The sequence below is a fragment of the Microcebus murinus genome, chromosome 9 (assembly GCF_040939455.1).
Source record: "Microcebus murinus isolate Inina chromosome 9, M.murinus_Inina_mat1.0, whole genome shotgun sequence".
Classification (NCBI taxonomy): domain Eukaryota; kingdom Metazoa; phylum Chordata; class Mammalia; order Primates; family Cheirogaleidae; genus Microcebus; species Microcebus murinus.
Genome location: NC_134112.1, coordinates 22,135,622 through 22,279,800, shown reverse-complemented (window position 1 = coordinate 22,279,800; position 144,179 = coordinate 22,135,622). Strand labels below are relative to the sequence as shown.

At 44.5% G+C, this 144,179-nt stretch overlaps 2 protein-coding genes and 1 non-coding gene across 8 annotated transcripts; 1 reads left to right on the top strand and 2 right to left on the bottom strand.

Annotated features, from left to right (window-relative positions):
- Positions 1–25,716: 25,716 nt before the first annotated feature.
- On the bottom strand, positions 25,717–75,740 carry NOD1 (nucleotide binding oligomerization domain containing 1). Of its 3 annotated transcripts, XM_076006333.1 has the most exons (14): positions 75,615–75,735; positions 74,811–74,895; positions 52,365–52,461; positions 50,514–50,834; positions 48,879–49,053; positions 44,773–46,585; positions 41,951–42,034; positions 40,654–40,737; positions 39,810–39,893; positions 37,030–37,113; positions 36,046–36,129; positions 33,204–33,287; positions 29,254–29,337; positions 25,717–26,709 (listed from the first exon to the last, which is right to left on the bottom strand). In XM_076006333.1, the coding sequence occupies exons 4-14, from the start codon at positions 50,712–50,714 to the stop codon at positions 26,637–26,639; spliced, it is 2,850 nt and encodes a 949-aa protein (XP_075862448.1). In that variant the 5' UTR covers positions 50,715–50,834; positions 52,365–52,461; positions 74,811–74,895; positions 75,615–75,735; the 3' UTR covers positions 25,717–26,636. The 3 variants fall into 3 exon arrangements, with proteins under 3 accessions (XP_075862448.1, XP_012591323.2, XP_075862447.1); XM_012735869.3 differs by lacking the exon at positions 74,811–74,895 and having other exon boundaries at positions 75,615–75,740; XM_076006332.1 differs by lacking the exon at positions 75,615–75,735 and having other exon boundaries at positions 74,811–75,470.
- Positions 75,741–85,817: 10,077 nt separating this feature from the next.
- Positions 85,818–93,138, bottom strand: GGCT (gamma-glutamylcyclotransferase). Of its 4 annotated transcripts, XM_012735864.3 has the most exons (5): positions 92,908–93,138; positions 89,233–89,378; positions 88,147–88,282; positions 87,041–87,153; positions 86,381–86,512 (listed from the first exon to the last, which is right to left on the bottom strand). In XM_012735864.3, exons 1-4 carry the CDS (start codon positions 93,046–93,048, stop codon positions 87,076–87,078), a joined length of 501 nt encoding a protein of 166 aa, XP_012591318.2. In that variant the 5' UTR covers positions 93,049–93,138; the 3' UTR covers positions 86,381–86,512; positions 87,041–87,075. The 4 variants fall into 4 exon arrangements, with proteins under 4 accessions (XP_012591319.2, XP_020145485.1, XP_075862446.1 ...); XM_012735865.3 differs by lacking the exon at positions 87,041–87,153 and having other exon boundaries at positions 85,818–86,512; XM_020289896.2 differs by lacking the exon at positions 88,147–88,282 and having other exon boundaries at positions 85,818–86,512; positions 87,001–87,153.
- Positions 93,139–134,973: 41,835 nt separating this feature from the next.
- On the top strand, positions 134,974–135,081 carry LOC142873175 (U6 spliceosomal RNA). Its single transcript, XR_012921219.1, has one exon. It is a non-coding gene; the product is annotated as a U6 spliceosomal RNA (small nuclear RNA).
- Positions 135,082–144,179: the final 9,098 nt, after the last annotated feature.

Sequence of the window (144,179 nt, the reverse complement as noted above, 5' to 3'; positions counted from 1 at the left end):
TTGGAAATAACCTGGTATCAAGAGTTTCGAACCCTTTTTGTCTTGGTGGAGATGATCAGCGAAGCTGCCTTACAGTAAATAGAATGCTTTCTTGGTCATGGGAAGCCTAGAGGTTAAACTAATGGGGAGGACAGATGTCAAGGATCTTGGGAACTCTCTATTTCCAAAGGCAGGTTGAGTGCAAACCTCAAGGGTGGATGAAGGGAGCAGCCAGGCCCTAGGTTATAGGTCAATGTGAAGAGGAAATAGGGCTACATTTTTACTGTTTTACAGGCACTTAATTTGTAGTTGAGCCTAGAAACTTTTAATACCTCACATTTGAAATATTCTTAATATTATAGCCAAACTCTCTTTTTAGTCACATATACTTTTGTTTCCCTTATACCCAAAGCCCCAGTTAAACAAAATCATTTGCTATTTTTTCACCAGACCTTTGTAACAATACAAGGTAATGAATGTCTAGATTATTTTTCCCTCACATCTTTGCTTGTAACTATCCTACCATTTCTGTAAGGCCTTTGCAAAACACCCCTTCTTACAGAAAGCTGCTTTCGATTGTGCTAAGCTATTGTGAACCCTCCTCTTCTTAATAATTTATAAAAACTTAATCACACCTAGCATGCCTTTATTTACATACTTGTTTGATCCCATGTAGTAGATTTTAAGTCAGAAAGTGGAAATTAAGTATGTATATACCTGTCTCAGTCACTTGCACTTACAAGGCACTCAATAAATATATTTGGAATTTCCCAGGTAGTATTTATGCTTTTCCAACATGATCATACAGTGAAGAGGAGGCGTCTTCAACTTGATCCTAAAGAGGCTAAGTTGATTAATTTGTAAACCAAAGGATATATATCCCCAATGACTCTAGGACATAATTGCCTCACAGTGTCCTTGGTCACAAGCTAGGGAGTGTTTTCACCCAGAAAGCAGTGTATGTTTTAAAATTTTCAAAAAGTTTTCTGCAAATAGTTATACTTAGGGGGGCCACGAGTAGTTCAGTAAAAAAGTAAATGGGTCACCAACTCCCTTAATGATTGGTCCAGTGTTAGTATCCGCCACTGCCATTTATGTTGCTCTTAAAAGGAAAGCATGTTCTCATCAGCTATACCTGTACTAACTCCCTTTATTGGTCATTGACTGTACAGTCTTAGAACCAGATGGAGCATTTGAGGCTCGGAGGGGTCAGGCAGTTTGCGCAAGGTCACGCTGAAAATGAACAGTGAGTCGAGCATGAGAACCTAGGTGTGCTCTCTATCTCGAATTCTTTACTATCCCACACTGCTTTCTTCAGTTGTGAGCATGATGTTTCTCAAATGGCTTTGTGGCTCTAAAAACAACAGAGGCTATGAAGTTTTTATAGATGTCCATAAAATCTTGTGATACTTCTCAAAAGAAAAAGTGGAATCTGCTTTTCTTCCTCGTGAATAATAGAATGCAGTGGAAATGCTGCTTTGTGATTTCGGAGTCCAGGTTAGAAATAGCAATATAGCTTTTGCCTTGCTCTCTTTTGGAACGATTGTTCTCAGTATACAGTCACCATGCTGCAAGGAAGCCCAGGCTTTGTGAAGAGGCCACATGTGGTGTCAAAGCCAGCAGCCCTCTCTGAGGTCCCAGCCAATAGTCTGCCTCAACCACCAGTTGAGTGAGTAAGGAAGCCTTCGGGACACCAAGCCCAACCACCACCTGACTGCAATTGCGTGAGAGACCCCAAGTGGAAATCACCTAGCTGAGGCCAGCGGGAGTGTGGGACTGTGAGAGATAACAGGGTGGTTTGTTATGAACCCACAGATTCTCAGAACAGTTTCTGGTACCTGAGTAGGGTGCTGCCATCACAAAAACCTAAAACATGGCATTGGCTTTGAGACTGGGCAGGTAAAAATTGGAAGAGCCTTGAGGAAACTGTTGACAAGCCCAGTGGGTCTCAAGGGGGCTGTTAGAGCATAAAGGAAAATGAGGAAAGTGTTACTGGAATTTGAAGGAAAAGAGTTCCTTGCTACATGATGACAGAGTTTTTGATATCATGGAAAATAAATGTACCTAGTAATTCAAAGTCTAGCTACTGAGATTTCCAGGCAGATTGTTGACGGGCACATTCCTTCTTCCAGCTACCTATAATGAGAAAGAAGAAAGTTAAACTGAAGAAAGAACTACTAAATAAAGGAACTAAGACTTGATCTTTTTAAAATAAAACTTTCTCATTCTTAGCCTGTCCAGATAGCAGATAGATGACACTAAAATTAAGAAATGGCTTCTGTCCAGAGATCGAATCCTAGGAAATATGCTCCAGGAAACCATGCTCTGAAAATGAAGCCAAGGTTGTTCTGGAATACCTCAGATTTAATGTGGGGCCTCAAGGACCCTTTCAAAAAGACAATGGCCTTCTAAGAGTGTGCCTCACAGATCCTCCCTATTAAAAAAAAATAGGGCTTCTAAGAACCTTGACACCATTCTCCCAAAGCAGCGTCACAAGGAGCTCAAAGTAGAGAAGGCTTGTACCAAAAAGATTTGTGGGTTTGACTTTTGTCTAATGGAATGAATCCCTAATAAGATCCATAGTAAACCACAGATTTTAAAGAGGATTATATTGGCAGACAGGCCACAGCCTGGACTAACAGGGATAGAAACAATGCAAAATAAACAAAGTCCTTTGAACCCCAAATTTATACAGAATAGAAGAAAAAAAAAAACAATCAGCCACAAACACCAGCTACTTTTTTTTTTTTAATAGAATAAATAATTCAGATGGCAGAACCAAGAGCTGAGAGGACAGGCAGAAACTGGAGACTCGTTCCCAGAGAACAGAATTGAGCCCAGGAGGACTGTAGAGTTGCTGTGGGTGAGGGGCTGCTACATGTCTCCCCTTTTCCCTCTTCTTGAAAGAAGTGCATGGTTCTCTTAACTTCTGTCCCACATTGGGTGAATGGAGGGTAGATAACTTGTCTCTTCAGTTCACAGTAGCTCAGACAGTGAGGAAGGGTACTCGAGAAGCTATGCCTGAGGAGCTGCTTCTGCACCCAGAGCCAGCACGCATGCCGGGGTCCCGGTGCTCTAGCCTAAGCCTGATATTGTAAGATGGAGGACTTTAAGGAATCTTGGGAGGCGTGACTCGTGAATAATTTCTGGCCGGAAGGCAAGCCATGCTGCTTTTAAATCATGCCCACAAATTCTTTGATACTTCTCCCATCAAGAGGTAAAATCTCAATTTCACTTGAGGATGGGTTGGCCCTCGTAACTTGTTTCTGACTAGTAAGAATACATCAGAAGTGATGCTGTGTGACTGCCAAGTCTCAGTTAGAAAAGACAATACGGCTTCTACCTGGCTTTCTCTCAGGAAACTTCTCCAACGGAGCCAAGCTTCCATGCTGTGAGAAAGCCCAGGCCGTGTCCACTGCCAAACACGTGACTGAGAAAGGCCTCAAGACGGCTCCGGCCCCAGCCACCGTCTGGTACAACCAGATGAGAGACCCTGAGCAAGAACCACCTTGCTGAGTCCAGTCAACCCCCACAAGTGTGAGAGGTGATGATACGTGATTATTGTCAACCCACTGAGTTTGGGCTGGTTCGGCGTTACACAGCGCTTGACAAATAGAACAGAGACCTTTCCTACAAACACTGGAGAATGCTACCAGGATGGTCTGAGCCATCTCTGTTTGGCTGCTCTCTCCTAACGGCTGCCCACTGCGTGTGTGTTCTCCAAATGCCATCGACCATGAGTTCTTACCTACTAGAAGTTTCTTGTCTTTTGAAAATCCTTAAAGTTAAGCGGCATAGATTTACTGTCAAAAAGCAGACAAGCAAAGTTATGTAAGTGTTACTATGTTCAAGTAAAAGGGAAAATTGTGCAAGTTAAAACAGTACCTCGAGGCAGGTAACTCTGTTCTCTTTAAGCCCTTACTGAATGTCAGTGGTTCATTCTAGAGACTAGTTAGCCACATACATGTCACTTAGTTAATATTCAGTCTTGATTATTGTCATAGGAGCTGAAGTGGGCTGCGTATAATTGTTTTGAGCTTAAGGTAAGCAAAGAAAACGGCTATTTTAATTTGTAGTTCTAATAATTCATTCTTTGGATGTTTTGGAATAAAATTTTTCCCACTGCAAAATAATAAATATTTGTTGCAGGAACTTTTGAAATTCTAAGTAAAGCACAAAGGGAAAAACATCCTTCTTATTTTTACTTTTTCCATCTCTCTGGAGATTTTTTTTCTCTCAATTTATTGGTATGTCTTTCCCAGACTCTTTTCTATGAATATAGTAAATATATTCATAGGATAACATTATATATGGTGTTTTACTACCACTTTTCTCACATTCCATTTATCATTTTTTATATTTGCATAGTACTCCATTTCATAGTTGTGCCATAATATCTTTAAGGCCTGTGGTTGAATATTTCCCTCAATGTTTTACTATTATAAATAATGCTTTAATGAACATTCTTGCCTGAAGTTGATGGATCTAGGAATAGTGGTCAAATTATAAGCTAACAAGTATAATGTCAAATCATGCTACTCCTCTGCTAAAAATCCCCCATGGCTTTCTTCTTTCTCAGAGGCAAAGCTAAGGTCTTTACCATGACCTAAAAGACCCTCCAATGCCTGAGCATGCATGCCATTCCCACCTCTAGCCCGTCTTCTCCCGTTCTCTCTCCCTTACTTGTTCCCCTGAAGCTGTTCTAGAATTTTCCAGGTAAGCTAGCCCCTGCATCAGGGCCTGGACACTTGTTCTTCCCTCTGCCTGTGACAATTCTTGCAGGTATCCACAGGCTTCCTCTTTTACTTCCTTGGTGGCTTTGGCCCTTCCTTAACTATCTGATACAAAATAAGAACATCTTACCGGCCCATCAGTCTGCCCTCACCCCTGCATTCCCTGTTTCCCCTACCCTGCTGTACTCTTTTTTCTGTAGCACTGACCTGACAAATTTTATGTTTGTTTATTGTCACTCTTTTTCCAGAATATAAGCACTGTGAAGTCAGAAACTTTGCTAGTTTTGATCACTATTTTATCTATGGGATCTAAAACACTGCCGGGCACATAGTTGGCACTCAATAAGCTGATTAATAATAAGCCTAACATATTGGGATTGTGGCAAGGAGATAAGGATGGTATATGAGATATCATTTTTTTGAGATGGGAGATGTTGGACATTACAGTCTGTGAACCAAGAAGCAGAAATATAGTTATTATTTGGAGATATGGAGGTTATAACTATCAGAAGAACTGAAAACAGATCATTGAGGATTATGAGTACCAAGAAGTAGAATTGGGAGGAACTAGAGTGGTGTATGAGGAAGTCCCTGGCCACTTTTTAGATAAAAGTCTGTAACCAGGGAGGGAAATGGAATATTGGAACAGATAGCTACCTATGTTGAGATGGAAGTTGCTGGTACTGCAAACTCTTTTCTGCTATTTCTGTGACCTTGCTAAGCCAAAAGACATGTCGAAGTACAGAGCCCACATAAGACAGGATGTTTTCAAGAGACCCTACCAACATGAAGCTGGGTTTAAAAAAGGTGTAACATTCAGAAGGTAGGGAGGAGTGAGATCTAGACCGAGCTCCCTCTTCCCAAATGTTGTGATGAGCTGTGGCTGGCTACCTTGGTGCTGCTCTTAGAAATAGAAGAGACAATTTCCCTGGAAGGTCTGTGCAGATCTGCTTTCCTAAAGATGAGCTTCTCAAGTATACATAGCTGGGTGGGCCAGGGATTCTCAAAATCTGAATTTGACAAAAGAGCAGCAAGATCTCTCTGAAAGAGGGCTCATCCCAAGCTTTAGGAGACCTCCATTAAATACTTTTTCAAGGAAAATATGCAGCAAGCAATAAAGATTACAAATTATACAAACAACCTGAATATGAATGAGAGTCAGAAATTCCAGAAACCCAGCTTCTTTCACTTAACATAATCATTTGAGATTCATCCATTTTGTTGTATATATCTGTAGTTTGAGCCTTTTAACTACTGAGTTGTAATCCATTGTATGAATGTACCATGGTTTGTTCATCTATTTACTAGTTGAAGAGGATTGGGTTGGTTCCAGTTTTTAGTGATGATGATGAAAGCTGCTATTAACATTCACCTAGATGTTTTTATGTGATTGGAAGATTTCATTTCTCTTGAGTACATTCCTAGGAGTGAGATTGCTGGTTGTTATGTAAGAAACTGTCAAGCAGTTTTGAAAAGTGGCTGTACCACTTCGCATTTCCACCAACAATGTATGAAAATTCCAGGCGATTCACATCCTCACCAGTATTTGGTATTGTCTAGGGTTTTGATGTTTTTGCTGTTTTGTTTTGACGATATACAATATATTTCATTGTGTTTTTCATTTCCATTTTCCCAATGCCAAATGATATTGAGTATTTTTTCATAGTGTCCTTTGCCACCCATATATATTTTTTAGTGAAGTGTCTGTTCAACTCTTGCACATTTTTTGAAAACTGGGTGTATGGTTTCTTATTGAGTCTTGAGAATTCTTTATATATTCTTGGTACAAATCCTTTATCAAAAATATGGCTTGCAAATATTTTCTCCTACTTTATGGCTTGTCATTTTATTTTCTTTACAATGTCTTTCAAAGAGCAGATGTTTTCAATGTTGATGAAAGTCCATTTTATCATTTTTTTTTCTTTTTTTGGATCATGCTTTTGTGGCAAATCTAAGAAATCTTTGACTAACCCAAAGTTACAGAGATCTTCTGTCTTCTAGAGGAAAGGTGAGCAAACTTGTTCTGTAAAGCCAGATAGTAAATATTTTAGGTTTTGCAGGTCACAGGGTCTCTGTTTTAGTGTGAAAGCAGCCATCAGCATTGGCTGGGACCTCAAGTATAATACAATATGATATGGTATGATATAAATAGCTGTGTTGAACTCTGAGAATCTTGCTTGGTCTTGAACTTAAAAGGAAAGCATTTGGTCTTTTACCATTAAGTTAATGTTAGTTGTAGGATTTTTGTAGATGACCATTAGAAAATTTAGAAAATTCCTTTGACTACTATTTGCTAACAGAATTTATCATGAATGGATGGTGGTGAGCCACCGCGCCCAGCCCATTGATTGACTTTTGACTGTTCATCCAATCTTTTTTGTATTTCTGGAATCAATTTGCTAATATTTGGTTAAAGATATTTTACATATATGTACATGAAGGACATGGTCTGTAGTTTTCTTGCAATATCTTTGGTTTTGGTTTCTGGGTAATGAGGGCTCATTAAAAAGATTTGGGAAGTGTTCCTTCTGCTTTTATTTTTTGAAAGTGTTTGTATAGAATGCTATAAATTTTCCTCTATGTACTGTTTTAGCTGCATTCCACAAACTGTGATTGGAAAGAAGCAGTGCAGAGATGTTGGGTAGACTGTACTGAAAGTGTAAGTAATATTTATCACAACAGTATGATCCAACTACTTGTCCCTTGAGGTGGGCAGATTTCCAGAGTGAGGTAAATAGTTCTTGAAAATTAGGCTAGAGAATCTGAAGAGAACCAACTGACATTGCTAAAAGGACAGACTCAGTATTGTTCCCACTCCTAGTAAGCTGTACTGTAATGATTTTAGCAGAAGTATATTTGTTGACTTGAGGTCAGGTTCCAAGTTTTAAAAGGCTGAAGGTTGGGACTAACAAATGTGAAGAAACTTCAAATATGAGAAGGGACTCACAGAAGAAGATCAGCTATGTGAGATATTTAAAATAATAACTGTTAAATTTTTATCAGTGAGGTGGTTAAGTAGGTGAAAATAATTAGCACTGAATAAGATGTAGAGCAGGAGCTATGAAATGAGAACAAATGAGGGTTTGCCTTTTCTTACATGGCAAACAAAGAAAGGTGATGGGAGAATGAAAACATAACAGCAAGAATATGTGAAAGGATTCTGTGAAGGCTTTAGGTGATTGCTAGGGGGCACCAAAGTGCAATAACAGAGATTGGCAGTAAGGCGAGAAAATAAGAAAAGCAGAGATATTAGAAAATTAATCTTGTTCTGCCATGTTGTGAAGAGACTGTCTACTTTGGGCCACCATCTCTTCAATCTCAGGGCCCTGGGTTAGCAGTCTTCACCTGAGGATTGTCTCATCTTAGCAGGTATGTAAGACTAAAAAGCTTAGGATCTCCTGACAATGTCCCATTTCGTCAAGTTTTAAAGATTTTTTTTCTGTTATTAAATCATGTTTTAAAATTTCTCTGATGATTTCTCAGATTTTGTTATTTTAACCTACATTTGGAAAACTAAAAAGAGCTTTATAAAATAGTTTTAAGTTAGTTAAAATTTGGAAATACCAAACAAAACTAATCTTTTCTGTTCTCTCTTTTTTGTAAGATGAAGGAGCAAGTCACAGAGTTATGCTGTAGCCATTCTAGGATACCTGAAGAACATTTAGTTGTAAAAGACACATTGGCAGGTTTTTTTTTGTTTGTTTGTTTGTTTGTTTGTTTTTTGAGACAGAGTCTTGCTTTCTTGCCTAGGCTAGAGTGAGTGCCGTGGTGTCAGCCTAGCTCACAGCAACCTCAAACTCCTGGGCTCAAGCAATCCTCCTGCCCCAGCCTCCCGAGTAGCTGGGACTACAGGCATTCGCCACCATGCCCGGCTGATTTTTATATTATATATATTAGTTGGCCAATTAATTTCTTTCTATTTTTATGGTAGAGACAGGGTCTCGCTCAGGCTGGTTTTGAACTCCTGACCTTGAGCAATCCGCCTGCCTTGGCCTCCCAGAGTGCTAGGATTACAGGCGTGAGCCACCGTGCCCGGCCTTGGCAGTTTTATTATTTGCAAGTTGGAAAAGGCAAAATAAAAAAGTTCAGGGAAACAAAATACGAACATAAGTCTTGGATTTGGTTTTGATTGAGTCTGATTTATTGATATTTTTCTTTTATGGATCATGATCTTGGAATCGTCTAAGAACTCTGCCTAACCCTAGGTCATAAAGATTCTCTCCAGTGTTGTCTTTTAAAAGATTTATGGTTTTACTCTTCACATGTGGCTCTATGGGTCCATTTTGAATTAATTTTTGTACAAGGTATGTTTAAATCAAGGTTCATTTTTATGCCCAAGAATGTACAGTACTTTAACACCATTTGTTGAAAAAACCACCCTTTCTCCTTTGAGTTGGTTTTGCCCTTTTTTAAGATCTGTTGGCTGTACTAATGTGGGTTTATTTCAGGATAGTTTTCTGCTCCAGTGACCTGTGTATCTGTCCCTCTACCAACACTGCATTGCCTTGATTACTGTAACTATATAGGAGTAGAAAATTAGATAGTTTGATTCCACCTACTTTTCTTTCTTTCTTCTTTTTTCTTTTACATTTCCATATAAATTTTGGAAATAGTTTCTCTATATCTGTAAAAAAATCCTTCTGAGATTTTGATTAAAATTACATTGAGTCTATGAACCAATTTGGAGAGAATTGACATCTTCAGTATGTTGAGTCATCGTTCAGTCGATCCATAAACACAGTTTGTTTCTCAGCTTAAGGGTATTTCTGGGGTCCCCTTGGCCAAGAATGGTCCTTCCAGTCAGCTGGGTGGGGCAGTGCTTAAGATTTTATCTTATGTCACAGTAGTTATGAGACTATTCATGTTATCTATTTCATCTTGGGTGAGTTTTTTATAATTAGTAGCTTTTGAGGAATTGGCACATTTCATCTAAATTGTCAAATTTAGATGCACAGAGTTGTTTGTAGTATCTCCTTAACCATCCTATTAATGGCTGCTGGGTCTGTAGGGATATCGCCTTTTACATTCCTGGTATTAGTAACTGGTGTCTTTCTTTCCTTCCCCTTTCCCCTCGCCAGGTTCTCTTCCTCTCCCCATTTTTCTCCCCTCCCCTTCTTTTGTCAGCCTTGCTAGAGGTTTATCAGTTTTATTGATATTTTCAAAGAATAAGCTTTTTTTAAATTTTTCTCTGTTGTTTTCCTGTTTTTAATTTCACTGATTTTTACTCTTCATTATTTCCTTCCTCCTGTTTGCTTTAGGTTTATTTTGCTCTTCTAGTTTCTTGAGGTGGAAGCTTTGTTATGGATTTGAGATCTCTTTTCTAATATAAGCATTTTGTGCTATAACTTGTTCTCTGTAAGCACTGCTTTAGTTGCATCCCAAACCTTTTCATATGTTATATTTTCATTTCTGTTTATTTCAATATATTTTTAAATTTCCTTTGAGACTTCCTCTTTAGCCACTGGATTATTTAGAGGCGTGTTATTTAATTTCCAATTGTTTTAAGATTTTCCTGGTATCTTTCTGTTATTTATTGATTTCTAATTGGATTCCATTATCGGCAGATGATTTATTTTTTGTGATTTTTGTTACCGAAAGTTCGGCACTTATCCCCAAGGCTGCGTCAGAAGAATGAGGACAAATAGTTTGAGGAGAAAGAAAGAGGAGTTTATTAATTTGCCAGCGAGTGAGGAGGTTGGCAGACTCGTGTCTCAAAGTACCAGCATCCTATTTCTGAGCAGAAGGATAGAGTTTTTTACAGGTTCTGATTAATCCCATAATCCCATATTTGGCAATTCCCCCAGGCCATCTGCTATGGCACAAAGAACAAAGGATGTTCCCCTGCCTCTCAGACCACTGGCCTGAGACAAGGATATAGGGTTTTAGTTCTCAAAAAGGGTGAGGGGGTGGTTTAAAGCGACAGAAAACATTTTTATCCTTTTCCAGCCCATTCTCTCTATTACAATTTCAGTTTTTTTAAATTTGCAAAGGTTTGTTTTATGACCCAGGGTAGGGTGTGACCTATCTTGATATCTATTAGGTGTCAAGGCCATTTTTCCTTTCCTTAAGGGGCAAAGACACGTTAGAGATAGCTTACATCACTGCTGCCCACATTCCACTGGTCAGGTAAGGCCACACCTGACTGCACAGGAGGCTGGGAAATAGATTTTAGCCGTGTGCCCAGAAGGAAATGTGAATCAAGTGTGGCAATTATATAATACTCTCCTTTTTTTAATTTTTAAAACATTTTCTCCTTTTATTCCCATTTCCAGTCCTATAGTCAATTAAATATACATCCTAAAAAGACACAAACCAAAAAAAATAAAAATAAAAAAAAATAAATATACATCCTAGTGTATTTTTAACTGTCCTTCTGATCTACCTTTTATATATTTAATTATATTTTATGAATCTTAGAAAAATACATTTCTTTGAATATTTTCTTAATGTCTGTATATCATCCTGATGATTTTTTCTCTATATATTATATTTTTGAGCCCTTTTTATATTGCTGCATATAAATCTAATTCATCCCTCTGCTTCAAAATATTCCACTGTATTCATATTCATTCAACATTTTTACCTATCTATTCCCCTGTGTACAAAAAGTCAAAAGCATTATTAATTTAATAATGTCATATTTATTCTTCCAATTGTTTTTGCTGCATAAAAAAGCACCCCTTAGTGGCTTGGAATGACAACAGTCATTTATTTTAATCACAAATCTGCAATGTGGGCTGGAATTGGCAGTGACAGCTCCTCCTTGCTCCTTGCAGTATCAACTGGAGCTTGCAGTGGCTCACCAGATAGGGGCTGAGTCAACGGAAGGCTCACTCACATCTTGTGGTTGATGTTGGCTGTCAGTTGGGACCTCAGTTGGGGCTCTTTGCTGGAACACCTACACATAGCATGTCCACGTAGCTACTTGACTTCTTCAGTGTGGTGGTTTGGTTCCAAGAGAGCAAGTATATGACTTTTATGATCTTGTCTCACAAATCACATGGAGTCACTTCCACCGTACCCCTGTTGGGCAAGGAGGATATGAAGATCTTCCCAGGTTCACAGGGAGAAGAGAGAAGTCACCACCTGATTGAAGGAGTGTCTATGTTATGGTTAGAAAAACATGTGGATGGCCAGGCGTGGTGGCTCACACCTGTAGTCCTACCACTCTGGGAGGCTGAGGTGGGGGAATCGCTCAAGGTCAGGAGTTCGAAACCAGCCTGAGCAAGAGTGAGACCCCGTCTCTACTAAAAATAGAGAGAAATTAATTGGTCAACTAAAAACATATAGAAAAAATTAGCCGGCACCGTGGCGCATGCCTGCAGTCCCAGCTCTTTGGGAGGCTGAGGCAGGAGGATCGGTTGAGCCCAGGAGTTTGAGGTTGCTGTGAGCTAGGCTGACGCCACGGCACTCTAGCTTGGGCAACAGAGTGATACTCTGTCTCAAAAAAAAAAAAAGAAAAGAAAAGCATGTGGAGTGGGATGTTGTGGTGCCCATCTTAGGAAAAGACAATTTGGCACATCTGTCGGAGAATTAAAAGTCTGATTTGGGTATAACAATATGGTTTTAGTATTGAGGCTGATTAGCAAAGATATCTAATTGTAAAAGTTAAATTCCAAAACACTTTGGAGAGAATGAAACAAAGAATATAAGTGGGAATATAACGTAAGAAAGAAAAAAAGATTGTCCATCATCTCTGAAGTCCTGGAAGAGGTTCCAGTTCACAGGTCTTCCTGTGATGTTGAGATCTACCCCATATCTTATCCTTCTAATAAATTTGATCCTTTTTTGATTTTCATACCATTCAATTGAGTAATGCTAATTACTACCATTTTTGAACACTTATGTACCAGATACTCTACCAAGTGTAGAGATGAAATTACATTTAATGCTCACAACAACCCAATGAAAACAGTAATTTCCCCATCTTGTAGATGAAGAAATGAGTGTTTACATGGATTAGGTAATTTTCTGAGGTTACATAATTAATAAGTATGCAACTGAAATCCCACCCAGATCTTTCCAGCCCTCAGCCTGTGTTGCCAGTATGGCATTCTGCAACTGGCAGGCGTGATCCTTATTTCCTAAAAAAGTCAATACAATTCTATAGCATCAATCTGTTGTTCCTTTGCTGTTTTCCTCATCTTCCTAGGCACAGAACTGCTCCTTCGTTGCATTTAGACTTGGTCATGTGATTGCCTTCTAGCCTATGGAATGTGGGTAGAAGAGAGATGTCCAATATTTCTTGCCTGGGACCAATAAAATTCCCATTTGCTGTCTTCACGCTGTCACTCCTGCTATCTGATTGACAATGCCTTGGAAACCACATGTGGAAGATGACAAAGACTGACACCCTGAGTCCTTGTGTGATTGTATAGAACAAAGCCCCCTAACACCAATATGAAGCCTCCTTGGACTGTTTATATGAGCAAGTGATAAACTGCTATTGTGTTAAGCCATTATATATTTAGGGGTCTATTTATTACAATAGTCAACCTTCCTTAACTTTCATGTACTGTTCTGATTATCTTTTGGTAGATAACAAACTACTTCCAAAATTTAGTAGCGTAAAACCACAGTCTTAATTAACTCTGATTCCGTGGGTCAGAAATTTGGGCTCTTGCCTATGCTTGTTCATGCAGCTACAAGCAGCAGGTGTGTCAGCTGGGGGCTAATTGGTCTAGAATTGCCTTACTCACACCTCTAGAGGTAGGTGCTGGCTGCTGGCTGCTGGCTGGACCAGGTGCCTTCAGCAGGCTTGGCTGAGATGATTCTCATGGTGGTACAAGAGTTCCCAGCAGCCAGAGAGTGTAAGCTTCAATCTGCAAGTACTTCTCAAGCTCCTGCTTGCGCCACGTTTGCCAATGTACCATTACCCAGTGTAAGTCACGTGGGTAGAGGGAAACGTGATTTCTTGGAGACCGTTTACTGCAACAATCTACCATACATACTACAGCACTAATGTACAAATTAGGCAGATCATCCTCATATATACATCTTGGTCACATATCTGATAGTAGAGTCCAGCTATGAGTTTATTTTCAATAAGCCCTGAATCAAGTTCCATTATCAGTGCTTTTCAGGTATATATATGAGAATAAAATGTTTGCCAATATGTCATAAATTTAGGTTAGTAGAATTGGCATTTAAAGAAATGAACCTTGGCCAGGCACAGTGGTTCACGCCTATAATCCTAGCACTTTGGGAAGCTGAGGAGGGAGGATCTCTTGAGCCCAGGAGTTCAAGACCAGCCTCAGCGAGAGCAAGACCCTGTCTCTACAAAAATAGAAAAATTAGCCAGGTGTGGTGACACGCACCTGTAGTCCCAGATACTCAGGGAGGCTGAGGCAGGAGGATCACTTGAGCCCAGGAGTTTGAGGTTGCCGTGAGCTATGATGACACCATTGCACTCTATCCTGGATGACAGAGTAAGACTTTGTCTCAAAAAAGAAAGGAAGAGAGGGAGGGAGGGAGGAGAGAAGGAAGAAAGGAAGGAACCTTATTCATTTCCTTAAACCACTGAATCTATTGTTTGAGATCTTATGTGTAGGGGTGTTTCAGCTTATGGTCCAAACTAAGATGCCCACTTTGCCTGAAGTTTACTGGAACCGACTTCTCAAGGCCCTATCCGTAACCAAATCCATACTGTAACTAAAGCAACTCTTTAAAGGGTTAGACTTTTATTTACCCTTATTTATAGTAATTTGTAAATAAGTGAATGACTAAGGTGTTAAATTCAGTGCTTTCTCACTTTCCTTTAGCTTTTCCTTTATTGTGACACTGAATCACAGGCAAGAGCAGCATGCTTTCTTCCCCTGCTCAGGACAGAGCTCTCTAGAATGCTTAACCTCCGTGATAATGATGATGACTTGAGATGCAGTATAGTGGCTAGAGGCCTGAGTTCTGGAACCAGAATGCGCAGGTTCAAATCCTATGGCTTTAGCTTATTAGTTATATTACCTCACACAATTCAATTGCCCAATGCCCCACGTTCCTCATCTGTAATATGAGGGCAATTCCCACAAGCTTCCTCACAGAGATGTGAGGATTAAATGAGATAAAATATCTAAGGCCCTTAGATTAGAATCTAGCCCAGGTTCTATTTTTTAAAGAGTCATCTTCAGTTCCTTCTTTAATTACTCTTCAGACCTATGTATGAGAATAAAATATTTACATAAATTTATATAAATTTAGATTTGTAAGAGATTGCCTTTATTCTTAGGGTATGCATGCAAAAACATTAAGAGGTAAAGTTTCATGATGTGTATGACTTACTTTCACATGCTACAGCAAAAACACGTATGACAGTATAGTGCAAAAGACAAATACAGTAAAATGTTAATAGTTGTTCATACCATGTGTAGGAAGTGAATGTTCATTGTATTTCAAGTAGGTTTGACATTTTTCATAATACAAATTTGGAGAGACTATGGAAATACATTGCCCATTTTTCTCAAGTTCCAGTTTTTCTTTCCATTCTTTTTTTCTCCTTCACTTCCAGCTCTCCCCATCTGTCTCTCAAATCTCTCCCTTGTGGGGCCTCTTATCTCTTCTTATCTGTGAATTATCTCCTTTATTATGTACTTAATTAATGGCAGCTGCAAAGCACAAGTGGTTAAACAAACAAACTCTGGAGCCAGACAGCCTACCTTCAAATATCTGTCATCCTACTTACTCTGTGACATTGGGCAAGTTACTTTAAATTCTCGGTAGCTCAGTTTCTTCAACCTCATAGGGTTATTGTGAGGAGTGCACACAAAATGAATATGTATCTATGATTAGAAGAGGGTCTGGTATATTGTGTGCCTTCAATAGAAGTTTCCTATAGTTACACAAGCTCTTGGTGTTCCCAAGAAATGTATTCTACACTACTGTTGTTACCTCCCTTTCTTCCTGAAGAGATTATTACTTAACAGTAAAGTCTTCATGAACCATGGAGGTTGATAATGGCAGCAGCATACTTTACTGACCTCACAGCCCCACCCGACGTGCACCTGTCTCCTTTCTTACTGTGACAGGGGGCAGAAGCCCTTCCTCCTGGGTGACGCCTAGTCCCTCACCTGCGGTGGGTCTCATCCCAGCCCCCCTTTCTGGGGAGCCTCATGCTCTCTGTTCCTCTCTGCTGTGCTTGTCCTCCCTCCTCTACCATCCTTCCTGTTGTTGGCGTTTAGCTCACTCTCACTTTAAGCTAAATGAAGTCATTCTTCTCAGACTCCAAGACTCCATATCCCTTCTGAGCTCCTGTCTCATCTTGTCTCCTTCACACATTTCCTGGAAGATTTCCTCATCTTCGTGTTACTTCTTAATCCTTTCCAGTCTTACTTCCGTGCTATTAATTTACCAAAACAGCTCTTCTGAAGGTCACCTGTGACCTCCACATCACTAAACCCATGGGCTTTTTTTCAGGACTAATCAACTTTGGCAAGACAAAAACATCCAGCAGTGTTGACCATGTAATCCTCTTGTTGAAACTTTTCCATTTGCTGTCGACTTCTTCAACAGCACACACCATCCTGTTTTTCCTTCATCCTTTCTGGCATCTTCTTAATTTCCTTTGAAGGCTCATCCTCCTTTACCTTGTCTTTATTTTTTTATTTTTTTTTTGAGACAGAGTCTTGCTTTGTTGTCCAGGCTAGAGTGAGTGCCGTGGCATCAGCCTAGCTCACAGCAGCCTCCAACTCCTGGGCTCAAGCAATCCTCCTGTCTCAGCCTCCCAAGTAGCTGGGACTACAGGCATGTGCCACCATGCCCAGCTAATTTTTTTCTATATATATTAGTTGAGCAATTAATTTCTTTCTATTTTATAGTAGAGACGGGGTCTCGCTCTTGCTCAGGCTGGTTTCGAACTCCTGACCTCAAGCAATCCGCCCGCCTCGGCCTCCCAGAGTGCTAGGATTAGAGGTGTGAGCCACCACGCCCAGCCTACCTTGTCTTTAAATGGCAGAGTTCCTCAAGACTCAGTGCTTGGTCTTTTCTCACTGCTCCCTCCCTAGGTTGCCTCATCTATAGTGACCATGGCTTCAGTACCATCTACATCCTGTTGAATCTCAAATTCACATCTCCCTCCCAGACCTCTCCTAGGATGGGCCCCGGCCCTACATATTTCCACTTGTGTATCTTCAAGGCTCCTCACACTCAATACATCTAAAACTGAAGCTCTGCTTCCTCGTCACTCACCTGTCCTCCAAAAAAATCCAGGCCTTTTCCAGTCTTCTCAGAGAATGGCCGCACAATCCAAGAGCCAGTGAGCCCTCCCAGACCCCATGTACCACTCACTCTCCCCATCAATCCTTCACGCATTCCTGTTGATTTGCCTCCTAATTATCTCTCCAATTTATCTACTTCTGTCTACCTTGAACAACACCCTAATACAAGTATTAATAAAATGAGGTATGACTTTGTCCCCTTGTACTTAAATATCAAATTTATCTTTGTAAAGCAAATGGGTGCCAGTGTGTTGACATGTGCAGTCTCAGTCGGTTATAGAAAGCTCTTCACGCTCCCTAGGATGAGGGGTGCTGGGTGGTCCCGAGAAGATAGGGAAGGGGACTGGCTCTCAGTCCAGCACTGTCTCCACCGTCGCCATCTCTCTGCTCCAAGATGCCGCTCGTAAGGCAAGTCTTCCATCTTCTGTTAATATCAGGAGTTATATCAGATTTGGGTTACACTGCGGTGGTTCAGAATCCAGTGCCCTTGTCTACGCTGGGACAAGCTTCCGTTGTGAGTAGTCCTGGTGGGTGACAGTGCCCCAATTCCCACTGTGAAAGACAGAGGGGCTTTGTCTTCCTTCTGTATCCTCCCTCTGTATCTCCTGGCCACGGAGGCATTGCCTGCAACCTGACCTTGGTCAATTGGATGTGTACGCGCAGAATTTGGATGTTGATAGAGTGAAACCAAGAAGGTGCTGTTAGAAGTCGTTCATGAGTATATAGTGGAGTCCTGGCCACACTGATCCTGCTTCCCGTTTCTTAGCTTCCAGAACTATCTTGGTTGCTGCCCATTTTCCACACTGGTCTGGGGTCTAGTCCCCAGTGGATTCATCCTGTAAATTCCCTCTCTTAAGATCCCCAAAGAAGGATTCTGTTATTTGCAACCAGAAAAGTCATAACCAACACGGGCATTGATGTTGCAAGTGGATTCGGATGTCGTCACAGGACTCTCTCCACTGACCGAGGGCCCAGGCCCAGGCTGCTCAAAACAGCTCTTAGGACCTCTGCACTCGATGGCAGTGCCCATGGGTCCCCTGCGGCCATTCCCCAGTCCTGCCTGTGAGCCGCCATCACCTCTGCCTCAACTTCTTTCTGCAAGAGCATCCCACCAGTTGCCCCATGGCGTCCTCCATCCATCCTGCAAACCACAGCCAGAGCGGCCTTGTCCAAATGTGAACCTGATGGCACATTTTCAGCTCCTCTGCTGAAATCTTCCCGTGGCTTCCCTTTACTCTTTAAGACAAAAATACTTACACTTTTCTGCCCTTTACTCACAGTAAGAAACAGTTTATATTGAGATTCAGTATATTTTATATAAGAAAGTATCATAAGATAATATGTATCTTCTATTAACAAATACTTGTATGGCAGTTACTGTTTGCCATATACTGTTCCTAGTGTGCTACAAATAGTAACTCATCAAATCCTGGGAAGAACCCACGGGGCATGTTCTTATGAACGCTTTAAACCTGAGGCCACTAGGGCATAGAGAAGTTCAATAACTTGTCTGAGGTGGTAGAGTTGATAAGCAGCAGTCTGGATCCAAAAACCCATTCTCTTACCTGCTTCTCACTGCTACTGTCTGGTGGACTCTGATATTCTACTCTATTTTGTCTTTTAAAGGTAGAGATTGGGTATGCACCAAATTGCTTTCACAACCTCCCAGCAGGTCATAATGTACAGTTTAAGAAACACTGGCCTGTCTTGGAGCAGGCCCCTGCCTCATACGTTCCAGCCCCACAGATATTGCGCTCCTCTTGTGCTCCAGGCTCCCGGCAGCCCCAGCGCCTCTGCCCATGCTTTTCACCTACTCACCTTCCCCCCTTCCTCCCCTCAAAGCATGTCCTTGATTCCAGTGGAGATCTATGCGCCTAATGATGGGCCCTCAAAGCCCTTGTACCTCTCCTTGAGCACTCATCATGGTTGCAATTTGACATTTATCCATCTGATGATTTGAACAGATATATCCATCTTCCCCACCAGACTGTAAGTGCCGCAAGGGCAGGGGCCCTGTGTGTTTTCAGCTCAGTAGTGACAGAGGCAATCTGCCACGAGTCCTGAGCATCCCTGCGCATTCTTGCCGGGTATGTGGACAACGCCAGGCCCTGACCACTCTACCCAGGCTGTTTCTCGGCAGACAGCCTTCAGGGATAAAGAAATGTCTCCCTCCAGTACGGAGAGCAGACTTGTTACTGCTTGCTATAAAACATCAGGCTCCCCGAGCTCAGTGTTCCTCAGCTGCACTGCAAAGCCACTGATATGTAGCGTCCACCTGGGCGTCATCACACTGTCCCTGTGGGGCTAAGGGGCACAGAAGATGATGCAAACACACTGGCACTTATGTTGCCTGCTGTTCTGTGAATAATGAAGTCCTGTGCTTCTGATCCAGGAGGCTCGTGTCTCGGGCCAGCATCCACGGAACGGTAGCAGTCTAACTAACTTGCAGGGCAAAAAGTCCCAGACAGGACATTATTAGCCACTGCATTCCTAGCAGTGCCTGGAATAAAGTATATGTTCAGTATTTGTGAAATGACTGGCTAGGTGGTTGGATAGATGGGTAGATGGACTCTCAGTTCTGCTTAGGGCATTGCAGGGATCAAACCTTTTTTGGAAATGCCAACCAGGGTCTAGAATGGTTCTGGGATTTGGGGGAAGAGGATTGAGGGGACCTGAAGGTTAATGTGACTTACTGTTTCCCTGCATTTATGTGTCTAATTGGAGAGTGTTTGGATCCACCAGCTCCTCTTCTGATGTGTAAACTGTCCAACAGGGGCACTCCCGGGAGACAGCTGCATTTTATCCGGAATTACTTGAGTGGGTGGAATGTCCTAATACGTGGCTGAGCTCAGCAGTGACGCGCGTGGAAGGCTGATGTGGGAGGGAGGCGGACTGGGTGGGTAGAGGCCCGGGTTCTATTTCAAAAGGAGAATTCTGGGCATTCCGTGGGTCTCTCGGGTGGGGTACAACGAGGGTGGGGGCACATGGAGAGTGGCGGGGGGTGGGGACTGGGAAGTGAGAAAGGGAAGTGGGACAACAGCAAAGGCAACGTTGCCCTCCAGTTCTGCCCAAAAGCCTGGTGGCGATCGTCGGGGCGCCTACGGAAATTCATCTGTGCAGTGGCTGGGGCCCAAGGGCTGCACACAACAGCTGTGCTGGCAGGAGAGGTTGTTCCCCTTTCACAAATAGCATTTCTTTTTATAACATAAGCAAAGTGTTTGCACATGGATTGAAACTATCTTGAGAACAGATAAAGAGTGAAAAGAGAATGAGAATGTTAAATTTATAACTAAGATTTATTGAATCAAAAATTGAATAATATGTAAAAGGTAAGCAGATCTTAGGGCGACAGAGGGGTCTTAGAGTGACAGAGGGGTCTTAGAGTGACAGAGGGGTCTTAGGGCGACAGAGAGGTCCTTGGAGATGGCCAGGGCGAGAGGGACGATCTAGGGCTTGACTGGAGCTTTCTCACTGGGGGCTGTGTCAGCCCTACAGAGGCAAGAACGAGTTCTTGGGAGACAAAAAGGAACTTAGATAAGCAATGGTCCGTGGCCTTCCATTGGGCCACAGTTGAACATAAACAGAAATACGGTATGTCAGTCGTATTAAAACTTCATGATGGGAGGGGACCAGGGAAAAATGTCTAAGGAGTCTCCTGAGGGAGGGATCATGAGAAACACTGGACTAGGTGATGCGAATGGAAAGGTTTTGTTGACCCATGGTTCCTCCTGGGAAAACAGATCAGAAACCAGTAAGTGCACTGTCTCAGCAGAAGGAAAAAAATCTTCCACATCCATCCCCTAGTGAATGTCCCGTTGGAAGTCCCCCACAGCTGCTTCAGCAGGTGACGAGCTCACAGGCTCCACGAAATTCACTTCAGTGTGCCCAGGATGCCAGCTGATGGCCTCAGGCACACCAGGCCAGTCCCTGGACACGGCAGGAGGAGGGTGGCAATGTGTGGTGGAAGTCAGGACTCTAGGAATTAGCCTGCTCGCCCCCACCCCTCCTGCTCTGTCCTCATCTCCTTCTCCTCCTGTCTCCTCCAGGAGACAAAATGGTTTTGGGTCTCTGGACTTAAAAGACTGGACTTTGCTATCAATTGGAAAATGGCAATGTTATCAATATTCTGGAGGGCTCTCACAGTTAGGAACCAATCCTGCCAATGAGCACTGTTTTATGGAGCCTATGTTATAGATGGGAAACTTAGGAACAGAAAAGCTAAGTCACTTGTCCAAGATCACACAGTTAGTGGGTAACACGGGTATTTGGACCCAGATCCTCAGTCCCTAGAGAACTTGGCACAATAGTTTTCTTCTAATGTGTCCTTAGCCAATTCTCTGCACTTATTAATGTCTTTGAACTCTGGCTGAATGGGCTTAAGATAAAATTGCTTTTAACACAATGTACTTTGGTTTGAGTCTTACTTAAATGGAACAACGTGCCAGTCACCAGACCCCATGCACAGTTGAATCCTTGGGGCCACTTACATAATGGATTAATTCTTGGACACATGCTGCCCCCTTGTGATGAGAATCACTCAGCCGCAACCTTCTCCAGCTCACTGGACTGTACCATGGTTCAGTCCCACCGTTAGGGGATGGAGACAGTGCCAGAGCTGTTGGCTCTTCAGAGCCAAGATGTCACCTGCCATTCTCCAGGGTGCTCCTGGCTTATGACCCTTAGAAATGAGACTCATATTAAACCTAAGTTGTGAAACTATAAGAATTCTAGAAGAAAATGTTAGAAAACCTCTTATAGACATTGGTCTAGGTAAAGAATTTATGAAGAAGACCCCCAAAGGCAATCACAGCAACAACAAAAATAAATAAATGGGACCTGATAAAATTTAAAAGCTTCTTCACAGCCAAGGGAATTATCACAAGAGCAAACAGACAACCTACAGAATGGGAGAAAATATTTCCATGTTACATATTCAATAAAAGGCTGATAACTAGAATCTACTTAGAACTCAGGAAAATCAGCAAAAAAAAATCAAACAACCCTATCAAAAAGTGGGCAAAGGACATGAACAGAAACTTTTCAAAAGAAGATAGACTAATGGGCAACAAACATATGAAAAAATGCTCAACATCTCTAATCATCAGGGAAATGCAAATCAAAACCACAATGAGATACCACTAATCTCCAGTGAGAATGGCCTCTATGAAAAAATCCCCAAGCAATAAATGCTGGTATAGATGTGGAGAGATAAGAACACTCCTACACTGCTGGTGGGACTGCAAACTAGTGCAACCTCTGTGGAAAGCAATATGGAGATACCTCAAAGCGATACAAGCAGAACTACCATTTGATCCAGCAATCCCATTACTGGGCATCTACCCAAAAGAACAAAAGACATTCTATAAAAAAGACATCTGCACTAGAATGTTTATAGCAGCACAATTCACAATTGCAAAGATGTGGAAACAACCCAAGTGACTATCAATACATGAGTGGATTAATAAAATGTGGTATATGTATGCCATGGAGTTCTACTCAGCCACAAAAAACAATGGTGATAAGTACCTCTTGTATTATCCTGGATAGAGCTGGAGCCCATGCTACTAAGTGAAGTATCACAAGAATGGAAAAACAAGCACCACATGTACTCACCATCAAATTGGTATTAAGTGATCAACACTTAAGTGCACATATAGTAAAAGTAACATTCATCAGGTGTTGGACAGGTGGGTGGGGGAGGAGGGGATAGGTATATACACACCTAATGGGTGCGGTGCACACCGTCTGGGGGATGGACATGCTTGAAGCTCAGGTGGGGCAAGGGCAATATACATAACCTAAACATTTGTACCCTCTAATACACAGAAATAAAAAAAAAATTAAAAAAGAACTGAGAGGCATGCACAGAAAAAAAAGAAAGAAATGAGACTCATAAACATGACTCCAGATTCCTATAACTTTTAGCACCATGGGTATAGGAGAAATGATCAGGCTTCTCAAAGAAAGCCCCAAAACACTAAAGGGACCCCATCCGTGTACTTGTGGGCAGAGTTCCATTTTGCTTAACTTACCCTAGTGGATTGGAATCAAGTTTAACGGGTTTGGCAGAAAGGTCAGTTGCACATTGAACTGAAGGTCACAAACCCATCAGAACAGAGGGAAAATAAAACCAGCAGAGGCCCCTGTCCTAGTTCCTGCTCTATTACAGCGTGTGACCGTGGGCAGGTCCGCTTTGCTCTCTGACACATTAGCTCACTGATAGAGTGAGGAGTCCAAACCAAGTGAGCTCGAAATCTCAGACATGGCCAGGTGCAACGTTCTACATTTGCCTACATCCCTTCCCTGAAGCGTTCTACTTTTTCCTTTTTATCCAAATCCCGATTAATAAGATACATGTTCATGTTACTAGTTGTCAGTTCCCTCATTCATGAAATAATTCCTACATCACAGGGTTGTTGGGAGGAAGCAGTTTCCATGTGGCCCACAGTTAGTGGGTGTAGTCAGGCTGGGTGTTCAGACAAAGCAAGGACACACACGTACAGTTTTTAAGTCAAGGAGAACTGCGTTTGAGGATTCTGACTCCTGCATACTAGAGGATCTTATTCGGTACTGCTTTAATTGTGTGGATTTATTCTTCCCTGCAGCTGGGGTTGCTACCAGTGCCAGTCCTTAGATGTGACACATTTGTGTGTGGGCAGGGCCCGAACACAGGCTGGGGGCAGGAGTTTTATTCCTATTCTAAGGAGACACTTCCGGCTTCACATCACATTGGTCTCTCACTTGCACTTGCTTCCAAACTTATTCACCCCTAACATAGGTGGAAAAAGAAAGAAAATTTCATAGCAAGACCCTTCGCCTTGATAATCCCATTCCAAAGACATAACTGTAAAGAATTTTTGAACTCCACAGAAACATGGTCTGTAACAATCTCCACCAGCACCACCACGGCCAGCCTGGCAACTAACCTGCCTGGAACATCACTGGGCAAACCTCAAACTTACAGAATACAAATGAGAATGATAAAGACTATGTAACAACATGGGAAAATGTTTGATTAAAAAACTGCCAACATATGCTGTGATTATGACTGTGTAAAACAATGTCTCAAAGTAGGCGAAGCACAGATGACATGTAAAAATTAAAATAGCTATGTTACTACTGTATTCTAAACATCTTAAATTTCTCCTTTTAACATTGTGACACTACTTTTACAGTAACAATAAATGTACTATATGACAGAGAAAAAAAAATCTAGGGCAAAAATTCAGGTACTTTAATATTTGTTAATTGGTCCCCAAAAAAAGCATCCCACTCGTCATGGGGAAAAGCAGAAACCTGTTAGCATCCTTGCACTCATTTCATAATTTACTATAGTTTTCAAGTTTTTGGATTTCAGATCACGGAGGCCCATGCTGTTCCGGCACCTAACGTCTCTCGAAGGGTAAAGCTGGCCTGGGGTGCGGCTCACGCCATCTCCAGGCCGAGGGAGCAGCGCTGGGTCAGCCCCTGCGCCTGCAGCTCTGTCGCAAGCCACGTTTTTACCCGTCTGTGCAGTAACAGGAGTCTCGGCCTCCTCACACGCCAAAGTCCACTCTCATTAACGGTTTTCTCCGTGGACCTGGGTTAACAGCCGTGGTTTTGCCTTTCAGCGCCAGAGCAGGGTTTTTGTCTGCAAGTGAGCAACCGGTGACCGGAAACAGACTTGTGGCCACACCTGGGAAGTGGACCAAAACGTCAGCGAGCCAGACACTCCTTCCCAGTTCCGGAGCTGAAAGGAAACAGGCTCCGCGGCTCGCGGCCTGGCTCTGACCGTCACTGTGCGCTCAGTTGGCACTCACGAGGCGGTGCTCTTCGGTAACAGCGAGGAAGCGAATAGCTGTGTTTCTCACTGACAAAGCCAGGACAGTACAGGAAGGCTGATGTTGAAGATTTGGGGGATTTGAGAGTTTCCACTCTCATATTTGGCCTTGTTGGAAAGATCCTAAGCCGAAGAGTGAGAAGTGAACAACCCTGGCATTCCAAGGTGAGCAGCCACGAGAAACGCTGGGTTTGTAAAACTAGTGCATATTGAGCAGGGACCCTGTGCCAACTGCGTGCCATAACTTCTCATTTAATCCTCCAAAAACCTCATGAGTCACAGCTCTCAGATTCCCACTTTTCAAGGAGGAAATCAAGATCTGACCGTCTCAGACCGGCCCAAATCCACGCAGCTAGGAAATGGCAGTCTGGACTCCATCGGGCCAGTACCCTGTGGCCACACAGTGACTTTACATGGCTTTCTTTAGAAGTCTCAGATCAGCATGGATGTGACATAAACGCACAGGCATGAAACACGGGAGCTGTAATTTCTTTCCCCAAATCAGCCGAGACGTCCTGTAGACTCTGAGAACTCGGCGGTACTGTCAGAGGCCTGTGCACCTTCTGTTACACGCTGCCCCTGTCAGCTTGGGGCTGCCTGCCCCAGGCCGCCTGGGCCTCGGCCCAGCAGAGAGCAGCAAGGAGGGAGTGGACGCCCCGCCCAGCCTGCAGGGCCCACCGCGGCACAGTGGGGAGGGCCTGGAATTCGGCCCACTTGGCCCGTCCTGGCCCCTGAACCCACCTGCGTGCATTCAGAGGCCAGACGGGGAGGCCTGGATGCTGCCTCGGCCTTTCCTTGTCCCGTGGTGGACAGGGGCCTGCAAAGGGTCAAACTGATGGCGCTGTGGGCCGCTTCCTCGGGCCTCCTCCCAGCACCTCGCCCCAGCGCCCCCAGGGCAGTGCGTCAGGGCGGGGTTCAGGAACAGTGTGCTCCCCAGGCCGAGCCCCTTCAAAAAATCCCAGACTCAGCCTGTCAGAAATAGTGTTTTCGATATTTATTAACAAAGGTGTTGACAAGAGGACACGTTACCTGGTGACATCACATACCCCCTCCCCCGAGTCCTAGTGGCGGCCGGTGTCTGACCACTATGCTCTCTGGCTGAGCTCCTGGCCAACTCCCTGAGTCTCGGCTCCTGGTTGGTCACACTCCCACTGCTCAGGGGGCAGGAAGAGACTTCCCTTTCTGAAGAGGCAAGGGAGATACTATGGCACCAGTATTTGAAGATAAAAAAATTTTTTTTTTAAAAGAGGGAAAGGAGAGAACTGGATTCCACTGGATGCTGGAGGCGCAAGGGCACGCCATGCCTTGTTCCTCGGGGCGGCAGGCGTTGGCTGCTGCTCCCGGGGCAGGGCGCGTGGCGTGCAGCCCTCCAGCACAGGTCAGCCCCGTGCGGAAGCTCGGCTCTGCGAAGGCGTCGCCCTTTCTCTCAGACCAGCCAGGAGGCCCCTCTGACCCCGGTCAGCAGACAGGGAGACTCCAGGACTGGGATAAAAAGCCCCTGATGAGCCCTTTCCCTGACCCCACCCCCCCGCACTGTGCACCCCTCAGGATCCACAGCTGTGACGTGGGGATAAGAGCCGCGCGGGCAGGCGCTGGGGAGGAGGGGCCGGCTCAAGTGCCTTGCTCCAAGAAGCTCGGCACCAACTTCGCGCCAGGTGTTCAACGCTTCGATGAGAACAGGAGCGACAAACTCAGTCCTGCAGGTCTTGGGGCAGGTGTTTGCGTGAGCGCAGCCTGGCCTCCTCCGTCCTCAAAGTCTCCTGCCCCTCGCTCTGCGCAGGAGGTTGGCAGTCCCCCTCGGCGGCCCGGGGAAGACACCCGACAGGAGGCGCCCGGCCGCACACACTTGCCGCTCAGGGCCTCCCCGGGCGAAGACCCCAAACACAGGAAAGCAGCGTCTCAGAAACAGACCAGCCGCTTCTCGTCTTCAAAGACTTTGGCCTCCTCTTGCTGTATCAAGTTCCCATTTAGGCTGTTGGAAAGGAGGAAAACGAAGAGCACAAGTGAAATGTCAGGGACCGTTGGCCACCCCTTCCCAACCCACGTCCACCACGCACGTGCCCAGCCCACGACCCTGACGCTGAGGAACGCACCTGGTGCAAACAGTTCCTGCCTATGAATATTCATCCTCCCCAGCTGCCATCGCTCTACTCACTGGGTCTCAGTGAGGTCACCCACAGCCTCCACGAGCCCGAATTCAATGATGTTTTTCAGGTCTAGTCTTTCTTGACCCCCACAGGCATGTGGCTGTCCTGACGTCACCCTCCTTGAAGCATGGCCTTCCCTTGGCTCCGCCACGTGCTGTCCGCTTTTTCTCCTGTCTCTGGGCACCTGCCTCGGTTTCCTTCAACATGCGCACCGCCATGGGAGCGCTAACTCAGATTCCCTCCAGGTTTGGGACAGGCCCTTTCCCCCAGGTGATCTCACCAATGCCACGGCCTTGTTCACGTAAGTGGAGCCAGTCACCTATGTGGCATCTCCACTTGGATGTCCCCTGGCACCTCAAAAGTGCCCACAGCTCCCAGGGGTCCCTGGGTCAGTGAATGGCACCACTGTCATCCACTTGTGCAAGTTAGTGGCCTGCAGTCAACACCTCTCATTTCTGTCTTTTAAGGTAGAACTCACCAAGGGACCTTAGACTTTAAGTCCTTTTCAGGCAGGAATGAGGTAGAAATAAATGTCTGCACAGACAATGAGTCCAAGGAGACAGGTTCATTCTGGCTCCAAGCAGAGCTGCTCCCTAACCCTGGCTCCTCTGCAGGCTTGATCCCAGCCCTGCGGCCCAGTGTGGCAGGCCCTGAACAGGGCCAACAAGGCCAGTGCCTTCCCAGAGCCCAGACCCGTGACATCACGCACAGAGGAACATGCTCTGGCAGCTCCCAGAACAAGTGAGAAACTGAAGTGAAGACACCCTCGAGTGCAGCACCTGGGCCACCAGTCCTGCCCCTCTGCTTCTCCCCTCCACCCTGACGGGTGCTCACACAGGCTCCGGATGGCCCTCCTTGAAGCAAAAGACACCTGGACCTACTAAAATAGCTCCTTGTGTCCAAACAGTGGCCCCCAGAAGGACAAAAGTGCATTCCTCCAAGCCTGAGGCACTGAAGCAGCTGCAGATCTTTGCATTGTCCTAACTGGCTGTGAAAAAAAGTCGTGCCCCCCTCCAAACCCTGCCCACACCTCCCAGGCTGCAGAGCAGGCTGCCATCGTGGCACACAGGCCACCTGCCACCGTGCAAGTGTCATCTGTTTGGATCTCAGCTCTATTCCCTATGATAGTGTTCTTCAAAAAAACTTTTTGGTTGCAGCCCCAAGTAAGAATTACATTTTACACTGTGAACCAACATGTAGGCAAATACACACCCCTCCACATACAAGTCTGAAATAAGATTAATGAAATAACACTTCTCCCTGCCGTGCACACTGCATGCTGGTAGTTTGCCCTTTTCAATGTCATTTTTAAATAATGGTGCTTGCAACCCACCAAACTCTTATTTACTTATTTTTTGGCTGCGAAATTCCTCCCCCCAGTTATGAAGGGACCGAGTAGTTAATGAGTACGACCCCCTGAGCTGAGGGTTTGGGTTCACGGGGAGGATGCTCCATGGACCTCAGAGGAGCTGCAGCGGCTCCTGAACTCCTGTGGTCTGTGTCCTCAACAGAAAGCCGGCTCTGCCCCACCAGCGTCCACAGGGCCCAGGGAGGTGGAGAACACGTTTGCAGAGCACTCATGAGTCTCTGTTCTCAGCCCGGGTCGGCCAGCACTTCTAAGCCACCAGGGCCCCTCTGTTGAGTCACCTGCCACATCCCAGCCCCTAACACGGTGCCGGGCGTAACGCAGGTGCGCAGCGTGGGACTGTGGTTACTATCGGGAGACCCTCCAGGCCCCTCGCCCAGTGTCCACCCAGACATTTACGTTATTAAGGGGGCTGCTGAGCGGGGGGCAAGAAAGAAGTAGGATGGAGCTCAGCGTCACAGGAACTCAAGCGCTGTGGTTTTCTCCATTAGCATGAGAAGTTCTCAAAGCAGAAAAAAGAAGTAGAGAAAAGAGCATAAACAGCTCAAATGCAGACTGGAAGTGTCTCCCGAATCCCAGGAAGCCTGACTCAGGGGAGAATGCGCTCCGAACCCCTGGCCAGCACCCCCAGCTCTCAGTCGCCCGAGTCCAGGGCGATCTGCTGGGAACCCTGGGAGGAAACCCTGCACAGGCTGTTCGCCCCCCGAAACCCCCAAAGGTCGACAAGGACGAGGCCGGGGTAGGAACTCACAGACCATGGGGTTGGGTGGTCTGGGCTGAACTGTCGCTTCCCCTTTTATTGTGGCCTTGGGCAAATTTGACTTCACTGGTCTGGGCCTCAGTTTCTAACATCTGTAAAATGGAGATAGCACCACTGCTCTACAGGCTTGTTGGAGGAAGAAATGGAAACTTCCCTGCATTCTGCCTGCCGCAGACTCAGGGTGCCGAGCACAGAGTCCTGGTGCTGTTATTGCCGTCCTCGGCGGCGGAGGGCGGGTCTTACCAAATCTCCATGATGCCAGTGTTGCTCTGCAACGCATCCGCCAGCTGGGCGAGCCCCTTGGCTGTGATCTGATTCTGGATAAGCCTGAAATAAGAGCATACCCCTCTCAGATACAAACTACTGGACCAAATCTGCCCTTTGTCAGGGAGTTGGGAGGGTACAGTGGGAGAGGAGGAAGCAGGGTGGTCGGGGGAGAACTGAATCCTGAGAGTTTTCATCTGGCTTAACATGTCTGGATCACAGCCACCAGATAAAGGACAGCTTTAAACATTTTTAATTTTTTGTATATTTTTATAGTAAACATAACATATCTGTATATTCACATGAAGAGAGTGCAATTACATGAACAGGTGTGTATGTGTTTGACATTTCTCATTGCAGAGGTTCCCAATCAAAAATGTTTGGAGACCACCAGTCTGAACAACAAATGCAAAGAAACACATCAGCAGGGAACAGGCAGTCTGACGTCCCTTCCGGTAGCTAGGGAAAGGCAAGGCAGTCTGTAAAATTAAGTAGCTACCAACTAACTGATCCTTCTGTTCTTTGGGGGACTCAAAAGCCTCTAAGATGATTATCATGTCCTCTCCAACACCCAAGGGCGAGGGAGGAGAAACGGTTCTCTTGCTGCCATGAAACAGTTCTCATGGGTCTCGGTGGAGAAGCATTGATAATGGGGCCTCTAAGAGCATACCCCGTTATGCTGGGTAGCAATGATGCAAATGAAGCAAAGGTTGCAGAGACAGCTGGGAAGGTGGACATTCCTCTACTGCCCTCCTGGGCAGCTGTGATCTGACCCAACCAGGAAACAAACATGGTGAGAGGCAGTGCTGCATCTACACATCATCACAGGCTCGCTCCCCACTCCTGGCTGTGTGTAGAATAGGCTGCTGCTAAACCTGACCCTTAGCATTCTTGGGCACTGACCCAAGAAGGAAGCCCTACCCACGCTGTTGTGATCTATGAGGGTTATAGAAAGTCAGCGTGAAGGGGCCTGGAGAGGCAGTCCCCTTCGTGGTTAGGGGTTCCTCTCACAACCCCCATTCCCCACTTCTCAGCTACAGAACCTTGAAGAAATAAACTTATCTGTCTGTGCCTCAGTTGTCTCATCTGTAAAACGGGCATAACTATAAGAGTGCCCCCACACTGGGTGTATGAGGTTTCAACAGAAGGATGTGTACTGGGCACAGCACCCCATGGAAGGCAGCTCTCACCACCGTTACTGCCCAAGCACACAGGACCGCTGGTGGCTGGGCTGCAGCCAGGACCCAGTGCTCCCAGCCACAGCCTCCAAAGGTTAGGACCCCTGGGCTCAGTGGCAGAAGTGATGACCTTCCAAGGAGCATGACTACAAGTGTAACTGGACATCTTTGTGAAAGGAACAAAATAGAACCCAAAAGTGAACACCGAGTTTTGCATTCAGTTAGACCCTGCTGCTTTCTAGTCACCACCTTCACGGTGGCTGCCACTGCCACCGCCCACATCTTCTTAAGGGCAGAGCAGGCTGCCTCCAACCATGACTTGGCAAGAGGCCAGGAAAGAGAAGAGCACCTAATGTCCCTAAAATGCCTGGCAGTGTGTCCGGTACATCTGCCCACTGGGCTGCCTCCACTAGGGCCAGCACGGGCTGTGCACGCACCAAGCAGCCAAGTCTCCACCCCCATGCAACCTCTGTTCTCCTGGGAGGGGCTCACCTGGCACCTAGGGAAGGGCACAGAAGAAGTCTGCAGGCTAAAAAAGCAAAGAGAAACAGATGTAATATAAAAGTAGCACAGTCTGTGGGGTTTTTTTGGTTTTTTTTTAACAGACATTGACAAGGTGATCCTGAACTTGTAGGAAATGCAAAAGGCCCAGAATGGCCAAAACAGTCTTGAGAAAGAACAAGAAGGCTGGAGGATTCAGAGTTCCTGATTTCAAACCTTCCTACAAAGCTCTGGCAATTAAGACAGTGCGGTCCTGGCATAAGGACAGACTTACAGATCAATGGACTAGAATAGAGAATCCAGAAATAAACCCACACACTTATGGTCAATTGATTTTTGACAAGGGTGCTAATGCCATTCAATAGGGAAAGAGAGTCTTTCCAACCGTGGTGCTGGGCAGCTGGGTGTCCACGTGCCCAAGCATGAAGTCAGGCTCCTGCTGTACACTGGCTACAAAAATTAACTCGGAATGGACTGTAGACCTAGATGTGAGAGCAAAACTAGAAAACTGAGAAAACTTAGGTGTAAACCTTTGTGACCTTGGATTAGGCAACGATTTCTTAGATAAGACACCTAAAGCACAAACGACCAAAGAAAAACACAAGCGAATTGGACTTCATCAACATTTTAAAACTTTTGCACTTCAAAGGTCACTATCAAGAAAAAGAAAAACTCCACGGAAAGAGAGAAAATATTTGCAAGTCCTGTGTCTAGCAATCCTGGTCTAGCACCCAGGAGATATAAAGAACTCCTACAACACAGTAATAAAATGACAACCTAATTTTAGAATAGGCTGGGTGCAGGGGCCTCATGCCTATAATCCTAGCACTTTGGGAGGCCAAGGTGGGGGAGAATTGTTTGATGCCAGGACTTGAGACCAGCCTGAGCAAGTGCAAGACCCTCTCTCTACAAAAACTAGAAAAATTAGCTGGGTGTGGTGGTGTGCACCTGTAGTCCCAGGTACTCAGGAGGCAGAGGCAGAAGGATCGTTTGAACTCAGGAGTCTGAGGCTGTAGTGAGCTATGATGATGCCACTGCACTCCAGCTTGGGTGACAGAGCAAGACCCTGCCTCAAAAAAAGGAAATAAAAGGCAAAGGATATGGAGACATTTCTCTAAAAAAGATATATAGATGGTCAGTAGGCACATAAAAAGACGCTGAACATTGTTAGTCATCAGGAAAATGCAAATCAAAACCACAATGTGATATTACTTCACAGCCACTAGTATGGCTAGATTCAAAAAGATGGACAGTAACAAGTGTTGGTGAGGATACGGAGAAATTGGAACCCATGTACGTCATTGGTGAGAATGCAAATAGTGCTACCACTTTGGAAAACAGTTTGGTGGCTCCTCAAAAAGTTAAACAGAGTTCCCATATGATTAGCAATTCTATTCCTAAGTCTGTACCCAAGAGAAATGAAAACATATGTTCACATAAAAACATGTATGTGAATGTTCACTATAGCATCATTCATAGTAGTCAAAAAGTAGAGGCCAGGTGCAGCGGCTCACACCTGTAATCTTAGGACTCTGGGAGGCCAAGGCAGGAGGATCGCTTGAGCTCAGGAGGTCAAGACCAGCCTGAGCAAGAGCGAGACCCTGTCTCTACTAAAAATTTTTAAAAAGTAGCCAGGTGTGGTGGTTTATTCCTGTATTCCCAGCTACTTGGGAGACTGAGGCAGGAGGATCACTTGAGCCCAGGGGTTTGAGGTTGCTGTGAGCTAGGCTGATGCCATTGCATTCTAGCCTGGGCAACAGAGTGAGACCCTGTCTAAAACAACAACAACAACAAAAAAAAAAAAGTAGAAAGGATCCAAATGTCTATCAACTGATGAATAAACAAAGAGGTAAATATCCACACAATGGCTTATCATTTAGCCATAAAAAAGCGATGAAGTACTGATACATGCTACAATGTAGATGAACCTTGAAAGCTGCTAGTGAAAGAACATGGAGACAAAGGACCACATGTATGATTCCATTTACACGAAATGCCCAGAGCAGGCAAATCCACAGAGACGGAAAGCAGATCAGTGGTTGCCAGGTGCCGTGCGAGGGGAAGGATGGGGAGTGACTGCCCAATGCTTACAGGGATTTGAGGGGGACAGTGAAAGTGTTCTAGAATGTAAATGGTGGTTGCACGACCTTGTGAATATACTAAAATTGCACACTTTAACAGGGTGAATTTTATGATATGCAAATTGTATCTCAAAAAATCTTTTGGAAAAGCAGCACAGTCTGAAATTACCATAAATGTTTCAACGTCTGGTTGACTTTCAACATCTCTGCCATACTCTCTGCCACTTCATCGTTGAGTTCATTTTTGGTCAGCCTAGAAAAAAAAAAAAGGAAGTGTTTGCTCAGGAGAGCCTACTTGGCAGACAGTTCAGCGAGTTCACAGGAGCGGGTCCCAGCCAGGGCTGCCAGCCCGGCAGCTGGTCCCTTGCTGAGAGCCCAGCCAAGCCCAGCCTCCACCCCGACAGAAGATAAATGCGGATTCATTTCCAGTGCAAACCCTGCACCCAAGCTCCCATTTCTCAGCCCTGCTGCCTGCAGGGGAGCCCACTCTCCCGCCCCACCTTTGCTAAGCCCCCAATTTCATGGAAGATGGGGGCCCACAGAAAACAAGGGGTCCATGCCTGCTCCTTGGGGCTCCTCTAGTCCCCAGACCCCTTGTACACCACTGGCAGCATGTTGCCCGAATCAGCGTGAAGACCTGGAACAGCCGCCAACTGCACGTTAAAATGTGTTCAGCGCTTTGCTCTGAGGCTAGTTGTGAAGGACCCAAGTCAAGGGAGTGGAAGTTCGGGAAGTTTCTCAATTGTTCTTAAAACCAGAGTGGTCTGGATAAAGCCCCAAAACTCCTCGGCATACAAAGGGTTGGACCCTCTTGTGCCAGTGGATGAGAGAATCATTAGGAAGAAGAATGGAACAGAAAGAACATTTTTAAAAATCATTCCTTGAAGGTCAATTTTTTTCTTTATTTGTATTTTAGACAATTACACTTTAAGACAATTAGACTTCTGGAAATTTAGCCTGCAGCATGTAAAGATGTAATGTCCACACTAGGATTTATATGTTATAACATATACTGTGGTATGACCTGTCATAATGTAAAATGTGAACAAATTTAAATATCAATAGAAACAACTGATGAAACAAATCGTGATTGTCCATTCGAGTGGACGCCGTGTAGCCCTCAGAGAGAATGAGGCAGGAAAAGAAAGAGGAAGAAGGGCACCGCTTTGAGAAGCCCTGGGTGTTTGGATCACCCACGAGCAGGGTGACCTCGGGCACAGGGCTTAACTTCCTTGGGTCTGAGTCTTCTCACTGGTGCATGAGCACAGTAATAGCATAAACCCTGCAGGGTGCTTGTGACCTTGAGTGAGCCGATACATTTGTAAAGGCTGAGAATGCCACGTGGCATGCACTCCGCACTCAAGAAGTTCCGTCGTTGGCACTGTTAACTATCCAAGTAGAGAGCGGTTCTCCGCCGGGGTGATCACCATCTCCATGGGGCACTAGGCCACCTCTGGAGACATTTTTGATCGTCACAGGTGGGGGTGGAGGCCGGGGTGCCGCTGAACATCCCAGGATGCATGGGACAGCCCCTCGCAACAAAGAATTCTTTGGATCAAAATGTCAACAGTGTCAAGACTGAGAAACCCTGACGTAAAGGGACATGTAAAATATGTACGATGTGTGGTTGAGAAACATTTTAAGCTGCTTGCTAACTGCTATCCTGTTTTGTATATATTTGCATATACATAGAACAAAAAGCTAGAAGGAAAAGGTTATTTTAGAAAACATGAAAGAGGAACTTTTACTTCCTACTTTCTAGATGTGTGATTTACATTTTTTCAAAAAAGCATGTAGTTTTCAAAATGTTAAGACTTTTTTTGAGGGGAAAGAATTAAAAATGCCGGCCAGCAGGTCTAGTATCAGAATTCTCACAAAGATGACATTTTCATGGTTTTCGGGAACTATTTTAGCAAAATCAAATGACCACTGAGCTACGAGGAGACAATATGGAGGGGGGTAACACAACTCCCTCACCTATGAGGAAGTTATGATACAGGTGAGTAAATAAAATGCAAATAAAGAAAGATAAAAGATTAAATGACAAAAAAAGAATGAACACCAACAGAAAAGCACCGTCAGAAGGCGACACCCGCTTAATAAATGCCCTGGAGAGCAGAGAGGGAGTGAGGACTGTGGGCTTCTGGTGACAGGTGACAGGTGAGTTGGATGGAGCAAGAAGGCTAAATCCTGACGTGGAGACCTGGGGAAGGAGGCAGCTGCAGGGGAGGCAGTGGAAGAGGAGGAAGGGAGAAAATTTTGAGCCCAGCACAGGAGAGCTGGCCCGCCAAGCATCTGTGAGGGTGTTCCCAGGACACGCCAGACAGTCTGCGTGGCCAGCCTCTGGGTCTCCTGGGTCCTGCGGCAGCAAAGAAGTCTAAGGCCTCAGGCCGGGCTCGGTGGCTCACACCTGTGATCCTAGCACTCTGGTAGCCCGAGGCGGGCAGATAGCTCAAGGTCAGGAGTTCGAAACCAGCCTGAGCAAGAGCAAGACCCTGTCTCTACTATAAATAGAAAGAAATTAATTGGCGAACTAAAATACATATATACATATATATATACACATATATACATATATATATGTGTGTGTGTGTGTATATATATATATATATATATATATAATTAGCTGGGCATGGTGGCACATGCCTGTAGTCCCAGCTACTCGGGAGGCTGAGGCAGGAGGATTGCTTGAGCCCAGGAGTTTGAGGTTGCTGTGAGCTAGGCTGATGCCATGGCACTCTAGCCTGGACAACAGAGTGAGACTCTGTCTCAAAAAAAAGAAGTCTAACGCCTCAAACCTGTGCTCCCGGGGCCCACTTCCCCCTCCTGTCCCTGTTTGTGCTTCTGGAAATAGCTATTTTCTTCTCTAGCAGGAATTAAATTATCCACCCAACTTAGAAAGGCCTAGAGTCTTTCCAACTGAGAGGGACATTTTCAGTGGAGACTCCAGGCTGTGCAGCCCCTAGAGCAATTCCCGAGACCCAGCCCTTCCGGATGGCCCTGGCGGTTACCAGAATATCTTCAGACACGCGTTCTGCCGCAGGGCCCGCGCCAGGCTCTTGCCTCCTTCTGTGGTGATGCCGTTGAATGCGAGACTAGGAAGGAAGACACGGGGGTGAATTATTAGAGACACGTCTACATTCGATGTCGGCAGCCACTCCGCCTGGACGCGGCACCTGCTCGGGCTGACTCGAGGCAGGAGGCACGACGCTCGGGCACGTCGGCAGCTGCCCAGGCGCTGGTGCTCCAGAGCTGGAGCCCGAGGACGGGTGCAAGACCACTCCAAGACAGGCCAGGCAGGACACAGGACGGCGGTGGCGAGGCCTGCTCGCAGGACAGTGGACTGGGCTCGGTGCCTCTGGTTTTTATGTCCACGCCGGAGGCTGAGGAGGCCTGGTGGGCTCCAGAGGTCTGGCATTTTCAGGGGCCCCATCAGGGAGACCCCATCAGATGCCTGCAGGATCTTGGACTCTCTTTCAGTGGCAGGAAGGCCAGTGGCAGAGCCTCGGAGATACCAAGGCTGCGGGATCTGGCCAGAGCCCTAACGAAGGGCCTGGAAGGCGCATCTGTGTTTACAGAGAGGGACGGTCCCCTCTGTTCCCCCACTGCCCTGAGAATGAGGAAGCGGCAGGAACCCGCTGCCCAGCATCCCGATACAGCTAAGCCGTATCTGGACTTAGCAATTGCTTCCCCAGCCTCCAGGGGGCAGGTGGAGATGACTGGGGGCTGGAAGTGTCCTGTGTTTTGATCTGCGTGGTGGTCACACCGGTGTGCAGAAGTCACCGAGCAGAACACTTTACAATAACGTACTTCACCGTATGCTTGTGCATCAATAAAACACTTTTTAATGAGAAAGAAAAATCACGTACACAAATCCCTCCCCTATTAGGAAAGCCAATCACCCGGTCCCCTCAGCTCCTCCCTGTCACCCCCAGAAGAATGAAGAGTGACCAGGTTCCCCCTGGAGACAGCGGGCCCCGAAAAGTGGCAGTTACCTCAGGTTGGTCAGGCTGGGGTGGTTCCTCAGAGCCTCGGCGAAGGCCTTCGCCCCTTCGTCCCCGAGCTGATTGCCCCACATCCTGAGGGCAGAGGCAAGACAGTGAAAGTCGGCTCCCCCTGGACGGCCCGCTCACCCCCTAGTCTCTGCCAGGGGCCGCCTCTTCATTCATACTCAGCAGGCAGATTCCCTGCTCAGTCCCTGGAGCTGAGGCCTAAGACTAACTCCTCACCCTGGCCCATGACTTGGCTGCTCTGGATTTCAGATTCAAAGGGCAGTGTAAGGAGAGAGAGCAGAGGAACTGCCTTGTGAACAGAAGGCACGGGCCAGTGGCACAACTGGAGACCAAGTCCCACGCCAAGCTATGGGAGAGCTGTCAGCCTGAGGGCCCGGGCCCACAGCTGTCTCAGAAAGACACGGCGTGACTATCTCCTGCGGGACACAGGGGTCTGCGGCATCCTGAAAGGAAGGCCACGCGCAGGTGCTGGGCTCCCAGCATCCGTGCAACTCTTAGCAGGGGCAGAGGCACTCCTGAAGACGCAGCCTTCCACGAAGCAAAGATCAGGAAGCACATTCAGAAACCTTATCAGCAATCTTCCTTTTATGTAAGAGGACATCAGCAAACCAATCTCTGCAGACTGTTGCAATCTTGGTGGACAGTTGCAAGGACAAAGCTACATTCTCCCCCCAGGGCAGAGCACCCGGGAGCATCTGGCTAAAGCAGTCTGCATGGTAAGATGGGGGCTCCTATCCTGGCTCTGCCACCTGCTACCTGGGCTAACTTGGGCCAATTACATAACTCCTTGGACCTCAGTCACGTCACCTATAAAATGGGAATAGTAAGGGTACTCCCTCTTAGAGCTGCGGTGAGGATGCACTGAGTTAGCAGATGCAAAGCATTTAGGACAGTGCCTGGCCTACAAAAGGTGTCAGCTACTCCTAACAGGGTGAGGGGCGCAGTCTACACAGGGCAAAGCCAGCCTGCCTGGCCCTCTCGACACACCCGGGGCAGCCTCAGCAGCACGCTCAGGTCCAGCAAGCTCCTGCCTCCATGCTTCAGGGCACAGCTTGCCGGAACCAGGCTAAGAGTTTTCAGTGCTTTGCTATGCACTCTTCGACTGAACGGCACTAAATTTTTCATAAAGTAGAAAAATACTCATGAGTCTAGGTGAAAAAGGAAGGATAAAATTCTGTACATACACAGTTTGACCTTACTATGTAAAAAAAAAAAAATAGTAGAGAGAGAGGAAAAGAGAAAGTGCAAGGGCTTCATTGACATCAAATGTTAACAATTATTATTTTTGAGAAGATAATTTTTTTTATTTTTCCTATTTCCCATAGCATCCAAGTTACCTGTGTTCATTTTATGATCCAATAAGAAATTATAATGATATACAAAGCTTTAAAATGACTTGAGAATCAAAACCACAATGAGATACCACCTCACACCCATCGGGATAGCTACTATGAAAACACAGAAAATAGCGAGTGGGGCTGAGGACATGGGAAACGGGAACCTTACGCGCCGTTGCTGGGAATATAACACGGTGCCGCTGTTGTGGGAAACAGTACGACCATTCCTCAAAAAATTAACCATAGGATTCCCATTGCATCTAGCCATTCCACTTCTGGGCATACATCCAAAAGGACTGAAAGCAGGGCCTTCAAGGCACATTTGCATACCCAGTGCATAGCAGCATTATCCACAACAACCAAATATGGAAGAAACCCAGTGTCCATCAATGGCTGGATAAGCAAAATGTTGTGTATATACACAATGGAATATTATACGGCCTTGAAAAGGTGAGAAATCCTATCGCACGCCACAGCATGGATGAACCTTGACAACATCATGCTAAGTGAAATAAGCCAGTCACAAAAAGACAAATACTGAATGATTCCACTTATATGAGGTAGTTGGAATAGTCAAAAACCATAGAGACAAAAGTATAAAAGAAAAGTAGTTGCCAGGGGCTGGGGAGAGGGTGAGTGAGGAGTTATTGTTTAACAGATACAGAGTTTCAGTTTTGCAAGATGAAAAGAGTTTTGGAGAGGCCAAGGCAGAAGGATCACTTGAGGTCTAGAATTCCAGACCAGCCTGAGCAAGAGCAAGACCCCATCTCTACTAAAAATAGAAAAAATGAGCCGGGTACAGTGGTGCATGCCTGTAGTCCCAGCTACACAGGAGGCTGAGAGGCAGGAGGATCACTTGAGCCCAGGAGCTGGAGGTTGCAGTGAGCTATGATGCTGCCACTGCACTCTACCCAGCGTGACAGAGTGACTCAAAAAAAAAAAAAAAAGAAAGAAAGAAAGAAAAGAGTTTTGGAGATGGATGGTGGTGATGGTTGCATAATGATATGCATATACTTGATACCACTGAACTATGCAATTACAAATGATTAAGGTAGAAAACATACATTATATATATTTTACCACAAAAAAAAAAAAAAAGTGAAAGAAAAACAAGGCACCCAGAGAAGATATGAAGAACATCAGAAACTACCTAGGGCTAGAACAGCTCCCTCCATTTGCTGGAGGTGAAAATACAGATTTCTGCATGGCTTAACAGTCTGCACAAAGTCACAGCCAGTCCTGGGACTTCCCGCAACGGTTCCCTCGCAGAAGCCCCCGCGGCGTCAGTGGTGGCCGCGCTCTGCTGTCTCCCCCCAGGAGACCCAGCGGTCCTTCCGGTACACGGATGTGCAAAAGACCCGCGGGCGCCCACGTGCACAGAGCAGGCTGAACTACACCCACGGACGTGCACCCGCTTCTACTCACCCAATCTCAAAGATCGATTTGCTGTTCTTCACAGCCAGGGCGAGACACTTCCCTCCTTCGCTCGTTATTTTGTTTTTTCCCAGTCTGCAGAGGGAGTCGAGCGCAGTCAGCCTCCAACACCGGCCGCCCCCTCCCCAGCACAGGGCCCCTCCCGGCCGCTCTTGGGAAGCGTGGTCTCTCTCCTGAGACCCACATGAGCCGTGTGCTGAGCCTGCTCTCAAGGAGGAACCTGAAGCCCTGAGGCCAGAGGGCCAGGGTTCCTCTCCAGGACGTGGCCCACGGTCTCTGCAGGAACTCGGTCCCAGGCCCTCCCTGGGCTCCTCTAAGGGACCTCAGGAGCATCGCCCGCTCCCATCAGCAGGCCTGGGGGCTTTGACTGCCAGTGGACAAGGTGTGCGTTCCCATTGCCAGGGCAAGGCCAGAGGCTCCAAGCTTGGCACCCTATCACCCTTGGCAGGACATTTCCAGGACAGGGCAAAGCATCAAGCTCTTGCTTATAACTAGACGTAAAATTCCCTTAGAGGAAGAAACCTTTTTCTCTAGTACTCCAGAAAGGGTGACAGGCCTTTCTTCCTGCCAGTAGTTAATGAAATCAATCCAAATGCCAGGCTGTCCCCCCACCAATGACAGGTGGCCCCCTCCAGAGTCCCAGCCTCACCCACGGGTCAGAATTCTTCCACGTGGCAGCTCGCATCCCACACACAGGACGGCTTACTTTGCCCAGCACGGCCCTGGGCGAGCAGAAGGCTTTGGTGGAAGCTCTACACAGTGACATTGATGCTTTGCACACAGAAGGGGTGACCAAGAGGAGCTACTGAGGGGCCTGCACACCTACCCCACTTACTTCAGGTGCGTGAGGCCTTTGCATTCATCCAGGATTTGGGAGATGTACCTGGCTCCGACATCAGTGATCTGGTTGTTGTATAAACTTTGAGGGAAAGCACAGTCATGAGACTTTATGACTCTCAATGTCATTTCAATAACCCTGACTTTTTTTTAAGTAAGTATATGCTCTCTTCTGATTTCCAAGGTCTGGGTTGAAAGAAGAACACATGGAGACCAGAGTCTGGGGCTCTGAGTCTCACAGCCTGGGTTCAAGACCAGCTCTACCCTTAAGGTCTTATGGCCTTATGGCCTGGGACAAGTTACTTAACCTCCCCGTGCCTCAGTTTCTCCATCTGTAATACAGGGGTAATAATGATAGCGCCCTTACAGGGTTGTTATGAGGGTTGCATAACAAAGCCCTGGCACATAAGTGCTTCATAACCAGCAGGTGACAGGTATTTATTCAATCACGATTACATTCCGCATCTTGAAGGGAAGTTTCCCCCTGAACATCGAACCTGCTCACTGTCTATCTTTCAGCCATCTCGCCCCTCAACGCCAACTCCACCACAACGCAGAGAGAGGCTGAAAGAAGTAACTGGACTGAGTTTCGAGGCGTCCGCAGTCACACAAACCTCCAGAGCTGAGGGCGGCCTGGGATTGTCGGCCTCCCGGGTGTCCTCATTTTACAGTGAGGGCAGCCGGGGCCCAAGCAGCTGCCCCAGCTCACGGGACCACAGCGACCACGGGGGACCAGCCCACAATCCCTCATCTCAAACTCCACAATCCCAAAGCCTCTGAAAGCCCAAAGTTTTTCTTTTGGCAACAGATGTGGAGCTACTTATGGTCTTCACTTGCCCCACTAGGTTTGAATACGCATATATTTTGGGCTGAAGTATTAACGTATCTAAAAACGGGGTGTTGCCGTGGAGCCCACTACACAGCACATGCTCTGGACCCCGACCGTGTCTTGCCCCAGGGGCTCAGGATGAGGGATCAAGGACCCAGAACGTAATAGTAAAGTCTGATACATAATCAGTATTCTAACGTTCACTAAGTACACCCCATATGTCCTCTCTGCACCCCCAGTAACAGTCGTGACACCACTGGCCTCTGCTAGGGGCTCGGTGTTACAAGTGGGGAGGTTGAGGCTCAGCGAGGCAAGGGCAGAACCCAGGACCCCGAGCTCCCGGTCCGGTTCCCTCCCCAGCCCTGGGCCGCCCAATCTGTCATCCGGTCACCCACGGGACTGGCGATTCCCGCCGCTCTGCTGTATTGCTAGGTCCCTTGGCCCAGAGTTCTGGGGAAAGACGTACCCCAAATAGGTCAGGATTCGGTACTTGGTCAGCTCCTCGTGCAGCACCTTGACGCCGTCGTCGGTGATCCGGTTGACGCTGAGTCTGACACAAGACGGCAAAGACAACTGAGTTAGAGCAGCTGCTCCTGAGGGAGCACGAAGCCCGCAAGGATCCAGAGGCGGCAGCCCCTGGTGCTGCCCCAGGGACAGGCGCCCCGTAAGAGCGGCTGTGGCAGCCAGGCGGCCCCTGACAAGCCTGGCCACGGAGGGGCGCCAGAGCCGGCCAGCACAGCCCTCCGCAAGGCTGCGGTGTGGCCCAGGCTCGTCCCCAGGCTCACCGCACAGGCTCCGCGTGAGGCCGACCACCTCTGCTGCCGTGTGTGCATGCATGTGTGTGCGTGTGTGTGTCCATGTCCCTGCCTGGCTCCTGCTGCACAGCAGGGCTCTGGGGGTTGGAAACGGGAGCGGCTGCTGTTAGTGGCTATTGTGACTGGGGGAGAGGACGCCCGGTCATCTTGCAGGCGGGGCCAAGGATGTCAGGTGTCCTGCAAAATGCAGGACAGGCCCCACCAGAACTGTCTCATCCAAAATGCCCACAGCCTGCCCCGTCTGGAAACGTAGGGGCTAAATGGCGGGGGTGGGGGTGGGGATGGGAAAGTGGAGATGCAGAAACAGCCAGCGGCCTGAGTGCAGAGGCAGAGCTTGGCAAGGCCACTCTCCAAGTCCTCTGTCATGCAGATGCCCCCTAGGAGGCCAGGCTGGGAGGGAAGGAGGGTGGACTGAGGAAGGCCTTCAGGACTGTGGTCTCTCCTGGACAAAGGCCAGCCACACACTGGGATTTTTCTGGGAAATCCCTGCACTCCAGGACATATTAATGTAGCCAAAATGGAAAATCATTTTTTTTTCCTACCAAGTAATCTCTGTAACCAGCTACCCTTATCTTCTCAATCCTCTCCCCCATTGTTAGGTGAGGCCGGAGGGAAGACTATGGCACAGGGGTGGGGTGAGGTGATAACCAGGGGTCAGCAAACTTCTTCTGTGAAGGGGCAGAGAGCAAGTGTTTCCGGCTGCGCGGGCCTCGTGGCCTCCATCACAGCTACTCAGCTCTGTAGGGTGAAGCAGCCAATACACAGGCGTGGCTGTGCTCCAATAAAGCTTTATTTACAAACACAAGCCATGGGCCGAACTTGGCCCACAAGCTGACTTCTGTAATAAGCAAAAGGCAGAACAGGTAAAAGCTTGGTTTTTAGGCCACATCAAAATGAGGTCAGATACTCTGGACCCTCCCCCCAGAGTCCCCAGCTTTGCGCTGAGGCAGAGTGTGTACTTACCGTGCACGGCCATGCGAGAATGGCAGAGGCAATTAGTCACTCCCAATATCTATGCTTTCTTAGCAATCAAATCCCCATTTTTTAGCTAGGCACATATAAGTAAGTCCTGCCAAATGAAATGTAAGCAGCAATATCATTACCAATAGCTTAGAAGTCTTCTCAAAAGAATGGGTGTAGTCTCCTTTGCCCTTCCTTCTTCCTGGCAGCTAGAATGTCAACTAGATGGCTGGAGCTTGAGCAGCCATCTTGGGCCAAGAGGTGAAAGCCAGGCAGTAAGGACAGCAGAGCAGCAAAGCAGAAGAGCCCCCAGGCTCCTGATGGTCACGAGACACCACACCAGTCCTGAACCACCTACCTCTAGACTTTTGCATAAGAGACACAAGCTTATAACTTATTTAAGCCACCAAGATTTTGAGTTTGCTCTCTCAGATGAAAATAATCTTAACTGATGCCCTCATGGAGCTGAAAACGCTTCCCTGAGCTTGCCTGTATCCTGCTGCTTTCCTGTGAGCTGCGTTTTCTTTCACTGCTGTGGACGGAAACTTCACCTGGGCACAGCAGGATGGTGCAGTTTCCTTTTTATAAGATGGGCCCGGCGGGGGGCGGGGAGGGCGCTGGGTGTGAGACTGCCCAGGGCTGTGCAGGGAGAGTCCCAGGCGAGGGCAGCCTCTCCACACCCCACATCCTTGGCAATTTACACGCTGGCGCTGGAGTAACAGGCACAGGGAGTCGTTCCAAATCCCCACTGCTCTGCAGAGCTGCATGGGCCAAGTAGTGGCGACTTTAAACCCCTGTTGAGATTTACAAGGTTTATCTTATACAGGAAGTGCTAATAGAAGAAAGCAGACAAGGGCTTCTCTTTCCTCTACCCATCCAACAGGAAAATCGCCACGAGTCAGCGTTTGACTGGGTCTCTGGCAGCACACAAGGCTGCTGGCTTTGATCACGGAGAGTAACCGACGCCAATTAGCATAAAGTCTGCTCTCTCTGAGATAATATAATAAAAGCTCTTGTGTGCCAGAAACTTTCAAGGGCTATCTCTGAGCCTTAATCTCCACAGGTAGGTTCCTTATGCATTCTAGCTCCACCACGTGTGTCCTGGAGCAAGTTATTAACTTCTCTGTGCCTCCACTTCCTCGGTTGCCAAAACGGAGACGATAACAGTACCTACCTTGTAGGGTTGTTAAGAGCATTAAATTAGGTAACATTTTGTAACGCACTTCACCCGTTCTTAATCAACACCGGTTGTTATTATTAACGCTATAATTGCTGGGATTATGAATACCTCCTTGTTCCACATGAAGACACTGAGGCTCAGAGAGGTTAGGCAGTTTGTTCAAGGACACCCAGCTGGGGGGGAGGGAAGCGGGGGGTGGCACCCAGCTTTGCTCCTTGCCATCTGCCTGGGGTAACGGTGGATCCCACAGATCCCGATCCACAGCGCCAATCCTGGTGCCCCGCAGCCCGGTCCCCTCCCCCCCATCGCCCCTCCCGTGCCTGGCGGCCTCACCTGACCACGGTGAGGCGGCTGAAGCAGGGCCGCAGCTCGCGCACGCCGTAGTCGTTGAGGTTGTTGTTGTCCAGGTCCAGGGCGAGGCGGCTGCGGGTGTGGTGCAGCACGAAGGAGAGGGCGCTGCAGTCGGCCGAGCAGGCGTTGCAGTAGGTCAGCTTGAGGTAGTTGGCGCAGATGCCCCTGGCCGCCAGCTGCCCCACCTTCTGGCTCTGCGTCTCGTAGATGCAGCGCAGCATCCAGATGAAGGTGGGCATGGCCTGCACCTGGTTGAAGTGCTCGCTCTGGACGCGGGGCAGGTGCTTCAGGTAGGAGCGCAGGCTGGCGAACAGGTGCGCCCACAGGGCCTTGCGCTTCCGCCTCAGGGCGGCGGCGGGCACCAGGTGCCGCAGGAGCTTCTGTTTGCCTTTGGACAGCAGCCCGCACAGGAACAGGTTGGTGAACTGAAAGTGGTCCTTGTTCTTGAAAGGGTCTTCCCCGGCCAGGCGGCCCCCGCCCAGGCACTGGAAGGGATAGCAGGACGCCGCCACGGCCTCCCCGGGAGGCGTCCACTCCCGGAAGAACCTGAGCAGCTCATGAGTGCCCACCTTGGCGTCCACCACGAGAAAGAGGGCCGTGAAGAAGGCCTGGAGGGTGAGGTGGAAAAACTCGTAGGACTGCCGGTCCCCTCCGGGCCCCGGCTCCGGCAGAGCGCGCAGGAGGCCCAGCTGCAGGTCTCCCTCCTGCAGCTCAGAGGCCTGCACCTCCTCCTGGCTGAAGACGAAGAGGCTCCTGTCCATGCCCGAGTGGGCCACCTGCCCCAGCGAGCACAGGGTGCCGCGGCCGGCGCGGAAGGTCTCCGCCTGGCTGCGCGTGTTCCGCTGCACCAGGCTGCTGGGCTGCATCCTGTTCAGGTGGACCTCGGTGACCAGCAGGAAGACGTCGGTCAGGGTCACCGCGCAGCCGGGCAGCTGCGGCGGGCCTTCGAAGGCGGTGTGGAAGTGCCGGAAGCACTGGAAGATGATCCAGCAGAAGAGGGGCACGGCGCACAGGCTGCAGAGGTTGGGGTTGGCCTCCAGCTGGTTCAGCAGGCGGTCCTGCACCGCCCGCTCGGGGAACATCCTCCTGGCGTAGGTCCGCAGGTGGCAGGGCGAGAAGCCGCGGAGGACCACCTTCTTCCGCAGGAGCTGGCGCGGGACCTCGACGCCCGTGCGGGCCGTGAGCACCTTGCTGGCGCCCTTGAGCAGCTTCCCGCTGAGCAGGTTGGCCAGCAGGACCAGCGGGTGGGCGGGCTCCCAGGGGCAGGAGCTGTCGGGCAGGCGGCTCAGGTCCAAGTCCGAGTGCAGCTCGTCCAGGCCGTCAAAGGTGAAGAGGGCCACGTGGGGAAAGCGCAGCAGGAAGGCGAACACCTCCTCGGGGTCCTGCTCTGGGTAGCAGTAGTGCTTGAAGAGCAGATCCTGCAGACACAGCGTGTCGCTTTCCTTGAAGCAGCTGAACACGCGGCAGCGGAAGTGGAAGAAGAACTTGACCCCCACGTCCAGCTGGCCGGTGGCCCAGAGGCTCTGCAGCCGCTGCAGCAGCATGGACTTACCCACGCCTGCGTCGCCCGAGATGAAGACCGTCTCGCCCTGCTCGTCCAGGACGCCCGTGGCGTGGTCCAGGAGGCAGGCCAGGCCGCCCAGGCTGCCCAGGCTCTCGTTGTTGAAGTCGACCAGCTCCATGATGGTGTCGGTGTAGGTCTCCTCCAGCAGCAGCTCCTCCTTCTGGCCATAGCACAACGTGAACTTGGAGTCCCTGCTGAGGTGGTGTCGCAGCTGCTGGGTGTACCTGCTCACTGCAGGGCGCGCCGGCGGGCCCAGGTGAGAGGCAGAGGGAGACAGAGGCAGAAACCACATCACACGGATGGTCAGAGGGAGCAGAGGTGGGCAGGCAGACAAAACTCCCGCCGGGACCCTAAGGCCAGTACAGCCACTCCTCACATTCGGGCCCGGGCTCAGAGCCAGCATTTCAGAATCTGAGGGTCTCCGGGCTTCAACCCCTCTGCTTGACCTCGGATTTAGCCAGGCAGAAGGCGGCAGGGCTCCCTTGTCCCTCTGCACAGCGTTGCCACTGAACTGCAGCTAACACCTGAAGCCCCTCACACCTGAGGGCCAGGCCAGGTGGCCTCGCTGCCCCCACCTCATCCCCAGGGCCCTATTCAAACAGCCTGAGCCAGTGTCCACGGAAACCCTCATTCTTAAGGAAGAAATTTCCATAACCTTTCTTTTGCTAATAACACTGCTCTTCAAACAACAGGTGGTCTCACAAAACTGGGTGCCAAAATCTTTGGTGATAAAATAGGACAGTGGACATTCACCTGGATTACAAGGGATCTGTGCCTCCTCCCAGACACCACAGGACTGAGTACGCTAGGATGGGTCCTACACAGAGCCCGCCAGCCCTGGCTCCCAGCTGAGCGCCTCAGATCCCTGTGCCTGGCACGTGCCACAGGGTGAGCCCCACACGTCCCTCAAGGGGACGAGATGCCCTAGTGTTTCGGGTGGGGGAAGGGAGGGGGACCACCCTCCCAGCAAACCTGGTGATGAACATGGGACTTACACCAACAGGGAGGTGGCTCTTCCCCAAATCAGACCATAAATTCTTTTAAAATAGCTTTTTAAATTTTAATTATAATTCAATTAACAAAAATTAGATACCCATGCACATTTCCAGATTCATCTATAACCCTTTCTCATCAATTTAGTCCAATTTGGTTGTCTGTTTAAAATTTATAAAGTAAACTATATTTTTCACAGCTTTATTGGAGCATAATTTGTATACCATAAAATCCACTCACTGTGTTAGCTACTACATGATTTTTAGTAAATTCATAAAGTTGTGGAAACCTTGCCACATTCTAGTTCTAGAACATCTCCATCATCCTCCCAGAGCTCTCTGCAGCTCATCTCTGCCCCCACCCTGGGCCGTAGGCAACTACTGATCTGCTTAGTCTATTAATTTTCCTTTTATGGACACTCCATATAAATGGAATCATATTAATACAATATGTAGTCTTGTGTGCGAGGCTTCTTATAGAGAGAATAGTACTTTAAACAAAAGCTAGTAAAGTAGCTGCCTAAAAGAACCAATGGGGAAGTCTTCTGAAAGAACCATCATCATGGGAACATTTTCCCTTTTTTCACAGGGGAAGTAGGTTAGGTGAGCAGGAAGGGGCGTTGGAGTGAGCCACTGGCAGGTCCCTGCTAGGGCCACAGCAATCCGGGCGTGGCCCTGACCCTCTGCCGGCTGGCTTTGTTTCCCATAAACATACACCTCTCTGGGACACCGTCCCTTGTTCCTGTTTCCAAGGTCTAACTGGATTCTTTAAAAATCAGAGTTTGGGCCCTTGGTGCTGATATGTTGCCAGCAGCTGTCTCCACGAGGAGCAGGCCAGGCCAAAGCCAGGAAAGCAGCCTCCCAGCCCCGGAGCAGATCCTGGCCCCAGTTACATGCTCCAACTGCCGCTGTTTTGTCAACACCTGCGAGATGACATAACGGAGGACTCTTCCTCCAGACTCAAAGCGCCCTGAGGGTAGGGGCCCCGTCTGTGCCGCTGACCACTGCCCCCTCGCAGCCAGCACGCGGCCTTGGCATGCGGTAGGAACAGCAAGAATACTTGTTGGGCTAAGCAATTAAGTAATGGGGTCTCCCACGGTGCTTCGGAAATAAGGGCTGGCACCCAGGGGTGACAGAAGAATGCTTTGCCTAAAATCAAAACTGGAAAGAATTTTTTAAAAGAAAAAACAATGCAGCCTTGAATTTCTGCAACTATTAAAATATCTGCATGTGTCAGAATAGGAGGGAAGCAAGAGGTCAGCACAGACACCATCCTCCCACTTCCAAGGGCCCCTATGTAAACCAGAGCAGGTTTGTCTGCTTTACATGTGTGGCCACACATGGTCAGTGCAATCGCAGTCACCCGGATGCACCTGGATGACACAGACCCGCTCTTCCTTTCTAAAATCAATGTAGCACCTGGGCCTGCTTCCTGAGGTGGCACACAGGGCCAGCTGTGCCCCCTGGACCTAACCAGACCCCCAAGCGTGGCTCGCGCTGGTACCTGCGGTCCTCCCGGGGCTGCCTCCTACCTGGGTCGGTGTTGAGCACAGTTTTGCCCCGAATGAGCGGGGAAGGGGAGAAGCCGATCTCTGACAGCCAGGGCCTGAGGTCCACGTAAGCATCCGTGAGTTGCTGGAGCACGTGGAGGAAGAATTCAGACACTTCCTCACCCTTGCTCTGCACCAGGTCCAGAATTTTGCGGACCTAGTGGCGGCACAAACGTGAGATATGAGCTGACATGGGGGGCATCCTCCTACCAGAAAGACCCCCCAGGTGGGCTCAGGGCAGGGCTCCGAGCGCTTACTACAGCCAGTAGCTTGACTATCCACCCAGCCGGGGTGAGCTGAGACATGTGAAATGACCTCCTTAGCGAGGAATAAAGCCACACAGCTCTAAGAAAGCAGATTTCCGTGAGTCTGGAAAGAACAAAGTCAGACTAACAACTAGAGTCATGTCCACCCATGGAATTCTCTCTGTCCCCTTGTCCCTCTTAACCTAACATCACTGCTATCCCGAGGGAGTATGGAGAGGGAGAAGCCAGCCCCTGGGCACAATGAGGGGCACCCGTGCCACACAGCAAGAGGGTGACAGGACCCCACATAAGTCATACATTAGAGATGGCTTTTTTCTTATTAAAAATGCATGAAAACAGGCCGGACGTGGTGGCTCACGCCTGTAATCCTAGCACTCTGGGAGGCCGAGGCGGGCGGATTGCTTGAGGTCAGGAGTTCAAGACCACCCCGAGCAAGAGCGAGACCCCGTCTCCACTATAAATACAAAGAAATTAATTGGCCGACTAAAAAAATATATATATACAAAAAATTAGCCAGGCATGGTGGCACATGCCTGTAGTCCCAGCTACTCGGGAGGCTGAGGCAGGAGGATTGCTTGAGCCCAGGAGACTGAGGTTGCTGTGAGCTAGGCTGACGCCACAGCATTCTAGCCTGGGCAACAAAGTGAAACTCTTTGTCTCAAAAAATAAAAAAAATTTTAAAAATTAAAAAAAAATGCATGAAAACAAATCAAGAGGAGACTGAAGCGCATGCATGTGCTACAAGGCTTCCCCCAGAAACCACACTGGTCTCTACTGAGCCCAGCGGGGTCATGTCACAAATAGCTTGTTATCCCTCTAACCACGAAGGGGTTTGGGTCCTGATTTGATTTGTCAGAAGGTGACACACAGCTTAATTGAAACTAAGGGCTGGGAAGACTTCCCACGTGGAGCATGGGGAATTCCTTATCGTGCCCCCAGCTTGGGAAGTGGTCGTTCCTGAACCCACGGCCATGCCCATCTGAGTCTCACCCAGCAATGCAGCCTCCAGAGCTTAAAGGCAGCAATGGACATGTCTGCCAGTGCTGTATGCTCCTTTCCTTTTTCCTTCCACTAATTTAAAGTGAGTTTTGAAATGAGGTGTCTGGGCGCAAGCACACGTAGCAACGAGAGCTCAGATTTAAGATTCTGCCCTAGACACAAATGCAGAAGTGAAACACTTGATTGTGAAATAAGCTCATAGCTTGGGCATTTATGTTCTGTCAAGACCCCAACGTGAAATTCCTCCCGGTGCACTAAGCTCCCGAAACCCTCCGCTCAGGTCAATGGGAAGAAGCCTCTTCTGGCTACCAGGGTTTGCATGCTGCCAATGCTAATCCCTGTCGCAGGGCACCTTGTCGGGCTGGGTGGGGCAGGCACACACGATCTCCGCGTCCTCGGCTGAGAAGTAGTCATTCTTCAGCAAGTTGTCCACCAGACACTGAGTGTTACGGATGTGCGTGACCAGAAGTTCCCGGTTGATTTTCAACAATTTAATGTAGGAGTGAGAATCTGGCAGGATTATTTCCATCTCACTGTGGCCCTGCTTTTCCATGGTTAAAGTAGCAAGCGGCTACTTTTCCCAAATTCATCTTCAGCGGCATGTGTCCTCCCCGCGGAGGGGCAAGCAGGATTTAGGGCCATCCCTCCAGGGCCCCGCCTCTCCATGCAGGGCCTGAAGAGACCAATGACATCATCAATAAGGCAAGAGTCATGGAAGTATTTCCCCCAACCGCCCCCCACTGGTCCTGGGGTTTCTCTACTTACAGCCAGAGGGAGCCATGCTTAAGACTTTTATCTGAGCTGCATTAAATTAAAAAATCATAATTTCATCACATCTGCCTGTGGATGACGTTGCTAAAGTAGGTGACCAGAGGTGGCCAACCCCTTCTCTTCAGCACAACTTCTTAATCATTATTATTACTTTTAAAAAGCAAAGTGTGCCTGGATCCTAGACTGGGATGGAGATGGGAAAGTGTATTATTTTATATAATAAGGTGAACTGCGATCAGAGGTTTCTGCATGCCCTAAGCAGGGAGTGGGCCCAGAACTGGGAACAGAGGAACTGGTGGGCATGGTGGACAGAGGGCGGAGCACAAAGCGGCCTGGGGACAGAGAGAGCAGCATGGAGTCTACTGTGGTAGGCAGAGCCCAGGACCCAGGGACAGTGACATCTCGTCGTATTCCCATCGTGGGCTGTGCTGTATCCCGCCCCAAACCTGCCATCCTCAAACCCTCAGCAAAGTCTCTTATACACAGGCCCCGTGGGGACGGCAGGAGCAGCAGTGGCCGTGTGTGCATGAAGGGGGACAGAGGGAACGCAGAGGTGCAGGAGGCAAAAGGGAGAGTCGGCACGGAGTCCCCAGTGTTGGATGACCAAGGGACACATCTCCGCGGCAATCCTTGCAAACCTGGCGCCCCTGCTGAACGTCCTAGCTGGGTAGGAACAGAGATCCAAGCTATTTTATTTAGGTGTTAAAAAATACCTTGAGTTCATCTTAGTTATCCCAAAATTGCACTGACTGGCTTTCTTGTAACAACAACAACAACAACAAAACACACAGGGTCCTGCAGCCATGTCTTCCTCAGTCATCCTTGTATAAAATGAATCATAATCTTGTTTGTGGAAAAGCCTTAAACTGCCCCCTTTGGCCTTTGTCTAGGCAGGAAAACCCATACATTTCAGAGATAATCTAAAAACATTTTTCGGTGAGCTCAAAAAAAAAAAACCTGTCACAAATCTTTTAACACTGTCAACGTCATTCATATGTTTCACAAACCACATTGGTTAACATTTACATTCTCAAACTTTTTTCTACCAAGTCACACATGAGTCTCCTCTTTGACACACTTCCTTTTTTCTGTTTTATCAATCAAATTGCTAAACACCGCACAAGCCTAACAGATTCTCAGCTGGACCCCACCCAATAACTTTCCTTTTAGATCCCGAATTAACGAGCAAATAACAGTACAATTTAACATTCTAAGCAACAGAGGGGCAAGAGACCCTCACCAAAAATAATTTAAAGGGATAAAAATGATTGGTTACTATCCCACTAGAAGTGTGCAGGTCTATTAGATGCTAATTTAGCTATTTCTATTTGGTCAATTCCATGACCCACTTTAGGATCCACAGCTTTAAAAGTTGGTTCCCTTAAGGCATATAAGTTGATAATATTAAATATAAATTAATGGTCAATAATACCTTTTTAAGTTTCTGGCATCATTCTTTAAATTATGTCAGAATATTTTAAAACAACATCTTCTTCTTAAATCTTCAACTCCCAATTTCTTTACAGAATCTGCAAAATCAAAGAAAAGATTTTTTTGAAAATATTATTGTACTAAATGGGGAATGAATGACTGAAACTGGCAACAGGATGATTTTTAAATCCAGAACTTCCAGATCTCAGAATCTTCTCTGTACCTTCTTCTTTTAGGACCATGTTTTCCAAATGTCAGACATTCCCCCATCGTCACTTTTTTGTTGTTCTTACCATAATTGAGTCTCGCCTGCATTTAATTTACCTTTCCACTTTAAAATTGAGGTTTTTTTTTTTTAAAAAAAAAAACAAACTCTAATACATTAATTTTAAAGGAAATTTCATGTCACCATTGGAAACCAAAACTAGCATTTGCAATAAATATAAAGTAACACGAAAATAAGTTCACCAGAAATAAAACGATGTGATTGTAGTGATATGCGAAAAGGCTCTTGGTTTGAGGTTTGAGGGCAGTTTTCTCTTACGGCATTTGAAAGATATTAAGGACACAGTAGAGATTTTTCTCTTTAAAGTAATCACAAGTGGGAGAGAAAGCTGGAAAGGGAGTTGCTTTCTCACTTTGTGATTCAGTGTTTTTTAATTCCATGCCCCATTCTTTAGGAGGCTGGGAAAGGGTGTGACACTTCCTCGCCAGCCTCTCTTATCCTCCCCCGTCTACCACGGGGGTCCCATGTTACTCACTGCTTCTATCTCTGCCAAGCCTGTGATTCCCATAAAAACAGGGACTTGCCTTCCCAGATCTTCCTATAATAACCACCACAGGCATCTCCACCTCTTTGCCATCAAAGGCAAAAACGTAAGGAGAAGTCTCCTAATTTACGGCCACCTAAACAAAGCAATACGTTATGTGTCAGCCACCTGGCAAGGAGGCTGTTTTGTGATTTTCAGAGCCCTGGTCTGAGATTTAATCAGATGTGCAGGATTAGCTCAGTTCAGCAGGAACTTAACAAGGTATGGATATCAGAAGGGGAAACGGAGAAACTGGATGTTGCCCTGGTAAACAGAATCCCAGGGTAGACCAAATGCATACCATGGGACACCATAGAGAAATTCCCAAGTTCACGGGCACCTGTTAGCAGAAACACCAGAGAGCCAGGGAGCTCCTGGCCCCGAGAGGAGATCCTTTACTTTCTTTGCCTGGTAGAGGCTGGGCCTGGATGGTGAAGAGAGTCTGGTCTCCCAGGCAAAAGGAGGACCAAGGGTGGGCCAGGGCCAGGTGTCTGGGAGATGAGCCTGTTCTCACGGGTGGGGCTCTCCCGGGCCAGTGGCACAGAGCAGAGAGGACTGAAGCTGGAGCGCCTGGTGAGGCCACACTGGAGAAAAATGTCAAGCTAATGGAGGCATCCAGAAAACAAGACTCACGGCAGAATAAAAGATGGAACACCAAGTGGAAAAACGATGGGGGAGGGGAGTCCACCATGGAAAGCCACCTCTGGAGGCACAGGCAGGCAGGGCAGAGCCTGCCGGCGGGGAGGGAACCCCTAGAAGAGCCAGGGGCTTGGACAGGCATCTGCCCCCACACTCCTCTTCCCAACCGTCTGGTCTGCCCTCAGAGGGGGTTAGTTCCCGGGTGACGGAACCCCGGGGGCACTTCGCCACTCCGGCTCTTCACGGAAATCTGCGCCCAGGTCCCGCCTTGCCATGTGGCCTTCTGAACTAAATATAAAGTCTGAAGAGCCTCCAAGAGAAGATTCGGGGAAGCTGCTCTGATGAAAACGAAGCCGGGCCTGGGGAAGGCAGACATTCAAAGGGGAAAAGGAGACAGAGGAAGAGAGTAATTCTATACGACCACAGAGTAGCACTGTTGAGTTGCAATAAAACACAAGCCTTGTTGGTGATTTTAAATTTTCTAGTAGCCACATTAATGAAAGTAAACAGGTGAAATTAATCTTAATGATATATTTTATTTAACTCAATATGTTCAAAATATTATTTCAATATGTCATCAATATAAAATACATTAAGGAAGGATTTTACATTCATTTTTTTCATCGTAAGGCTTTGGAGTCTGGCGTGTGCTCTATACTTAAAGCATGTCTCAGTTTGGGCCAACCACACTTCAAGCGCTCAACAGCCGCACGCAGCCAGTGCCTGCTGTGCTGGACACTGCAGCCTGGAGCAATCCCAAGGCTCCTTATCGAGCCCTTGGAGTTGTGGCCACACCCTCCCTTCCGCCTGAAACACTGATGCCGGGAACGATCTGAATTGGTTTTTCAGATCAGTTTCATCAGGAAGTCAGTGAGACCAGAGATTAAAGAAGCGAAGTCACTGATAATTCTGCAAACTCAGAAAGCAGGTAAATACAGGCCCTGTTGGTTTGTGCTCAAGGTAACATTCCTTTCAACTATTGCACACAGTCCTGCAGCTCTGCATACTTGCAAAGATTAGAAAGTAAGATACAGAAACGCTGTTGACAGACGGTGTGGTGAGACAGGGACTGTCATATACCACTGGGAGGGATGTAAATCTGGGGAAAGCTCTGGAAAGCCATTTGACAGGATGCGTCAACAGCCTATAAAAGGTTTCTATTTAGTAACTTCCCCTTCTAGAAATCCACCTTTTGAAAAGAATCAGAGGTTCTGACAGTTTCTTTGTTTCGAAACAAGGGACTTCTGCTCCTAGCTGTGACAGAGTAGCTTGTGGCTCCCACAGAGGGCAACTATGGATGACTGCATCAACAAAGTGAGGTATATTCATACAGTAGAATACTACCCAATGACATAAGTGAAATAAGAATACAACATGAATGGCACAGATACTAAGCTGAGAGAAACCAGATTCCAGAGTGTGCAGTGTATGAGTACAGGCATGTGCTTCTGAACATCTCATCTAAAAATCAGAGCAGTGGTTTCCTGGGGCAGGGGGTAGATGGGAGTAGGGGAGAAACTGACTGCAAAGAGGAGGAAAAAGGGAAATTTCTGGGGAGACAGAAATGTTCCACATCTTGATTACAGTATTCTCTCTCATATATATATATATGTGTGTGTCACATATATGTGTGTACATATGTATGTACATACATATATTTTATATATACACAATTTGTCAAAAGTCAGCAACTCATATGCTTGAAATCTGTGAATGTTAGCTTATGAAATTATACTTCAATGGAGCTGATATTTTAAAAGTAGAGACAAAAATAAAGGCATTTCCAGGTAAAAACTCAGAGACTCTGTTGCCAGTATATCTGCAACAAAATAAATACTAAACAGAGTTTTTCAAGTAGAATAAAAATGATACCAAGACAAAAACAAAATGATGAGCAATAGAAAGTGTTAACATGAGGGTAAATATAAACGTGTATTGACCGAACAAAACAATACAAATATCTTGCGAGGTCTCTGGGACCCATCAGAGGAATGGCTGACAGAGAGAGGAGTGTCACCTGGAGACCAACCAGGGCCACAGGCGGGCGGAGACTGATTTCTATCCCTGTCCCTGTCCCTGAATCAGGGAAAGCCCCGGAGAAACCACAGACCCCCGCTCAGTACTGCTTCCACCCCAGGCTTCTTCCTCTCCTCTCCCTTCTCCAGGGACCCTGAGAAGAGATGGCATTCCTTGTAACTGAGATGCTAAAACATTTTATAAAGGTGTTCTCCAGATGTTCCCACTATGTTTTAGTAACTTTCCCCCCAAGTATAAAAATGATAACTGGTCACTGTAGAACATTTGGGAAATTATTTTTTAAAAAGTTACCTGTCACCCATAGGCAATAACCACTATTAGCATTTTTAAAGTGTTTCCTTTCGGCTTTTCTCCATGTGTATTTATGCATATTTTATACTGATTATGCATACTGATTGGCACTGATTTTTGGCATGTTTCTGCATGTTTGGCAGCCCACTGTTTTTGTTGTACCCTCATTAACCATTATCTCGTGTTGCTTTCTAATGGCCAAGGACCTCTTTTGAGCTGCAAAAGCTGGTTTCCGACTGACCTGGCTTCTAGAAAGACAGTGATTTGCTTCCCCTGGTGTTTCTTTTATAAAGAGGAGTAAGAACTCACCTGCCACCCGGCTATCTTAAAGCTCAGCCCCTGAGAAATCCCAGGTGCCAAAGAGAGGTACAGACATAATGCCAAATGGTAGCCCCTGCCTGCGCCCGGCCCTGCCTGCCTGAGCTGCTGCAGCACATCGGCACGCCTTGCCCAGCAGCCTCCGCCAGCTGCCAAGGCACAGGAGAGTGTCCTGCCAGCAGTGTGACCCGAGGAATGGCTGCCAGGGGGTGGGCGGGGCTGGGGAGTGGCGGAAAGACTCCGTGAGGTCGCAGCCTTACTCACTCCTCTATGGCGATCCACGGGCACTTGCGCGTGCCCAGACCTGTGCTGTGCAAGGGCCCCGGCAGGGCACAGTCTGCTAATAGCTAACACTGAGTAAGCACTGCACCAGGGCGCAGCCCTGACCTCACGCTTTACACACACTGTGAGGGGCAGGGGAACCGACATGAGGGTTAGACGCCTGATCTCCGGAGCCGGCCCCAGCCCAGTGCAACTTCTGAGCCAGCTCCTGCTTCCAGAAGGAAGCTCCCGCCAAACAGACTTTTGCTAGTGTTTTCTCAGGCCCCAGGGGACAAGGGCACAGGGAGGTTAGCTCTGTTCATGGAGGTTTATTATAAGATCACTCTTTATGAGGATATCACTCATTAGCGAGTGAACCAACCCCTCTGTGCCTCAATTTCCTCAACGTGGGAGTCCCTACCTCAAAGTGTTGCCGCAAGGATGGAGTGAGTTCATGAGCACAAAGTGCCTAGCCCAGGGCTGGCACATGGTAGATGCTCAGAAATTATCAAATCATTCCATCTTTTCTATTGTCTCACTCAATCCTTACAACAACCCTCAGTGGCAGAGCTCATCGTCACCGCCAATTTACAAAAGAAGAATCGGAGGCGCCAGAGTTTAGCTCCCCGCCCTTGGAAGGAGGAATGGCAAGTGTGGTGAGTGTGCAGGAGACATGAATGGGGAGAGCAGGAGAGGCGACAGCTCTCTCCAGGGCTTCCCTGGGCTCCCGCCACCACGATCGGCAGCCCTCTGTAGCAGAAGGTGACAGGAAGAAGTGGTTAGGGCTCCTCTCCCTTGGGGGTTTGAATTTGAGACGCCCAGAGAAACACCAAGTAGCAATAACCCACAGCAGGGGAGTGGTGGGCCAGGGCTCCCCGCTGCTGAGGCGCCCCAGGAGTGGCCTCCCTCATTTCGTGTAGCTGTAGAATAAACTCTATGAACAGAGAGCACCTCGGTGTGCCCCTGCTCCCTGAAAAACACTAGCAAACACGGTCCCCTTCATTGTGTATGGAACCATCCAGCACAGCCCGAGTGCAGAGGTCACCCCGCCTACAATGCGACTGTGTGTGTGCACTCCCAGGACGAGCAGACAGAAGCACGTGGCTGTCACCCCAACAGACGCAGGCTAGATGGAAACCAGAAACCTCAAGGAAATCATTTCCCATCACCCGCACCAGCCTATGACTTTACTCTTTTCTTAGAAACTCAATTGTTGGGAATCATCATTCACTTTTTTAATTTTTATATTTCCAAATAAAGGACGCGGCTTTCCACAAACTGGTGCTGCAACACCAGCAGATAAGATTCTTAACCAATCTGAGTCCTAGTCAGTGAAACATTCTTTAACAATGGAGCAGATACTAACTCAGAGTTGCAACCCAAAGATTTTTTAAACAGTGAACTCTAAGTAGTCAGGCCATTCTACAACCATTTCTGCTGCCCATACTTTCTGCATATGTATAGGTTGGAAACCAATGCAAACATAAACAAAACCAAGGCCAGCTTTGCTGGCATCCAGGAAATACGGAATCTGGCCCATCGGCCTCTGCTCCTGTCCTGACCCTCCCTCTCTCCAGCTCTGTGCATTTTATTTCTTGAAATGTGAGTTCCCAAACAGCCCACCGCTCTCTGAAACCTTGGTGGCCACAGGAAAAGGCCGATGATTTTATAGACACAAAAATGACTAGCTTATGGAATATGACTTTATGGACTGCAGGATGCTTTTTGCAGACTTTCCCACCCCTTCCTTGAAAACCCACACAGTGGTAGAAGGATTCTGTTCACAAAATAGTTCACGTTCTTCTCCTAGGTGCCAGGGAGGATTACACTTCCCTACCCTCTTGAAGTTACTTGTTGAATTCATGAAACGTGGGCCAAGTGGAAGGAGTTACTTTGGGAAGGAAGCTTTAGGCACCCGAATAATTTATCGGGATGTGGCTGTCTCTTTCTCCTGGCACTGTGCCCAGCCCCTTCGAGATGGGGCTGCTCCATCAGCCCAGGCCCCAGACAGCGGCAATGCGGACAGCCTCTTGCCAACTCACGATGGACACAGACCGTGAGCAAGAAATAAACCTTGGTTGTCTGAGGTACTGAGATTTTGTAATTATCTGTTACTGCCCAATAATTTGACTGGCAAAATAATTTGGGGCAAGAAAAGCATTCAGCACAGGAGGAAACTAAGGCCCAGAGGGCTGAGTGAGTTGCGTAAGGCCAGATAGCAGGTTGGAAGCAGAGCAGGACTGGTTAAGATGTCTAGCCCTGGAAGCTCATCCCAGCCCTCCTCCCAAGGCAGCAGCTTCTGCAGACAGAAACCCACTACATGAAAGGACCTCCTTCACAAACATAAGCCATTACAATTTTTTTCAAATCCTGTAAAACTATTTATTGAATTAAGATTTAAGTTAAAATGCAGTATCATTCTCTGCCTACCTCAGACTCAGAAGTAATCTATATAAGGAAATATTAATTTACTCAAAATAAGAAATGACAGAAAGAGATACAGATGGGTAAGCCATGCATCCTCTTGGTTTGCACTGGGGTTTGCAGCATTGCCCGCTCCCCCTTGCGTTGGGGTCCCAGGTCCTGCCATCTCAGCCCAGACCACAGCCATCACTTGTGTCAGAATCACCAGGTAGCTACCCTTAAAAGCCAAGCAGATGTGATCAGTGACGGAAAAGAGTGTGATTGAGCTGCAGGTGCTGACACAGGAAGATTGTCAAGGTATCTTGTCATTTGACAAATGCAAACTGCAGAAAGAAATGTAGAATACAATAACATTTATATAACTTGCCCACATCATCTGCCCTCCAAGCACACAAACACTGTTTTTTCTAGGCATACATCCAAGAACAGAAATGCAAGGAAAATTATCTGGAAGACAAGACACTATGTGAGAATGAAGATTACTTCTGGAAAGAGAAGGAAGGGCACCTTCCCTTAGGGTAGTATTTTTATTGATAATGTTTTAATTTTTTATAAGATGACTATACACTTTCATAACTAAATAATATTTTAGAGCCTTTTAAATAATCATCAGGGCATCTCAGGATATCTGTTGCTTAGGCTGGAGCATAGTGGCACCATCATAGCTCACTGCAGCCCTGAACTCCTGGCTTCAAGCAATCCTCCTACCTCAGCCTCCCAAGTAGCTGGGACTACACGCACAAGTCATTGCACCTGACTTCAGGACATCTTGAGGCAGGTCAATACAACATTCTCAGCAATCACTCTGGTTCTGAGGAACTTTGACTTTCAATTCAAAGAGCCCCCGGCACCCCACACACACATAAAATGCTCAGTCCCCATTAAGCTAAATGATGGTTCATTAAGACCACACAAACTCACATGGGATGTTAAGACTCTTTCTGTGTTCCTATAATTAAATAAAAAGCTCTTCCTGGCTTGGTGAACTATAACAGTAAATATGATTTACTGTTTGCAAACAGTTTTATTTTTACTTCAATAGGAGGCCATCAACTTATGGTATTACCATTAAGCATGGTTTGAAATAAGGAATATAAGGTGAAAAATCAATCCCCACAAAAATAGTACAGAGCAAAAGAGTCAACAATACCACCTTTCAAGTGGATTTTTTAAATCCCAGGACCTCACGCAATACCATACTGAAGAAATGCTCCATGACTGCCAAACATCTCATTTCCTTTGTCTTATAGTCCCTTCTTTTCGTGTAACACGTACCTCTGAACACTTTAATACACCATCAGCTCAAGTGCCTTCTGTAACGTTCTGACCCTGAGGGATGTTGTAAGTTTGATTTCAGAAGCAAATGGATGATGTCAAAGGGGTCTCACACTTTCCCACCCAATATCCACAGCCCATCCTACATGGTTATCATACCAAGGAAACCATTTCAGACAGATTTTTCCCTACCTGTTAAAAGCACATGCTTGAGCGGCAAGGGTAGGTGGAGTGGTTAACTCTCCCCTCCTGTGCATCTCGGACTGCTGGTGGGCTCCCCAGCAGGTGGAGAGACCTGTGGACACCAGCCCAGAGACGGCCAGTGAGCACCCTACCCTGACAGCTTTTCCAGAAAGCAGAGAACAGAACTTTGACCCCTGCTAACAGCATTTGTGGTGCCTGAGGGTAGGCTTAGCCAACCCAGCTCCGTCCAGACTTACTCCCAGACCAGCCCTCACTGAGGTGGAGAATAAAGACACACCTGGAAGTCCCAGAGCCCCACCCACCACCTGAGGCACTAGAGTGCCTCTGGTGGGGAACAAAATCTGGATAAAAGTCCCAAAAGCAACAGTGTAGCCTGCTCCTTCGAGCAATCACCACCTACTGACAGGGAGGACATTCTGCACACCCTTTTCATGACACATACAGACTCATCATACAGGGTGTGGTCGAATCTCACCCACAAACACCACCTACTGGCTCAGAGACTAAACAGGGCATGTCAGTACCCAAACCAAAACCTAAAGGCAAGAGGCAACAACTGATCCAGAAGGGAAGAAATCAGCAAAGGAACTCTGGAAATATGAAGAACCAAATGGAAAGCACACCCCTGAAGAGGAGCAGCAGCCCCTTAGAAAAGGACACCAACCAAAATCAGACCACAAAAATGACAGAAGAGGAATTTCGAATGTGGATTGTAAGAAAATTCAATGACTTGCAAGAACAACTGGATAACCAACACAAAGAAAACACAAAAGGACCCCAGGACCTTGAACAATAAAATTAAAACAATGAAGAAAAGTTTAACCGAACTCCAGGAAATGAAGAATCAATTCAAGGAACTACAAAACACAATGGAAAGCCTCAAGAACAGGTAGATAAAGCAGAAGAAAGAATCTCAGAGACTGAAGATAACACCTTCCAATTAAATAGATCAGTCACAGAGATAGACTAGAGAAACAAGAGAAAAGAGCAAAGCCTACAAGAGATATGGGATTATGTGATGAAACCTAATGTGAGGGTCATAGGGTTACCAGAAGGGGAAGAAGAAAACACTCAAGGGTTGGACAAGCTATTTGAAGATATAATAGAGGGAAATTTCCCAGGCCTGGGAGATTCAATGCAAACAGGAAGATGTCACAACATGCAGTCATCATACTGACCAAAATATCAACTAAAGAGGCCCTTCTAAGAGCTGTAAGATGAAAGAAGCAAGTAACATACAAAGGAAAGCCAATCTGAATAACGCCATACTTCTCTACTGAAACTTTACAAGCAAGGAGAGAGTGGGGCCACATTCTCTCTCTTCTCAAACAGAATAATGCTCATCCAAGAATCTTGTTCCCTGCAAAACTAAGTTTTGTATATGAAGGAAAAATCAAGGCATTCTCAGATAAGCAAAGACTGAGGGAATTCACCAAGACAAGACCAGCCCTTCAAGAAGTACTCAAAACAGTGTTATTCACGAATCAGCACAATAAACACTCACGAATGTAAATCTACTCAAAGTTAAAGATCAAAGCCCAGATACCACAATGGCTCAAGAGAGAAAACAAAGCAACAAAGTTCAACCCAACATATGAACAGAAATCTGCCCCACCTATCAGTTCTCTCAATAAATGTTAATGGCTTGAACTCCCCACTCAAGAGACATAGGCTGCCCGAATGGATAAACAAATACAAGCCAAGTATCCGCTGCCTTCAGGAAACACATCTAACCTGCAAGGATGCAATGAGAATAAAGGTAAAGGGGTGGAGAACAATATTTCAAGCAAACAGAAGCCAAAAGAAAGCTGGCATGCCAGTGCTGATTACAGATAACTTAGCTTTTAAATCAACAAAAGTAATAAAAGACAAAGAAGGTCACTATATAATGGTGAAGGGTACAGTTCAACAAGAAGACATAACAATTCTAAGCATATATGCACCCAACCTTGGTGCACCCAGATTCACAAAGCAAACTCTACTTGATCTAAACAAATGAATAAACACCACCACCATAATAGTCGGAGACTTTAACACCCCACTGATAGCACAGGACAGATCCTCCAAACAGAAAATCAACAAAGAAATAATGGACTTAAACAGAACTCTAGAACAAATGGGCCTGACTGACATTTATAGGACATTCTTTCCCAAAACCACTGAATATACGTTCTTCTCATCAGCTCATGGGTCATTCTCTAAGATCGACCATATCCTAGGACACAAAGCATGTCTCAAACAATTAAAAAAACTAGAAATTATACCATGTATCTTTTCAGACCACAATAATAAATGTAGAAATCAAGCCTAACAGGAGTCCTCATTTCTACACAAAGTCATGGAAACTAAACAACCTTCTGATGAATGATCACTTCATAAAAAAGGAAATCAAGATGGAAATCAAAAGATTTTTTGAACTGAATGACAAAGGAGACACAAGTTACCAAAACCTGTGGGACAAAGCTAAAGCAGTCCTGAGAGGACTGCTTTATTTCCACAAATGCCTATATCCAAAAGTCAAAAAGATCACAAATAGACAACCTAATGAATCATCTCAAAGAGCTGGAAAAAGAAGAACAGACCAACCCCAAACCGAGCAGAAGAAGTGAAATCATTAAGATCAAATCAGAACTAAACAAAATTGACAACAGTGAAACCATACGGAGGGTTAATAAAACAAAAAGTTGAGAGATCAAACTCTCACCCTTTGCTGATGTTCATGGGTTGGCAGAATCAACATTGTTAAATAAAACAAAATAAACAATATTGACACACCTTTGGCTAGACTAACAAAAAGCAGAAAAGAAAAATCAAAAAATCAAAAATCAAAAAATAAGCTCCAACAGGAACAATAAAGGAGAAATTACAACTGATGCCCCGGAGATACAAGATATAATTTATGAATACTACAAAAACCTCTATGCACACAAACTGGAAAATGTGGAGGAAATGGACAAATTCTTAGAAACACACAGCCTCCCTAGGCTCAACCAGGAAGAAATAGAATTCCTGAATGGACCAATATCAAGTACTGAAATTGAAACAGCAATAAAAATCCTTCCTAAAACGAAAAGTCCTGGACCAGATGGTTTCACATCTGAATTTTACCACACCTATAAGAAGAACTGGTGCCTATTCTACATAAATTATTCCACAACATCGAGAAAGATGGAATCCTCCCCAACACATTTTATGAAGCAAACATAACCCTGATACCAAAACCAGGAAAGGATGCAACAAAAAAACAAAACTACAGACCAATATCCTTTATGAATATAGATGCAAAAATTCTTGACAAAATCTTAGCCAATTGAATCCAGGTGCTTGCCAAGAAAATAATCCATCACAATCATGTGGGCTTCATCCCAGGGATGCAGGGATGGTTCAACATACTCAAATCTATAAACGTAATTCACCATATAAACAGAAGCAAAAACAAAGACCATATGATCCTCTCAATAGATGCAGAAAAAGCATTTGACAAAATCCAACACCTTTTTATGATAAGAACGCTCAACAAAATAGGCATAGACAGGGCTTACCTAAAAATGATACAAGCCATATATGACAAACCCATAGCCAATATCATACAGAATGGGAAAAAATTGAAAGCATTCCCACTTAGAACTGGAACAAGACAAGGTTGTCCACTATCTCCACTTCTATTCAACATAGTGCTGGAAGTCCTTGCTACAGCAATCAGACAAGAGAGCAGAATTAAGGGCATCCAAATGGGAGCAGAAGAGATCAAACTCTCACCCTTTGCTGATGTTCATGGGTTGGCAGAATCAACATTGTTAAAATATCTATACTACCCAAAGTGACCTATAGAGTCAATGCAATCCCTATTAAAATACCATCATCATTTTTCACAGATATAGAAAAAATAGTTTTATGCTTCATATGGAACCAGAGAAGACCCCATATAGCAAAATCAATCCTAGGCAATAAAAACAAAATAGGGGGTATCAGTTTACGAGATTTCAAACTATACTACAAGGCTATAGTAATTAAAACAGCTTTACATTGGCACAAGAACAGGAATATTGACCAGTGGAACAGAACACAAAACCCAGATATAAAATCATCCTCATATAGCCAACTAATCTTCAACAAAGCAGACAAAAACATACACTGGGGAAAAGAATCCTTATTCAATAAATGGTGCTGGGAAAACTGGATAGCCACATGCAGAAAACTGAAACCAGACCCACACCTTTCACCTCTCACAAAAATCAACTCACGCTGGGTAACAGACTTGAACCTTAGGTGTGAAACTATTAGAATTCTAGAGGAAAATTTTGGAAATACTCTTCTAGACATTGGCCTAGGCAAAGAATTTATGAAGAAGACTCCAAAGGCAATCACAGCAACAACAAAAATAAATAAATAGGACCTGATAAAATTAAAAATCTTCTACACAGCCAAAGAAACTGTCAAGAGAGCAAACAGACACCCCACAGAATGGGAGAAAATTTTCACAAGCTACACATCTAATAAAGGGCTGATAACTAGAATCTACTTAGAACTCAGGAAAATCAGCAAGAAAAAAATCAAACAACTTTATCAAAAAATGGCCAAAGGACATGAACAGAAACTTCTCAAAAGAAGACAGAATAATGGCCAACAAACATGAAAAAATGCTCAACATCTCTAATTATCAGGGAAATGCAAATAAAAACCACAATGAGATATCATTTAACTCCAGTGGGAATGGCCTTTATCAAAAAGTCCTCAAACAATAAATGTTGGTGTGGATGCAGAGAGATAGGAACACTCCTACACTGCTGGTGGGACTGCAAACTAGTTCAATCTCTGTGGAAAGCAATATGGAGATACCTCAAAGCGATACAACTAGATCTACCATTTGATCCAGCAATTCCACTACTGGGCATCTACCCAAAAGATCAGAAGTCACTTTATGAAAAAGACACCTGCACTCAAATGTTTACAGCAGCACAATTCACAATTGCAAAGTTGTGGAAACAACCCAGGTGCCCATCAATACATGAGTGGATTAATAAAATGTGGTATATGGATACCGTGGAGTACTACTCAGCTTTAAGAAACAATAGTGATATAGCACCTCTTGTATGTTCCTGGATAGAGCTGGAACCCATTCTACTAAGTGAAGTATCTCAAGAATGGAAAAACCAGCACCACATGTACTCACCAGCAAATTGGTATTAACGGATCAACACCTAAGTGGACATATAGGAGTAACATTTATCTGGTGTAGCGAGGGTGGGAGGAGGGAGGAGGGGATGCGTATACACAAACACAATGAGTGAGGATGTGTAACGTTTGGGGGATGGTCACGCTTGAAGCTCTGACTCAAGGGGGGGAGTGGGGGATGGGCAATATACGTAACCTTAACATCTGTACCCCCATAATATGCTGAAATAAAAATAAATAAATAAATAAAAAGCACATCCTTAGGCTGGGTTTGGTGGCTCACGCCTGTAATCCTAGTACTCTGGGAGGCCAAGGCGGGAGGATTGCTTGAGCCCAGGAGTTCGAGACCAGCCTGAGCAAGAGCGAGACCCCATCTCTACTATTAATACACATACACACACACACACACACACACACACACATCACATCCTTTCACTAAAGTCTAACTGGCAAACACCACCTCTGGCGACACCATAACCCACGCTACACAATATTGGCTTCTAAACCATTCTGTCCACCACTGCCCCAGACAATAGGAATAGATGGTTGCTATATATTTACTGAACTAAAATAAGGTAAAATAAAGCCATCATTCCCTGTCTACCTCAGGTAGACACTTGCCTACCTCAGAGATGTTATTACCCAGATTACAAAATGCAGGTCAGGATAGGCTCCACCAACCTGACCATAACCCCCAGCATAACTTGAACACCCATATCCACGAATGCTGAGGATAGTATCTGGATTCTCCCTCAATAAGTTACTTCTCTCTTGAATAAGATTCATTTTGGTGAATTTAATACACAGCCTTCAAGTCTTACAAGTTAAGAAGTATTTGTTGACAGGAACCACTTGGATATTCAGGGTGATGGTGTGAACAAGCCTCCGCCATTCTTCAAGTTGCCCAGGGGTGAGGCGGGTGGACTGACCCACCCCTCAGCAACCTCGCAGGAAACTAAGACCGAGCGCATTTTTATATAATATTGACAGAGCTGCGCAGAGAACACACACAATGGGTCAACTCAAACCGGGTCCTACTCTCCCTGCTGTGTACTCCACAAAAATTTGTGTTGTTTTTTTTTTGGTGTCTACTTGTTTTCCTTGTTTTGTTTTCAATTTCCCAAGGAACTTAACCTGGAAAATGAGCCTAGTCTTGGATGCCTTTGCCATAGCAGAAAACTACTGACAGCCCCCTCTGGATAAAATTTAGCAGATGGAGGAAGCTACAATTATTATTTGAAGCTTTTAAACACCATTAACATTCATTTACTTTAAGTATCTGAAAGCACTTAATCCCTCAGAATTTCAAGGCAGATAGAAGTTGGTCAGTCCTCTCCATCATATCTCCTGTCTTTCCCTCCCGCTTCCTTCCCCCCCCTCCCATTCTCTCTTTCAGCTGAAAGTGCCACATCGTGTGAACCCCAGACAGGCAGACACTGCCACCCTGCCTACAAAGGAAGGAAGACAGACACAGTGACGTCAGCACTCGGGTGGGACCACCCCAGAATGCAGACACCCCTCACGGCTGCCTGAGCCTTCTGGGAAGTCAAACATCTGCCCCCTCATCCCTCAGAGCCTAACAACAACCTCTTCTGGTCAAGAAACCCTGTGCAGAATGCACAGAGAGCCAGCCCATCCCCTCTCTGTTGAAACCCTAGAGTCCAGTGGAATGTTATTCAACACGCCCATTTTAGAGATGAGGAAAATAAGGCTCTGGGCAGGGCAGAGACTTGTCGGTATCAACCAAAACTAGAACCCAGGTATCCTGGCACTGAGGCAGTTGCTTCCTTGGTTTACTTCTGGCTAGTGTAACCCCCTCCGGAACCTCCCCCACACCCCCAGCAGGGACTGACACCTGTGCCAGTGGGGAAAGGTCAGGGCTGCCACCTCACCCTGTCCCTCCCCGAAGCCCATCTGTCCCCACTGTGAACTCCCATGGTACTTTAAATCCACCTCTCTCAGAGGACATGGCACTTTGTTTCCTAAATGGATCATTCTCTGGTCACATCAACTGGCAGTGAAGGGCACAGCCTGAAACCAAGCTACCTGGTTCCGCTCACTGGCTGTGGGATTTGGGCAAATAACACTGCCCCACTGGGTTTCAGTTTTCTTATCCATAAGTGCAGATAATAATAGCACTACCTCAAAGGGTTTCTATGGGGATGCAACCATATACATATGGTGTTTACAACAGCACTGGTCACAAAGGAAGCACTTGCCATGACCCACGAGTGTCATGTGGGTGTCTGGTCATCTTTGAGGCCCATCGTCTGACAGCAAGGGATGATTGTCCATTTGGTGAGTCGCTGCATCTCCAGCACATAGAAGCTGCTGGATAAAACTGTCGAATGAATGACTCTAGCCCAGGGCACATGGTAGATTTTCCATCATGCCCACTGACATGTGGATTTCCATAATTCACAGGCTCACTTAGGAAATATCACTAAGTTTATCAGTGGATAAATTCAGATTTGAATCACTATTATTTTCTATTGCTCTAAGGCATTTATTTATATTAACTGTGGCCTTTTAAAGGTTAACCAGAGCCCAGCGCTCAATGTCCGAAGCATTGTCTGTACAATCGATTGGCACTTAATCATCTACTGCCCAACATTTTCCTAGTTTTATCCAGGCTTTGGAAAACAAAGTTCCAAAAACACCACGCTTGATATTCATCTCTGAAAGGCCAGTGAATAAAAATATCTTAATAAAGAAGGCCAACAGAAAACAAAGGAGTCTTGAATCTGAAACCCAGTTCCTGGAACTCCATAAGACAGTTGGAGTGTTTATGCAAAAGAAAGTGCTACAGAAGTGGCAGATCCGGAACCCGGAGGACATCTGGAGGTGGCATTTAGAAATTTAGGTGGCACAGAAAATGTCTAGGGCTTCTCAAACAAAAAGCACTCCACAAGAACAAAACATATTAGTCACCACAGACGCTGAGTTGAAACTTGGCCTTGAGCAAATTAACACTCTGCTGATTGCTGGCCAAAATGCTTAGCTGAAGACTTTTATTAACTGCACTTGAACATGTAACCACAGTCAGCAAGCATCTGAGACACAAATCTATCACAGAGCCAAGTGGGGGAGTATGTGGATGTATGTACGGTGACTCTCAGGGGCATTAATTAAGAGATAGAGAAGATGACAAAACCATATCCCCTAAACTGTCCTCCCCAGAGACCGCACATCCTGGGCCAGCATTGCTCTCGTCCCCAAGTGAGGCCCTATCTCGTGGTGAAGGCCCGCCCAACCAGCCAAGATACACTTGACCTACCCACACCTCTCACGCTGTGACCACAGGACAGCTGCACAGCAAGGGAGGGGAAAGAGGGTCAGCGCAGAAGCAAGCTGGCCTGACATGCTAAGGGCTTGGCCCCGCATGGTGGGTGCTTTTCCTGTGAACTGAAAGCTCCAAATAAACAATTTCTTTTTTCCAAACCCTGTGCGTGCCTCCCAAGTGTATGCAAATTCCCAGTAGATGAATTCCAAATTTCAAAGGGAAAGCACCCTTTGCAGGACTTCTGGGCAACAGTCAGAGGAAGCAGAACAGACTAACATGAAAAACCGTCTGATGGCCCTTTCGTTAGCCAAGGGTTCCTGGCATGGAGTGCCTGTAAACCCTGACTCCCTGACACGTGTACTCCCAGCCTCCCTCCACTCTTTGGGGTCTTTTGTTCCTGCTTCCAAGGAGCCAGGAATGGCCAGACTCCACCTGAGTCCGTTCATTGGGGCTCCTGACCTGGATGCTGGGCACCTAGGAGGACCACATCCATTTGCACCCCTCCATCCCAGAAAGCCACAGAGCAGGTACTGTGGGCCAGACAGACCTGGCTCCAAATCCGGGTTCTGCCTTCTTTCCCTTTGTTCTGAGCATCATTTCCTGCACCTGGAAATTGAAAACCATCATGTCTATCTTCAGAATAGTTTCACACATTAAGTAAGACAAGGTTTTTAAGGCTTAATAAACATAGGTTGTTAATTATCTTTTTCTAGTAGATTACTAATGTAGGCAAAAGGCAGGGGTGGGGATTCCTCAGTGGCTTCTCACTGCACTTTAGGATAAAATTCCACGTCCTCACCCAGCCCAGGCCCTGCTCAACTTGAGCTTGATTCATTCTTCAGTGCCTCTCGGTCCCCTCCTGGGCTCAGACCTTACCACGCCGGCCTTTCCGTTACTCTACACACTCAGTTCATCCCCACTCTGGGCCTTTAATCATGCTGTTCCCTGCATCCGGCACAATTTCACTCCTTTTTTTACCACACCCCCCAAGTCCTAGTGGAAAAGGCTCATTCCTAGAGCGACATCCCCAGGCTCCCATAGTCCTAGCATGGCTCTGATCTCTGTCTCATGACATGTGCTTGTTTTTCTTTAAAGGACTTTCCACAATTTATAAGTACGTATTTACTTAAGTGTTTAACCCCTTCCCCTGCCAACCTCCCCTTATGGACCAAATGTTTGTGTCTCCCCGAAGTTCATATGTTGAGGCCTTTATCCCCAATGCGATGGTGTTTGGAGGTGGGGCTTCCGGAGGTGGTTAGGGTTAGATGAGATCATGGAGGGGAAGCCCCCATGATGGGATTAGTGCCTTTGTAGGAAGGGACAGGAGAGAGCTCTCTTGCATGCCAGGAAGCAGGCCATCACCACACCAGACCATGCCTGGCACTCTGATCTCACACTTCCAGCCTGCACAGTGGTGAGAAAAAATGTTCATTGCTTAAGCCACCCAAGCTATGAGAGTTTGCTTTAGCAGCTGGAGCTAAGCCATCACCCAGTAGCCTGCAAACTCCATTTGATCAGAGGCTGGGTCTGTGTTATTCACTGCTTTAATCCAAGGACTTAGACTCCTGGCACCAGCAAGGTCTTCTGATAATATCTGTTGAGTTGATGTGTCACAGAACTGAAGCCCCAAAGAGCCAAGAGGAACCAGGAGCTACAAATGGCTTTCTAACAGAGCCAGTAAAGCATTTCCCCCACATGGGAAAGGCAGAAAAACAATTTCCACCTCATTATCAGAAATGCAAAAGTACCCACAACTCACTCAATTGAGACTGTATCTTTCCCCCCTCACCTCCCCGGCCACCCCAGTTCCCTTGACCCAGACCTTTGAAAAAGATCGCCAGGTCTTAAGAAATGACAAAAGCCACAGGAGCATAAAGGAGAGAGAAGATGAGTAAGGAATTTCCAAAAAGGTGGTGTGCTTAGAAAGGGCCACTGTACTTGTGGTGGAATATTGTTGTAAATACTGTCACTGTCCACCTGAGCCCCATCCTGGGAACACGTAGGCCTGGTTTCTGTCTCCTGAAACACTCCACACACCTGTCTGGGTGAAGGCATGCTTTACTACGCCCAGGCCAACGATCTCAGTGCACTGAGATGACATTTATCTCAAAACAAACATGGTAATCCACCTTAATAAGGTTAATCAATGCCAGTATCAGGAGACTGGGTTGTTGTTTTTTTTTTTCAGTTGATATTAGATCAACCAGTATAAGCAATGGTTGAAATCTGAGTTATGTGGGGTGGGGCAGGAAGAAGGAGCTCCCACTTTCACTTTATAAGCAGGCAGTTCTTTGGAAGCTGGGGCCCTGTTTCCAGAAATATGGCTCTATACGGAGCATAAGCACATCCAACTGTTAATTACAGGAGGTGGGGGGGGGGAGCAGGCAGAGTGAGCAGGGAGGGAGGGGCCCTTGCTGAGCGTATGGGGCAGTGGGCAAGAATAGGGTCTCTGCTTCAAGTCCTGTGCATAGGTCTCACTGTCTTTGACTTTGGGTTAGTTATTTAATCTTGTTGAGCCTCACTTGTCTCATCTGTAAAATGGGGAGAAATGATAACTACTACATAGATTTCGTGGGAAGATTCAATGAGCTAAAAACAAACAAAAAACCTAAAGCCCTTAGACCAATGTGGCACACAATAGGTCTATGTAAATGCTATTATTATTTAGGGTCTACCAGATCAGACCCATCATCATTTCATTTAATCAAATCAAGCCTCAAAACAATCCTTCAAGACAGGTAGAGTTAATCTCCATTCTACAGGTACAAAAGCTGAGGCTCATGAGGATTTGGACCTTTATCCAAAGTCACACAACTGGGAGGTGGCAAGATTAGCACTGGGACCAAAGTAGTTATCAAAATCATTGTGACCATACTAATCACCACTACTCACTGTGAGCCAGGTGGTGTGCTGAGTGCTTTGCACAGATCAGCTCATCAAATACTCAAAACCACCCTTCAAGGGAAGAATTATTATAACTATTTTACACAGGAGGGCACTATTTTACACAGAGCTGGAGAGGTTAAATATCCTGGCTGAGGTCACACAGCTAGTGAAGGAACAAAGTAGGGACTTGATCCCACTTCTGACTCCCAAACCCTTTGTTGCTGCCATTTAAGTCCTGCCTGCCTGGTACACATCATAGATCTCATAGCTCCACTTGACATCGGCAACATGCCTGATTTCATGTTAAATATAAAACACTGCCTTGGCGAATGGAGTCCAGGACTGAATTGTCAGAAGTTAGGATATCCCCAAAGAAAAGCCTGGCTTTCCATCCAGTTCCTTCCAGGAGGTTTGGTTTTGAGGTCATAGACAGCAATTTGGGAATGTGCTACAACGAAGCATGGGAGGTTCTCAGTCATTAGACCTTTACTCTTTTGGGAATTAGAACAATGCAAATATCCTCCCAAGCAAATCATCATCTGCTCATAGCTCTTCTACCATGTAAGGAGTTCCCTTAGCAACATGCGACTGCCCTACCCAGTCGCATGTGGCTCTGAAAATATCCACCAAGTGACTACATCCTCCCAATTCGCCTTGCCCTAAGCTGTACGGTGGCAATGATACAACAAAGGGCAAGGGACATCAACAATCTGAAACAAATATAGAATAGTGGTTTGTTTTTCATATTTCATTAAAATATCAATCTACCAAAATCTGGTGCTCACTTTACAATTAATTACCTGGGCCCTTATGTTGACCTATTTATTAATTCTTTAAACTACAGTGTTCTATAATTTAGAGAAAAATGACCCCTCAGCAAAACAAATTCCAAAGTGGCACTGCACAGGAGAGTAACCTGGCAATTCTAATGAAGTGTAACACAAAATTGCTCCTTGCCTCGAAAGATGAGAATCCCTTCTCAGAGAACTCTGCCATGTTAAAGGTACCTCAGAGAGGGACCATCCCCACTGGCTCAATGGCTCCAGAGACTGGGGGGACGGCATAGGGGAGGAAGGGTGGCCGGCTTGCCTTGGCCAACCCTGCACAGTAATCTCTGCCCACAGTTTGGTCTGTGGCAGTTCTAGATAAAACACAAATTTAAATAAGAGTTCAAGCCAGGAAGTCCTGCTTGAACAAACTTTCTAGCACTGGGTAAAAACCATCAATTAATTAAAATGCCAGTGACTGCTCACCTCTTACCACAAGAGTCAAGTTTGGAAGAAACACCTGCTCTCAATGAGCACTTGATGCGCTAAAGAGTTTTTTTAGAAACAAGTTCAGACCTTGTGGATGCGTGAAAGGAGGCCCTTTGTGTGACACGCAACTCACTTTCCCCAGCAGATAAAAGCAAGCAGGACTTCTGAAAACTTGCAAAATTATCTACAGCTTCTGCATGACAAAAAATCAGCAAAAGTACAAATTGTAGCTTTTTAAATTTGTCTAAAATCTCCCTCCCCAAAAAATGGTAGAAAAAATTAGTAACTTAACCTGAAATCCTATGTATATATCTTAGATTTTGAACAAATATTGAACCCTTTTCTTTGTATAACAGATAAGACTTTGATATTCTTGTTTAAGTATATATCTGTGATCACACATAAACTATAAAAGCACTTGGTCTTTATGCCAACATTATTTCACTGTTTACAGTGCTAATGTCTAATCTAAACAGTGTGCTGTTACTATCAAAGTGACTGTCTATGATGCACAGAGTGGGTACCAGGTGCAAGTTTCAGCAGGACGCAGATATCAGCAATTGTAGAATCTGAGTTCTCCCATCCCCAGATTCCTGGCTGCCCTTGGCCACGAAAGGAAGATTAACTACCCCTAGGCCAAGAGTCAGCAACAAAACAGGAAGATCAGGGGTGTGGTCCGAGGATGCTCCCAGCAAGGGAGCCACATGTGCGTGTCCACATCAATTCCGAGACCCTGTCCACAGCACGGCTTGCTTGGGAGGCCATTTTTTGATAAATGTGGTGATGGGTTGGAGGAAGTCTCAAGATTAAAGACAGCTTTCTTTTGTCAAAAAATTCACTCTCTACATGGAGTAAAACTGTATTCCAGAACTATTAATAAGCCCCAGGTGGTGGGGCTAGCAGCCTAAGATCCCAGACCTCGAAGCACCCAGAGGCCTGAGGGGCACAGAGCACCGCCCCCCCGCAGGACAGCAGGGTAGGGGAGGAGCAGGGGATGGAGCTTTCAGGTGCACATTTTCTGGACAAACACTCTCCCCCACAGTGGCTGTATGAAATGAACAATTGTTGGATACACACACACACTGCCACTACTGTGGTTGGCAACCACTGACAGGACACCTGCCAGTATCACCCACACTGCCAGGAGTTTGATATATGTTAGCCTACTGAGCGATGTTAACCCCAGAAGATAGTCAATATTTTATGCCTGTTTCACATGTAAGAAAACAGGGGATCAGAGAGGCCAAGGAACTTGCCCAAAGTCACATATCATGGAATCTGAACTTAGACCCAGTTTTGGACCCAAGCTTAGCGCTTCAAAGCTTGAACTTATTTCTTCATTCCATAAAAAAAAAAAAAAAAAAAAAAACAAACCTACTCTTCTCGCAAGTTTTGAAAGACCCTTCTTCTACTCCTCTGCTGTGTGTTTTAAATACACCTTGCTTACCCGTCCAGCATATTCAGTAGAAGCCTGTCCCTTGTCAATGGCCCAGCTTGCCTGTATTACAGGCACCTGCCCCTGGCATCTACCCCCAGGTGAGAACAAGGAATCCACTCCTCTCTAACATGCATGGTGGAGTTACTCTTACCTGAACATGATAGGTAAATCTCAAACAGGGGGCTTTTAGGGAGGGCAAACCCCACCCTCTGGCAAGCACAGCTACTGGCTTCAGCCTTAAAACAGAAAGCGCAGAAGTCATCAAGACCATGGGTTTACTGGCTTCCCCAGATTTACTTTCAACTATCAAACAATGGAGTCATTTCCCAGAATGCAGAACCAATGGGGCATCATAATCTGTCATTTCATAATGTTCTTCACAATGTGCCAAAAAACCGTGTGCACATCGGGGGCTTTTTCGAATATGATATTCAGGGGTTCCTGCCAAGCATCCTCTCATCTGTCTACTTTGTGGCCCATGAAACCCCAGGGAAGTTCTCACCGCGTCCGCAGGACCAAGCAGGACCCTGGAAGCAGCTGGCCCGTCTGCAGGCGGGACTCCATGAAGGCCCTTTACCTTCTCTTGCTGGCACCTTTTAGTCTCTGCTCCCTAACCCTGGCTGCACCGGGAGGTGTAAAATGGCACAGGGGCCTGGGTCCTACCCTTAGGCATTCTGATGAAGTTGATCTAGGTTGCCGGCTCAGAATCTGGATTTTAGAAGTTCCCCAGGTGATTCTAAGGTGCTGGAAGGATTGAGAACCCTTGCCTTAGACCACGAGCCCGTGGAAGCTGAAGCTCATCCCTCTGAACTTTGGCGGCGTTTCTCAAACTGCCGGGCCTCCTCGCCTTGCTCCACGCCGCCCGCGCACATCCCGCCTCCCGCCAGCTCCGCGCCCGCGGCGCCGGGACCCCAGAGAGCGTCGGCCCCGCGCAGCCCCAGTCGCTGGGACTTACTTGGCCTCCAGCTTTGCAGACTTCGCAGCAGCGAGGAGCGAGCGTAAGAGCCCGGGCCGGGGAGGGAGCGCTCCAGGCCCGCAACTGCGCCAGGGCAGGGCGGGCGCGGCCGCCTCGCAGGCCCGGAACGGGAACTGGCGGGAGGGCAGCCGCAGCCGCCTCTGGCCGCGCCCCGGAGCCCGCCGGTCGCTGGGAGAGGCCGCGGCGGGGCGGGGCGGGGCGGGGCGGGCCAGGCAGGGTCCCGCGGGGCGGCAGCGCGCCCGGCTGGGGCGTGGGAGGCTCGCGGAGAGTCGCCCCCTGCAGCCCCGAGGGGCGCCCAGCGCGGGGGGACGGGCGGCCGGCGCCGCCGCGCAGGGCCGAATGGGCAGGCCGCGGAGCTCGCCCAGGGCGACACCCTGGGGAACCGGTCGTCGTGCGGATTCTGGCACGGCCTCTGCGGCCCAGGCCAGTCCCCCTGAAAGTGCCAACCCAGCAACCAGAGCCAACGCCTGGACGTGATGGTAAAAATTGTTAAAACGTGACACGTAGTCCGGGTGAAATCTAGCTAAAAGTCATCGCCTTTTTTCTAGCAGAGCATATATTTCAATTTATACTTTTTTGGAATCTAAGCTTTTTCCTGGCCATAAATCTGTTCTTGGCAGTGTACATTTTATATTCTATGCATAGGCCGTAATGACTTGTAAAGGAGTTTTTAACATACTAATAAATTTCCCCCAATAAAATATTTGTTAAACGTTTTAAGTGAGGAAGGACTACATAAGGTATGTCGATTCATTTAATCATATGATCACTATTACTCATGAATATTAAAATTCCCGTCAACAACTGCTTTCTGAGAAAAAGGAAAGTTATGTTCCTAAATCAAAAGTGAAACTTTGCAAACATAAAATTGATGAAATACAATGTGCATTGTACACCAAAATGAAGGCTAGGATACTAATTCTTCCATTTTATCCTTATATGAACCTCTGGTGGAAAAATTAGACAATTTTTCTAATTTTTTCCCCTCTAGGATCCTGAAGTTTATCTTCCATGTCTTTTAACCCCTCATTTATATTTTCCATATCCTGTTTCTCTGGCTGCATTCGTAGTAACTTCAGTTCTGTCTTTTGACTCAATAATTACTTTGTAGATGGTTAATTTGTTTTTTTTTTTTTAGAAACTCATGTTTATTTTCCATCAACCTTATTTCCATTTTTAAGAGTTTGTAGAAGAACTTAAGACCACTCAGTGGTTGTTAGGTTAATTTGCTTTTTAACCCACCTACAGCAGGCAGATTAGCAGTCACCCAATGATATCCATGTCCTAAACCTGGAACCTGTGACTATGACAAGGGAGAACTTAGGTTACAGATGAGTTTAAAGTTGCTAATTAGCTGAGCTCGAGATAGGGAACGTATCCTGGATTCCCCAGGTGGGCCCAATGTAATCACAAGGGTCCTAATAAGTGGAGGAAGTAGGCAGAAGAGAAAGAGAGATACCAGCCTGAGAGGGTCTGTATTGCTGGCTTTGAAGATAGAGGGATGGGACTATAAGCCATAGAATGCAGGTAGCTTCTAGAAGCTGCGAAAGGCAAGGAAATGGACTCTTCCGTAGGCCCTCCAGAAGGAATGCAATCCTGACACTTTGATTTTAGCCCAGTGAGACCCGTTTTGGAATTCTGACTTCCAGAACCGTAAGATAATACATTGTGTTATTTTAGGACACTAAATTTGTAATAGTTTGGTATAGTAACAATGGGAAACTAATATACTATTTAAGTTCTTGATTTTAACAATAATATATTAAAATTTGGGGGGTTCTATTTGTAGTTTTCTTGATCATTTCTAATACTCTCCTGATCTTTGGTGATTGCATCATTTAGAAAATATTTTATACACAGTTATTTTGGGTTTGTTTTTAAACTTTTTATTTTGAGATCACTGTAAATTCACATCCAGTTGTAAGAAATAATGCAGAGAGATCCATGTACCCTTAATCCAATTTTAATGGTAACATCTTGTAAAGCTATAGTATAATATTACAACTAGAACATGAACATTAATACAGTCAAGATACAAACCATCTCCATCACCACAAAGATCCCTCATGCTGCCCTTTATACCACCTTACCCCCTCCTTAACCTCTGAAAACCACTAATCTGTTATCCATTTCTATAATTTTTCCTTTCATGAATGTTATGTAAATCGAATCAGACATTATATAACATTTTGGGCTAGATTTTTTTCACTCAGCATAATTCCCTGAAGATTTATGCACGTTGTTGCGTGTATCAATATTTCTTTCCTTTTTATTACTAAGTAGTATTGCATGGTATAGATTACCACAGTTTGTTTAAGCATTCACGTGTTGAAGGGCATCTGGGTTGTTTCCAGTTTGGGGCTATTATAAATAAAGCTGCTATATACACATTCATGTACCAGTTTATGTTGAACATTAAGTTTTCATTTCCCTGAGATAAATTCCCAGGAGTTCAACTGCTAGGTCAGTTTCTTAAGAAACTGCCAAACTATTTTCCGCAGTAACTGTACCATTTTACATTCCTACTAGCAATGTATGAGTAATCCAGTTTCATAACATGCTCACCAGCATTTGATGCTGTAACAATTTTTTATTTTAGCAATTGTGATAGATGTATAGTACTAGTGATATGTAATTGGGGTTTTACTTTGCTATTAATGTTGAACATCTTTTCACGTACTTGTTTGCCATCTATATCTCCTCTTGGGTGAAATGTATCTTCGTGTCTCTTCTTTGTTTTCTAATTAAATTGTTTGCTTTGTAGCTGTTGACTTTTGAATTCTATATTTGATTTGCAAATATTTTCTCCCATCCCTAGCTTGTCCTTTTATTCTTTTATTAGGGTCTTTACCAGAGCAAAGGTTTTTAATTTTGATGAAATCCAATTTATCATTTCTTCCTTTTATGGACCATGCTTTTGGTGTCATAGCTAAGAACTCTTTGACAAGCCGTAGATCACAAAGATTTTTTTACTATGTTTTTTCTTTTTAACCTAAAATTTTTATAATTGTATGTCAGACATTTAAGCCCATGATCCACTTTGAGGTAATTTTTTTATATAATGTGTGATACTTAGGGGTCAGGTTAATTTTCTGCTTTTTTTTTTTTCTTTTGCCTATGGATATCCAATAGCTGCTTCAATAACATTCATTGAAAAGGCTAATTCGTCTGTTAAACTACCTTTGCATCTTTGCCAAAAATCAGTTGGGTATATTTGTGTTGGTCTATTTCTGAGTCCTCTGTTCTGTTCCATTGATCTATGTATCTATCCCTTGGGAAAATATACACAGTCTAAAAATTGGGTAGAGTAATTCCTCTCATTATATTCTTATTTTTCAAAATTGTTTTACCTACGCTAGTTCCCTTGATTTTCCATATAAATTTTAGAAAAATAATCATGCTGGGATTTTGATAGAAATTTTGTTAAACTTTTATATTAATTTAGGGGAGAATTGACATCTTTACTATTGGAAGTTGAATCTTCCAATCCATGAACATTGTATGCCTTTCCATTTATTTAGATTTTCTTTGATTTCTTTTATCAGTGTTTTATAGTTGTCAGCTTACGAGTCCTGCACATGTTTTATAAAAATTACACTTAAGTATTTCCTTTTTTTTTTTTTTAAGTGATTGTATATAGTGCTGATAGGAATGTAAAATGGTTCAGCCTATATGGGAAACAGTTTGGGGATTCCTCAAAAAGTTAAATATAGAATTACCATATGAGCTAGGTATGACCCCATAATAATTGAAAAGAGATACTCAAACATGTGTACACAAATGTTCATAATAGCACTATTCACAATGGCCAAAGGGTGAAAATATTCCAAATGTCCATCACTGGATGAATGGATAAACAAATTGTGGTATACTCACATGACAGAATATTATTCAACCCTAAAAAGGAATGAAATACTGATACATGCTACAGTGTGGATGAACTTCGAAGACATTAAACTAAGTGAGAGAAGCCATACAAAAGGTCACATATTTTATGGTTCCATTTATATTAATTATACAGATACCTAAATCCATATAGACAGAAAGCTGATTGGTGGTTACCAGGGGCTTAAAGAAGGGAGAAATGAGCAGTGCCTGCTTAATGAGTATGTAGTTTTCCTTGGGAATGATGAAAATATTTTTGTAGTAGATAGAGGTAATGGGTACATACCTTGTGAATGAATTAAATGTCACTATATTGTTCACTTTAAAATGGTGATATTTTGTTACATAAATTTCAACTCAAATAAATTTACAGTTAAAAGAAGCAATTGTAAATGGTATTGCATTTTTAATTTCAATGTCCATTTCTAGCATATAGGTGTATAACTGATTTTTGTATGTTTCCGTTTTATTCTGTGACTTTGCTGATTAACTTATTGGTTCTAGATTTTTGGTTTATATTCCTTGGGATTTTCTATACAGATAATCATGTCCTTTGTATATAGGGATGGTTTCATTAATTCCTTTCTGATTTATATAAGTTTCCTTTTCTTTTCTTGCTTTATGGCATTGTTAGAACTTCCAGCACTATTTTGAATAAGATAGGTGAGAGCAGATATCCTTGCCTTGTTCCTAATGTTAGGGAGAAAACATTCAGTCTTTTACTATTAAGTTTAATGTTACCTGTAGCTATTTTGTAGATTCTCTTAATCAAGTTGTTAAAGTTCTCCTCTATTCCTATTTTTCTGAGAATATTTATCACAAATGGATGAATTGTGCCAAATGCTTTTTCTGCATCAATTGACACAATCATATAACTTTTTTTCTTTAGCTTATTAATACATTGGCTTACTTTGATTTTCAATATTGAATCAACATTGCAGCTGTGGAATGAACTCCACTTGATCATAGTATGTAATTCTTTTTATGTCCTGCTGAATTCTTTGCTAATATCTTGTTAAGGATTTTTGCATCTGTATTAATGAATGATCTTGGTCTGTAGGCTTATTTATTTATTGTATTGTCTTTGTCTGGTTTGGGTATTAGGTAGTATTGGCTTCATAAAATGAATTGGTAAGAGCTACCCCATGCCCCTCTCTGTCTGTAGTAATTTTCTTTGTTCAGATATCAATGTATTTATTTGAGACAGAGTCTCGCTCTGTTGCCCATGCTCGAGTGCTATGGCATCAGCCTCGTCAGCCTAGCTTACAGCAACCTCAAACTCCTGGGCTCAAGCAATCCTCCTGCCTCAGCCTCCAGAGTAGCTTGGACTACAGGCATGCGCCACCATGCCCAGCTAATTTTTTTCTATGTATTTTTAGTTGTCCAGCTAATTTCTTTCTATTTTTTTAGTAGAGACGGGTCTCACTCTGGTCTCAAACTCCTGAGCTCAATAGCTCCTCCCGCCTTGGCCTACCAGAGTACTAGGATTACATGCATGAGCCACTGCACCAAGCCATGAAATCAATTTATTTAGTATTAATATAGCCACTTATTTTTTCCTTTGATTGTTTGCATCATATATCTTTTTCCATCATTTTACTTTCAAACTGCTTATATTATTATATTTCAAATAAGTTTCTTGTAGCCAGCATAATGTTAGGTCATGTTTTTAATCCACTCTACCAATTTCTTTCAGTTTGCATATTTAGACCATTTATATTTAATGTAATTATTACTATGTTAGGGCTTAAGTCTGCCATTTCATTTTTTGTTTTCTGTTTTTTCTGTTTTTCATTTCTCTGTTGTCTTTTTCCTGCCTTCTTGAACATTTTTTTGAATGTTACTTGAACATACTTGAACTTTGAAATTACTTGATCATTTTTTTGGAATTCTATTTTGATTTATTTGTGGTGCTTTGAGTGTATCTCTTGTATACCTTTTTTAGTGGTTGCTCTAGCAACTAGATATACATAATTGTTCAGTCTACTGGTGTCATCATTTTACCAGTTCAAATAAAGTATAGAAACCTTACCTCCCTTTATTTTCTTTTTGTAATTATTTTAAATATTACCTCTACATATATTTAAAACCACATAAGGCAGTGTTATAATTTCTGCTTCAATAATCAAACATAATTAAGGAAATGCAAGACAAAGAACATCATATTTTTGCTTACCATGATATTTTTTCCTTTCTGATTTTCTAAGGTTCCTATTTTTATCATTTCCTTTCTGTTTAGAGAACTTCTTTCAATCATTCTTTTAGGGTAAGGCTGCTGGCAACAAATTTTCTTCATTTTCCTTCATCTGAGAATGTCTTGATTTCCCCTTCATTCTCAAAGGCTATTTTATCTGGATTCTGGGTTGACAGTTATTTTCTTTCAGCACCTGAAAATGTTCCATTTCTTTCAGGCCTCCATGGTTATGATAAGAAATCTGTTGTTGTCTGAATTGTTTTCCTCCCATAGGTAAGGAGTTATATCTTTCTGCTCTCAAGAATTTTTCTTTACCTTTAGTTTTTGTAAGTTTGCCTGTCATGTGTATTGGTGCGGATTTCTTTAAGTTTATGTTTGGGGTTCACTCAGTTTCTTGAATCTCTAGGTTTATGTCTTTTGCCATATTTGGGATGTTTTAGTCATTACTTCAACCTGCCCTTTCTCTTCTCCTCTTGAGACTACCATGACACAAGTGTTAGATCTTCTATTATAGTCCCACAGGTCTATATTTTTGGGGTTTTTTTGTTTTGTTTTTGTTTTTATGCAGTCTGTGTTCTCTCTGTTGTTTGGAATGGGTAATTTCCATTGTTCTATCTTCCATTTCATGGATTCTTTCCTTTGTCTCCTTTATTCTGCTGTGGAGCCCATTTATTGAGTCTTTAATTTCAGTCATTGTGTTTTTCAGTTAGAAAATTTCCATTTGGTTCTTCTTTATCTCTTCTATTTCTTTCCTGAGACTTTCCATATTTTCATTTATTTCAGGCATGTTATTAATTGCTCAATGAAGCATTTTTATGATGGCTGCTTTAAAATCTTTGTCAGATAACTCTAATATATCTGTCATCTCAGATTTGACATCTATTGATTGTCTTTTTATATTTAGTGAGATTCTCCTGGTTATTGGAATGAGTGATTTTTCTAGTGAAATCTGAACATTTTGGAGAGTATAAGACTTTAAATCTTATTTAAACTTTCTGTTTGAGCTGGCTTACTCTGAAACCACTTCAGCAGGGGAAAGTGACAGGCCCTGCCACAATACTGCCAAGTAGGTGTAGAAGTTCAGTCCCCTATGTAGTCTCTGTTGTCACCCAAGGAGGGCGTGCACCTTGTTACTGCTGAAAGCAGGGGGTGGGGTAGGAGTTGTATTTAATAATTCTCCATTAGGTTTCCACTGATATCTCTTTGGCTGGTAGAAGTGGGATTGCCTTGTTACTGCTCCCCACATGGCCTCCACTGACACCACAGGGACGGGTGGCTTGGTTACCACTGGGAAATAGTGAAAGTCCTGATATTCCACTTGGCCTCTGATACCACCCCAGTAGAAAGGACAAAGGGCACCATTGCTGCAAGATAGGGTTTAAGTCTAGGCTTCCCACATAGTTTCCACTGACAGCGTGAGGAAATGAGGCTTGTTACTACCAGGAGTCTCCCTACTTGGCCTTTTTTTGACACTACTGTGGGGTTAGGGTGCCTTGTTGCAGCTTGGTGAGTGTGGAAGTCTAGGCTCCCCTCTTGGCTTTTGCTGGCATGAGTAGAGGTAAGGGTCAACAATTTTTTCTGTGGTGTAACTAGAGGACAGCATTTATTCTTTAAAAGTTTTCTGTCTTGCCAAACTGCCCTGGTCCTTTCACTAGAGAAAGTTGGCTTTTTTTGTTTTGTGTATATGTGCCTATGCTCACTGGTGCTTTCAAGTTGTTAGCTTCTTCAACTACAAGTATAAGATGTATGAGGCAAAAGAAAACCCAGAGAATTCAACACCATATTGTGCCTTGGGTCCTGAGTCCTGGGCTGGCCTGTCCTCTCTCCACCTTTTAGTCTTCTTCTGTTTATTTTATACATAATGTTCAGGGATTTTAATTGTACTTAACTAGAGGAATAGGGAAACATATGTCTACTCCACCTTCACAGAAGTCAAAGTCTCCATACATATTTATTTTGTATTCTTTTGGATAATTTCAGTATCTTAAAACTTTGGGGGTCTAAATTTGGTTTTTATTTATTTATTTATTTATATTTTAATTTTTATGCACCTTCTTCCTGAGATACATTAAAATTTTTTTCTGTTCTCACTCATGATACATTGTCTTCCTTATTATCTTTTAAATTTTTTTTTTTTTTTTTTTGAGACAGAGTCTTGCTTGTTGACCAGGCTAGAGTGAGTGCCGTGGCGTCAGCCTGGCTCACAGCAACCTCAATCTCCTGGGCTCAAGCAATCCTTCTGCCTCAGCCTCCCGAGTAGCTGAGACTACAGGCATGCGCCACCATGCCCAGCTAATTTTATATATATATATTAGTTGGCCAATTAATTTCTTTCTATTTATAGTAGAGACGGGGTCTCACTCTTGCTCAGGCTGGTTTCGAACTCCTGACCTCGAGCAATCCGCCCGCCTCAGCCTCCCAGAGTGCTAGGATTATAGGCATGAGCCACCGCGCCCGGCATATCTTTTAAATTTTTAAGGGAAATCCTGAGGACCTTTTATATTAGGATTGCTTTCTCCAGAGAGGATTTGCTTCTGTTTTTGCTGGGAACCACTGCAGGGTACCAACTGGGGGCTGTTTTAGTCCTCTTCAAGGGTCCTGGCTTCAGACAGAATTCTCAAGTTCAGTTTTCCTGTCCTACAGCAGGAGGCTCCAGGGTTAGTAGTCCAATTCTAGGGCTATAATTGGCATTTATACCCAGAGACATCAGGATCATTTGCTTACCAGTACTGTTTGTCCTTTCAGCTCACAGTTCATCTTCCTTCTTTCTTTTTGTGGGGAAGGGTTTGGTTCACCTTGAAGATTTTCCTCATTTTATTGCAAGTCCAGAAATGCTTTTTCAAAAACTATGTTTGTTATAGTTTATCTAGGATCTGATAGTATTGTGGTTTCAAGGGCCAAATTCAAGGAGTAGAAAGGGAAACTCCTTACATATGTTATCTGTATTTCAAGTATTACCTTGAAAACTAGAAAAATAGTATTCCTCATGATTACCAGATTTTTGTTAAAAGGACAGACGTGAAGATTTTTATTGTTAACATTTTAAATTCCTTAAGAGTTGTCATTTTAGTTAAATGAGAGATTAGAATAATATTCTATTCTTAGTACCTACAGCAAAACTGTGCCTTGCTCACTAAATGACCATAAGTGGGTTCTAGAAAGACATAAGAAAAACAAACTTGGTCTTTCTCAGGAGTTAAGAACTAGGAGAAAACTAGAATATTAGAGGGTATAGGAAAATGGTGAGTTGTGGCAGCTATGAAACATGGGCCAAATCCTTTAATAAAGAATCCCTTTTAATAAAGGGATTTGTCCTGTGAAGTTTGGATTTGGTCGAGGGGGCCATATTTGAGGATCTGGAGAGCCACATGTGGCCTTGATATCGCAGGTTCCCCACCCCTGGATGGCTCAGCCTCACTACGGAATTGCAACTGTAGCCTGAAAACTTGTTCTGTCATTTTTCCCAAGAGAACAAAACAAATTTTTATTTTATGCTCCTGTAGCTAGTTCACTCACATTGCAGTTTGGAAGGTACAGCTCATTGCATTTCATAGAGACATAAGTGAATTTTTGAGAGCCAGTATTGCTTTATTCATGACTCTTCTTTCCTCCATTTATTCAGTAAGTAAATTTAAGAAGTCTACCATTTCTTGACAAGCCAAGAATCAAACTTCAGCTGCCTCTCCCTCCAATTTTCCCTTCATAATTTTGACTCTTCTACTTTAAAATTCTATTCCAAGGATGACCCTGTATAAACTTAATTCTTCAATAAAAACAATAATGATTGTTAATACTTATATTGTGCCACATTCTGTTCTAAGCTCATTACATATATTTTATTTCATCTTCAAAACAATCCTAAGATATAGGTGTTTTAATTATCCTTACCTTACAGTTGAGAAAACTGAGGCATGAGAAACAAATAACCCAAAGTCTCACAGTTAGAAATTGGTGGCACTGACAATTAATTGATCATAGGCTATTTGGCTCTAGAGTCTATACAATACTAGTCTAGTATAGACTCTATATGGCTAAGACCGGACCCTGTATGTGTCATGATTTGGGTCTAACAACATAATGAAATAGAGTACTTTAGTAGGGAAAACAGGTTAAATCACAAATACATTTATTCCTCTAAAAACAGTATACCATCTTTCCAATTTTCAAGATTTTATTATCAACCATCTCTGTAGTTTGTTTACTCTTATTAAGCTGATAAAAAAAATCCCATTAGCTCAAACATTCATATCAAGAAAAAAGTTAAATTTAAAAATATATATATGTTAAAAAAAAAACTCCATGCAGAGCAATTCACCAGCAACATCATCAAGCAAGCTGCAAGTCTACCCTTTGCCAGAGAGCAAGAAGACACTTAAGATCAACTCAAGAAAATAGCTTTAGTGTTTGGAGAAGGTATGCCCACATCAATTTGTCACACATTCCAGGGCCTCATAGCCCCCTTTTTAATTGTCTAACTCCTAATCCAGTTTCCTTTTATAGTCTGGAAACAAGGAATTACCCAAGTGAGAGGGCCCTTCAGAGCGCTGATGAAAATGGATTAAACATGGAGATATCCCCGTCCCTGTTCTCAAAAGTTAAAAATATTGTATATTAGCACAGAAAAAGAATATCCTTAGATAAACTCTGTTGTGTTCTAATGAGTTTGTGTTTCCCTCTTTTTGATAATATCTTCAATTTCTTCTGAGACCTTTCCTTTATAGTCATTTGGTTGTATTGTTTTTAACTTCTCTTGGTACTCCAGTGGCAAACCATTTTCTTTTGCACCCATGCAAATAACCTAGAAATAGATAAAACAAATTAGGAATGGATAAAACAATTTAGCATACCACAGTTTTATTGGCATTGTCAGAGTCTGAAATATTAGCTTTCACATATTAACTCCAGAACAAACAATTATAGAACAAAATACAGTCTTTCCTCTCATACTGAGCATGAATGCTTAGGGAGTTTTCAAAGCCACATAAAGCATCCTCATGGAATATCAATTTTACTCAATAATATTCAAAATATTTTTATATTAAAGACAAAAACATCTTATTATGTAAAATTTTACATGACCTTTTAAGAAAAACATCAGTCTTTAAAAAAATTTAAAGTTTATAGGGACAGTTTTGGTTTTAATCCTCGATTCTGCTCTTGCTCTGAATCAGATATGGAGGAATAAATGGCAGCTGGGTTCAAGTGGCACTTTCAAGATCTATACCAGGCTAATTTCTCTAGGATTTATACCAAAAAATTCCAGATTAGGCCCAGGAACTGGGTTACCCAATATAGGTGCCATGTCCTGATTGGGCCTGACAAGTACCTAGTTTGGGTTTCTGAGAAGGGATGTCGGGGTCTCTATCCCACGTTCTTGTCTTGTGCTTGCAGGAGTGGTTTCCCTGATTCTGAAAGGCAGTGTGACTTGTCTTTCTCCATCTAGGGATGGAAAACATTTCAGCAGTAGGAAATATATTTCTTCCCCATAAAAGTGAATTTTGATATTCTTAAAATACTGTTTATGGAAAAGAAAATATCATAAAAGCATATATATAGACTAAGTCTATTAAACATACACTTATATTTGTTCTTTTCTACTTTAAGAAAGAAAATACATGACTAGAATTCTGATTCATGTAAATTTCTAAAAGCTTTTTTTTAAGTTTTTTTTTTTTTTTTTTTTTTTTAAGAGACAGGGTCATATTGCTCAGGCTGGAGAACAGTGGTGTGATCATAGCTCACTGTAACCTTGAACTCCTGGGTTCAAGCAATCCTCCTGCCTCAGCCTCCCAAAATAATGGGATTATAGGTGTGAGTCCCCATGCTTATTCTCTCAAAGTTTTTTTTTTTAATAAACAAAGTTTTATTAATATAATTCTATCATTACAGATAAATCTGAACAATTTTTGTTGAATTTGTACTTTAGGTAAATACCTGTTGTTTCTGTACTTAAAAACATTTTGATTAGAATGATTTAGCCATGTGGAATTTAAAACATACAAAGCCTTTTAGAAATGAGATACTCTTTATCTTATCTCAGTGAAAATTAAAAAGTAATCCCAAACCGGGATTACGCGGTGGCTCACGCCTGTAATCCTAGCACTCTGGGAGGCTGAGGCGGGCGGATTGCTCGAGGTCAGGAGTTAGAAACTAGCCTGAGCAAGAGCAAGACCCCGTCTCTACTATAAAAATAGAAAGAAATTAATTGGCCAACTAATATAAATATATATAAAAAAAATTAGCCGGGCATGGTGGCGCATGCCTGTAGTACCAGCTACTCGGGAGGCTGAGGCAGAAGGATTACTTGAGCCCAGGAGTTTGAGGTTGCTGTGAGCTAGGCTGATGCCACGGCACTCACTCTAGCCTGGGCAACAAGCGAGACTCTGTCTCAAAAAAAAAAGTAATCCCAGAAAGTCTTTGCAAATAGCTTACCTTTTTATATTGGGGTGATGGGGGAGCACTCTCATAATTTGTCATCAGATAACTTCGACAGGTTATTTCTCTTCCTTCTTGAGTTGTAACCTTAACTTCTATTACAACATATGTTCCACTTTTAACCCCTTCTTGCCTGAAACCAGAACAGCCCAATTTTAACCATATTTGACCTAGCCAATTTAGTTTACTGGGTAAGGTCTTTTAGTCAGGTAAAGGAGGTATAGGATTAAAAAATCTAACTATATATGGACATACTTGCTTCCTTTGTATTTTGGGATATAGTAAAACATAAAAATACTACCACATCAAATGTAAGCTTAGCATTTCAATTAGAAAGTCTGAGACTTAATATTACTTGGTATATTCCTAACACAACTCTCCATCCTGTCAGAAAACATGCTTCAATATAGTTACTTTCATCTTTATACCCTGAAACATTGTTCTTCAGGCTACAAAAATAGACTGTGTGTTCTGACAGCAAGAGAATATCCACCCAGAGAAAAGTAGAGACGATGGTTCGTTCTTGTTCACAAGTGACATAAAAATATCAGGCATCTGCTTTTCTCAAGGCCTTCTCTTTTCTACCAACTTTCTGTGTAGGAAATACTCTGCCAAACAACTCTGAGAGTCCTAGATATAAAAAGTATCAATGCATCTCTAACATGTTATTAAATGCCTTTACAAATTATTACTTATTTACTGATCCAACTGCCATCTTAAATAATTGTTCTTTAAAAACTTAAAGTGTTTTTAAAATCAATAAAAATATGTAACAATTACAAAAATCTTTATGCCTTTTACCAATATGAAACTATAAAGAGAAATTTTTGTAAAAGACAGATAAAACAAAAATTAAGGACTTTGATCTTTTACATAAGAGAGTAAAAACATTCTCCCAAATCTCAATTAGAAAGTGTAACCTTTCTAGACTTTTTAGCAAACTCACATGATTATACCTTTTATGTTGATTCTAAAGTGTAAAGAATATATGGTTTTGAAAAACTGATACACATATACACATCCTTGCATATAATCCACTTTCTGAATTAGTTATTTTTTAACTTATAATTAGAAGCTACCTACTCATCCAGAGAATTTAAATTGCTTTTGTTCATTTTCCATACTATTCCCCACACTTCATCGCCAGGACTTTGAAAAATGGTGGCTATACCTCCATGCCAAGTTGGACTTGTTTTGCCTTGGGAATTGCCAAAGTCAAGTTTAAAATCCTACAAAGGAAATCAAAGTGATATGATCAATATCCACTTGAACCCCAATTTCTCTCCTCAAAAAGAATTTACCTTGAACTCCATGCAATTAAAACATTCAATAAACTGTGAGTTCCTTCCACACATAAGAAGCTGTAGAAAATACAGAATTAAACAAACAAGGACCCAGATCTCAAGGACTATGTATTTTTAAATATTTTTCTTTAAAGTGAAACAAACAGTGAATATGTACAGACATCTTAATAAAAACAAAAGGCTTAAGGCAAAAAAAAATCCCATAACCCCAATTCCTTAACACAATTGCTTTCATTTTTGCAAATTACTTCTTAGTCTTCTTACATATGCATATTTTTACTCAGAGACAAGCTGAGTGATGGCTATATGGGGATTATAATATTCTCTCTACTCTTATGTCTGTAGAGTATCCTATCAGCATATATCACCATATTTGCCCTAAGGGAGCTGGCATTTGAGAATAGATGATTTGTATATCATGAACATTAATATTCATGAATTGTACTAATTTACCTACAATAATAAGAGCAGCTAACACTTACTGAAAAATGATTGGGTGTGATACACTGTGCTATTAGTGTTATATGGACTATCTCTTTTTATCCTACTAGAAACTTTATTATACCCATTTTACAGCAAGAAAAAGAGGCTTAGAAAGATTAAGCAACTTGCATAAAGGTCTCAAAACTAATGAGTAATGGAACCAGGTTTCTAGTTTAGCTTCTTTCCTCACAGAGGTGGGCAATAGGGGATAGAGTTAATCCCGGGGAATACTAAAAATCCTTACTTGGCTTGTTTGTTTGGTCTAGGAAGCTTTCCATCTTTTTGGATCTTAGTTTCCTTACTAGTAAAATAAAAAAAAAGTTGGACTAAATGATAACTCTAAGGTCCTTTCCAGGTTTACATTTTATCCCTGTCACTTATATCTTCTCAAAAACCTTGTCAGATATTCAGGAATAAAGTTGGTTTGCTTTACCACTACTTTCAGTGAGCATATTGGATGTTCTAGGACCAAGTTTCCCTGGCAGAACAGTAGATCTGATAAAGTTACAACCCACACCAGGGACTGGTTGTCTCTTGCTAAAGTCAACAGCCAATTCTCATTCCTTATCCTGCTCCACTTCTCAGCTGCTGGTGACATAGATTACTACTCTCTCTTGGTCCACCTCTTTCCTGACTTTCAGGCTGTTGCCTGATCTCAATTTCTTTTGCCAACTCCCACCCCTGCTATCTTATCTTAAAATGTTGGTTTCTCAGGGCTCAGTCTGGGCCATTTTCTCTATTCATTTTGCAATTTGCCCAAGACAATCTCATTTTGCCTTGAATGGCTTCAAATACCATCTAATACTCCAATCATCTTTAAACCAGCCCAGATTTCTCTTCTGAGCTTCAAAAGTGCTTATTAGAACAGGGCCTAGCACACAGTAAGTACTTAATAAATGTTCACTAATACTTTTCTGTTCACTTGACTATCTAGCAAGCATTTCAAATTCAGGATCTTCAAAGTGAACTTACAATTTTTCCCTCTAAAACTGGATTCGCTTCTTCTCTCTGTAGACATTACCATCATCTACCTCGTGCCAAAAACGTGAGTCATCCTTGATTGCCTTCACACTTAACCACCAAGTTTTCACAATGGTACCTCCTAAATATCTCTCAAATCCATCCACCCATCCCTGCCACCACCTAGTATAAGGGCCATTTATCTTTAACATGAATTGTTGCAAAAGCTTCCTAACTGGGCTCCCCACATACACTCTTGCCCCCTTCCAAATCCATTTTCCATAGTTACCAGAATGAGCTTTCGGAGATGTACATCTGATATTTGCTTCAATTCTGCAATGGGTCTTCTCATTGCTTTTGAGTTAAAGTCCAAAGTCTTATTTGGCCTCTGTGGTCCTGTAAGATGTGGCCCTTTCCTATCTCTCCAGTCTTCATGCCACATCCCCTTTCCACAATGGCTAGAAGATCCAGCTTCTTTCCTCAGATCCTTTGCAGATGCTATTCCCTGTTTACTCACCAGTTATTCAGGTCTCAGCTTAAAAGTCACATTTTCAGCAGGGGTGGGGTGGGGTTGGGTCAGGTCCCTGGGTCATATACCCCATTGCACCTTGCATAGCTCCTTTTTAAAAATGACCATACCTGTAGCTAAATAGTCATTTTGTGCTATCTCTTCCCCCTGCCCTGACTATAAGCATTTGAACTCTCTTTCTACATTTGGGAAATTCTCTACCTTACTAGTTTGGGGATAGGGAGTACCAGAGCCTCACACCCATTTTTGAAGCTTCAAAGTCAAGAAGTTCATTCTTGTTTGCAGTCAGGACATGGGTACATGGCCAAGACTTAGCCAATCAGGTCCCTGTGGGCTTTGAATTAGAAGCTAATGCCCAAGGACAGCAGGGACTCCACCTTGGTGGTAGCAGACACATCTAGGTTTCAGGAACTGCAGGTATATAGTACGGTGGCAGGCAGAGTCTAGCACAGGTGTGCTGGTCATGCACAATACAGCATCGATGTTTACCAGGTTCAACAGTGGTGCAACAGAGGCTCCGTGGGCTGGTTCTGTTGTGCGATGCTGGCTGTGCTACGGTTGCTGCGCCTCCCTTTATGCCTGCCTGTTTTGTCAGCTTTGTACTCCTGCCTTCCTGGTCATTCTGTGAGCTATCCAATAAGCTTTCAATACATTCTTTTTTTCTGCTTAAATCAGCCAGTTTCTGTTGCTTGCAACTAAGAACTCTGACGAGGTTAGCAGAGATCATGTTTGTCTAGTTCAACGCTGTCAAAAGGTTTTGTACATAATCCGTCTGCACATCTCTTCTATAGACTGGGAGGGCCTCAAAACAGCAACTTTACTCAATCGTCTTTGTATCCTCGGTGTTACGTGCCAGAAGAATATGCACTAAGCGAATGAATGTATGGGACCGAAGAGCGACGATTTATGGCTGGTTATGGCTCATCCGGCCGCCTGATGTAACTACACACTGCGGTTACTATGGATAAGACACGGTTCCAGCTTTCGGGACCTCCCAGATCAGGAGTGAAAGACAGGTAAACGGAGTTTTACAATGCCAGGTGACAAGCCCTGTAACAAAGGTATCTACAGAACAGAAAGCAACTAATTCTCTGACTCGGGTCGGAGAAGGCTTCTCAGATGTACCAGGGGCCTGTGAGGATGCCCCTCAGTTAGTGGACAAGACAGAGGCGGCCACATCTGTGCCGAACGAGCCGCAGGTGGACACGTCAGGAAGCGGAAAGCGCGGGAGGGCACCGTGGCCAGGCCGGGTAGCACAGTTCGGCAGGGGTCAGGAATGGGGAAGTGAGGGCAGTGGAGGTGGTGGACTCGCCCAGGAGGCAGAAGCCATAGCACCGAGAACCCTGGTGTGCTCTCCCCTGGAAGAACTGCGTTCCTGGCCCGTTCCGCCCACGCGTGCCCCCGAGGAAGTGACTTCTGGGAATCCCGGCCCTCGCGTGTACATCGGGCGCGACGCCGCAGGCGCCGGCCCGGGGCGCTCACCTTCAGGCGGGCCACGCAGCAGAACGCGGCCGAGGGGTTTCGGAGGTGGATCCTCTCCGTCAGCAGGTTGCTGCCGTAGGCGAAGTACAAAAAAGTCTCCTCCTCCTGGCCTCGGCCGTCCTCGAAGTTCGAGTTCGCCATGTCCCGCACAGCCCTGGGGTCTGTAGCACAGGTGTGAGGAGCGGACTGCGAGCGCGGCCCAGTGACAGCCGCACCGGCGCCTCGGGGTTAGAGGACCGGCGGGAAGCGTGGGCCGGGCCAGTCGAGAGCCAGCGCTCTTCTGATTGGCTGCCAGCACCCATCGACGTGAGTCGCCCCCTTTGATTGGCCAAGCCTCACTATCTCCTCCGCTGAGACTTTGAAACTCTTTGTCCTGAGGCAAACCCGGGCTGATTCCTCATTGAACACGCTGCTCTGATGTCCCGCCCCCTTGCTCGCGGCTCCCCCTGATTGGCTGGTGGGCGGGTACTACGCGGCAGTGGGTCAGGTCCAGTGGGTGGGCTTTGACTGAGGTTGCTGTGACGGCTGGTTTCTGCCCTTTGGACTGCGCGCGTGTGGGTCTTTGGTGGTTTCTGCGATTTAGGGAGCTCTGGTCAGATCTGAGGCGAAACAGCAGCGTTGACTACGCCCGGAACGGTTCCCCCCTCACCCAGTAATTCGCCCCGTCCTGCCCTTCCCTGTCAAAGGAGTCGGTCGGGACGGGTCTGTTCCCCCCACCTGCTGGTTTCCACACCCCCAGATCTGATCATCAACCTGACACCTTTTCTGAGGACTCTTCGGCTTCTGCAGAAGCCCCTCTGAATTCCTGGGGCTCCCTTCCCCGACGGAAGTAACGTGCGCGGGTTCAAATCCACCCTTGGGCACCTCTGGTCTCCGTTTCCTCCTTTTAAATAGAGAGTGTAATACGAGTTCATGATCACAAATAAACGACCTTATATTGTTAACTTGGGGGTGTAAATAGGAATATGAACTCAGGGCCAAGCAGCAGTGCTTATCCTTGTCGCCCAGATGCTGATCTCTAAATACTACTCCTTCTAAAAAGTACCAGGGCTGGTGCCAGGTCAGGAGGCGAGAATGAATAAGGACAGACTGGAATATTTTGTGCCAGAAAGTCAGGACGCAAACCTAGAAAAACAAGATCCTTTCAAAAGGACACGGGAGACAGATCAAAGTATCGCCCACTGGCCAGAATTAGAATAATTTGAGCATCAAAAATAACAATGTCTGCACAATGCAAAATGATTGAAGACATTAAACATAAAAAAGTCATTTCCCCAAAAAGGGTAATCCAAATTTTAAAAAAAAATTTTTTGTTTTAAATCTCATTTGCCACACTATTGGTGGTGACTACTACACCAACTCTTTACTCTGGAAAGTAGTAACTTAAGAAAATAAATTAAACATTTATTCTGCCTTTCTAGTAGCAGTTGTATTTCAGGGTATCCAAATAGCACCAGCTGATGAGGACACAGTTCTCTTTACAAAAGTATACCAGCTAAATAATGTAAAATGAATGATAGAATTAGGAAAAAAAATCACTATTTTTGTAGCATCTAATGAACTAATTAATGCCAGGATCATCAAAGTAACCGTTTGGTGAAAAGGTGTTAGAAAACAGGATATTCAGTTGGTGCCAAATTATCCCCTAGGGATTGCTGCTGGTCATCAGGTTAAAAATGTAACCACACAGGAAAATCTTACCCCTCCCACCTTAACCCAAATCAATCTTAATCACCACTAAAAGTATACAAACCTGATATTAAGTATCTCCCAATGTGATGCAAGATGAAGCTCCAGCATCATCTATGAAGAATTGTTTCCAAAAATCTTTAACCTCAACATAATCATGCTTTTAAATCTATCTTCCTGTCTCAGGAACTACAAGGATAGAAGAATAAAATGACATCAGGAAGAAACAATCAGAAAAACCCAGAACAAATGGTGGGACATCCTACTGAACAAATGTCTCAGTCTCTTTAAATAAGTCTGTGTCATTTTTTTTTTTTACAGGCATACTGAGGAAGGGCTGTTCTATAAATAGATTAAAAGAAATTAAGGAGACATAATAACCAAATGCGTGGTTTCTCCTCAGTTGATTCTGGTTAAATAGAGAAGATATAAAAGATATCTTGGGGACTATTGAAAGAAATTTGAATTTGGACTGGGGTATTAGAGGATATTAGATAATTGTTATTAGGTGTGATAATGGTATTGTGCTTATAGAGAAAAATGTCTCTATTTTTAGACATGCATTCAGTGTATTTAGGGGTGAAATATTTGATACTTATATTTTAAAATAATTTAGAAATAAAAATACAGAAAATGTTAAATGTTAAACGGAGTGATATGTATGTGGATGTTCATTATATTATTCTATCAATTCTTTGTATATGTTTGAATATTTTCATGTTAGAAAAAGAAAAAAGGTGATGTGGAAAGCACTTGCCATAGAGTGAGCACCAACTATGCAATAGTATTGTCGTTACATAATCTGCACATAGCAAGATCATACCTCCTCCCACCCCCAAACGTTAAGGCAGAACTTGAAATACATATTTGGTCATTTCAGGGAGCAAGTTGCTTTATTGGCAAATCATGCTCTATTGCACCATAAATTTTCAAAGGCTCTACTGGAGAACACTACCATTTAAAATGTCCTGCTTTAAAAATTTTTAAACATCTAAAATATATTAATTAATTAAAAAGATATTTGATTTATTTTCCTATATTCCTCACTAATTGCTTAATTTCATGACAATTAATTTTTCTCAATACTATTTTGCAAAAATCTTCAGAGGTTAAGCATTGTTTCCTTTTTTTTTGAGACAGAGTCTCACTTTCTTGCCCAGGCTAGAGTGAGTGCTGTGGCATCAGCCTGGCTCACAGCAACCTCAATCTCCTGGGCTCAGTGATCCTACTGCCTCAGCCTCCCGAGTAGCTGGAACTATGGGCATGCTTCACCATGCCCGGCTAATTTTTTGTATATATATTTTTAGTTGGTCAACTAATTTCTTTCTATTTTTGGGAGAGACGGGGTCTCGCTCAGGCTGGTTTTGAACTCCTGACCTCAGCAATCCGCCCACTTCGGCCTCCCAGAGTGCTAGGACTATAGGCGTGAGCCAATGCACCCAGCTTAAGCATTGTTTCCTTCAACACTGAAAATCTTTCCTTACTCCAAGCATTTACGTTCAGCTTCCCTGTGTAGATTGCAGTGTACCAACCCATGTTGGCCAGCAAGCGGCAGTAGGTAGCAAGGCTAGTTTTGTTTTTGTGTTTGTTTTCCCCAATTTAACTACAGGTTAGTGTTAGTTAACACTCACTGAGCACTTACTAAATGCCAGGCACTGGTCTAAATTCTTATGTATAGTATCTCATTTAATCCTGAAAATATCCCTATGTAATAAGTACTAGTATTATCTTTTTTTTACAGTGAAGAAACTTGGGCGCAATAGGTTGACTAACTTGCCCTAGTGGTGTGCTGCTTCCCAAATTGTAAAATCCTGGTGCTCTAGATATAACTATTTATTAATAACCCACTTTCCAGTATAATTGCTATTCTATGTGTAAGGGTATTATGAAATGATGATTCTAGCTTTCAATTACTTAATAAAGATAATGATAAAGATATTGAGGTCAGATTTCATCCATATGCCATCTCTTAAGCCAGTAGTCTTTAAAGATTTTGATTGTATCATTAAAAGTTTTTAAGCACACACACACACAATTACTTATGTATATTAATACATTAATATTAATATATAGTTATAGTAGTCTATAATTATAACATATATAAATATATAAAATATATAATATCTACAAAATAGAAATTTAGAAATAAAAAACTATTTTAATGTTATGTTAATTGTAATAGTTTCGCTCAATTGTTGGCCAATCTCAAAGCAAATATACATGTAGCTCAAAGTTAATTATAAATAATAGTGGATGGAAATCCACATTGCAAATAGTCCTCCCGTGAATTTCCATTTCTTGTCTGACCTTGTCAGATCTTACTAGATCATCATCATTTTTACCCCATGATGAATGTGAAGCTTGTACCAGAAGTTGAGAAATGTCAGCTCTCTCTTTTCTTTTCTTATACTTGAACTTTTAGTAAGAACTCAAGTCCAGTTCTTTGTAGAAATCTTTTTAATCATGTTTCCATTTTGTGAGAATTAGTTAATTCTCTATAAATCCATTTAACCAAGCTTGGGGTAAATGTCAGTAAATCCCAAGACACCATGAAGTGAATGAACGACGGCAGGTGCCACCATCAGCCCCTCCCCCAGGGGAGACATTTCTCTTCCTCCCCCAGGGACAGCTCACAGCTTTTATGTGACAGATGACTGTCTGACTGACTGAGGCTCCTGCTGTTACATATAGTAAAGAAAAATTCTTATTTTAGTAAATAAGTATATTTACTAAATATACTAAGGTAAATGTTAAGTATAGGAAAGCAAAATTCTAATATTTTAGGTTAAAAATAACTAAAAATAGAATTTTATTAGTTTTCACACTTCAGCATATCTACTTGCTCATCCACTTTGAATACCATTGTTGTAATCAATTTTAGCGTTTTGCATTTACCACACTTCAAGGGAAAACATTTGCACATGATAGCACGTTGCTGTGTGTCTGCTGAGGAAGGCTGTGCAGGCAAGGCCATTCAAGGGCAGTAGTACTCTAATGGGATAGACAAGGTCCAAGTCTCACGAGTCTGTCTCTTAGCTCCGTGGGCTGAGGAATACAATCTTGTCTGTACTTCCAGGGAGAGCAAATTCATACTAGCCAGACTCATAAGAGATGGATGGATGCCAATTTGTTGATGTACAATGAGGACTGTAACAGATAAACCAGGTACTTGTGTTCACTAATCAATGCATTTTCTCTCACTAGGAAAATAAATCCTTATAAGTCATGAAGTTAGCATGTCTGAGCTACAACAGGAGATCAGGTGGCTGGAGTGGAAGGAACAAGACCAGGAGCCATAGGAGATGAGGTAGAGAGACAGTCAGGGAGGGGCCAGGTCATATCGACCCTTAGAGGCTATGTGAAGGAGTTTGGATTTTATTCTAAGAGATCAAAAGCTATTGGGGTATTTTAGGTAGGATTATGATCTGAGTTACAGTGCAACAGGGTAATTCTAGATGCTGACTGGACAATCAATCTAAAGGAGATTTTTTAAAAAATGATAGCTAAGAAACGAGTAAAGAACCTATTGCAGAAATTTTGAAAAGAGTGGATGATGGCTTCCAGTTTCAACCAGGTGAAACTTGAAAATGACTGATTTGGGATTTTTTTTGTTTTTTTTGTTTTGTTTTGTTTTTGAGACAGGGTCTTGCTCTGTTGCCCAGACTAGAGTGCAGTGGCAAAATAATAGCTCACTGTGACCTCAAACTCATGGGATCAAGCAATCTTCCTGCCTCAGCCTCCCAAGTAGCTGGGACTACAGGTGCATGCCACCAAGCTAATTTTTCCGTTTTCTGTAGAGACAGGGTCTCGCTATGTTGCCCAGGCTAGTCTCAAACTCCTGGGCTCAAGTGATCCTCCTGCCTTGGCCTCCCAAAGTGCTAGGATTATATGTGTGAGCCACCATGCCCAGCCTCTAATTTGAGATTTTTTTTTATGGTAGAACAGATAAGACTTGGTGAGGGATTGGCTCTTTGAGTCCATATTTACCAAATAACCTTCCAATTATAATTTGCCTTCTTAGTAAATTTTCCTTCTAGAGAAGGAAGCACTGATCAGAAAACACAGGTGTCTGATTTTCCTGCTAATTCTAGTTTTTTTCCCCTAAGATTTCGTACCTGTATCTAAGAGGATTGGGTCACTTTTTCACTGAGCACCTAGACTATATCTTGAAACACTCTAAGCTGGTCTCAGCCTGTTTTAACATGTGGGCTGAGAAGTAGAGGGAGAGGATCTGAGCGACACAGAAGTAGATAGCAGACCACGGCCAAATCAGAGAAGGGAGGTAGAGAAGTCCTGAACACATTCCAGTGCCTGCTCCAGCTGCCACCAAGACCCAGTCGAATTTCTTAGGATTCACAGACACTTTCCTAAGTCTTATACTCCAGACCACACTGGTAATGAAATAAAGGATTCTTATTAAATGCATATAGTTTATGTGGAAAGCAGTGTATTTAATCCCAAACAGTATTTTAGAGTGTGTCATCTAGCTCTCAAAGTATTTTGTTAAGCCCGCATTAAAGTCGATATGTATTAGTGATCTAGAATATAGAGAAATCATCATTTATTTATTATATATGGTTCCAGGTTATACAGGCATTATGAAATAAACATTAACCTCCAAGAACTACAAGGATGTGGAATAAACAGCTATTGAGAAAGAATTCTATTCACTGCCTAAAACCTGAAATGAGTTACCCTTGACTCATCTCTCCTGACACCCTAACTGCAATCAGCCAGTGAGGTGTGTGGCTACTCCCTCCCTCTGCCCCACCTTCCTCCCATTCCCGCACTCCCCACCCTCTCCCTGCCAGGCCGTCTCAGGTGGATTGGGTGGATTGCGGCCACAGCTCCCCATGGTGGTCTCTCTGACCCTGCTTTTCTGTGGGCCTGGGGAAAGAGGTGCAGGGGGTACAAGGAGAGGGCACGAATCACATAAGGATGGCACAGAGATGGCTTTGGGGAATGGCTTCAATTTCAGCAGAGCAAGGGGTTGATATTAGGAAATGGGAGAAGAGTCTGGAAGGAAACCAGCACAGTTTATGGGAGGGCCTTAAATTTTGCATCAGAAAGTTCAGGCTACTTGGTGGTCGAAGGATCATGATTTTTGACTTTTGAACAGGGGGATTTTTGACTTCTGCACCTTTGGAAAATCAGCCTTATGACTGTGTTTAGGATGGTTTGAGAGAGGATGGGATAGGGAGCCATTGCTAGATACAAACAAGTTCATTGCAATAGGCAAGGTCTTAAAAGCCTGAGCCAGGGATGGAAGCAAAGAGATGGAAGGGAGTGAAGACATACCATTTAAATTTGATTTTATCATCTCACTCTGTTTGGTAAAAACCTGTAGAGGCTGTCTTTTGTCCATTACTTTATTCAGTCTCTGTGCAAGCGCTATGTTATCTGATTCTATTTTGTCCGGCCAGTCTGATTACTCAGTAGATGGTAAATCCCTTGGAGGCAGGGACCACACCTTCTATTTCTGTATACCCACAGTGCTTACCAGAGCATAGATGAATAATAAATATTTGCTGATCAATTGAGCCAGACTCAGATCCTCCTCTATATCACACAGGCTCCCAAATCCTTTTTCGTCTATGATTTTTCCAGCTTTCCTTGATTTACTAAGAGGCACTTGTCTTTTGGTTCTGATTAAAGATTTAGAAATTTATGCTAATGTTTTAGCATATTACAAGCACATTTTGTTACCCATGGTAGTATTCATTTGTACATCTCCTGCCAGCTTATGGTCTGCCAACGTGGCAGGGAGGCATGCCAAAATATATGGAAGCAGGAATGTTCTGGGGGGAAAATGATGTATTAAAATTCCAGAAGGCAATAATTTCTCAGGATGTTTGACAGATAATCTGTATTCGTGTTTTGAGAATAACCCCAAAGAGTAGTTCCAATGTAGTTTATTGTTTAGTGCTTAGTAAATGGTCTCCTCTGATATATTTATATTTCCATTTATATCTGTAACTACATACTTTGTTTTTGTTTTTGTTTTGAGACAGGGTCTCGTTCTGTCACCCATGCTAGAGTGTGGTAGTGCCATCATAGCTCACTATAATGTCAAACTCCTGGGCTCAAGCAATCCTCCTGCTTCAGCCACCCAAGTATCGGGGACTACAGGTGCGTGCCACCACACCCAGCTAATTTTTCTTTTTTTGTGGAAATGGAGTCTCACTATGTTGCCCATGCTGGTCTCAAACTCCTGGCCTCAAGTGGTCCTCCTGTCTTGGCCTCCCAAAGTGCTAGGATCACAGGCATGAGCCACCATGCCTGGCCTGTAACTATACACTTTGGAAAGGCATATACTTGTCATCGGAAAGACCACCAGGATAGCTAAATAGTAGGAAAGAGAGACTTATTGGCGGTATCAGTTTGCAAACTGAGAAGAAACGGTCTCCAGCGTGTGCCAAAGGTGCTCTTTCTTAAAAGACAGGAAGAACAGTCTGGTTTTTTTGCCTCAAGGGGGCCTGTATCACTCAATAGTCACATGTAATCAGCAGGCTTGGCGGAAAGCTATACATATTTATGAGGGGAGCAGAGGACATGTGCAATGGGCAAACATATATGTAACATACATCACATGTTCAATCTGGGGGTGAGGTTTTAGCATTAAAATGAGGTGGAATTTGGCTCCTTATATCAAAAGGTGAACCATAGGACACGAAGACAGTTTGTGCCAGCCTCTGTATGCTGGCTGGAACTGGCTTAATGTCTGCAGCTGCTTATCAGAAAAGAATGTACGGCTGCTTCCCTGTCCAATCAGAGTCGTAGTGGTCTGGGATGTAAACAAGCCTGATAGCTCCGTTGTTAGGGAGGTTAGAGCTGTAGGAATGTAGACATTTGCCATGCCAGCCAGGCCCTGAAACCTGACCTATAGGGAATTTTGTTTCCTTAACCTTAGGCTAAATCTTAGTTGATAAAGGGAGGTCTATTTTGATCTCTCCCATCACAAACTGAACTATTAAAGATGTTATCTGTGGGAAGGGAAATGGAATTGGAGAGGTAGGAAAAAAGGGGGAGGTGGAACAAAAGCTTTCGTTTTAAATTCTGTATTTTTTTGTACTTAGCATGTATTCGTATGTTAATTTCATTATTTTAAAATACTGATACTATTAAAATACATATATTATTAAAATTTGGAACAAAAGTTTATATCTTATGGAATTTGGAGTCAATATCTAGAGATCTAATGACAGACAGGATGATAAAAAGAGGGTGATGACTAAATAAATTGCCCGAAGAGAAATCAGACACAGCAAATACATTCCCAAGTAGTCCTGCCTCTCAATACATCAATCAGATAATTAGGCCAGATCAAATCAGTCTTGCTGCATGGAAAAACATAGTCTCACCCTGAGAGGCCTGAACCTCCTGGTGACTTTCTGCATGTTCCCTCTTTACCCCCTCAGATGTCAGCAAATACAAGAAGTGGAATTTTCCCAGTCTGGTTTAGAAGTCCACACATGTGTTCTAGGACAATGACCTGTTAGATCCCACTGCCAACCTTAATAGTCACTTCTGGAAGGTTCTGGAAATACAATTCAGCAATCTAGACCTATGTCATTAACCATAGCTATATTAGATTGAGATCTATCGATCCCAAGATTTACTACTGTTAATGTTAAAGTCTGACAAACTGCATCACAGTTAATATGTTCATTTCCTCAGCTTATTATAGTCACGGTATTTATAACACTGTACATGTAGTTGAAATTAAAATGGAAAAGAAAAACCTTACTGCTTGTATCTACTGCCAGTAATGGCAGAAGTAACATTTTAAACTAGAAGACAGATTTACTTAAAGTAAAATCCTAATGTTTCCCTTGGGTATAGACCTTGTTCTTTTCTTCCTAGAAAGAAATTTAAACTCAGTAAATTCTTAATATCATGTATAATAATTAGATGAGAACCAAGAGTTCTCTTAATGCCCATTTTAAAAAGAATGGCTTTGGCATGAAGCCTAGTTTAAGCATCAGGAAACATTTATGGAAAGTGATAACTATGCTAGAGTTCTCTGCTTAATTAACGTACTTGGATTTCATGTTTTCAATATGTTCAACAACATTTAATCAATTATTAACTCTTGTTAGAGACATGCACTCAAATGAAGAACTTTAATTAACTATTTAAAAAGAAAACCTCTAAATGTTTCAAAATCTTTTCAGAAGAGCTGCCCTAATGCTGGTATCAACCTTTTTATTATTATTATTATTATTTTCTTCCTTCACATCAATATAACACCTCCCAATAATAGAGATGCCTACCAAAAGGTATCTCTACTTATTTTCTTTGTTAAACTTCATTGGCTGAAAAGACAACAGAAACTCTGTATACCTGAGTAACAGAAACGAAATGGCTCACTGAAAATAAACAGTAGTTCATGGGAGAAATAGGTATGTTTTGTGTGTAGAAAAGAAACCTGTTTCAGCAAGTCATTCTCTAAGCTTCCCAAGGGCAATGCATTTTATATGCATCTTTTCCCAAATGCATTAAAAATTATGTCTAAGGCTAGCTAAATCATATGAACTCTTGATTTGCCTTAGGATGCCACAAAATTATAGTGGCAAACTTTATTTCTGTACCTGGCAATTCCACTCCTAGATATAACCCCAAATAAATTGAAAACAAAATACTTGCCTATGAATCTTCATGGAAACACGATTCACAATGGCCCAAAAAAAAAAAAAAATTCCAATGTCCATCAGTGGATGAATGGGCAAATTGTGGTTTATACATACAATGGAATACGAATCAGACATTCGAAAGTATGAAGTATGAAGGCAATGTGGATGAACCTAAGAAAAAATTATGCCCTTTGAAAGAAGCCAGACATATATCGGATGATTCCATTTATAGGAAATATCCAGGATAGGTAAAGCCATAGAAACAGAAAGCTGGTTGATAGTTACCAGGGGCTGGAGAAGGAAGGGATGTTCGGGACAGATACAGGTTGACAGAGCTCCAAAAACATACTTTAATTTTACATACTTAACGCCTACAATGCAAGCTGCTTGTGTAAAAGTACTGTCTGTCATCACTCTGTCACACCCTACTTGTGATTTTTCCAAACAAAGAGCCAACAAACTGAGACAACACCTCCCCAAAATCACACCTGACAGGAGTAAGGAGTTAGCTACTTAATGGGTATAGGATTTTGTTTGGGGAGAGGAAAATGTTCTAAAACTAGAAAGAAGTGGTGGTTGTACAGCACTGGGAATGTACTATGTGCCTGTGAATTGTTCACATTAAAATGAATAATTTTGTTATGTGGATTTCACCTCGATAAAACCCAAAAACTTTTATTTTCAAGGGTTTCTGATTAGTGGTGGTGAGAAATAACAGAAGAATGTCGGTAGATAACTGGGATATCAAGTTCCTTTGATCTGAAGCTGGGTGAGGAGTTCAGAAGATTTGACGTGTTTCCCTGACAGTCCCCATAGATACTGCCCTCTGTAAATACGAGGCCCATGTTGTTTTGAAAGGGAAGGTGCCAGAAGCATTGCCCCCAGGAGGTGCTTGGTGGATGTTGTGGGAAGGGAAAATCAGCCGTCAATAACATGCTGCTCCTTGCCTGGACTCTTCTTGCAGTGTCCAATGCTCCATTAGCAATTTGAGGTGTCCAAGGGCTAGCACAGTGGCCCACGCCTATAATCTTAGCACATTGGGAGGCCGAGGTAGGAGGATCGCTCAAGGCCAGGAGTTTGAGACCAGCCTGAGCAACATAGCAAGATCCCATCTCTACAAAAAAATAGAAAAACTAGCCAGACGTGATGGCACACACCTGTAATCCCAGCTACTCGGGGGAGGCTGAGACAGGAGCATCGAATGGGCCCAGGAGTTTGAGGTTGCAGTGAGCTATGATGATGCCACTGTACTCTAGCTGGGGCAACAGAGTGAGACCTTGTCTCAAAAAAAAAAAAAAAAAAAAAAAAAATCAAAACCAAAAAAACCAATTTGGGTGTTCAAGAATAATAATTCTACTCAAGCATCAATATTTCCCAAAGTATAATCTGTGGGACACTGGTCCCACAGATGAATGGCCTTCAAACACAGCATCTGAGGTCAAATGAGCTGGAAAACAATGCATTCTGTATTTCCCCCTGGAGATCCATAATGTATATTATCATATGAAGAAATATGAGAGTGCCTATAATAAGAAGACCTGTGGAGCTCTGTTTAGTGTGTAGTCCTGAGTTTCCCAAGCCTCTTTGGTCACTGAAACCCTGTGATGCGTGAAGCGCATTACTGAGAGTGTGGGGAATCTGCTCTGTGGTGACACACCGGCCTTGATTGTGTAGAACGGTTGTTCAGTTCTTGAAGAATCATATTCAGTAAAATCATAAGTTATCCAGAAAACTGAAAGCAAACAATAGTGTGTTAGCTAGAAAGTGAAGAGTTCCAAATCTTTCAATTGTTCTAGCTTGCCGCTGACTGGCCTGGTGGGTGGTAACCTTTTATTACAGGGTAGACGCATAGACATGTTGCATGGCTTTGCCGGTGAATACCCGATAATCAGTTTGAAACTGCAGAGCTATGTATAATATAAAAAATACCTATCCACCTCTATTAAATACAATAAGGATTGCAACCTGGTGAAAATAAGAATCTGATTGCAAGGCCAAGAGCAAATGTGATAGAGCCCAGGATTCTTGATTAAACTGGAAAAACATTTGGTGCCTTGGCACTCTATTTCCCATCCATCTTACTCTGCTCCTTTTTGTTTCCTTACAATTGTCAAAGTAGTTTATAGGCTTAATAGGACAGGTTAGACAACTTCACAGAAACTACCTAATTGGCATTGATAACATGGCAGGTCTTGCTAGGCCAGTAGCTTCTTGAAACAAAATGCTTCAGCTAACTCATTAAAACATTTTAGTAAGTGTCAGTACTGATCCATGTTTCTTGCTGCAAATAAAAGCTCTTTCTAAATTCCAATTTAGAGAAATTTGGTGGCCTAGCAAACTCTACTCCCTAGTATAATGTGATTTTCCATGCCATCATGCAATTAAGAATTTTCTCAGTATTTTTAATCACTAGTGAATTAATAATGACAAATTAGATTACTGCATTTGTCAGTTCCAAGTCCTTTTGCCATTTTAGTTTAGAGTGTACGATATCTGATGGTCCCCTGGTCTATCCAAGTGAGCAAGTGACAGTAAACACTGGTCTGGTGTGAAGTAGGAGGTGTTTTCTGGGTTCTCAGCCAGGTATCAGAGAGAAAGGTTTAGAGGTAATAGGGAGACCAGTTTTAGGAAGAATGCCCTCCACCTGGCTTAGAAATTATAAGCGATTAAAAGATTCTCTTGGGAAGAAACTTAAAATATATCCTTTTATTTTTTCTTGAATTAATTCCATCCACTCTGTCAAAAATAATCTCTCTTGTAGAATTGTTTTGCATCTATCACTGCTTTGGTAACAAAAGCAAAAATAAACTCAAAAGCTTGAAACCCAACAAAATATTAATAAATATTTATAATAGCAAGTTAGAATTAGACTGGAGTGACAAAAAGAATCTTGCTAACAATAAGACCTGCGAGTAGTTTTGGTCTGCCAGCAAAGATCTTTTCTGTTTTCCTTTCCTCGAAAACTCTTATTTGTTCTTCAGGGTCAAGCAAATGTTACCTCCTCTAACAAACCATCCCTAACTTCCAGGTAGATATGGTCTTCTATATTTATAATATTTAATACTTGATCTATGCCTTTACTATTGCACTAAAACAATTTTAATTATTTTTTTATGTGCCTCCTTCTCCTATTAGATTATAATGTCCAGAGAGGGCAGGAATTAGTATTTATTTAATACATATTTATTGAATGCTTACTAGGCACCAGGCCATTTTGCTACTCCTTAAGACCACAACATTCATCTCTTTATTCCCAATGTTAGCACATGCCTGTCCCATTATGGAGGAGGCACTCAGTAATGAGTTGCTAAATAATTGAATAGCTGAGTGAGTGAAAAGATGAATGAATGAATGAATGGCCCCTATTGTGTAAGGTACAAAGACAGCCTTTTTGCAGTGAAGTTTCAGTTCCCTGATTTGGAAACACAATCAGTGCAAAGAGAAGTTAAGCTACTAAGGAGAGCAGGGTTCAGCATTCTGCAGGCAGGTGGAGTGACTCAATTCCTGGTTGACCGGTGGTGTTTAGAGAAACCAGGGCTGTATAATTTCTTTAAAATAACTTTGGGAGAGGACAGTCCTGGCCTGGTCCCTTTTGGGGTGCTGGAGCTCCACCCTGTTCTGAGATCAAGACTGAAGATTGATGGCTGGCCAAATCAGGAGAAATTTCAGCGCTCTCCGGCTATTAAGTAACGACCAGAGTGGAGAGAGAGAGAGAGACAGAGACAGAGAGAGAGAGACAGAGAGAGAGAGAGAGAGAGAGACAGAGAGAGAGACAGAGAGAGACACAGAGAGAGACAGAGAGAGAGACAGAGAGAGAGAGACAGAGAGAGAGACAGAGAGAGAGACAGAGAGAGAGGAGAGAACGTGCGGAGTGGTGTGCAGGGAGAGAGAGGTGGGGGGACTGGACCACAGAGGAAAGAATAATGCAAACTTGAGACATTTGAAAGACGGTGGGTTTTCCTCTTACTGCAATATGCTTGTTGATTTTTCTCTTATAACACTTCCCTCTGATACACTATCCTCTTCATAAATAATGTGCCAGACTCTATATAGCTGTTGCAAATCATTTTTGACAGTAGGGAGTACTTTTCCAAGATGAGCCTGAGCGATCCTCAGCCTGAACTCGCTCATCAGCAGTTTGCTCACACAGGCGGTCTCTGGGGCGGGCTCAGACAGGCCACCCAGCCTCTTAATTCCACTCTTGAGATGAAGGCTCGTTACGTGGAGTCTGATCTATTAATAGTTCTATGGGCAACTCTGATTTTTGTGTTTGGGCTTAGCATGAAGGCAGATAGGTTCAAAGGAAAACCATCAATGTTATTTGTGTTCCTGGTTAATTCCCTTTCCCATTTCTGCAGGGCTGTCCCAAAGCCCTTGCCCGTCTTGCCAAGCCCCCTCATTGTCAGCAGATAACATAGCTTGTATTTTAATTTTACAAAGAAAATAGAAGCCACTAGGCATTCTGCCTTTTCTCCTTTTCATATCATGTATGTGTTCACCTGTCATTCTCTGATTTCCTTCTGCCTCAGAGAAAGACAATGTATCAGTTATCTGTTGCAGTACAGCAAATCACCCCCAAAACTTAGCAGCTTAAAAAGAACAAACTTTTATTATTTTACAGTTTCTGTGAGTCGGGAATTTGGACGTGGCTTAGCTGGGTGGTTCTGGCACCATCTTTCCTGAGGTTGCAGCTAGAATATCAGTTGGGGCTGTGGCCACCTGAAAGCTGGCTTGGAGCTGAGGATCTCTTTGCAAGAAGGTGCACTTACAGGGCTGTGGGCAGGAGGCTTCTGTCGCTCACCACATGGGCCTCCCCAGAAAGTGCTTGCATGTTCTGGTGGAAATGTCAGCCGGCTTCCCCCAGACTGATGGAACCAAGAGAATGAGCATGGAAGAAGTCACACGATGCCCTTTACAACTTACCTCTCAAAAGCTGAACATTGTCACTTCGGCCACTTTCTTTTAATTAGATGTGAGTCATTAAGTTATCACTTACACTCAAAAGCAAAGGGATTAAGCTCTATGTTCTAAAAGAAGGAATATCAAGAAATTCATGGATACCTTTTAAAACCACCACAGAGGGACTCCTCTTCCTTTTCGGGTTTAATTTCTCCACCTGCAAGCTTGATCCCACAGTTCCCACCATCTCAGTTTTTGAAACTGAGATGTCTTCAAATGAATGGCACTTGGGATTTGATAAAAGAAAGTCTTCCACTCCTCTTTACACTTCATACCACGGCTCAGTTCTTTCTCCCAGAAACTCTCCACTCTTGTGCCATAGACATCCCTGTGGGCAGGTTTTCCTCCTTCCTCTCTGATAGCTCAGCTCAGTCTTCTTCATCGGCTCCTCTTCCCCAGGCGACCTTCAGATGGTGGTGTAGACAGCTTGGTGGCAATTCGTCTTGTTCCTTTACGAACTCCTTGGTAATATGCCACAAAACCTTCCCTACCACCTCTGTGCTGATAACGCCTCATTTCTGCTCCAGCCTCCACTTTTCTTTTTAATGAATTGCTTACCTCCCATGCATCCTACACGTGCCATAAACTCTGCATGCGCCACACCTTAACCCACTACCAGACTAGCCTCCCTTCTTTATGCTCTTTGATGTTGGCATCACTGTTGTCAAAACATATCCCAGAGACATTTAGTTTAGTTGTTGTTTTTGTTTTTTTCAGACAAGGTCTCACTGTGCCAGCTGGGCTAGAGTGTAGTGGCATCATAGCTCACTGCAACCTCAAACTCCTGGGCTCAAGTGATCCTCCTGCCTCAGCCTCCCAAAGTGCCGGGATTACAGGCATGAGCCACCATGCCCCACCTTAAATTTAGTTTAAAGCCCAGCTGATATTTACTCACATGTGAGAGACATCGGTCATATGTAGATTGTACCAAATAAACAAGGCAGGGTTTACAGAAGGAAAACCTCAGTAGATGGAACAAAAGGAGATGTTTTGTTTTGTCCGTTAGCGTGCTGATTGGTTGAAAACTGTCAGACGGGCAATTTGGACCTGAGCAGATGGCATTATTATCAGGGAAGGCAATTTCAGTTATTCATGCCTTTTCCAAGAAATCTTGTGATTTCAGCTGCGGAGTTGTTAGTGGTTTGTTGACATTTGGTATTGGCTGCTGAAGTCCTTCCTTTGGTATCTATACCTCAGGGAAGCTACGTCTTATTTCTGTCATCATAATTCCTCACTCCCCTCTTGTGGTCAAACTCAGATCCAAGAGGACTCAGGTTGACCATGGAAACTTTATTGTTGATGCGATATCATCCACTGGATATTGGCTTGAGGTAACAGCTGATACAGTTTGGATATTTGTCTCCTCCAAATCTCATGTTGAAATTCGATCTCCAATGTTGGAGGTGGGGGGGAGTGGGAGGTGTTTGGGTCATGGGGGCGGAGCCCTCATGAGTGGCTTGGTGTCCTCTGCATGGTAATGAATGAGTTCTCTATTAGGTCACCAGAGAGCTGGTTGTTTAAAAAAGCCTGGCACCATCTCCTCCCTCTCTTGCCCTGTGACAGACTCCTGCTTCCCCTTTGCCTTCTTCTGCCTTGATTGGAAGCCCCCTGAAGCCCTCACCAGGAGCAGGTGCTGGTGCCATGCTTCTTGTACAGTCTGCAGAACCATGAGCCAAATAAACGCTTTTTCTTTAGAAATCACCCAGCCTCCGTGATTTCCTTTAAAACAACGCAAAATGGACTAACACAATAGCTTACAGTGACATTTAAGCAGCTGGATGTCAGACAGTGGAGGAACTCAAGGAGTATGAGGACAATCATAAATATAATTTTAAAAAAAATTTGAACCCACTTTGTAACCAGTTTCTAGTTGGCTTAGACCTAACCAGGAGAATAGTCTAACATCTCTTTTTATCCCTGATATTCCTTTGAGTCTTTTGTAGATTTCAGGAATAGAAGCTAATGGTTGGGTCCCTAAAGTTCAGTTAAGACATAGTGACATGTTAGGAGGTCTTATTAGAAGGGCCCCAAAACCAGATTGCAGATGCATCAGTTGAGAAAACAGCCACTGCAATTGTTTGAGATAGGTGAATTAGGGAGTTCTCACAGTTTATGGGGAAGAAGACAGCTGAAGAAGGGCAAAAAGGACTATGGCAGTCTTCCCACAAAGGGAAAGAGTAGAAGTAAAAAAAAAGGAAGAAACAAATAATAAAATGTAAGTCCCAATCATGGATCTTTCTCTGAAAGTCTTGTGTAGAAACACCTTGTGTCATCTTCTTGATCTATAAATTCGTGGAGACCTATCTATTTCTGGAGATGTGTGCACCTAAAGGTTACACTCAGCCTCAGGGTTATATATCTCTAGTGGGGCTGATTCTCCAGATTGTAGAATTCCTAACAAATTTGCACTGGGACTCATGAGTCCATGAGTGTATACCCTAGAGTTTAAGACCGATATTTGTGACTAAAAGTACTGGAGATAACATTTCCATGGCTGATATCTTGGAGACTTCTCAGTATACCCAGTCTCCTGTTTCATATCACAGAAGAATGTGTCTAATGTCTGTTTCGAAGTTTAGCCTGCACTTACTGGGCATGTGATTGTGTATGTGCTATTAGTTTTGACAATAGCTGACGAGATTGGAATATAACAAAGCAAAGCCTATTGGAGAAGGAGTTAATTTGAGCCTCAAGAGTCTTCCTACATGACTTTTATACAGTGAAAGTTTGAGGTTTTGTGGTGTCCATCACATGATCATTAGGGCAAATGGTAGAACCTGAGGCTGAGAAAGCTTAAGCGCTTCCAAAAATTTGTACAGCTTTGATTTTGATGATATGTTGATTAAAATATTATTAGTTTGTTTCACCTTTATGAACTTTAGTGAAAATATAGACAATGAAGTTTCTGTTTTATTTGAAGATTCTTCATAGTTCTTTAAATATGGTACCAACCAGTAAAATGAGGTCCTTCATCCGAGTGGAAAAAACAAAATCCCAAGTTTTTTTGATATCAAAGTGTTAACCTTTAGAAGAAGAAAAAATGTTGTCCCAGTCAGAAAAATTGCAGGCTATAACTGAAACATTAAATCTTTGTCATTGGGTAATAGAATGAGCCCATTTGTAAGTGTTCCAGTGATTTTTGAAGTGAAATTCTAAGCCTTGATTTACCTTGATAATTTTTCTGGATTTTGATACTTATAGATAAGAGAAGTTTCAATCACCTGTTGAGCCTGGGGGTAAAACTTCCCCACCCATGTTTTTGTGTTTGGGATCAGTTCACCTCTTAAATGTTTCCATGTAGCAAAAGTAAGACAGGTCGGGAATTGTACTTGAGCGCCACCAAGCGGCCATCTTGAGAAGTCCAACACTCAAAACTGCAGGAGAGTTTTGGTTAAGTCAGATCAGTGTATTCGAATTAGGCCTTCTGGATTGATTAAATCATATTAAGTAACTTTTCTTGTAATAAAAATCATGTAAAAAATCATTAAGGACTTTTTTCATAGTAAATGGATGGGACATTTCCTTTGAGCTTCAAAGGTATGATTTTTAGTATGTTCTCCAATTTTAAAAATGATTTTTCTTTCAGATGATTTGTCTCTAGGAAGTCGTTCGTTCATTTTCGATTTTTGATTCAAGTTCCCTAGGAAGTTAGACATTCCATTTACTTCCATAACATGCCAAAATCTCACACAACCCAATGGCCTATTTACTATCAGTATGTGGCTGTGAATTCTTACATCTTTGACAGGTGGTGTGCTCTTGTGAAGAGGCAGAGAGTTCAGAAGTTACAGCTTATATGACACAGAATGTACTTGGATTATTATTAAGATAAGAACCATGCAAAAACACAGTACATCAGCATTGGCCAAAGGAGTCCCCGTCAGTACAGGGAACGGCTAGACTGACTTAGGTTGCAGTGGGGCTTGACAGGTGCATGGGAAGTAATGAAATAATGTCAGAGGTGAAAGCAGGTGGCTAGTTATGTAGTGTTTTCAAGCAATAAGATTTGGATAGCCTGAGGGCGGTGGGAGAATGCCGGCTGAGGCACCCACAAGCTTAACTGCCTCTGCTCAGCGAGAAACAAAGTGGATAAACCTATCAAAGCTACACAATAGGCTGGTGATGAGTTTTTAGCTTTTGCTTCAGCACTTTTAAAGCACAACCTGGGCCGGGCGCGGTGGCTCACGCCTGTAATCCTAGCTCTCTGGGAGGCCGAGGCGAGCGGATTGCTCGAGGTCAGGAGTTCGAAACCAGCCTGAGCAAGAGCGAGACCCCATCTCTACTATAAATAGAAAGAAATTAATTGGCCAACTGATATATACAAAAAATTAGCCGGGCATGGTGGCGCATGCCTGTAGTCCCAGCTACTTGGGAGGCTGAGGCAGGAGGATTGCTTGAGCCAGGAGTTTGAGGTTGCTGTGAGCTAGGCTGATGCCATGGCACTCACTCTAGCCTGGGCAACAAAGTGAGACTCTGTCTCAAAAAAAAAAAAAAGCACAACCTGCATTTTCTGTACAACTACAGGAAGGGTGTATAGCATGGTCAGGTTGCCCAAAGTCAGGAGTTGCTATAATGTCTGCATAAGAAAGGAAAAAACATATTTAACATACAGATCCCAAGGGAGGGGCTCTGGAACATGTGTTTTATTTTTTTTTTTAATTTTATTTTGAGACAGAGTCTCATTCTGTTGCCCTGGCTAGAGTGCTGTGGTGTCAGCCTAGCTCACAGCAACCTCAAACTCCTGGGCTCAAGCAATCCTCCTGCCTCAGCTTCCCGAGTAGCTGGGACTACAGGCATGCACCACCATGTCCAGCTAGTTTTTTCTATATATTTTTAGTTGGCCAATTAATTTCTCTCTATTTTTAGTAGAGACAGGGTCTCGCTCTTGCTCAGGTTGGTTTCAAACTCTTGGCCTTGAGCGATCTGTCCGCCTCGGCCTCCCGGAGTGCTAGGATCACAGGCGTGAGCCACCGCGCCCGGCCGGAACATGTGTTTGATGTAGATCTTGTAGTAACTGAGCTAAGACAAATAGGAAATAAACAAACATGTGTACTTATCTCTAGCATCCCTCTTTGAAAAGATGAGGAGTCAAACATTGGTGTGACTCAGCAGCCACCCGAGGAGTGTCAATGCTGCAAAACATGTTGTAAAAGTTTTGCTATTTTGTATTTTGAAATTGAATGTGGTAATTGCAAACTAGAGAAGAATTATCAGATGAGATATGAACATAACGATAAAAGCGTAAGTAATGGGTGCCTAAAGACAAGAAAATGACTACAATCTTTGTCAGATGGGCAATATTTTAAAATAAAAACCAGAAATAAGCAAAAATAATGGCTAAGAATCTTAACTCTTCAGAAGGGAAGAATTTTTGTTGAAAAGCAATTTAAAAGCATGACAAAAGCAAAACAAAATATATTCAAAGATTAATGTTTTTCTGTGCTATCATTCATAAACTTTATTTGTTTAACTCATTGATATGCCTTTGTATGTATACATTTAGACATACACATAAAATTAAATGGTAAATTAATAGCTTTCAACCTAGCTTGAAAAATGCTCCTTATCATAGAAAATAAAACACATACCACATTGAACTTATAGCAACTTCCCTGAAAACCCAACAACACATATCCATCACCTTGTATATTTTATTTCTTTGCAACTACTATTTTTTTAGCACCCATTTTCTTACAATTTTTAACCAAAGAAACTAACTTCTGTTCCCTTTTAGGCACAGAGAAGACTAAGGGGTAACTGAGCACTATCTGGCACACAAGTAACTTAGCAAACCAGAGCTCTAAAATGACACCAGCTTGTGTGCCATAAGAACACTCTGCATATTCCTGCTGCATGTCTTCGAGGGAGCAAATGGTAACATGTAGCTAATATGACACAAAGGCATTTGTACATTGCTTATTAATTTCTTACCACCATCCGGCTGCCTAAGCTAAAAGCCTAATTACCCTCCATTCTTCTCTTTCCCTCACTCCTTACCCACCAGGACCCTAAGTCCCATTAATTCTATTTCCTCACCACCTCTGAAACCAGCCTCTCCCTTTCCCCCATTGCTTGCCCTAGTTTAGGTCCTTACCATCTGCAGCCCCCTCAGTGGGTGCCCACCCATCTGCCACATTGTTGCCAAAATTATCTTCATGAAACACAAAATGTTTGACGTTCCTCTGTTTAGCAGCCTATATAGACTCCATGTTACCAATGGAACAAAACCCCAATTCTTTATTACTTTTGCACACAAGAGCGCCCTCCCCAGCGTCTCACTCCTGCAGACACTGGCAGCCACGTCACCAGCACTCCCCTGCCCACCTGCCGTCCCCGGGTTGCTGTCACCTGGGTGCCACTTCTCTGTACTTCCCTCTGCCTGGTTGCTCTTCCACTTCTCCTCTGCAAGGAAACTTCCACTAGATTTGACCTATTCTGTGAAGCCTTCCCTGGCTTGCCTCTCAAAGCAAGTCACTTCCTTACCTGTGTTCCTTAAGTGTCTTGTCCTCAGTTCTGTGACCCAGCACTTGCCATGTGGCAATGTGGCTATCTGGTCACTTCTCTCTCACCCTGAGGTTCTTTGTGCCGGCACCTCTCTTCTGGTGAGGCACAGCGAACCCGCTCAGTAGACGTTTGGTGAATGAACGTGTCCCCGGCACAGAATGCTTGGATCAGCCGTGTTTTATCAGTGCACACGCTGGTGCACAGGCCGCTACAAAGAGAGTTTGCCGTCTGGTGGCAGCTAAGAGAAGTAGGTAGGGATATCACAAACAGTACCGCAAGCAAAGAGACATAGGAGGATTATAAACCGAATATTGCCAGGTCAGGGCCGGGGAGAACGATTCCTAGAGATTACCTGAAAAGGTGGAGAGGACTTCACAGTAGGGGCTGGGCACAGGTGGTGGTAGGGAAGTGGCAGCAAAATAGCTGTTTACAAGTTTGATGTCAGAAAACATCATCTGATTTAAATAATCTTCAGGCCGGGCCCGGTGGCTCACGCCTGTAATCCTAGTTCTCTGGGAGGCGGAGGCGGGAGGATCGCTGGAGGTCTGGAGTTCAAAACCAGCCTGAGCAAGAGCAAGAACCTCCCTGTCTCTACTAAAAACAGAAATAAATTAGCAGGACAATTAAAAACATATAGGAAAAATTAGCTGGGCATGGTGGCGGATGCCTGTAGTCCCAGCTACTCGGGAGGCTGAGGCAGGAGGATTGCTTGAGCCCAGGAGTTTGAGGTTGCTGTGAGCTAGGCTGATGCTGCTCTAGCACTCTAGCCTGGGCAACAGAGTGAGATGCTGTCTCAAAAATAAAGAAATGAATAAATAGTTCCTTTAAACTGGATGCTAGATATGATTCCCAGAATCAATGTTGAACACTTGGTAAGAGTTTTCTCATGGGCATAACTTGTTTTATCCTTGCTTGAGTTTCTCATATTTGATCCTCCTCTTCAACTCCACCAGCCGTGCTAAGGAAGCACGTAGCCCTCCCACACAGGCTGGTCTTGTCCTGGTACCTCTATTCTGAACAGCTCAGCGGAGCTTGGCAATCCACAGAAATCCCTTTCCCGGAGTGAGATTTTAGTTCAGAAGCATGTCACCGAGGAGCTCCAGCAGAGGAGACCACGTGGGCCTGGGCTCCCTCCTCCCTCTCTCACGGGGCAAGGTGGAGTCATGGCCCCTCCTTTTCCCTGCAGTCTCCCAGCCCCTGGGGACAGCTCCTGGGCAGAAGCCCACGCACACAGCTCACATGGATGAGCAATGCTCAGGGACAGCATAGCAGGAGCCCATGTTAACGAAGAGGAACATTTTCCTAAAGCAGCATAACTGGTGAAAAAAGTTCTCTGCCCCCTACCCAAATCTCTTTTTGCATGCAATTGGAACAAAAGTCTCTTCCCTCTACCTTACCTTTTCCTGCAGTGCCCACCCCTGCCCTGGGTTTCCTGTCCATGAGTCTGGAGTCTTTGTTGTCTCTTCTAAACTGCCAAACCCTCACTCTGGGACCTTCACTGAGGACACGGAGAATCAGCAGGAGCTTGGAAAGTTGGTTTTCCTTTCCAGTTCACATTCTTAGGCCTAGCTGTGTCTTCTCACCAGTCCAAACTAAGAAGAAAATGGGACTATCCAGATTTCCTCTCCCTTATCCATACCGGGGAGGAAATGGGGGTAGGGAGCAGAGAGAGGAAGACGAGGGGGAGTTTTTCTACTCAAACTCATGTAGGGAGATATGATTTGAACTATTTAAATATTGCTGCTTTATACATTTTTAAACTGTGATAAAATACCCATAATATTTACCATCCTAGCCATTCCTAAGTGCGCAGCTCAGTGGCGTTAAGCACATCCGTGTTGCACAATGTGATGATCACCCTCCAACTCCAGAATTCTTTGCATCTTACGAAACTGAAATTTTGTGCCCATTAAATAACAACTCTGCATTCTCCTCCCCACCCAGCCCCTGGCACCCACCGTTCTGCTTTCTGTCTCCATGAATTTGACTACTATAGGTACTTCATATAAGAGAAGTCATATAGTATTTGTCTTTTTGTCACTGGCTTATGTCACTTAGCACAATGTCCTCAAGGTTCATCCATGTTGTGGCATGTGTCCAAATTTTTTAAGGCTGAATAATATACCATCGTATGTACATGCCATATTTTGCATATCCATTCATCTATGGATGGGTACTTGGGTTGCGTCCACCTCTTGTCTATTGTGAATCATGTAGCTATAAAATATAGGTGGTGCTTTTCTTTTCTTTATTCTTTTGTTCTTGACTCTTGTCTGGCTGGAGATACTGTCAGTAGTCAAGTAGTGTTATTAGGGTGGAAATAATCAATATTCAGTTATTAAATGCAGTTATATTATTTTACTTCTGAAGTACACTTTGAAAACTAAAAAGAAGTTCTGAGGAGAACGGAGTCCTGAGTTTGTGCCAAGATAATTGATTTTGAAAGAAAATATGACAGAGCTTCCCTGCTCTGCCTGTAGTGGGGAGATTGGAAAAAGTACTGATGCCCAGGTCCGAAACCCCAAGGAGTCTGAATTAATTTATCTGGGCATATTGGAGTCACCTGAAAGCTTTTAAACAGCACCATGGCCCAGGCCCCACCTGGGACCTGTGAAATTAGAAATTCTGGAAGCGAGGGCCCGGGTATTGATGTGGTTTGAAGCTTCTGCAGTTGAGTTTATTGCTAGCTGGGACCGAGAGCCACTGGCAGAGCTCACATCTCCAGCCCCGGAGGGACTAAGGAAGGGCCACCTGGGTGGGATGGAGTCAGGAGAGGGCTGGGCGTGGTCTCATAGGAAGGGGGGCTTCTGGGTGGGGTGCAGGTGGCAGGGAGTCACTCCCTAAACCTGTTCACACCTCTATAAATCCTTTCATTAAACTCTCCTCAATATGTAAACTATACTATAGCTAGTTAAAAAAAAAAAAAGAAGGTGTTCTCAACATCTTCCTCCAAATGTAGAAAGCAAGGAAACAACTATTCTCAGGTACCTTGTTTGAGTCATGGCACAAGCCTAGAGACGGCTGCCCCCACCAGCTCTCCTTCCCCGTGCCTCTCTCAGGCCTGCACGGTTACCTCCTCCTACCCGCGCTGCTTTTGGCTCTGTTCTCTCCTTGCCCCAAAGCTGCAGCCCAAATGCCAGCAGAGCACCGGCGTCTGGCTGGCCTCCTCCTGGCAGGCCTGGGGCAGTGGACGCCGCTCCCACCTCTACCCAGAATGGTGCCTCTAGGACTTCAGGCAGGGTGGTGTCAGCTAAAATCGAACGCTGGACGTTTGCAGGACCCAGAACAGTTACTACTAATTAGCTTAGTGGATTTTATTTATACATTATTTTATTTTTGCTTTTTTAATTAATAAATTATACAAAGTACATAAAACTTGAGTATACAGGTGAATGCATTTTTATATATGCATACACCTGTGTTACCACCACTCCAGAGAAGATATGGAAATTCCCAGTACCCTACCTCTCAGTCGACTCTCCCTGCCCCCACTCAGCTGAGGGACAATCATTTTTCCTTCTATCACCACAGATCAGTTGTTCTTGAACTCCATGTCAATGGAATCACATACTATGTATTCTTTTGTGGCTGGCCTCTTTCCCTCAACATTATGCCTGTGGGATTTATCTGTTATCATATGTAACAGTAGTTAGTGTTACTCATTGCCATGTGGAATTTCATTTATAAATACATCATACCTTATCCATTCTGCTGTTAATAAATATTTGTGTTATTACCAGTTTGGACCTATTATGTATAAAGCTGCTATAAACATTCTCAAACATGTCTTTAGGCGAACAAAAGCACTAATTTCTCTTGGGAATATGCCCAGGAGTGGAATTACTGAGTCATAGGATAGATACATTCTTTTACCTTTGGAAGATACTGCCAAGTTTCCAAAATGATTGCACCAATTCACGCTCCCACCAGCAATACATGAAAGTTTCTAGTTGTTCCGCATTCTCATCAATGCTTGATATTATCAGTTCTTTTAATTTTGGCCATGCTGGGAAGGGCATGGTGGCATAGCATTGTGGTTTTAACTTGCATATTTAATACATTATTAAAGAAACCAATGAATTTATAAAAAAGAAAAATCCAGTTCTTTGTGTAAGTTGCCAACTTATTCTCCAATAATCCTTTTTAAAACTTTCCCCCCTGGCCGGGCGCTGTGGCTCATGCCTGTAATCCTAGCTCTTGGGAGGCCGAGGCAGGCGGATTGCTCAAGGTCAGGAGTTCAAAACCAGCCTGAGCAAGAGCGAGACCCCGTCTCTACTATAAATAGAAAGAAATTAATTGGCCAACTGATATATATATAAAAAATTAGCCGGGCATGGTGGCGCATGCCTGTAGTCCAGCTACTCGGGAGGCTGAGGCAGAAGGATCACTCAAGCCTAGGAGTTTGAGGTTGCTGTGAGCTAGGCTGACACCACGGCACTCACTCTAGCCTGGACAACAAAGTGAGACTCTGTCTCAAAAAAAAAAAAAAAAAAAAAAAAAAACTTTCCCCCAATATTTTATTATGAAAAATTTAAAACAACATGGATGAAAGAATTCTCCCATGACATATTGCCTTACCACTTTTGTACTTGTTTAATCACATACCTACCCATCTCTCTGTCCTTGTCTCTGTCCATCTGACTTCTTTGGTGCGTTTCAAATTAAATAGCAGGTATCAGAACATTCCCCTCTTGAATACTTCACCGTGTATATCACTACTAGAGTTTGATATTTCATCACTTTTTTTTTTCTTTTTAATTGTGGGTAAAAAAAAATACCACGATTTCCAGCAGGTGGCAGCACCACATCAGCAGGCGCTGCTTTCAAGTCAGCATAGGACCCTCCTCCCAGCCAGTGTGACAAAGAATGCTTCTCCCCTGTGCAGTAATATTAGAGTGCTCCTAACAGGGGCCAAAGGTTTGTTTTGTTTCATTTTATTTTGAGGGTACCCCTAGTTTCAGCCCTTGTCTCTCCATACGTATCGGACAGGAGTCCCCTGAAAACCAAGTCTGGGTCATGGTCACTGTGCTGTTGGGGCCAGTCAAAAATTTGGGAATAAGACAGATCGAAGGTGAGTCCAGCCTCTGCCACTCACTAGCCATGAGACTTTGGGCAGATTAACCTCTCAAAGCCTCCACTTCCTCATCTGTAAAATGGGGCCAGTGATGGTACCCACTTCACAAGGCAGATGTGCAGATTAAACGAGAGTCTAGCATGGTCCCTGGCACATGGAACACATTTAGTCAATGTCAGTGCTTGTTACTCTAACCATACACACCTATGAAAATGATAAAATTGTTAACAGTGATTATTTCTGGTGGCAGGATCAGAGACGATTTTTAAATTTCTTGTTTTTCCTTCCTTTCTCTTCAATAGGTGTGCATTGCTGTTATACTCATAAAAAGAGGCAGTCAAAATATAACTGATGGTTGACCCTGGTTCTTTATGATTCCCCTGAAACATTCCACTACTTTCTCCATTGCTCCATGAGTGCCCCAATGAGTGCTGGGCCTCCATTGCTCCAATGAGTGCTGGGCCTCTGTCTCACCTTTCTTTTGGAATCTTCACCATTAAACACATGATCTGATACACAGTAGATAGTCAATACAGGTGGTCATTTCCTGAACAAAATCACAAGGGTAATTGCTTCAGGTTTTAATTTCTCAGTATAACCAAACATCTTTTTTTTTTTTCCTCCAAGAATTCTCTTTTCTCACTTAGGTCCAATTACTAATCCTTTTACTAAATTAATTGAATCCTCTCCAAATTCTCCCCAGCCAAATTCTTTAGGCTGTTGAGTTAATTTTAGGCAGTTTTCCAGAAAGCATTTCACCCTAGCTCCCAGATCTCAATGGGGGTAGTTGGGGGGGGGGAGTAGGACAAGATTGTTGAGTTGAGATAAAATCTTTTCAGTAGCTAAATGAAAACCCAAGGGCCAGGATAACCTAGATTATATATAAAGAGATATCTCTAGAGATATATCACATTTTAAATTGAAACCCATGGTGAAGAGGGTGATCGTTTTGTACCCATGGACAAAGAACACAGGGTTACTGATGGTGAAGCCTGGCTGCTGCTGTCATTTGGTTCCTTTGATCTTGGAGTCAATGAAGCTGGTCAGGCCTTCTCTAGGGAGAACAGGCACGAGCATGATACTGAGTCAGCATTTCTCCTACACAAGCAAAATCAAAATAGATGATGTGAGCCCTTAGCAGCCTATTTTAGTTCTTCCTTCATATTATTAATAAACATGAGACCCTCTCTTTCCAGGGAATTTGAATCTGTACAGGAGTCCAGTGATCATTACAGCTGAACCCCCCTGAGGTTGAGCCCCTGGGAGACATGGAAATCTCCAAAGTGGCCCCATCTATACAATCTAGATATTTAGTTCTTCCCTTGACCATATTATATCCACTAGATTATTCTTTGCTTAAGACGTCCAACCATTGAGACTCTTAACTGGGTCTTACAAAGTTCTAGCTTGGTGCAGGTGGCAAGGAGTGGCAAGGGGTGGCTGTGTGATTACCGGTTGCATCAGAAACGTGTGGAAGGTGGGAGGAGACAGGACAGCTTGGGGCTTGCACACTGTAGTCAGGACTGGTTTCTGCCCCTGGAACCTAAGATTTCAGTTGAGATTGTGCCAAACCTTGGCAGAAGTGTGCAAAAGGTCCGATCCTCTCTGCCATGCTATGGCATCTCACCTGGACATCTGGACCCCAAGCAGAGCTCTGTCTGTTGCTGCCTATAGCCCCACTCTCCAGATTGCTCAGACGGGTCCTTGTGAAGCAGAAGGGCACACAGTCTTTGCCTGCCTCCAGGCACCAGGACATACACCTCCTCTCTCATCCTTTAGGCAACAAATAAGTGAATAGATGAAAACAAAATGATGCAAATCCCCATCACATAGGCCAGTATCTCTGGGTTGCCAGACATGCCCAGACATGCTTAAGCTGCTAAGTAATGGCTGATCAACCTCATATCTAAAACCCAGGGTGGTAAGGAAAAGTCCAGCTCACTGGGAGCCTGGCCCTGACTCTTCCCACATGACACTCCAGCAAAGATCTGGTCCAGGAAAAACTCTACTCATTCAAAGATGAGTCATCAAAAAGGAAGCCATAAAGGAGCTCTAGAAACAGAGCGAATGAGTTGGGAAAAGCAAATGGCAGCAGTGGAATACTCACCAGGAAGATGCTGCCATGGAGCAGACACAAGCTGTAACCAAGCAATTGCCAGGCATTTAAAAAACTTAATAAAATGTGTGCCTCTAAGAAGAGATACCATAAAGTGAGCTCAGGGAAAGGGTGGTGAGACATCAGCAGGTGGAACATGAGCTTAGAAAAAAAAAAGTGGAAAAAGAAAAATATATATAAGTAAAATAGCCCAAGGGAGAAACAGCCCTGCTGAAAATATCCCAAGGACACAGAAGGCAGGAATGACAAAAACCCAGCAAAGTGAAATGGAAAGAAAAAGAGTTCAAAAGAATTAGAGAAAAAAAATGCAAGGCTAGGCCAAGAAACCCCATGTTTTTTAATTTACCTAGCAGCCGTGATGTGCCAGGCTCTGTCTAGGCACTGGGAATGCAGTGGCTCCGTGACTGACTCTGGCCATACCCTTACGGCCCTCGAAAGAAAACATGTCTTATTTTCAGCTTTCTAGACCATCTACAGTCAACAATGCACCTTTGTCGTGAAGCCACCCAACAAAGTGCGCATAGTCAGGTATTTGATGGAACTCTACCACTCTCTTCTGGCTGTAGGCAGCTGATACTATTGTAGCAAGCATTACAACAGCTCCTCAAAAAGAAACTTGCAGAGATTTCCAATTTTACCCCCATCCCCTCCTCCTGATCCACATGCTGTAGTAAGATAAAGCAGCTTGGTCGCTGTGATGGACTGAACTGTGTCCTCCCAGAATGCCTGTGCTGCAGCCCTAATCCCCAGTGCGGCTGTGTTTGGAGACAGGCCTTTAGAGGTAACTAAGGTTAAATGAGGTCAAAAGGGTGGGGCCCTGATGTGACGGGACTGGTGTCCTACAAGAAGAGGAAGCAACACGAGAGAGCTCTCTCTCTCAGCATGACCACAGGGGAAGGGCCATGTGAGAACACGGCGGGAAGGTAGTTGACTACAAGCCAGTAAAAGAGCCTCCACCAGAAACCAAGTGTGCCGGGAAGGTGTCTGAAAAACTAGCCTGAGGTTTTGCAAGGGTGATGTTATCTGTGGGAGCGAGGAAGGAAGTTAAGAATCTTTATAACCATCAGCTATACAACTCCTGAGGAGTCAACAATTACACAAAAGCAAGCTAGGGAACAATGACTGGTTATACATATATTTTAACTATGCCTATACCTTTGCAGGGCTCAGGCCCCTACCACAGATCCCAGCGTGTGGCCCTTTATTAATTTTATAAAAGGCGGTTTCATTCCCAGCCTCCAGGACTATGAGAAAATAAAGTCTGTTGTGTAAGCCACCCAGTCTGGGGTACTCTGTTAATGGCAGCCTGCGCTGACTAACTCAGTCCTGAACACGGCCATGCCCAGAATGGGATCACAGCCCCTTGGGTCGCTTCCTGTATAATGACCAGAACAGAAGGAGTGGGGAGCTATACAAACCTATTTTGAAAATCTGGGACCCTACCCTGGCCATTCCTGGGCATAATGCTTCTTTCTTTCCCCTAAAAGCAATACCAGGCCAGGTCAGTGTGTGAATACGGTCTGAGTGGCAGCCCAGCCAAAAAGAAACCTAAGAGATGCAAACTCAATTCTGGGTCAACCACCTGGATTTCCTTGTTGGATTAAGATGGCCCTAGGTCATAAAGATAGTGACCACTTGTTTGAGTGCACCGCTCGCCGAATCCTTCTGCAGCGGCCCACACAGCCACTCTCGTGGCTCTCTGTAAATTCTGTGAAGGTGCACTTGTAACTTTCACACTTGCCCCGTCTAGCAAAAAGGCCTGGCCATGTTGTGAGGACAGGTAACATTATAGGTACTATCAGTGTTGAGGGCGTAGAGGGAGAGCAATAGCCCCCACACCTGGCGAGAGCACATCTTCGACCTGGGAAGGGTGTTGGGATTGGGGTTTTGAAGGGAAACATTGTCCTGGTCCTTTGGCTCCTTGCTTGGAAGAATCGCAAGCAGGGCCAGTGCGACAGAGTGGACACAGACGGGAAGCAGTTCCACACAAACAGCTTTCGTTGTAGAAAAGAAGGAAGCTGCACAAAGTGAAGATATGCTCCAGTGCCAGGAACAGGTCAGTTTCCATGAGTGGAGAAAGAGATTAAGGACTCCCAGGTGGTTTCCTTTTATTGGCCTGGTCCCAGGCAGGCGTTACGGGAGGTGTGGGATGTTACCAGATGATTGATCTACATGATCGTCAGGTGTTCTGTGTTTTCCTGCAGTCCCTTCCCATGATTGGTCCCCAGCTCCTGCATCCCTAGGAACTGCCCTCCTGGCCTGTATCTGCCACCTGCAGGTTTGCCCCCTGCATAACAAGGGAGGGGCAGGAGGGCTGCATCCAAGGCTTCCCTTGTCCACTAGGCCCAGCCTTGTCACATGGTCTGCCTGAGTCGACCGGCAGCTGTTGCTACAATCTGATCTTCCATGGGATTTGTTGCTCCTGCTCATATGCTATGACAATTTTTAAAAGTTCACGTGGACATAGCCAGTCCTGAGCTATTCTTCTGTACTTGATGCCATCAATAGCTCCTGCCTGGCAACCCTGTCCCCAACACACAGTGTTCAAACACAGGGTCGGGAACAGCTTTGTTGCAAACTTGTAAATGCACATGTTTCTCCTGATGCCCAAGTGGTCTTGGGCCCTGCCACATACAGCAGTCATTGCCGCAGCAACCCAGGGACATCGTCCATTTGACCTAATGGATTAGTCGGGGTTTCCTAGGGAAACAGAACTAATAAGACATGGATGTATGTGTATAAAGGGTTTTATTTTAAGGAATGGGCTCACACACTCATGGAGGCTGGCAAGCCCAAAATCTGCAGGGTGGGCCGGCAGGAGAGACCCAGGAGAGCTGATGCTGCAGTTCAGGTGCAAAAGGCCGTGCAAAAGGCTGGCAGGATTCCCGCTTGCTGGGGGAGGTCAGTCTTTTGTTCTACTCAGGCCTTCAAGTGATTGGCTGAGGTCCACCCACATCAGGGAGAGTGATCTGCCTTGCTCAAAGTCCACTGATTTAGATGTTAATCTCACCCAGAAACACCTTCAAAGAAACATCCAGGAAAATGTTTGGCCAAGTATTTTGGCACCGTGGCCCAGCCAAGAGGACACACAAAACTAACCATCATGCTTAACCAAAACAATGTAGTGATGACCCAAATTGAAACCATCTATATTAAAATAATGTAGACCCATAAGTTATAAATAGTGATCAAAGTCTGATTTTCTATACAAGTATAGACATAGCCAGAAGTTGACCAGCCATTGTTCCCTAACTTCCTTACCACTGTAACTGGTTACTGCTTAATGGCACCATCCTCCTTGACAAGTGCAAGATTTGTGACTTCCCCACTACTTCTACAGATAACATTGCCATCGTAAAGCCCAACACTTGTGTTTCTCTAGATAACATTACTATTGTAAAGCCTAAGACTGGTCTTTGAAGTATTTTCCAGACTCTTCACTCCGGGGGTACCCACTGACGCCGTCCGGACCAGTGGATAGACGTGAGAACGGATACAACAGCCTTGAGAACCCCTACCCAGGAAATCTCCCAACTGAGAAGATAATCTGCTCCCCGACCCAAGGAGTTCATCCCCCACCAATTAGCAGACCCAATTTTCTAGCCCTTTGCCCACCAAACTATCTTTAAAAACACTTTCTCCCAAATTCTCGGGAAGATGGATTTGAGAAATTCTTCCCATCTCTTCCCATGGTGCCTGCGTTATTAAACTCTTTCTCTGCTTGTAAACTCTGCTGTCTCAGTGTATTGGCTTCCTTTGAGCAGCCAGCAATGAACCTGGCTGGGTTATAACAGAATCAAATTTAATAACAAAGGCCAAACTAGAGTGACCTGTTTGCCTTTTGAATTGTATCTTTGCAAGTGAAGGAGAATGAGCCACAGAATGTTCCTTACGCTGAGGATGGGAGCATCATGATATCATGACAATCATATTATCAAGAGAGGATTTTCCAGAGGAAGGGAGGGAGTAAAGGAGGATGCAAAATGCCTGGACTGGGCACGAGGTTGTGGTTAACCCCGGTGAGAGCAGAGTCAGCAGAAGCCTGCAGGACCAAGCCGGGGATGTTTCCTTCCCACCTCCCTCCTGCACGCCTGAGGCCCTCGGCTCTGCCCGTATTTGCCATTCCCCCACGGTGCCACAGCTCCCAAGTTATTCTGTTTTCTCTGACCCACCCCGGTTTACCCTTTGGACCAACTCTGACTTATTCTCCAAAATTCAGCTCAAGCTCAGGTCTTCAGAGAGGCCCAACAGATCAGTTCCTCGCTCCCAAAGAGGACCGAGCCTCTCCCCATCACTCTGTGTGTTCTTCCATTTCATCACGGATCATCGTGCTGTTCCTATGCCTGTCTGTCTCTTCCTCCAGCCTGTGAGCTCCTTCAAAACAGGGGCTCGGGCTGATGCGCCTTTGTGTTCCAAGCACGCGGCACAGGGCCCGGCTCTGAAATGAGTTCAGTGCGCACTAATGGATCGATGCCTGGAGGGATGCATGCACTGATCTGACCCTCCTCTTTTAGAAAAACACAATCTGGTTGCCATGGTGCTAAAAGAGTGCTTTCCCTACCTGCTGTTTTCAGGATGAACGAATCACATTCAGCTGACCACACTTTGGCATCTGGCCAGCAAGATCTGCAGGATCCAACAGGATGGATGCCGGGCCAACCCTGAGATGGAAGAGACACCTTTCTCTCTCCCGGGCTGGTAAACCATAGAGTAGCATCAAAGAATTTCCTTTTTTCCCATCCCTGGAAGATTTCCAGTGCTCCTCTTTTGTTAATATCCCCTTGGCTCTCCTGCCAGGTGTCTCTCTCCTCCTCCACTGTTTTTTCCATCTCTTTATCTGCTGCTACTCTAGGACAGGGGTATACACACCATAGCTCGTGGGCTATATCTGGCCCATCACCTCTTTTTGTAAATAAAGTTTTATTGCAGCACAGCCATATCCATTTGTTTGCATACTGTCTGTGGCTGCTGGTGCTCCCCAGTGGTAGGGTTGTGACAGAGATCGTATGCCTGCAAGGGCTCAAAATATTTGCTATCTGGCCCTTTACAGAAAAAAAGTTTTCTGATCACATAAACATCCAGAATACTGTACTAGAGAATGAGCTTCATCCAATGAGAGATGACTAGGAAATAATGCAACTGACAATGAGAGGAGAAGAAAAAGAGAATAAGCTCTGATTATGATATCAGCAATGAGTGAGAGATACAAGATACTACAGTATTTATAAACCTGATAGTAAAAGCTTAAATAAGAAAATAGGAATAAGAGCATTAAAAAAGTATGCGAGTACATACAAAATAACCACGAAAATAAAATTACAAACCTTCATAAATACAATTTTCTATTTTTTTTAGAAATAGGATCTTGCTCTGTTGCCCAGGCTAGAGTGCAGTGGCATGATCAAACCTCACTGTAACCTCAAACTCCTGGGCTTGAACAATCCTCCTGCCTCAGCCTCCTCAGTAGCTGGGACTACAGGTGCATGCCACCACACCTGGCTAATTATTTTTTCATTTTTTTGTAGAGACAGGGTCTTGCTATGTTGCCCAGGCTGGTCTTTGCTCTCCTGGCCTCAAGTGATCCTCCCACCTCAGCTTCCCAAAGTGCTGGGATTACAGGCATGAGCTGCAACACCTGGCTTTCCTTTACTTTTTTAAAAATTGTATTTATGAAGGGTGTGGTCTCTACAAAAAAAATTTAAAAATTAGCTGGGCATGGTGTCTTGAGCATATAGTCCCAGCTGCTTGGGAGGCTGAAGTGGGAGGATTGCTTGAGCCCAGGAGTTTGAGGTTGCTGTGAGCCACTGTGCTCCAGTCTGGGCTACAGAATGAGACCCTGTCTCCAAAAAAAAAAAGTAAAAGAATCCATTGCATAGAGAAAGAAATACAGCAGATATAATATACATGATAATTATAAAATAATGTAACAGTAAAGACCCAATATATCAATTGTAGCAATAAATATGAGCAGACTTATAAAAAGAAAAAGATTTTCAGTTTGCCTCGAGCTCATCAGGCTTCCTGGCAGGAACTCCCAGTTGTCTCTTGAACCCATCCAGTTGGGCTCCAGTTCTCACCATTAGCTGAAACTGCCCTTGTTAGCATAATCAATGGCCTTCAAAGTTTCCATCACTCTGTCCCCAGTCTCACAGCAGCAACCGACAAAGGTGGTCACTCCCTCCCCCTCGAACACTTTCTTCACCTGACTTCTGGGATAGCCCCTGTCCTGGTTTTCTCCTCCCCGGGTACCTCTCAGCCTATTTTGCTGAATTTTTCCTCCTCTTCCTGAGCTAATCAAAGGCTGGGTTGTCCTCGGTCTCCTCATGCTTTCTCATAGTGTGTCTTCGATCACGCCCTTAGCTTTAATGGATGGGCTGATGATCCCCGAGTTTGTGTCTCAGAGCCCGAGGTCTTCCCTCACCTTTAGACTCATGTACTCAGCTGTCTACTCAGTCCCTACACCTGGGTGTAGGACAGACATTTTAACCCTGACATGTTCAAAGCCAAACCACTGATTTGTCGCCCCTGGTTTGTTTCCACGGCAGCCTTCCCCATCTCGGGACGTGGTACCACCATTCACCCGGGTGCCTTCTGGCCTCCTCTCTGGAGTTGCTCAGTGAGTCCTCTTGGCTCTAACTTGACCATCATCTGCCCCACAAGATCACCGAGGGCCCAGCCACCCTCCTCTCTGGTCTGGGCCACTCTCACAGCCTCCCTCCCTCTACATTTGCCCCTTGCCTCTGCTCGCCACACGTTGGCCAGGGGCATCATTCCAAACTGTAGATCAGACCATACCACTCCTGTTCAAAACCCTCCAATGGCTTCCCATCCACACTTGCAGGGAAATCTAACCATCTTAACATGACTTACAAAGTCCTACATGTTCTTGAGCATAGTAGCTCATGCCTGTCATCCCAGCACTTTGGGAGGCTGAAATGGGGGGATCACTTGAGGTCAGGAGTTCAAGACCAGCCTGGCCAACATGGTGAGCCCCATCTCTAAAAAATATATATATAATTTTTAAAAGAGAGAATATCAACAAAGTTGTGCATGTTCTGGCTCCTGCCTCTCCCTCTAACCTCAGCTCCGGATGCACTGGCTTCTCTCCTGTTTCCAGACACGCCAAGCACAGTCCTGTCTCAGGGCATTTCGCCATCTGGAAGAATCCTCCCTTGGGCATCCTGAGGCTCTGTGCTCTTCAGGGTGGCTTCCCTTGACCACCCTGGACAAAATAGTGTTGTCCCCTTCACTCACCCCACGCCCCCAAGCCCTGCTTCACTTTTTCATAGTATTTATCACCACTAGTCATCATGTTGTATTAAACATGTTAGTTTGTCTTTCTCTCCTCTAAAATATAAACTCTCAAATGTACCGACTGTCTTATTTATTGCTGTATTCTCAAAGTGCAGCTCAGTGCCTGAAAAATAACAAGCGCTCGATAAATAATTGTGGAATGAATGAGTGAATGACCCATGGTCCTGTAGTTGGTGACCTCTGACAGAGTGTTCCAAATTCCTGACAGATTTTAATCTTTGGGAATTGGGAATGAAACATCAAAATTTACGGGAAGTCTGGGGAGTTCCTGAAGTCCTAAATTAGTTCCAGGTTGCCTCATGGATGTTCATTTCTTTTTTAAAAAGGGAAAGATCTTGTTTGCTTTACAAGAACTGTGGGCTATAGTAAAGATTCCAACAGTGGAAAATGCCAGTGAACGTTATTAGATAGTATTTGAACGACATAATGCTGTAATCTCCTAGCAAGATTTAACTACAAGGAATCATGTGTCAGAATTGCCAATTTAAGGACTCATTTCCAAAGCCTTTCCAAAACTTGTTATTTCTGGAACATCACTCATGGGATTTTTACAAGTATAACATGCATACAAACTGATTAATATTTATGTGAGTTGCAAGAAAACTCTGAGCAGAAGTCGCGCCAGGAACACACTTACATGGTGCAGCAACTACAGGGAAGACTGGCTGATTGGGTGGTGAGTCCGTGCACTTCCGGGCAGGATTCCAGGAATGTCAGCCTTAACCTTTGACTCCGTGGATGGGCTCTTGCTTCGTTCGACTTGAGGTCAGTGCGTTCCTTCAAACCAATTATGTCTCAGCGTTTATTGCCAGGCTTGAATTCCCACAGCATTTTAGTACTTTCCCCCATGTTCCTGATTTCTCAAATGATTTTTCTTGGGATCCAGGGTTCAAGAAAATATGCATTTCCGGAGAATTGCTGGAAAGGAATTCTCACATGGAAACGCTGTCTGAAAGTGTTTAGATTTGCCTTCGTTTCAGGCAAAGGGGCACATGGCAAGCTACAGCTGAGGATCTGAAGCTGTTTTGAGGGTGAGAGAGCTTGGGAAGCAACAGTTCCAGCATTTCTCTCCCTCTCCTCAGCCTGCCGGGGCTGAGGTGTGCTGGCTAGGAAAGGGGGCGACCTGGTGGTGACCAAGACAGCCCTCACTTCTGGTCACTGTCCATGGAAAATGCCTGGTTTTGCACCATGCAGCAGTGGAAAAGGGGATTTGAGGGAAACTAGGAGAAAGCAGAATTGAATAGTTAGAACAGAAACTCTAGTGTGCAAACAGCAGTGCTTAAATACGGCAGAAATCACCAAGCATAAAGTGGAGAAATCTCACTGTAGGAAATGTGAAACTTGTGCTTTATTTTTTGAAGAATGACATTGAAAGGTAAACAATACTACGTCCTGGTTGGAAAACAATTTGGAAAAATGGGTGGACATTTTTTTACATGTTCGATATGATTTGTGTCAGTAGTGCCACTGATTGGAATTCATTCTAAGGATGTGATTCTAAACGCACAAAAGAATTTATGCAAAGAAATATTGGTTCAGACCCTCCCTCTCTCCACCCAGAACAGCCAGCGAAGGGCACATCCTCAAAGCCGGGCACAGTGGGGCCGGTCTCCCGGGATGTTGGAGGCTTGGCCCTGTGATGCAGTGAGGGAAAGGGTTAATGAGTGTGGGGAGGTAACATGATCAAATTTAAATATTAAAGAGGCAAGAACTGTATTTAAGTTTTAAGTGGATGTCATTCCTTCCTCCAGCAGGCAGTTTATCATCCTCACACCACACCCCTACACTGGTGGAAGTGTCCTTGGTGGCCAAAGCATAAATCATCTCTTATCCTTCCCCTGGAGTCACAATGGCTGTGACTCAGATTGTATCATCAGGGGTACTGAGTTCAGAACTAGGGAGGTGGTGCTCCTGCTGTCTGGTTACAATGTATGCCAAGTATATCACACCCAGCCCCAATCCCTGAACCACAGGGGGAGTTTAACAAACTGGAGCTCGTCTAGGTAAGGTGACCATCAGGAAACCAATGGGGGACTTCTGAGGGTCCCGGACCAGGTAGTTTAAAGGCGAGAAGACTGGGGGCACAAGGCTCCTGTGTGCAAGTGTCTAAAGGCAGAGGAAGCAGAGGGGGCCGTGTGGCCTTGGAGTGCAGAGCGAGGACTGGCGGGCTGAAGCTACTGGGAGGCAGATTTTTGTCCAATATAAAGAACTTTCTCTGGCACAGGCTGGGCGTAGTGGCTCATGCCTGTAATCCCAGCACTCTGGGAGGCCGAGGCAGGCGGATTGCTAGAGGTCAGGAGTTCGAAACCAGCCTGAGCAAGAGCGAGACCCCGTCTCTACTATAAATAGAAAGAAATTAACTGATCAACTAAAAATATATATACAAAAAAATTAGCCTGTTATAGTGGCGCATGCCTGTAGTCCCAGCTACTCGGGAGGCTGAGGCAGAAGGATCACTTGAGTGCAGGAGTTTGAGGTTGCTGTGAGCTAGGCTGATGCCACGGCACTCTAGCCTGGGCAATAAAGTGAGACTCTGTCTCAAAAAATAAAAAATAAAAAAAGAACTTTCTCTGGCTCAGAGTTGCCCCACGTGGACAGGAAGCCCATCCTGAGAGGAGTTCGAGAGGAGACTGAGGGATCCCCCCTCCCCAGCGCCCCAAGGTCAAGCACGGAGCAGGGACCACAACTCAAATGCCTGTGGGAGCCAGGTGAGCCATTAGCAGGAGTGGCCCAGCTAAAGCCACACAAATACAAAATTAAAACTAGCAGCAGCAACGATAAACACTGTGTAATCCAAACAAAACCCGCTGCAGAGATGGGATTCAGCCAACGCACAACCTCCGCTGTGCAAGGTGGGACAGGTGGGGGAGTGTTTTAGTTTCCTGGAGCTGCCATGACAAAGCCACATATGGCTCCTTCCGACGCCTCTAAGGGAAGCTCCTACAGCTCCTGGTAGCCCCCGGCATTCCTTGGCTTGTGGCAGCATAACTCCTACCTCGGCCTCTGTCTTCACGTGGCCATCTGCTCTCTGTGTCTATGTCCAAATTTCCCTCTTCTGATGAGGACACTAGTGCTACCGAGATAGTACAGGAGGTGGACCTTGGCTACCCGCCTGAGCCTTGAGCCAAAGCTGAAGTCTGCTTACAACACTGAGCAGAAGCTTTGAAAACGATTAACACCCAGCTTTAGTAGAAGGTAGTTCTGCTCTCTTTAACAGGACGTGGCGACCATTGGTGCAGGGGCCGGCTGGCCCCAAAGCCAGCACAAGCTGGTTACTGCCAAGATGAAGCCCAGAGTTGACCGCTCATAGACCTTTTGCCTCATTTTAATGCTAAAAATCATGCCCAACAGTGGAGATTTAACATGCTAATGAGACATGCCACGTATGAAGAAGCATGATCACCAGATGGGCAGCTGCCAACAAAACTCTACCTCTACATGCTATGATCTCAATGGCGGTGTCAAACTTTCTCCCTCCATCCTTTAGAAGTTCGCCGGCCCTTAACCAGCGTGTCTCCCTTTCGTTCGAGCAAAGCCCCACAATAAGGCCTTGCCTGTGTAAATTCCTTTTTCAGTCTCGTGCCAATTTCCATCGTCTTGGGGACCAAGAGCTGTGAGGTTGGTAACACTGCTGGATTAAGGGCCCACTCCACTCCAGTGTGAGCTCCTCTTAATTTAATTAATTACATCTGCAATGACCATTTTCAAATAAGATCACATTCTGAGGTGACCTTGTCTTTTGGGGGGACACAATTAAAATCATTACAGAGAGTCTGAGGTCCGTCCAGCTGCAGACTTGTCAACCTAGAAGTAACATCTCTCTCTGGTGAGGCTTTTTGTTTATTTGTCTGTTTTTGCCTATTTTGTCTTCCTGGCTTGAATAAGTTTCCTCTTTCCCATCAAACTGGCAAGGCCAGACGCCACTCATATTTACTGACCGACCCACCTTCTCTCTGCAGGAGAGGGATGGGGAGTCTGGGATGCCTTAGAGCTGAGAAGGGGCCTGGAGGACTTCCCTGGGGTCCCTGTGAAGGCACAGGGTCTCTTCTGCTTGGAGCCCCTTGGCTCAGAGGCTAGTTTTCTGCACCAAAGGCCTCTGAAGGCAGAGCCTGCCCGCAGCTCCCTCACAGCCAGGCCTTGCCTAGGCGTTGGTTTGTGGGTAGCTGCTCCCCTCTGCTGGCCAGAATGAAACCTGCTCTCCTTCCACTTCTTTGGGATTTTGTCTCCCTAAGTCACAAGTTCATAAACTCAGAGCAGGAGGGGGTCAGAAGTTCAGCAGGCACAGCTGCCCTCATTGTTCAGATGGGGAGACTGAGGCCAGAGAGGGGAAAGGCCTGGTTTAAGGTCACTCAGAGAGAGGAGGAGCTGGGCCTAGAAACGTACTGCCTTCCCTCCCGCAGCAGAGTCTGAGCTGGATCAAAGCCAGGCCTGGGCAGTTGAGGAAGAACTCCCTAATTGTATATCTCTCACGAGGGGAGACTCCACAGGATAAAATCTAGAGGAGGGTGTATGAAAAATTAATGTATGAACCAAAGAGCAAAGGGAATAATAAAAAGTGCTACTCATGGTCAGCAAATATGTGTTAAAGAAGGTAAGTGACCAAGTTAAGGAGGAGGTTCAACTGTTAGAAACTTCTGGAAAGGAGAACGAGAACAGCAGAGGGAAGTAGAGGCCCAGAGGCCCAGCCTCCCCTTGCCCTTCCCTGCACAAAGAGCTGTGAGAGAGAAATGCCTCCCAGGGCCTCTCACATGCCAGGGCTGAGGAAAACCTGCCCTGAGGAGCAAGTGGAGGAGGCCCAAGGCCTCCTCAGGGCCCCGAGACCTGGGCTTCTGCAGTGAAAGGGCAGCTTCTGTTCCAGGATCTGCAGAGGGCACCTCCAGGGTTGCAACACTTGAGGGCCTGAAGGAGAAATCCTCCCTACAGGCAGGTTCTACAGGCCGAGCGGTTCTCAGCCAGAAGCGCCTCGGGGCGGCATGGTGGCAAGGCCTGGCGAGGTCATGCCACTGGGCAGAGCCCACCCTCAAGGCAGCACCGGGGTTCCAGACACCCAGGGCTCAAAGGGGAAATGGGAATGGAGATTTCTGAATATGCTGGAAGGGAAGGACAGACACCTCAAATGAGGCTGCGACACAGAGACTGCTCCGTGGCAACGGCTACGTGGTGTCATGGCGTCGGACGGCTGGAGGGTCTCAGGGACAGCCCTGGGAGGAGATGATGTGGAGGGTGGATCATCCCTGAGACGGGGCAGATGGAGCTTACGTTGGCAGTTAGCTGCATGGTGGCAGATTCTGGCCAGTGCTGGTGACTGTCACAGGCTTGGCCTGACAGGTGTCTGGGGAGGCTGAAACTAAAACCATCTTGGTGGCACTTCCTCAGTCGGTACTACTGAGTCTCTGATGAACAACTTGTCTTTCTGGTGCCACCTTCTAGCAAAACCTTAGCCTGGGATTGGGCCCCCAGCCACTGAGCACTCCCAGGGAACATCACAACAGATCAAAGACTTGTGCCCACTGGAAGCGCAGGGTCTCTACAGATATATGAACCGATATTATAGAACCATCACACCCACCTGGTCTTAAGTTAAGGGGAAAAAAGCCAGCAAGATGCAATGCAATATGCTCCACACAATAATTCCTGTAGAAATATTATGTGTATGGATACAAAATGGACTTGTATTTGCTTAGAAATAGTACAAGTTGTGGACCTGGCTGATAATAGAGTTTATCTCTGGGGAATTCGATTTTCAAGGACTTTCACTTTTCCTCCATTTAGAAGTATTTTTAAATGTAGAGGTAGTTCAGGTTGTAAAACAATAGAAACAGAAGTTTAGCATGGCCCCTCTGTATAAGGATGACATGCAAATCTGTGACGTGTTCCATATTTTTAAAAAACAAAAATTTGTTCTTTCAGAGTCTGTAGGTAGACATCTGGAATCAAGGTGTCGGCAGAGCTCTGCTCTCTCTGAGACTCCAGGTGGAATCTGTCCTTGCCTCTCAGCTGCTGCTGGTGGCCGTCACGCCTTGGTGTTCCTTGGCTTGCAGCTGCATTGCTCCATCCTCACCTAGTGTTCTCCCTGCGGATCTCTGTGCCCACATATCCCTCTCCTCATAAGGACACCAGTCATATTAAATTAAGGACCCGCCCTAATGACTTTATCCTGCTGACACCTGCTAGGACCTTATTTCCAAACCAGGTTATGGTCATGAGTAGCAGGGACTGGGATTTCAATGTCCCTTTTTGGAGGACACAACTCAACCCACAACATTCTCCAGCCTCGCCTGGGCCTCCAGGTCTGGCTGCATCGTGTCCACATCTCCCCCGCAGGGTCCACCTGGCCATTCTCCACGAGGGCTCTCCCGAGCCTTCCCCGTCCTCCTCCACGCTCAGCCCTGCAGCCCTTCCCTCACGCCCAACAAGTGACTGTCCCCAGACTTCCCAGATGCCAACAGCGGGGAACTCCCTACACTTCATGCAGCGTCTGCCTCTCGCTTCATCCACCTGCCTTCCTGTTCTCCATCATCATGTTTTCCACAGCTCTAACCTATACCCAAGTTTTGGATCCCTTCCCGCCGATGCAGGGGGCCTGCTCACCTCCCTGTTTTCTCCAGATAAGGAAACAGCACCACTATTTACCCATTTGCTCAGGCTAAAAATACCTACAAGTCAATATTTATTATTTTCTTTTTCTGATTTTCCTCCCTCCGCTGACACATGTAGTCCTTCATCATGCCCTATCGAATTTTCCTACTTTATTATTTTTAGAGTTTTACCAGTATCTGGAACTATTTGTTAATCAGCTTATTTTTATATTGCCAATCTGGTCCCAAAGACTATAAGCTCCATGAAAATAGGGACCTTGTCTGTTTCGTTCACTGCTGTCCCTCCAGTGCCTAGAACAATGCCTAGCACATAATAGGTGCTTTGGAAATCTTTGTTGAATGACTACGTGATGGGTGTCAGGGCTCTTATACAACACAGAAGATTCAGGGAGGACACTACCTCACTCCTGTGACATTCACTGTTCAAATCCTAAGAGCTCCCTTAAAGGCCAACAGTTTGGTCACGTGTGTGCCAAGCTGGAACATGGGAGTCCCTGCAAAGGTTAGGGTCCCCAGCACTGGGACCTAGCCTCCCTGAGAGTACCACATGACCACTCTCCCTGAGCTCCTGCCACTGTCACTCAGGTGCTATTTGGGAACAACTTCAGGTCTCCATTTCTTCTGGGATCCACAGACCTTTGTTCTATAGATCCTGGCACTCTCTGGCTGCTTCTGCTTCTCACCCTCCAAGGCCCTGAATGGGTACCCTCCCCTCAATCACTAATTAAACAGTTAGGGCATAAGCTCTTCCCTTGACTATACCCTGGGAATCAAGGAGGGAGGGAAGGGAAACATATCTCTTTCCTCCTGCTGTTTCTATCCCAATCAAAACAAATTAAATCTTATAATAAATTACCATGCCTCAGCCATTGACATTATTCCTCAGACTTCAAGGGACCCTGCCTCCTCGCTTTAGAGGACAGAGGCTGAAACAAATCTCTGCTAAGAGAGGCAGGAGTCAAAACGTTGTTATTAGTTCAGAGCCCAGAAGGAGAGTCAAAGAGAATTAATGCAGCCAGACCATCTGGCTTGCTCACAAGCCCGGTTCACTCCTTCTGCACTTAGAGCCTTCTTCAGGGCACCTACCTGCTTTGCCCCCTGCTGTGGGTGCCTGAGCCTAAGGAAATAAGACCCAGAAAATCAAGCCTGAGTTGTCTGCTTTTCAAGTGAAGCAGTGGATGTTTTGCGGGGGAGAGTATTTGAGGCAGGCCCGCCTGCGAGGAGATTAGCTACTTCTCGCCATGGAGCCAAGTCCCTAAGATAGGGGTCGCCACAGAGGATAAGGACATTGATAGGCAACAGAGAGAAATAAAAGAATACACAGAGGCTAAGGTATAGTTTATAGTTTTATATGTATGTAAAAGGATCAGATATAACGCAGCAGGGGTACTTAGGAGATTGGCATATCTCCATAAACGCCAGCAATATGGTTAGATCCATACAGGTTTTTATAATCACATACATCAATTGCCAGTTGTCAAGGTAACATATTGGCATATCAGGGAATGCCGTTGCTAGGGGATACAGGTAGTGGGTTAGGGTCAAAAGTCCTCTCAAGGGGCTTTTAATCTATCTAGGTGAACAAACAGGTACAAAGTCTTTTAGGGGCTAACTTCTAGGTTCTAAGAGGCAGTTGTCAATTAACAAAGGTGTAACAAAAGAGGTATAGTGACTCTCTATTTCTTTGATTAGTTATGGTGGACTTAAAGGTAGACAGGAGAGAGCAGGAAACCCATCTCTGTAAAACAGGTTGTTTATAACCACCGGGGCGCATCTCTGGGCAAAGGGCACTCATTATCTCCGGCTCCCATCCTGTGGGCCATATTTGCCTTGCCTTGTCTTTCAAGACACAGGGAAGCTCACAGATTTTGAGGTACCAGGAAGCCTTCCTAGAAAACATCTCTACCGGAGGTTTGAGAGCTCTCCCATGATAGCAGCCTCTAATAAGTGAACCATTGAGTCCACGAATTCCTTCAGGGCAAAACCCTGCAAACTCCTGTTTCTGTCTTTAATATAGTAATATTGGGTTATACAATAAAATAATGATCTGATGGGCCACATCTCATTAATTCCTCAATCATATTTCTCAACAATGTTGATTGAACGACTATGTGACAGATGCCAAGGCTCTTATGCGGTATAGAAGATTCAGGGAGGACACTACCTCACTGCTAAAGCCCCAAGAAGTCCCTTGAAGGAAACTTACTTCTCAAGGAGAGGGACTGTATACCCAGTTCAGGGAAGACTCCTGTGTTAGTCGTTTATTGTTGTGGAACTAATTACCCCAAAACTTAGCAGCTTGAAAAACAACAAATATTTATTATCTCACTCTTTCTGTGGGTCAGAAATCTGGGGACAGCTTTGCTGGATGGTTCTAGATCAGGGTCTTTCAATGGGTTAGATTCAAGATGTGGGCTGGGGCTGCAGTCACCCAAAGGCCGGATGGGGCAGAAGGACCCGCTCCTGGATGGTTTACTCACATGGCTGTTGGCAAAAGGCTCCAGCTCCCTACTGGCCATTATCACTAATCATAAAAAAGATGGAGTGGTTCTATTAACATTAGGCTAAACAGATTTAAAGATAAGAGGTATAGAGATAAAGAGGAACATTTCACAATAACAAAAGTGTCATTCATCAGGAAGGCATAACAATTATAAATGTGTATGTACCTGATAACAAGTTCAAAATACATTAGCAAACATGACAGAACTAAAGAGAGACATAAACAAATCTACGGTGATGGTTAGAGATTTTAACATCTTCTCTCAGTCATTACAAAATCAGTAATGATTGTGAAAGTTGTCAGAATCAAAATGGAGTCACTTGTGTCAAACTCTAACAAAAATAAATAAATCCAGGAGGCTAAGAAAGGAGGCACTCATGCACACATGCCTGTGATAAGAACTCTTACAAAGACTCTCCAAAGAGCTCTTAAGCACATATGCCTGTAATGAGAACTTTTGCCATGGACTTTGCACACTGCAACTTGCTACACGAGTCACAAAGATAGCATCCGGATGTACAAGAACATTTGCCTGACAACAAACTGTCTCCACTAACAAACTAGCTTAAACTCCTGAAATAACTGAGCCCCCGATGTTCTCTTTGTTTCCAAAGAAATTATATGTGCTTTTCCCTTTTGCCTCTAAAAGCTTTTCTTTGCCTCAATTTCTTTGGATATGTTTATGGTCTCTGGCCTGCATATCCCAGATTTGCAAATCCCTTGCACACTCCTGAATAAACTCAATATCTTTGGAGAATCTCTCTCTGTCTGTTATTTAGGTTAATATGATACAGTCACTAAATGACACTATCAACCACCTTGATCTAATTGACACGTGTACACTACATACAACAAATGTATAATACACACTCTTAAAGTATACATGGACTGTTCACCAAGATATGCCATATGTTGGGACATAAAACAAGTTAATAAATTTCAAGAGTTTTCTTCAGGTCACATGAGAATTAAATTAGATAGCAATAGTAAAAATCCCAGGATATGTTTTAGAAAGCTCCAGATATTTGAAAATTAAATAACATTCTTCTCAATAAATAACAGGTCAAGGAAGAAATCCTAAAGGAAATTAGAAAGTATTTTGAACTAAATGAAAATGAAAACACAATGTATCTAAAATTTGGGGGTTCAACTAAAGTAATACTTAGAGGGAACTCTATAGTTTTAAATGTTTGTTTTAGAAAAGAAGAAAGGCTTAACCATAAATTATCGAAGTTTCCACCTTGAGAAGCTAAAAAAGAACAAGAGTGACAGGTACACTAAAAACCCAGATATCACCACTCTACAATTTATCCATGCAACCAAAAACTACTTGTACCCATAAACCTATCAAAATATAAATTAAAAAAAGAAGACTTCATTATTTTCCTTTTGTTGCCTTCTATTTTGAAGTGAGTTATGCCTCTTCTGTCTTACTTTTCTTGAAGAATTTGTTCTCTTTCCAATTGGCCGAAGCTAAATACTGTGTGAAAATAATAGAAGGGCCAAAGTTATACTTTCAGTTTCTGGTACTGAGGGTGTAAATAATTTAAAAATAAAATCAAAATACAATACAATACAAAAGAGCAGACTGGGTGCAGTGGCACATGCCTATAATCCTAACACATTGGGAGGCTGAGGCAGGAGGATCACCTCAGCCCAGGAGTTCGAGACCGGCCTGGGCAACATAGAGAGACCCCATCGCTACAAAAAAATTTAAAAATTAGCCGGATGTGGTGGTGCACCCCTGTAGTCCTAGCTACTCAGGAGGCTGGGCCAAGAGGATCCCTTGAGAAAGGTGAGCTGGCTTGCCCAAAGAGAAACATCTAAGTCACAGAAATGGCAACGGTGGAAAAGTGAAAACAAGGTCGGGAAACCCCAAAACAAGAGAATTATGGAGAAAGGCTTGCCTAGAGAGAAACATCTGAGTCACAGCACCAAATATGTCAGGTTCTAGTCTGAAATGTCAGTTCTTAGTGAGCTCAACTGTCCAATCAAAGTGGTTCTATGGTGATGTTTGATCCATGGGGAAGTCCCTATCTGGACACCGTAAAACAAGACCCAGACCGTGCTCATGGCTGAAGAATGACCAGATGCACCCATGCAAGGCAAGCAAGAGGTGAAGTTTACTGAGGGGGAGTAAGATGGGATTATAGAAGAAAGAACACAAGCTACTGCCTAGAGACCCTTCTTCCCCTACTTCTGGCTGTCAGCCAGGGAACTGAGTGCTCATCAAACAAGTGGAAGGATGGGTCCCCCACATCGCAGCTAGCCCCGGTGTGGAAAGGTCCCTACAGCCTTACTCTCTACCCCAACTGCTATTAAGGTCCCAGGCTACCTACTTGGATCCATCATTCTCGGGTAAAGCCATGGAAGGACCAAAATGAAACTCATCTGGCCCCTGCCGACTAAAGGACTCCAACACTGGAGCCAAATACTCGCGTACTCCCTTGGAGGATCTCCAGAGCCTGTTCAAGTGGATTCCTCCTGCTGTGGCTCCTTCAGAGAAGTAGCAAAACTGTCCATGGGCAAGACACCTTTTGCCCTGGCAACCCAAACCGCCACTTTCTGCCCTTATGGGAACAGTCGCTGCTGTAGTAGCCACAGGAGGCACATCCCTGGGCCTGCAGCAGTCTGTGGCAGCAGAGACAGCATGAGCCCTGCTAAAAACTAGCCATGCACTTGCCCTCTTACAGGAACAGTTAGATTCGCTGGCGGGGGCCCCCCTAGCAAACTAACTCAATCTTCTAACTGCAGCAGGAGGGGGCACATACTTGTTCTTAAAAGAACAGTGCCGCTTCTATGTTAACAGGTCAGGACAGGTTCAGGACAACATCAGTACCATCCTAGCGTCTGCCTTCAATCTCCAGACATGAGGCAAGACCTCTAGGCCCTGGTGGATGTCCTTAATAATTCCTTTGGTCACCCCGTTACTTTGCATCCTGGGAACTCTTTTTTTTTGAGACACAGTCTCACTGTTGCCTGGTCTAGAGTGCCGTGGCGTCGACCTAGCTCACAGCAACCTCAAACTCCTGGGCTCAAGCAATCTTCCTGCCTCAGCCTCCCGAGTAGCTGGGACTACAGGTGCGCACCACCACACCTGGATAATTTTTTCTGGTTTTAGTTGTTTGGCTTGATGGCCTCTAGACAGGCCAAATGTTGGCCTATGCCAAATGCCAAATGTTGACAAGGACGTGGAGCAACTAGAACTCTTACATATTGCTCGTGAGCATGTAAAATGATATAACCACATTGGAAAAAGTTGTGACATCTAATAAAACTAAATATGCATCTACCCTTCAACCCAGCAATTTCCCACGTAGGTATTTACTGAGAGAAATGAAAATATAGGTCCACAAAAAATGATGTGTAAGAATGTTCACAGCAGCATTATTCATAATAATGAATAGGAAACAACCCAAATGTCTATCAACTAGTGAACAGATTAACAAATTATAGTATATTCATACACTGGAATATTACGAAGCAATAGAAAAGATGAATTACTGATACATAAAGCAACATGGATTAATCTCTCAGACATTATACTCATTGAAAGAAGTCAGACACAGAGTACATATTACATGATTCCATTTATATGACAGTGTAGAACAGAAAAAAATCTAAGAGGGAAGAAATCAAAATAGTGATTGCCTGGTTGTAGAGCGTGGGATGACTAGGACGACATGCAAGGGAACTTGTGGAGTAAGGGAAATGTTCTTTATCTTGGTCAGGGTGGGGGTTACAAGAGGGTATTCCTTTGTTGAAACCCATTGAACTGTACACTTTTGTTCATTTTAACATGTGCAAAATTTATTTCCCTTAAAGAAAATAACTTCAATAAAGAAATACGTTCAGGAGAAGTGGTTCACACTTGTAATACCAGCACTTTGGGAGAATGAGGCAGGAGGATTGCTTGAGGCCAGTATTTCAAGACTAAACTGGACAACAAAGTGAGATACCATCTCTACAAAAAGTAAAAAACAACAAAAAATTAGCCAGGCATGGCAACACACCTGTAGTGTTAGGTGGGAGGAGGATCACTGGAGCTTAGGAGTTCAAGGCTGCAGTGAGCTATGATTGAGCTACTTGAGCTACTACACTCCAGCCTAGGCAACAGAGCAAGACCTCATCTCTAAAAAAAATAGAGAGAAAAAAAATATGATCATGTGTGCACAATGCTAGAGCCTCTTGCAGGGCATCAAAAGAGCCCATCCAAGAGAAAGGCTCTTAAGGTCACTTAAAGCTTCATTAGCTACATGGTAAATCTGCCTCTACCCTCAGTTCATATTCTGGCCCCACACTCACTTAGTAGTTGTGTAATTGTGGACAAGTTAATATCTCAGTGTCTTGAATCCCACATCTGCAAAATGGGATGAACTATGAGCCTATCTCATTGCACTGGGTGAATAAATTTCATGAGATAACTTAAAACACTAACTAGTACATAGTGAACTCTCAACAAACATAAACTATTATCTTGCAGACATAGTATACAAAGGAAAACTGTTTGGGTAATTCTGCTAAGGGCCATGAGGGCCTGTGGAAGTGCCCTGGTAAGGGAAGCCAAATGGTCAGATTTGCCTTCTAGAAATAATGACTGAAGCAGCAGTGGAGAGGATGAATAGGTGGAGGGAAGAATGGATTTGGAGTCCTGTCAGGACTGTCCTAACATGAAAATGGATGAGAGACTATTTATCTAAAGAATAAAAAAAAACAACAGTTGTATTCAAAGTATACAGGATTTGAACATTTTAATAAAAATTTAAATAAAAGTAAACACTAAAATGGTTTTTCACATTTAAAAATATTAAAAAATAAGAGTTGGGCAAGGTAGCACATGCCTGTAATCCCAGCTAGTAGGGAAGCTGAGGCAGGAGGATCTCTTGAGCCCAGGAGTTTGAGGTTACAGTGAGCTATGATTGTACCACTGCACTCTAGCCTGGGAACAGAGCAAGACCCCCAACTCTAAAAAAAAAAAAAAAAAAAATTAAAATAAATTCAAAATTACCTAATAACATAAAAACCAAATAAATTATAATTAATATAAAATCATGAAATAAACATTTTAAAAATATGAAACAGGAAGAGAAGTAACATGGACTTTCATAATACTGGGAAAGGAGACTTCATTATGGTGAGCGTGTCTACTCTTGTGCACTCCTAGGGTGAAATTGTGGGATACAAGGAGGTGTGTGTGGTTAGCTTCGGTAGATACTGTCAGAGTTCTCCAAAGTGGCTGCAGCAGTTCACAGTCCCCTTAGCAGTGTAAGGGAGTCCCAGAGCATCATTTGACATTTTCCATCATTTTCATTTCAGACATTTTTGTGGGTGTGCGCAGTGCTGTTTTTCTAACCAAGACATTATTTTTCTCTTCCCTTTCTGGACAGGGAATCCAGCTTTTCCAGCCACCCCACCCTTCTGACAGGAGGAAGCCATCTCTGGAAGGCTGGTCAGCTGAGGTACCTCCAAGCAGAGGGATTTACCCGGCACCTGGATTCTCCTCTCCACGCCCCTGCGTTAACATGTTTCCCAGCCTTTTGTCATCTCTCCGATTGTTGCCTCTTGCTCTTCCTCGTCTCTCTTGGTCCAAATCCTGCTTGCTCCGCAAAGGCAGATCAGAATTCACCCTCTCTAAAAAGCCTCTGGTGACCCTAACCCCCTACTCCTGCTTCCCCGTTTCCCGGGCTTTTGTTTTGACATTGGCGAGCCGCAGATGTGGGTGACACTGGGCAAATCGTTCACGTCTCAGGGCCTGTCTCCTCATCTGAAGAACACTTAGCAACACGAAGTCTAAGTCCCTATCTGATTTGATGTTTTACGACCCTTTTAGGGCTCAAAGAGCGCGAAAGAGCAGCCACCGAACTGTGCTCAAGCGGGCCAG

Coding starts and splice junctions, on each gene's coding strand:
- NOD1 (XM_012735869.3), bottom strand. CDS start 50,714: ATGGAAAAGCAGGGCCACAGTGAGATGGAAATAATCCTGCCAGATTCT. Junction 46,586..48,878: donor TGTGCTCAACACCGACCCAG/GTAGGAGGCAGC, acceptor CGCGCCCTGCAG/TGAGCAGGTACACCCAGCAG. Junction 26,710..29,253: donor ACTGGCATCATGGAGATTTG/GTAAGACCCGCC, acceptor CCTTTCCAACAG/CCTAAATGGGAACTTGATAC.
- GGCT (XM_012735865.3), bottom strand. CDS start 93,048: ATGGCGAACTCGAACTTCGAGGACGGCCGAGGCCAGGAGGAGGAGACT. Junction 88,283..89,232: donor AATTTAAATTCTCTGGATGA/GTAGGTAGCTTC, acceptor TTCTGGTTTCAG/GCAAGAAGGGGTTAAAAGTG. Junction 86,513..88,146: donor CATCACCCCAATATAAAAAG/GTAAGCTATTTG, acceptor ATCTATTTCTAG/GTTATTTGCATGGGTGCAAA.